At 55.9% G+C, this 104,911-nt stretch overlaps 21 protein-coding genes across 21 annotated transcripts; 13 read left to right on the plus strand and 8 right to left on the minus strand.

The window, feature by feature from the left end:
* Positions 1 to 3,090: 3,090 nt before the first annotated feature.
* On the plus strand, positions 3,091 to 4,787 carry SPBR_08351 (beta-n-acetyltransferase; the record flags this gene model as incomplete). The annotated part of the gene is made up of 3 exons (XM_040766589.1): positions 3,091 to 4,462; positions 4,529 to 4,672; positions 4,756 to 4,787. The coding sequence occupies 3 exons, from the start codon at positions 3,091 to 3,093 to the stop codon at positions 4,785 to 4,787; spliced, it is 1,548 nt and encodes a 515-aa protein (XP_040614940.1).
* A 4,172-nt stretch (positions 4,788 to 8,959) lies between these two features.
* On the minus strand, positions 8,960 to 14,461 carry SPBR_08063 (GTPase activating protein; the record flags this gene model as incomplete). The annotated part of the gene is made up of 1 exon (XM_040766301.1): positions 8,960 to 14,461. The coding sequence occupies one exon, from the start codon at positions 14,459 to 14,461 to the stop codon at positions 8,960 to 8,962; it is 5,502 nt and encodes a 1,833-aa protein (XP_040614941.1).
* Positions 14,462 to 15,254: 793 nt separating this feature from the next.
* Positions 15,255 to 15,843, plus strand: SPBR_08720 (uncharacterized protein; the record flags this gene model as incomplete). Its single annotated transcript, XM_040766958.1, has 2 exons — positions 15,255 to 15,274; positions 15,645 to 15,843. 2 exons carry the CDS (start codon positions 15,255 to 15,257, stop codon positions 15,841 to 15,843), a joined length of 219 nt encoding a protein of 72 aa, XP_040614942.1.
* Positions 15,844 to 17,118: 1,275 nt separating this feature from the next.
* Positions 17,119 to 20,152, plus strand: SPBR_08123 (uncharacterized protein; the record flags this gene model as incomplete). The annotated part of the gene is made up of 3 exons (XM_040766361.1): positions 17,119 to 17,188; positions 17,266 to 19,143; positions 19,212 to 20,152. 3 exons carry the CDS (start codon positions 17,119 to 17,121, stop codon positions 20,150 to 20,152), a joined length of 2,889 nt encoding a protein of 962 aa, XP_040614943.1.
* A 7,707-nt stretch (positions 20,153 to 27,859) lies between these two features.
* SPBR_08147 (uncharacterized protein) lies at positions 27,860 to 30,547 on the plus strand (the record flags this gene model as incomplete). Its single annotated transcript, XM_040766385.1, has 2 exons — positions 27,860 to 28,150; positions 28,220 to 30,547. 2 exons carry the CDS (start codon positions 27,860 to 27,862, stop codon positions 30,545 to 30,547), a joined length of 2,619 nt encoding a protein of 872 aa, XP_040614944.1.
* Positions 30,548 to 33,425: 2,878 nt separating this feature from the next.
* On the plus strand, positions 33,426 to 34,538 carry SPBR_08547 (uncharacterized protein; the record flags this gene model as incomplete). Its single annotated transcript, XM_040766785.1, has 2 exons — positions 33,426 to 33,977; positions 34,119 to 34,538. 2 exons carry the CDS (start codon positions 33,426 to 33,428, stop codon positions 34,536 to 34,538), a joined length of 972 nt encoding a protein of 323 aa, XP_040614945.1.
* Positions 34,539 to 34,959: 421 nt separating this feature from the next.
* On the plus strand, positions 34,960 to 38,677 carry SPBR_08097 (WD domain protein; the record flags this gene model as incomplete). The annotated part of the gene is made up of 4 exons (XM_040766335.1): positions 34,960 to 34,987; positions 35,586 to 35,653; positions 36,300 to 38,334; positions 38,616 to 38,677. 4 exons carry the CDS (start codon positions 34,960 to 34,962, stop codon positions 38,675 to 38,677), a joined length of 2,193 nt encoding a protein of 730 aa, XP_040614946.1.
* A 2,512-nt stretch (positions 38,678 to 41,189) lies between these two features.
* Positions 41,190 to 43,237, plus strand: SPBR_08256 (uncharacterized protein; the record flags this gene model as incomplete). Its single annotated transcript, XM_040766494.1, has 2 exons — positions 41,190 to 41,309; positions 41,339 to 43,237. The coding sequence occupies 2 exons, from the start codon at positions 41,190 to 41,192 to the stop codon at positions 43,235 to 43,237; spliced, it is 2,019 nt and encodes a 672-aa protein (XP_040614947.1).
* A 2,423-nt stretch (positions 43,238 to 45,660) lies between these two features.
* On the minus strand, positions 45,661 to 45,969 carry SPBR_08763 (uncharacterized protein; the record flags this gene model as incomplete). Its single annotated transcript, XM_040767001.1, has 2 exons — positions 45,661 to 45,796; positions 45,866 to 45,969. The coding sequence occupies 2 exons, from the start codon at positions 45,967 to 45,969 to the stop codon at positions 45,661 to 45,663; spliced, it is 240 nt and encodes a 79-aa protein (XP_040614948.1).
* A 3,189-nt stretch (positions 45,970 to 49,158) lies between these two features.
* SPBR_08204 (uncharacterized protein) lies at positions 49,159 to 51,469 on the plus strand (the record flags this gene model as incomplete). Its single annotated transcript, XM_040766442.1, has 4 exons — positions 49,159 to 49,217; positions 49,273 to 49,407; positions 49,483 to 51,219; positions 51,301 to 51,469. 4 exons carry the CDS (start codon positions 49,159 to 49,161, stop codon positions 51,467 to 51,469), a joined length of 2,100 nt encoding a protein of 699 aa, XP_040614949.1.
* A 678-nt stretch (positions 51,470 to 52,147) lies between these two features.
* SPBR_08481 (alpha-methylacyl-CoA racemase) lies at positions 52,148 to 53,469 on the minus strand (the record flags this gene model as incomplete). Its single annotated transcript, XM_040766719.1, has 2 exons — positions 52,148 to 53,343; positions 53,409 to 53,469. The coding sequence occupies 2 exons, from the start codon at positions 53,467 to 53,469 to the stop codon at positions 52,148 to 52,150; spliced, it is 1,257 nt and encodes a 418-aa protein (XP_040614950.1).
* Positions 53,470 to 54,174: 705 nt separating this feature from the next.
* SPBR_08262 (uncharacterized protein) lies at positions 54,175 to 56,202 on the minus strand (the record flags this gene model as incomplete). Its single annotated transcript, XM_040766500.1, has 1 exon — positions 54,175 to 56,202. One exon carries the CDS (start codon positions 56,200 to 56,202, stop codon positions 54,175 to 54,177), a length of 2,028 nt encoding a protein of 675 aa, XP_040614951.1.
* Positions 56,203 to 59,981: 3,779 nt separating this feature from the next.
* On the minus strand, positions 59,982 to 62,987 carry SPBR_08125 (uncharacterized protein; the record flags this gene model as incomplete). Its single annotated transcript, XM_040766363.1, has 3 exons — positions 59,982 to 60,439; positions 60,520 to 62,589; positions 62,675 to 62,987. 3 exons carry the CDS (start codon positions 62,985 to 62,987, stop codon positions 59,982 to 59,984), a joined length of 2,841 nt encoding a protein of 946 aa, XP_040614952.1.
* A 2,169-nt stretch (positions 62,988 to 65,156) lies between these two features.
* SPBR_08372 (glutamine amidotransferase) lies at positions 65,157 to 66,805 on the plus strand (the record flags this gene model as incomplete). Its single annotated transcript, XM_040766610.1, has 3 exons — positions 65,157 to 65,171; positions 65,238 to 65,333; positions 65,405 to 66,805. The coding sequence occupies 3 exons, from the start codon at positions 65,157 to 65,159 to the stop codon at positions 66,803 to 66,805; spliced, it is 1,512 nt and encodes a 503-aa protein (XP_040614953.1).
* A 594-nt stretch (positions 66,806 to 67,399) lies between these two features.
* Positions 67,400 to 68,593, minus strand: SPBR_08520 (urease accessory protein; the record flags this gene model as incomplete). The annotated part of the gene is made up of 1 exon (XM_040766758.1): positions 67,400 to 68,593. One exon carries the CDS (start codon positions 68,591 to 68,593, stop codon positions 67,400 to 67,402), a length of 1,194 nt encoding a protein of 397 aa, XP_040614954.1.
* A 704-nt stretch (positions 68,594 to 69,297) lies between these two features.
* SPBR_08280 (DNA-directed RNA polymerase-like subunit) lies at positions 69,298 to 71,232 on the plus strand (the record flags this gene model as incomplete). Its single annotated transcript, XM_040766518.1, has 1 exon — positions 69,298 to 71,232. One exon carries the CDS (start codon positions 69,298 to 69,300, stop codon positions 71,230 to 71,232), a length of 1,935 nt encoding a protein of 644 aa, XP_040614955.1.
* Positions 71,233 to 71,604: 372 nt separating this feature from the next.
* On the plus strand, positions 71,605 to 72,613 carry SPBR_08577 (uncharacterized protein; the record flags this gene model as incomplete). Its single annotated transcript, XM_040766815.1, has 2 exons — positions 71,605 to 71,729; positions 71,791 to 72,613. The coding sequence occupies 2 exons, from the start codon at positions 71,605 to 71,607 to the stop codon at positions 72,611 to 72,613; spliced, it is 948 nt and encodes a 315-aa protein (XP_040614956.1).
* A 385-nt stretch (positions 72,614 to 72,998) lies between these two features.
* Positions 72,999 to 74,738, minus strand: SPBR_08336 (major facilitator superfamily transporter monocarboxylate; the record flags this gene model as incomplete). Its single annotated transcript, XM_040766574.1, has 1 exon — positions 72,999 to 74,738. One exon carries the CDS (start codon positions 74,736 to 74,738, stop codon positions 72,999 to 73,001), a length of 1,740 nt encoding a protein of 579 aa, XP_040614957.1.
* Positions 74,739 to 82,055: 7,317 nt separating this feature from the next.
* On the minus strand, positions 82,056 to 84,554 carry SPBR_08176 (c6 zinc finger domain containing protein; the record flags this gene model as incomplete). Its single annotated transcript, XM_040766414.1, has 2 exons — positions 82,056 to 83,513; positions 83,742 to 84,554. The coding sequence occupies 2 exons, from the start codon at positions 84,552 to 84,554 to the stop codon at positions 82,056 to 82,058; spliced, it is 2,271 nt and encodes a 756-aa protein (XP_040614958.1).
* A 9,768-nt stretch (positions 84,555 to 94,322) lies between these two features.
* Positions 94,323 to 97,180, plus strand: SPBR_08132 (g2 mitotic-specific cyclin; the record flags this gene model as incomplete). The annotated part of the gene is made up of 4 exons (XM_040766370.1): positions 94,323 to 94,334; positions 94,674 to 96,140; positions 96,226 to 96,765; positions 96,893 to 97,180. The coding sequence occupies 4 exons, from the start codon at positions 94,323 to 94,325 to the stop codon at positions 97,178 to 97,180; spliced, it is 2,307 nt and encodes a 768-aa protein (XP_040614959.1).
* A 5,403-nt stretch (positions 97,181 to 102,583) lies between these two features.
* On the plus strand, positions 102,584 to 104,710 carry SPBR_08237 (solute carrier family 25 (mitochondrial aspartate/glutamate transporter), member 12/13; the record flags this gene model as incomplete). The annotated part of the gene is made up of 1 exon (XM_040766475.1): positions 102,584 to 104,710. One exon carries the CDS (start codon positions 102,584 to 102,586, stop codon positions 104,708 to 104,710), a length of 2,127 nt encoding a protein of 708 aa, XP_040614960.1.
* Positions 104,711 to 104,911: the final 201 nt, after the last annotated feature.

Below are 104,911 nucleotides of genomic sequence, written 5' to 3' on the forward strand. Positions count from 1 at the left end.
TAAATCGCAGCATTGCACCTTACAAAATAACAGGAAACTCCACTTGACACCACGCCATCACATTAAAACAGGAAGGGACAAAGATGCATCTTCGCCGGGTTTGCAGCAGCCAACCGCCGTTGAGGGAAGGACCTATACGCCGATCGGTTGTTCCTTCCTCAATTGTGCAGTGTAGTCTGTTATGGTTACCTCGAGCCACTTTGTGTTCCGCGAAACCAGCTGCTGTTTCTGTATGTCAACCGTTTTGCTCGTTCTCGTATGCTCCGTTGGGGGAAAAAACATCACGATCCCCGGCCATTTTGGTGTAAACACCAGCAACACCCCCAACAACACACCAAGGGGCATGTCAACAATACGAATCCAGTTTCAACGCGTCTCGCAAACGACAGCCCTGCCCTACTGCCTATGTTTTCTTTTGTCCTTGACGTGACCGGCCGCTCGGTCGCAGGGTCGCAGGCCAAGAATTTGTCGTTCGCCCCTTTTTGTCCACATTGTTTCGGCCTCGCCCGTGGCCGCTTCACGAGGCCCGATCGTGTTTGTTTGTTGTTCTTCCATCTCGATATCGCCCGTCCCCCCACGCTTCCTGCACCGCCTCGCCTCATGCATTGGGTGCATACGACGTGCACTGCACCTCATTCTACACAAGCGGTGTACTGCCTGTTTCTGCAGCTCCTGTCGCCGCACCTCTGGCTGGCACGCTCGACTTTCTCTTTCCCTCCTCCCCGTGCTCGCCCTTCCAAGCTCCTGCAAAACAAAACACCTTTCATTGCCCCGCCCCCCCCCCCCCGACTTTGCGTCTGACAACTGGCTGTCCTTGACCGCACATTCAGCGAATCCCCGTTACTGTTGGAACTTGTCGCCTGTCGTCCTGCAGCTGGTCGCGTTTTTTATGATTTTTATGAGCACGGGTGCTCTGCACGCCAGATCCATCCTCTTCGGAGCGGTTGTCATCACCCTGAACAGCGGCACCGCCAACAACAGTCTCGACAATCTACGAGAAAGCGCTCGAAGTCGGTATTGCACAGACTCGTGCCCAGACGGCAAGCCAGAGGAAGTGCATATTTTGATCTTCGCAAACAACCATTGGCCGCCAAGCGAGGAAGCCCTCGTAGCGTAACCCGCGCAATACCCACAGCCAAACATCGTTGCCGGCCAAAGCCACACAATAATAGGACCAACAAAACCGACCGCGGCCCTTGGGGCAGAGATCAGACATCACTGGGAAGGCCAACAGGCGAGACTGAATAAAATACGGCCACTGCACAGTGTACGCGTTCTCCGAGCTGAGGACCCTCCGGCCAGCCAAACACAAACCTCCAAATATCGTTGTACATGCCCTGCTGCCGATACAATCAATGGCCAGCATATAAGAAACTCATTGGTCCTCCACCCTCTTGACCTGCTGTCCAGCCCTTTTCCCTCATCTTCAACTCTTTTTTTTTTCCTTTTACATCCCCCTCACTTACCTTCCTTTTTTTCTGTGTCTTCGCGTCACCCTATCACCCTGTCTCTCGAGATCGGCAACACGCATGCAAGTACCGCCTAGCGAGAAACGGACCGGTTGAGTGACATCGCGCTACAGCAAACAACATCCGCCAGAAACACCTTAAAAAACGTGGGGCCTGGCCCAGTCCCAGACAAAAGGATCAGTGCGAGAACGGTTTGGACCTCTCGCTCACTCACGCAGCCCTGTCCGGTTTAGACACAAAACTTGCTGGAGAGATTAGCAGCACGGGCAGCGACAATACGAAGCTGAGCCACATTGAGACCCCAGAAAAGCCGACTCGGAGGTGTTCGTCTACGTGCGGCTTCACAGCCCTATTATCTGACTTCGAAACATACGGAAGCTCAGACGGGCTCGGCTGAATTTGAACACAATACGCCCACATATCTCCTTCACAGTATTACGCCTAAAACTTCAAAAAGACAGAGAAACGGCCTGCCTACCCCCGTATTGCTCTCTTTCACAATCGTTCTTTGGGATTTTGCCCTGTCCCATTCCTGTCGGCTGCATATTCTACTTGTCTATTTACGGAGCCTGGGCCCTGCAACCAACATATCTTACTGCCTCTCCAACGAGCCGCGCCGCTTTTTACAGAAGCGAACTTTTAGTTCCTGAACTGGACCTGGGGCCTGGCCTGGCCCAGCCTTCTTTGGCACTCTTAGCTCGGATATCCTGTCACTCTTAACGTCAAACCGCCGCCCGCTTTGTGTCCTCTTTGTCGGGATTGCACTGTGAACGCCCTCGCTCGACCGCTCAGTCTCACGGGCTCGCCCTCCACCGTTGCCACAATTCTACAGTGACGCTCAACCACCACGCCATCAGGCACTGTTGATGCGACAAACTCTACCCGTGAGTCAAGACCGCCTAATTTGCACACTACACACACCAGTGCGCCCTTTATCTGCCCATCGCTTTTTCCCTTGTTCAGATTTATCCTCTTTCCCTCATCTCTTTGACCTATTTCTGGTTTTATTTTCCTCTTTTAGTTTTCCTGCTTTCACGATCAAAAGATTTTGTTCTTACACACACACACACACGCACACACACACACTGTCTCTCTCGTTCTCTTTTCTTGTGCCCTCTCCCTCATAGTTCCCTCACCCCTCATTCTCCTACGAATTTCTTTCTCTTTTTGTCTCATTTTTTTTCAGCATCACTCCGCTTTGTTCTAGAATTGGACTCAAGGTTGTGGCTCCTAGTTCCCGCGCCTCCTCGCCCTCCTCCCTGCCGGTGTGGCGGTGATCAAGGAAGCTATTGGAGCTGGAGCTTTAGCTGGAGCTGGAGCGGCCAAGTCGCACAGCAAATAAGAAGGCGAACCGAGAAGAATCCATATTTATGCGCTGCCCAGGTCACTGGACCTCTTGGAAGAGCTGAATTGTGTGTGCCACTTTTCTCTACAAGCAGCGCTTCACACGTTCCTTCCCTCGTCCCTTCGATCCCCAAGCTCAAGGTGGCTGTTCGTTCTATCTCATTTGGTCTGGGTTATACGCGCGCGGAGGGTGGCGTGCACGCGCGCGGCAGCATTGCGCTCTGAATTTCTGAAAAAAAAAAAAAAAAAAAATTTCAAAAAAAAGAGCTGCTGCAAGATGGAGTCTCCAGAGTTACGGGACATTTCAAGACGAAGAGGGGCTGTTCTCGTCCAGGACTTGCAAGAGTGCCTCCCGCTTACCACGACCCTAGGCGAAGGCGATCTTCTCTACTTGTTGACCCCAGCTGCCGTTCCGATCGAGCTCCCGGCACCAGGCGCACCGGCCGAAGACCCGTTTGAACCGCTTGGTAAGGCATTGGCGGAATACCACCCTTGGGTCCGTCACATCCCCTACGTTGCGCGCGACGGCATCACGCAGTATCACGCAAATCATCTCACTTTGGCCAAGGCCGTTATTTTTGTCATCACCGGCCCACCACACGGCGGCCAGCCCTCACAAGTTGCCCTGTCGCAGATAGTTCGCTCGATTGCTCCCGACCGGCCGCACATCGTGCTCGTGTGCTGCAGTCTGAACATACTCGGGCCCTCTGACGGCTTCTTTCCGACGCTCATTGAAGCTCAAGACTACTCCGTCGGCCGTCTAGAGTGTGCCGCCGATATTATCTTCTTGCCCCGCGGAACACGGAGACCAGGACCAATGCTCGTCATGGAATCGCCGCAGCCCCGGTGGCTGGTGGAGGAATGGGACATATTAAAGGATGCGCCGGCGACCCATGACTTGTGGTGCAAATGCGTCCCTCAACGCTTTCGAATCGACATCGCCGGTCTCCAGCGTTTGTTGAACCGGCCGGGCTACTCGAAGCACTTTGTCGTCCACGACCCGCAGACACGCGAGGTGCTCGGCTTTTGTGCCACATATACGGCCTTTATCGATCAGAACGACTCGACGTGGGTTGGTTGCATCGCCGCCCTTTTGGTCCAGCCCTCACACCGCGGCCGGGGCGTCGGCACCGCCCTCCATTACCACGCACTGCGCAAACTCGCCGAACACAGAGTGACTCGGCTGCAACTCGGCAGCACCTTCCCACGCCTCCTTTTCGGCCTCCCCTTTGAGATGGAGTCCGAAGACTGGTTCCGGCGCCGCGGCTGGCGCATCGACGATTCGGATCTGCCTGGGAGTGGCCAGGAAGCCTGCGACTGGGTGCTTGACTTTTCCGACTGGCGCGCCGCAGGCTTGTCGGACGGCGGCTTCACGTTCCGGCGATGCCAGATCAACGAATTTGACCGTGTGCTGGAGTTTGTGGCACGCGAGTCCGCCCGAAAAGACAACGTCGGCTGGTACGACCAATACTACCAGCTGGCCGGCACCACCGACATCCACGACATTCTTCTTGTTCTCGAAGGCCCCCAAATTGTGGCGACCGCGCTCAGTTACGTTCCCAGAAACGGCAGCCGCGTGGCAGAAGACCTGCCGTGGGCGCGTACTATTTCCGATCTCGTCGGTGGCGTGGCCTGTATATGTATCACTGGTGCGTGTGCTTGCTTTTCTACCTCTTGTGCCTGGCCTTCGACGGTCCCATGCTAATGCTCGCCAGACGACTTCCTCTCCGCGGCCCATACCAGAGATTCGGTGATTATCCGCCTCATGAACTACTGTGTGCAGGTTCTCGAATCGCAGGGCATGGAGAAGATGTTCCTGGACGCTGTTCGTGGCGGCGCCGAAGGGTTTCAAGCTATTGGTAGGCCACCTGGAAAGACGATGCCGAGGCGTTCCCTGCACAGACAGGCAGACAGCATGCTAACAGTACACCCAGGCTTCCAGAAATGGGCCAGCTACAGGCACGTGTGGCGTGAAGCGTGAAGCGTGAGGTCAAAAGGGACGCGCCAGGACGCCAGGTTCTCTTTTTTTTTTCTTAGGAGCGCCACTCTTTTTTTTTTTCGCAGGGAGACCAACCGCGGAGTGTGCGTGGGCAATGATTAATTACCACCTACATCAGAGCAGTCGAGATTAAAGGGGTGGATATAGTAACGCACTTGCCCCCATGGACGAGGCCGAACGTTCAGAGGCATAAAGACAACAATGGAATAGTTTCTTGCTACGACGTACTCGGCACGTCTTCCCTCCTGAATTGCAGTCCAACGGTTGTTAACGGTTCAGCGGCTCAACGGTCGGCTCCACCGGCCTTCTGTGCGACAGATCAGTTCGTCTGCAGTTTGCCATCCCGCCGTTGTCACCCTGTGAGCCTGTGTCCCCTTCTGTCACCCTCGGTACCTTTTTGCTGGTGCAGCATTTGCCCCGCCTTCACTGCTTTCTTCCAAGCGCCCGTTCCTTTGCAGTTATCACACAAACGGAATAGGCGATATGCCCACCCGAGTCGGCCTATTGCTCCGTGCGACGCATGTTACAGGAATGCAGGAGATTTCGGTTTACCAGACGGGCCCGAGATGAGCTCGAGACGGGCTCCCATCGCGTTTATTTTCAAACCGCCACTGCAGGTGCAAACCGTGGCATTTGGATTACAGTCTGCAGAATGTGGGATAAAGTCATGCTCTATACGGCGTATCTTGCAGCAGTGTCTCCGCTCTGCATCCTCCAACTGCATGCAGGGCGCCTTGTGGAATCGTCCTTCGTTTTGCCCCTCGTAAGGAGGAATCACTGCTGCCTTGTGAGCCTGGAGGAGTACGTCGGAGAGAGAACGTGGTGTACGCAGGGCCAAGGGCCATCTGCTGCGTCTGTATGGCTGGTGGATGCGTGGAAGGCTGCCCGTCTTGATGCTGATTCACGCCTTTTCTTTCCAACCCCGTATGCCCCATTTTCTCACTTCCCACCCTCCACCCCTTCCCCTTCTAGCCTATTTGCTTCTTGACCCTTACATTGGCTCCCACTTTTACCGCCCGGTGCATGGCGCTGGCCTGGCCCCCCTTTCACTTGATTCACTTGATTCTAGAAGAGACAGGGCCAGCTGATGAGCGGCACTATGTTTTGAACTAAGCTGGACACGGGGGATGGCGATAGTTGGGAGGGGCGCTCGAAGGGGCAGCACGAGGTGACGCTGAGGCGACGGTCTGGTTAACTGAGCAGCCAATATCCCCTGAGAACCGTTTAGTCCTTTTCTTTCTCGTCGGCTTCAGTGGCAACTGTGGTTCCCAAAAAGACTGCATGCAAGAGCGGGGGCGTGTGTCCGAAAGACGAGACTCACAGAGGCATGCCCACCTGTGCATGCCGAGCTACAACGTCTTGGCATGGTCATTGACCTTGTCAGCTTTATTTTTATTTTTATTCTTTTATTTTTTTTGTTACCGAGTTGATACTAGAACTCGAAAGAAAAAAAGACTGAATAGAGCACCCGAAACTGGTGAGGTCCCGGGAGGTCAGCGGTATTTTGTGTTCTTTCTTTCCTTGTGCCATTTGCCGCTGAATACTTTCGGCTCACGATAAGCAAAATGCTCTCATTTCTCAACTTGTGTAAGCCTTGTCTTTCGTTCTTTTGTGTGAAAATCTTTGTGAACTGGCGCTGCCGCCATCCTCTTTCCACGGTGCCTTTTATTTTCCGGGGAGATGTGTCTTCTATTCGTCTTCTACTCGTTCTATTTTGTTCCTGTCATCTAATGCGACTTACGCGACGACAACGGCAAGCTATGGAGCCATGGCCGTCGAAGCTCTGGCCTGTCTCTTGCGCCCTTTCCAACCCGCTGACGCCTCTCTCTGGCACGCCAAATAAAACAGCATTATTTGAGAGCAACAAACAAAGCGGGAGTCGGGCAAAAACAAAACGCCCTCGTGTCCACTACCTGGCCGGGCTGCGACATGGCAATGCAAAGGGAACAATGTAGCCGCCGCCCCTATGGTGAAGGTGGCCCTGCGGATTCTTTTTTTTTCCTTATGTTTTATTGGTGGCAACAGAGTCGCTGCTTGTTGTGGTCAAAAGCCTGCCCGGGTCGCGTCTGAGCTGACCTTGTGGAGATTGCAACTCTGCAGCTTGTTTCTGGGTCGTGACATGATGCGGCCTTTTTCTGGGCGCGATTTGTTTTGTCTCCCTTCCTGTTTGTTCTTTTCCCCTTTCCAGTCCACGATAGACACGATATAGTGCGGCAGGATTCGAAATCACGATGCATGAAAAATGGAACGCGGCAAAACAAACAGTGGCCTGCGGGCCGGGACCCGTCGGGGGCCAAAAATCCAGTTGTTTTTTTTGTGGCTTGTGCACGTAGGACTTGCCTTACTCCAAGCGTATTGGTGAAGCCAATCGCATTTCAAATCGCGAAAACAGGACTATACGTTTGTTGGGGGCCGTTTCTTTGTTGACACGTTTTTAATAGAACATTTGTTCCGACGTTCGTCGTCCGAGTTGTGATGGTGTTTTGCTGTTTACAGACCTTCGGATGAACTCTAGCCGTGTTATTTTCATGTTATGTTGCAGAGAGCGATGGCAGTGGCATGTAATATGTCGGAGAAATTGCAAAGTAAGGTATTTGTTTGCACACCCACGGCCCACATACTTTCCCCTCTTCTTTTTTTAAAAAAATTTTTTTTTTAAAAAAACAAGAAAGAAAAGAAAGAAAAGAAAGAAAAGGAAAACAAAGGCTGCCAAAAGAAGGAGATGAAGAAAAAGAGAACCCGACCTGACGAGACCACCGATCAAGACCAACCTCAACAACTCTCAGCCTTCCCTTGCCGGTCGATCCTGTGTATGTCTTCTGCGCTGTGGCAGTCCGATGAAGGCCCTGCTCACGATGGACAATGGACCAGGCGATCCCCTCTTTGGCGTCGGCGTCTTTCCTGGAAGAGAAAGCGGCCTGCTTTCCTCTGTCCTCTTGTCCTCTTTGCGCTTGGCTCCCTTTCGTTTCGCTTCTCCCTTGTTCCCTGCCCACCCGTTCCCCGTATTCACTGCGACCCCTTCGACCTCCCTGTATCGGTGCGCTCTCCGACCCTGGAACCATCCTCGAGTCCTCACCTCGTCTGACAGCCTTCTGCCGACGCGAAATCGGAGTTCCTTCTTGGTGCATTGGACCTTTTGTTCGTCGGACTTGGATTTGATTTGCTTCGCTACTCTCCGATGGATCCTGCGCATAGTCTGAGACGGTGCCTGCGGATTGCAGATTTTTGGCCCCCAAATGCTTGTTTTCCAACCTCCTACCCCAAATCTGACGCTCATCTTTCCTTTCCACCCTGACTATGTCAGAAATAGATCCTTTTTCTGCGGAACTTTTACTTACTATAGTTAGCTGCCCTTCTTTCCCGCGTTCGGCCGCCTGCCTCCTTCCTGATTTCCCTTCTTTACTCCCTTCCGTCCGGTTCACTACACTGCACTATTTCCTGTTCGAGCATGGGTGCGCTCGGCGGTTCTTGTGGCCCCTGCCTGACCTGTTCTTGCCCCCTCCCTCTTTCCGTGTTCTCGGTCCTGCTTACGACATAATCCTCTCATTCTGACTTTTCCAGCCCGCTTCCGTTTGCTTCAACTCCAGTTCATGGCGCCGCCGGACGGTTTCCTTCTTGGGAAATTGTTTGCGCTGCCGTAGCTCTGGTGTCGCGTTTCTTTGTGCCCTCCCGTGTTGGGACGCGGTATGAAAGCACAACTTTTGTTGGGCCTCAAAGAAGACTGCATGCTGCATTTGCCCATCGTAGCTTCCATGCTTCCATGCACGTACCTCCGACCCTGTGGCCCGTTCCGCTCCTCCCTCTCTCGCCCTCCTCTTCCTTCCATTTTTACTCCATTGCATGAAGAAAAACGTTTCGTCTACATCCTACAGTGATTTTTTTCTATATTCACGTGTACAGTACCGCTAGTACGCCCGCATACGCGTTCGGCCATCCGCTAGCAGCTGAGACACATAAAAAGTTGACATATACTGCGCGTTGTAGGAGACAAAGGTGTAGAAATATCAACCATCGAAATGATTCCAAAATCAAACTGAATTAAAAGGACAAACATTAAACTTTTGTGGTATATACCGAGATCCCGCCAACATAACGACAAATGAAAATATTTAAAATATAAAGAAAAAATAGGTAGAACCTCCGCAGGTTACGTCCATTTGGAGAAATCCAGCGAGTCCACCCATACTTCGGACGACCCTCCGTTCACAGCCGTCGAGTCTGTATTTTCCGACGCCGTAGTTGCCGTCGCTGTCGAGTGTACCGACGACCGCTGGTTGTTAGGATCGCCGCCCGCCACGGTAAAGAACGTCGCCATCGACGTCCGCCGCAGGCTGTTGAAACTGTCGCGCATGCCGCTCACGCTCGTACGCGACAGCTGCTCGGCACTACTGTTGCCGCCCGTCAGGCTGGGCCCGCTGCCGCCAATTGTGTTGCTCGTGCCCGTGCCGGCCGATGCGCCGACACCGCTTGCTAGAGAGCTGTTGCTAGCTCCAACAGCACTGCCGGCGCCAGGTGCGCCAGAGCCGACGGCGCCGCCCGCAGCTCCAGGCCCGCTTGCACCAGCGCCGGCAGCACCACCAGCACCGCCACTCGGCCCGCTAGCATCGCCACCCCCCATGGACGATGGCGGCGGTGAGGGTGCCACGGCAGCCAGCGCGCTGGGCCCGTAGCGCTCGCGCAGGCGGTGGATCTGGCGCAGCCGGTTGCGCCACGACGAAATGTGTTCACCGCCTTGCCGCGTGGACCACACTTGCGAGAACACCGACGCGTTGAGCGCGAGCAGCCGGATAAAGTCGGGCAGCGCTTTGAGGCTGATGATCTTTGTGCGCGCGGCCGGCGAGATCTCAGGGAACCCGGGCTTGCTCATGACCTGCACCTTGTAGAACGGCATGGCCCGCTTCTGACGCGGAGACGGCTGTTGCTGTTGCTTCTGTTGCGAGTCGTCGCCCTGCTGCTGCTGCTGCTGCTGCTGCTCTTGGGCCAGCGCCTCGTTCTCATCTTCCCGCTGTTTCTGCAGGGACAGCTCGCGACGCGCCACAAACGAGGCCCGCGACTCGGGCGTGATGACAATGTTGACGTAGTTGAACTCGGACGGGAACGTGTCGAAGCGGAACGGCAGCCCCGAGTCGTTGAAGATGATATTGACAAAGTCGTTGCCAATGTGCCGCTTCTTGCTGATGCAGATCGGGTCTCGCTCGCGGTCTGTCGGCATTTGGGTCGTCACGTGGAACACAATCTCCGTCACGCGGTCACGCCAGCAAAACGTGTAGGCACCGTCCGTGTCGAACTCGCGGTCCAAACCTTGTGTGTTGAACGTCGCGCCCTTTAGCCGAACCAGCGTGCCGAGTCCATTCAAGAAATCGACGTAGTCGCTGCTGCCGGAAACGTTGGCCAAGATCTCCGCCTCGTCCGTCTGGCCCTCGCCAATGTAGATCACGCCAACCTTGTGCCCATCCACCGTCGAGTTGCGATCAAACGCCCGGAACGCGCGTTCGACAACGTCGTCGTTGGGTAGAGGGATCGGCCGCAACGGCGAGTCGAACTGTTGTGGCACAGGCGCCAGCAGCTGGGCCAGCAAATGGCTCGGCAGAACGGGGTTGGGAGGCTGGCTGTGGTGTGCCTGGCTCGAGATGTTCACCATGGGGTCGATGAGACCACGTGTCTGATGTGGAGGCCGGGGTTGAAGATTCTCCTGGATCGTGTAGTAGGACGTGCCCGACGGCTGGCGTTTGGTGATCCGCGCGAGCCCCGCCTTACTGGCGGCCAACTGGATGGTGAGAATGCTATTCCCCATAACCCAGCTCCGTGGAACGGCCGCTTCTTGTCCACTTCCAACGTCCGGATCGTCAGCAGGGGCGGACTCATCCGCATCGGAGAATGCAACGCGCTGCATAAAGTCGAGCGTGATCTGGGCCTGCTCGTCTGTGACCTGGCTGCCATCGTTGTCGACGAACAGGCGGCTCGCGATCCACGTTACGTATTTGGCGCGGTCCGTCACACGCAGTGCCAGGAACCAGAACGTAAGGACGTGGTAGGCGAGTGCGTACACGTACTGGGGCAGGTCGTCGGATGCGTTCGGCTGCAGCGGCAGCGTTTGGCTTGGCACCTCGGGGCCATGTGAGTCGAACGCACCCAGGCCATACCCATTATACGCCGAGACGGAATTCTGATCGCTTGCACTGGAGTGGCTCACACGGGCCGACTTACGGCGGTCGCGTACAGCTTGCAGGTACCGGAAGCAGACACCAAAGGCAATGCGATACTCGTCCTCGCGGAAGTTGGAGTAGAGCCAAGGCAGCCGACTGAGACAGGCAAGCAGCTCCAAGATGTGCACAGCCACACCTGGCCGAGTGATGATTTGGGACATCTTGTGCAAGATGCTCACCAGAGACTTGCTCGTGGCGTGGGGTAGTTCGTAGCAACAGATGGACAGGGCGTGCACACACGAAATTGGGTTTTTGTCAGTGAGCCCCGCAATGAACGTCCGCACCAGATCGTCACCTTCTTGCCGCTGGAAGTACTCGTGGTAGCTCAGGATCATGGTCAGCGTCTGCAACACACACGTCTGCGCGTCTGGTCGGCGCAATCCTGTTGCTGCTGGTGGCTCTTGCGAGTTGTTCGACTGGATCTGGTCACACAGGGCTGTACGGATGCGCAGGATGACAGGCACCGCGGCGCGGCATACTGCATGATTACTGAGCTGCGAAGGCAGGTGCACGAGGGCATAGCTGTACAGCTCCCAGTTTGCGCCCTGGGTGAGAATATCAAAGACGACTTCCATCCACGCCGTCATATCGAGAACCAGTTTGGCCGGTGTCGCGTCAGAGTTGCTCTCATTCTCATGCACGTTGGGAGCAACAGAGGTCTCGCCATCTGCAGCGGCGGCATCGTGACTATTTTTTGGCACCTTTCCTTTATCTTTCACGCCCATCCCGGCCACTGTTGCTTCCAACTCGTGTGAGAAGAGGACGGTACTGGCAGTGGCGATCGGCGCCTGTGGCAAGGCATCTGGGTCGGGTAAGCTCCATTGTTGGGTGTAGCGTGGCGCCGAGGCTCTCTGTCGGGTGCTGCTTGCCGTTCGGTGGGGGGCACCGACCCTGTCTTGTGGTCCGCCACCTTGCCCAAAGGAGACGCCTCGCGTAACTCTCGTAGGGTGCTGGCTTCCGGCCGGCAAGGGGGCTCCGGGCTCATTTCGCGCTTGTCGAGCAAGAATCTCCTGTGTGACCTCGTCGGCCATCTTGCGCTCCAATGACGCCTCGGTCCGGAGTAGCACAGCGGCTAGACCCTCAGATTCGGTGTTGGACACGAGGAAAATGCGGTGTGCCCAGTCCGCGCGCAGGCGAAACAGCAATTTTAGTGCCGAGAGGCGCGCATCCACCGGACAGCTCTTGTCTCTGGCTATACCGACCAGTTCCTTGAATACTAGGCTGGCCTTACCGGCGTCGGTGTTCATTGTGTCCATGAAAATGCGGATAAGGCCGCGTGTGGCAATGTTCGAGGTGCTCTGGTCCACCATCACACCCGTATGCTCGCCCGAGGTCATCAGGGGAGAAACCGGTGTAGATCCCGAAGACACCATATTTAGCGGCTGCCGGCGCTCGTCACTCTTAATGACAGAGCCAAACGCCTCGACAATAGAGCGAAAGAGAGCATCGTCCACATATGGGGACGTCGTGACTGCGAAAGAAATCGCATGGAACAGAAGCACTGTGTCACGTTCTTCTCCAATGTGTGCAAGAATGCGACGAACGAGGTCAGCGACTGTCTCTCGGCTACCAGCGACCTCATCCACAAGCGAAAGGACATTGTGGACATCGATGGCCGTTTGCAAGGCTAACAACCGAACCGCGGCGGAGCGCGATTGGTTAGCGTAGAAGGGCCCCAACACCAGCTTCAGATTGGAATCCCATTGTGGGTCGGATGGGAAGCAGCAGCTAAACTCGGCAAAGTATTTGAGCACCAGCTCAGCACCAGAGTCCGGGAGGATGTGATGCACATCTGCAAGGAAGGAGACACAGCAGTTGCGCTGCATATACTCGGGACGCTCGTTGTTCAGGCCACGGAGCAGGGCCTCGACTCGTGCAGTAAGAACAGCAGCCTCGCGATCGACGGCATCCTGGGACGGCTCTTCGGGGCCAGTTGCGGCACCAAGCGATTGTTTTGTGTTGGCTGTCCCATCGTATGTTGCAGATGGATTGCTTCGCTTCGCACAGATCGTGGCTACGCCGAGCAGAGCGGCCCAGTCTTCGTCGAGAAGAAGCGGGTTCAGGTCGCCGTCGCCAGCGTCAAACAACTGGTTGATGAGCTGCAAGATGGATGCAACAATGCGCGGTGATGGTGTGTGGCTGACCACATTTTCAAGTCCGTCGACAAGGAGAGTGAATGGGAGCGTCGGATACTCCGTGGACCCGGCTTTCCGGACCAGCTTCTGCAACACAGCAAGGGCCCCGCGGAGCTCGCGCGTGGCGTCCTTTACTTCGACGCCCTCGAGTGGGTATTTCCGGAGGGCCTCCAGCAGGATGGTGATTGTGTGCAGGCCGTGATGCGATTTGAAGATATTGGCAAGGACCTGCCAGGCTGTTTTCCGAAGTTTGGGCACCAGACAATAGATGGAGCTCAAGACCTTCACGCAGCGTTCAAGGCTCTTGCTCGGCATGGCGCCAACGGTGACGCAGGTGTTGATGATGGCAATGCAGGACGAGAGGTCATCTTCAGTACTGGTGTTCATGGCTATGTCCAAGATGGAATCGAGCAGACCCTCCATGGCCCTGTCGCTGGCGATCTTGGCGCTGTACTTGATGACATCGATGGCGTAGGCGAACAGCTGGGAGAGGTTCCGCTCCTCGGCCGTTTGAACGCCCTTTACTTTGCCACTCTTGCCGTTGGTCGACCGTGTCGACGGTGGCTTTTTTGCGGCCGCCTTGGACTTGTAGGCTGTCTGGAACCATTCTGTGAGAACGGGAAAGACGTCATAGTCGAAGCCAGAGAGACTACGACCGTTGCTCGTTAGCTCGACGAGAGCCGAGAGCTGCAAATGGAAGTCGCTCGGGTCGGCTGGTGCCGCAATCGCCTGGAAATACTCCCGGCGCTCGATGCTTGTGGAAGAGGTGAGCCTTGCACACGCCAGCAACAGCTCCCAGCCGGCATGCCGAGCAACCTGGGCCTTGCCCGGGTCGATCAGGTCGTTTGCAGCATGCCATACATCGGTCATGGACTGGACAGGCGACTCAGTAATGATGGACCGCAGCGCATTAGCTGCGGCAACCCGCTCACTGGGTGTTCCGGTTTTCAGCAGCTCAAGGCAGTCAGCGTAGCTTGTCAGGTTGACACCGGAGCGGCTGTTGAGAGAGTCGGCGTCGGTAGGCTCGGAAGTCGATTGTGCTGAGGTAATTGAGGAAGAGGAGAGCGTGGCTGCGGCTACCGGCGCAGTGAGTGGAAGAGGCGATATTGACGTAGCGGCGGCGGATGGGCTGGAGCTCAGCGCTGGTGCTTTTGTTAACTTGGGCCCGGTTAGGCCTTTGAAGACGCCGGCTAAACCACCCGGCACCTTAGACTCGGATGGTCGGCCGGCATCGTTGGACGGGGGAGACATGAAATCGTCTTCACCCTCGGAGACCTGCTGGCCTAGCGAGACTATTCGACGGAGCATATTAGTAACGGGCCAGCTGAGGCAGCCATATTTTTGAAGCTGGGAAGGTATAGGCGAAAAGCTAAGCAGAAATGCAATCGAGGCAGAAAAAAGGAATGACGATAATGCACCACGGCTGTGGCACTGGCAGTGGTAAAAAAGCAATCAAGATATAAGTGAAAAGGATGAGGCGATCAATGTATCGTGGCAAAATGCAGAAAAGCAAGAATGCAAAGGGGGGGAATGGGTCCTCCGTATGGCGTAAAACAATTAAAGCAACGGCCACGCGTAGGCAAGGGGACAGGGTGACAATATCCCCAGATCTGATGGAGGGTCAGCCAGCGGCCTCTTTGGACAGCCTGGCAGGTAATGTGGGCAGCCACACCTTGTTCTATGCTCAGGCAAATCGCCGTGTTGCTGTGCCCACTGCAAGGTCTTGCGGACTTGCTGCTTTTTGTGTCACATATCTCGTGCCTCTGACCGGCTCGCATCTTGCACGCAGGAGAACCAAAAGGCCATCAAGAACCAAACAGTCGAGGCGCGGCGCGAGTACGGAGTTGAGCCAAACGAGGTAGGTTAGGGGGCCGGGCAATGCAGGGGAGGCGGAGGGACCAGCCTGGCCATGCACGCCGGGAACGGATAGAAAATGGGGGCAAGCACGGGAGGCCAAATCCAAGACACAAATGCAAGACAATTGACTTACATGCAAATATTGCAGTGCATAAATGGTGGAAAGGACAAAGTGAGACCGTCAGCGGGCCAGCGGGCTCAACGGGTCCCCATCAACGAAAACCGTTTTGGAGCTGTGGCGAGAATGGAGTTGGATCATTGGAGGTGGGGATTCTGGTGTGGTCGTCTGGGCCAGGCAATATGTGTTTGTGCAGTGGTATTGTCGTCGCAGATAGCTCGCTCGTTTTCCGAACAGAACGTGCTACGTGGGCTACTCTATGTCGTCCCTGTTGCTGTCGTCGTTCTCTTGGACATGCGTCGTCTTTCTTACTGGCGTTTGTTAGCACTGTAGGAGCTGTCTCAGTTTGACCTTGCACGACAGGCCTCTTTTGTCCCTGTCCCGGGTTTGAAGCAGGGTTTGGCACACCTGAACAGAGGCCACCAAGGCAGAGGCTGTCCAGTTCGTTGCGTGGGAGAGCTCTCTCGTCTAGACGTCTCCCGGCCACGCCAACCCCCCACAGAAGAAGCTGCACAGCGTATGCGTCTTGCTGCTTTGGGACAACGGCACTCGTCCTCGTGAGCTGCCAGAAGGCCAGGTCAATGGAGGAGCGCTTATCGCAGACGGGGGTGTCGAGCAAGGCGAGGTGAGGGGTGGCGAGGTGGCAGATAGTCCGGAGTGTCACGATAAGATGAAGATCAATGTGGACGGCCGTTTTGCGGTGCCAGACCGATGACGCTGTTTCGCGGGCGGCTCATTCGGCGGCGGTGGGTAGAGAATACCGTTCGTAGCGGTGTTTGCGCCGGTGCTCTTGAATGTAGAGCCGTGCTGTGTGTCTTGCAGTGGTGGTGGCCAGTTGTGGTCCAGGGTGTCGATGGTCCGAGTGTGGTTGAGAAGCTGAGGAAAAAACGCAGCGTGGGTGGTTGATAGATAATGGAGATAGAGGGCAAGATTGCAGGGCAGCAATTTCCTTTACAGCAGGTGCTCTTCGTCGCTACTTCCCCGTACTAATACTAAACCTTGGCTAGCACACTTGGTCCTGGAAGATACAGGTAGGGAAGGCGTAATGGACCCAGTTTTCTCCACATTTTCGCTCTTTGGGGGTTTGGTCCTTCCTCATCTTGCTTCAGCAAATTGCTTCTTTTGGTTCCCTTTTGACGCTATTTTATCTGGGGCAAGTGCAAGTGCCAAAGCTGCCCTTTCCTCCACCTGTCCGTCGTCATAGTCGTCCAGGATCGACGCAACAGGGGGCTTTCAAGCTTGTTCAGCACCTCGTGCCTGCAATCCGACTGGCCACCTGCCCGACACAGTACACCTGCAGAAACTTTTGCGTTGTCACACTGGAACCTTCCGTGTTTTTGTTGAGGAATGGACTCCGTCTTGTTTGCGATGCTCCTTCCTTTGCAACTTTTTTGCCCCCTTGTTCCTTCCGTGACTGAGCGGGTTCGTTGCGTGCTTTCCTGTTTCAGACTACAAGATCAGACTACAAGATAGTAGCACGTGTTTCGAAGCTGGCAAACGAAGCTCTTTGTCCCAATTTACGCGTCGTTCGTCTGAAGAGCCAAGACGAGCTGCCAGAAGTATGACGACGTCAAAGACAAAACGTGGAAGTGAGGCGGCAATATTTGGCTTGATCATTAGTGAATAAGGATGATAGACTCTCACTCCGTTACTTTCAGTTGTTTCGCTTTCTTGTCTGTCATTCAATCACTCAGAAATGCGAGATGCACGGGTATGTGAATATCGCCGTATGCATATCCGTATCAGCACGTGATGAGACCCACCGCAGCACCCCGCCGTTTGACTCCCTGACAACGGGCTGGCCAAGCTCCTGCTGTTTTGTTTGTGAGCTTCTGTGCCATACCAAAAAAAAAAAAAAAAAGAAAGGAAATACTCGCGATCCTAATCGCTTTCTACCTCTCGAACCATCCATCACTCCCAACGTATTCTCCCTACGTTACGGCCCCCATTCTTGTCCCTTGAACTCGTGTATTTCCCCGTACCCGGCAAGATGAGTGCCCAGATTGGCCACATTGTGCAGCTGCTGGACTCCACGCTCGATCCGCAGCAGCACCGAAAGGGTTTGTGTTTTCTTTTGCTTCACTTTTCGATCGTGGCCACTCTGATTAACTTTCTGACTGTTTGTTTTTCACTCTAGCCGAGTCCGCGCTCCGGAAAGAAGAAGAGAAGCCGCAGTTCTGTCTCCTCCTTCTCCAGATCACAAACTCGCAGCCGTTGCCCCTCAAAACTCGGCTTGCTGCCGCCCTTTGCTTCAAAAACTTCATCAGGCGCAACTATATCGACGAGGATGGCAACTACAAGTTACCAGACGAGGATATCAGCATGATCAAGAAGGAGCTCGTCGGCCTCATGATCTCGTCGCCGGCTAGCATCCAGACGCAGCTCGGTGAGGCCATTAGCATCATTGCAGACTCCGACTTCTGGGAGCGGTGGGATACGCTGGTGGACGACCTTGTCAGCCGCCTCTCAGTTTCCGACGCCAAGGTTACATTCGGCGTGCTTGAGGTTGCACACTCCATATTTGTGCGGTGGCGGCCGCTATTCCGCTCCAACGAGCTCTTCACCGAGATCAATCATGTCCTGTCGCGATTTGGCGAACCCTTTATGACAATGCTCACCGTGGCCGACCAGCAGATTGAGAGCAACAAGGGCAACGCCGAGGCGCTCAAGGGTTGGTTCGAGGTTCTCAGCCTGCTCATACGGATTCTCTACGACCTGTCATGCCAGGACCTGCCGCCAGTCGTTGAGTCCAACATGCAGCCCGTGACGGCGCTACTCCAAAAGTATCTCTCGTACTCCAACCCGGTCCTTGCGGCAGATGACGACGATGAGGCCACCGCTGTAGAGAATGTCAAGGCCGACATTTGCGAGGTGCTGCAGCTGTACTCGACCAAGTACGACGACGATTTTGGCCCCCACACGGAGCCGTTTATCAACACTGTGTGGAACGTGCTGTCGACAACGGGGCCCGAGAAGCGCTACGATATCCTGGTTAGCAAGGCGCTGCAGTTCCTGACCGCCGTCGCATCGTCTGCACGGCACGCTGCGATCTTCAACTCCGAGGAGACGCTCGGCAAGATTGTCGAGGCGGTCATCCTCCCCAACGTGGCGCTGCGGGAGTCTGACATTGAGATGTTTGAAGACGAGCCCATTGAGTTCATCCGCCGCGATCTCGAAGGCTCCGACACCGACTCCCGACGGCGGGCTGCCACAGACTTCTTGCGCAAGCTGCTCGAGAAGTACGAGATGCTCGTCACACAGGTCGTCTTCCGGTACATTGACCACTACCTGGAGCAGGGCAAGACAGACTGGAAGGCCAAGGATACGGCAATCTACCTCTTCTTGGCCATTGCCGCCAAGGGTGCGGTGACAGCGGCACAGGGCGTCAAGACGGTCAACCAGTACGTTAATGTGGTCGACTTCTTCCAGAAGAACGTGGCGGCGGATCTGCTGAGCGGGTCGGACACGCAGCCGATCGCCAAGGTCGATGCTATCAAGTATCTGCATAACTTTCGCAGCCAGTTGACCAAGGACCAGTGGCAGGCGGCCTTCCAGCCGCTCATCCAGAACCTGGCATCGGCAAACTACGTGGTGTACACCTATGCGGCGATTGCTGTGGAGCGTGTGCTGTTTCTGACAAACGACGAGGGCGTGCATCTGTTCTCGCGGGAGGACATCCAGCCATTCGCCAAGGACCTGCTGAGCCACCTTTTCAGCCTGATCGAGAAGGATACAGCGCCTGCCAAGCTGCAAGAGAACGAGTTTCTGATGCGGTGCATTGTGCGCGTGCTGATTGTTATCAAGGAGGGCGTCGTCCCAATTGTGGACGACATTCTCACGCACCTCATCAACATCACCAATGTGATCAGGTCCAACCCGAGCAACCCCCGTTTCTACTATTACCACTTCGAGGCCATTGGCGCCCTTGTCCGGTACAGCTCGTCTGCCATTGGCGACAAATTGGAGGCCCGGTTATGGGAGCCGTTCTCGTCCATCCTTAAGGAGGACGTGTCTGGTGAGTGCTCTTTGATTTGAATTTTCATGTATATCAGCAGTCTTTAATTGTTTGCTAACTCTCTGCAGAATTCGTTCCATATGTTTTCCAAATCTTCTCGGCTCTGCTTGAAACGAGCCCCAACCTGGCGTTACCGGAGCACTACAAGACGCTGATTCCCGTCCTTCTGAATGACACGATCTGGGAGACGAGAGGCAACGTGCCTGCTTGTGCGCGGTTTCTGTCTGTGATTCTGCCGAAGATCAAGGACGCTATTGTGGCTGAGAACCAGATCCTGCCTCTTCTCGAGATCTTCGGCCGGCTGTTTGCAAGCAAAAAGACGGAGCAGAACGCGCTCGACATTCTCGAGAGTGTGGTCATTTCCATTCCGCCAGCATCTCTCGACACGTACTTCAGCACCATCCTGGGCAAGCTTTTCACCAAGCTGGACAAGGGCCTGACGGACTCGTTCAAGATCCGGTTTGTGCGCTTCTACCACCTGGTGTCGGCCCGGGGCGTCGAGAACGGCTTGGGTGCCGACTACTTTGTGCAGCACGCGAACAAGGTGACAGCGGGTGTGGATCTGTTCAAGCCGATCTACCTCAACTTTGTGCTACCGACGACGGGCCAGTTCGCCCGCCCCGTGGACCGCAAGCTCGGCGTCATCTCGTACACCAAGACGTTGTGCGACAGCACAAGCTTTGCCAACCTGTACGAGAAGGGCTGGGGCCTGACGTGCAACTACCTGCTTGACCTGCTCAAGAACCCCCCACAGGTGACGAGTGGCGTTGGCGACGACGTGATTAACGAGGCCGATGTTGACGACATTGGCTTTGGTGTCGGCTACACGCCGCTCAACACATGCAAGCGTGGCCCGCGCGACGATTTCCCCGAGGTCGACAACGTGCAACAGTGGGTGGGTGCGTTCTTCAAAGAGGCCGACCGGCGCCACAACGGTGCGATTGCGCAGTGCGTCGAGAAACGGCTGCAGCCCGAAGCCAAGGCCGCCCTCGCGCCGTATCTGGCATGAGTGACGGGACCAGTTTCTGCGCTTTTCCACCCTTTACCCTTCGCTCTTCTCCCTCTTCACCTTTCACCCGTCACCTTTGTCTCTCATCGCCTCGATCCCCATCCTTTCTCCCCTATCACATCTTTACAATATCATATTCCCTGCCCCCTTCGTGCGGTCGGTCATTTGCTTAGATCTTAATGAATGTACTTTTTGAATGTTTTGTGTACGTGGCTTACTTTTGATGCCTTGCCGTTGTCCTTTTGACTGTCCTCATGCGTCCCTGTCCTCACAGTTTTCTCCGCCTTTATGCAGCGTTTTAGCCCGAGACTCGTTTATACATTGGCGACCACATAGAAGAGGAAGAACCAAAAGGAGCGAATGAACATACTCTTCATTTCTGGTATCCGCCACACATGACAAAGGCACGATGTCGGTTTACACGCAACGATGTCGACCATATTTTTTAGTCGTCAAGGGTGTCTTTACTCCCCTAAGTAGAGGCACAGTGGCAGTGGTCAGCACGGTTGACGATAGCGTGTAAAAAAGTAAAAGAGAACAGATCAACAACATAAACACGACAAACCAAGACAAGGGGTCTGCCAAGGCACTTGGCAACCAATACTGTCACAGGGAGCAGAAGTGAGGGGAATGTGATTCGAAATCAAGTGAATCGACATATGGTAAGGATATGAAAAAATCAACAAGAGCAGCTTCGCAGGCTTGCAGTACGTTGCTACTCCCATATTGTCCTTTCATCTGTCGATCGTCAACAATCGCTGAAGGGGAACGAGACCCCAGAAAAGGGCTAGCGATATAAACACACGTACGTCGTAATCCCCAGAAGCCTTGGGCATCATCAATCCGGGGCAAAGTGCGCGAAAAGCTCATCCTGAATTTGACTAACCTCGTTTCGAACAAGGCTGGTGAATTGGTGAAGCAAGCTCCCTCTTGAACGAGGTCATGGGGGAGGTTTATTTGCCCATTTCACGCTTGTTGCATGGGCCAAGCCTTGGAAATAAACAACGGTGAGAGATGCAGAGGAGAACGACTGGGCGACATGGGTGAAATTCAGAGGGGGAACGTGCGCGGGAGCCACTACTGTGTAATTGCTAACTGAACTGGTGAAAATAAAAGGAGCTGCGGAAGAGGGAGGAATTACACCACACATCTGTTCCCGCCGCCACGGAATCAACCATCACGCGTCCAGTAATTACTGCAGTCCGGCATTGGCGCCTTGGGTTGCCACATGGGCAGAACAGACGACCGGATTAAAGACGGCACAGGAGATGGGGCCAGACACGGCACAGGAGATGGGGAGATTGGGACCCAAGACCAAAGACCCAGGACATTGGACAAACGAACAAAAAGAAAAGGGGGGAAAAAGACGAAAAAAAAAAAACTGTCGTAAAGGGCGGTCTACGATGAGGTACCATTTGTGACGAGAACAGCCAGGCCCACGGCAGGACGTTCATATATAAAAAACATTGCAAAATGCGTACCGCTTATGTTGATATCGCCGTCCTGCATCGTCTCATCGGATTGGCGGCCCTGCATGGCCCGACAACCAGGTTCTGTGCCGTGTCTTGGATGGCGATGGAGGCTTTTGATTATGTCTGTGCCGCTTGTCCTGTCGTTCAGTGGTAACAGTGGTAATTATGTTGTACTTTTTGTCTCTGTCAGATTTGTCTCTTACCAGGACCCAGAACCAAGGTTTTGATTTTGTGGTGCTCTTTGCTGATGTGAGAAGACATCGAGGACATCAAACTGTTTGTGCCTGGCCGCTCCGTCCCGTGAACGTGAAGACGGCACATGGTCCTTTGCCGTATCTTCGCAGCGGACAGTCATCTATCTTGTATCAAGCACAGCGTACGGAGGACCTCGTCTGTCCTTGATGAATGTGCTAATGCTTTCTGTCTTGCTTCGATTTTTCCTCTTCAGAAGCTGACTCATTACGTAAAACTTGACGTCCTTGCCACGTCCGTTGACACGCGGCAAACAATACTACGTCCCTTGTTTTCGCGTTCCCGAGAAACAAACTGCAAGGAAGACAATGCCGAAATGTAAAGCAACGGTCATGTTGTGGTCTTTGCTAAACCCTTACCACCAGCCACCTGAAAACGATGTACGATACACGACGTACCGAATATGACTCCGTACTCTGTACGGCATACGGGACCTTTCACTCAGAGTCCTCGCATCCCGTCACCACCACATCTCAAAGAGGCTACACTTTGTCGACCCCGCCCAAACTTAAGCTTGGACCGCTTGGCCTCCGCAAAAGCAAAAGCCATCTCTTTTGGACTTTAGACTGCCCTTTCGTCCTTTCCGTGCCTCCCGTGGGCCCAAGTCCCCATCGTCCCCGTCGTCGAGGCGCGCCCCCGACTAAACGCTAGCGGAGCATTGTCCTTTTGCTTCTACGGTAAGGAAAAAGGAAGTTGGAAAAGACCAGGTTTCGGCTACTTTTTGACAAGGGGGTTCTTTTCATGCACTGAGCCCCAAACGGAAGTGTTTTTCGGCTTTGAACAGTGAGACAGGGCCTTGCATGCCACGCTCGCTGACAGTACTCCCTACCGTGAACGTCGGACGTCTTACTGCATCGTAATCCACCCCCAAGAAAGGAAATATTGACAGTTTGTGTTGTGGAAGCTCCCGGAGGGACCGCCCGCGCCGGTCTCCTTTGCACTTTCTTTTTGTTTCTCGTCTCCCTTCTGCACCTTCCTCCTCCGCGTTTTGCGCCCGGACCTTGGCAACACAGAGGCAGTAGTCTTGGCGCTGGTGCAGGTGCTGAATGTGGCATGCATGTCTGGCTCCTTCCTTCCCAGAGCCATGTCCTTTCACCCCGTCCAGGAGGTAACTGCAGTTGTGTCTCTCCCAGGCAGGAGCCAACCTCCTTCCCGGCTTCAGTGTTACATTGGGCTTGTCTACTGGTGTCGGGTGGCTTCCGTGGTTGCACCCCTAGAATGGCTTCGCTCGTTCTTTCCTTCTGTCTTGTTTCTTCACCTCCTCTGCTCCTGCAGCAGCAGCTGCATCCTGTTGTCTCCCACGACGTCTGTCGTTTCCAAGGAGTCAGGCGTCCAAGGCATGACAGGAGATGCACACGCTTGCATGCCCTCATCCCTGTCTCCCCCTATCGCTGCCGAACATCGAGGCAACGGTCCTGCACATGGTAGACCTGCGCCAAAGTGGAGTTGTTATTCTCGCCCTCTTTGGGAGACACGGTGAGGGCATAGAGCATCTGGACACCGTTAACCTGACAGTTGACCCTTTCAAGCCCTTGATGCTCTGCAACATAAGTCACTCTTAATACGCTGATTGCCACGCACTGTTTACTACGTCTTTTGTGCATTGTATTGGTCGTTCATGTCTGGTTTTATTTATTTATTTTTGGTGTCTTTCTCAAACGTTTCCTCATCTAGGCTACTCTTTTCTCTTTTCGTCCTTTCCCCCGACATCTGCATAACACATCAACACCAAGCGCGTATGGCGTATATGTAACGTGGTGCGCGTTTCCGTCGGTCACCTTGTTTGTTGTCTCCCCCCTTTGACCCTGAAACTGCTCAGCAATACGAACCAAGAATACGTCGTACACAATATCTCTTTCATTGTTTCGTCCGTGTTGCTCCCTCACGGGCCTTTTATCCCATTTCGGCTATCCCCCGTTCTACTCTTGGCCTTCTCACAGTGATCGTCTCTTGTTGTTTTGCTTCTTTGTCTGTTTCTCTGTCTTTTTTTTTTTCTCCTTTTTTCTTTTTCTTTTTTCGTCCTTTGCAGTTGCTTACTTTTTCTTTTTCCTTTTTCTTTTTTCCCCTCCCTCCTCGATTATCTCCGCCCCCCCCCCTCCCCCGAGCAGATTTGCTTGTTGGGTTTCCTCTCGCGCCTCTTTGATACGTTCCTTCTCACCTTCCGCCTGCTCGCATGTCCGTCGACTGCAGTCCCCGTTGCAGAAAGTAGTATGGCGTGTTTGCCCCTTTCATTCGTCTTGGGTTTGGCTTTATTTCATTGGCGTGAGTGCTTATTGTACTCCATACAACTCGTTCTTCTATTTGAATGGCTTGCATTTGGTTTGCTTTCTTCTTCTTCTTCTTCTGGTCCCTGTTTCTTGTTTCCCTTGCATTGGCCGTTGGGACCCGCCTTGACCTCGTCCGTCTCCTCTTCTTTTCTCCATCTTTTTTATTTTGTCTCTTGTCTCCGACTATCACTTTCTTACCTGTCACATTGCCACTCCGACGCCCTCCGTACCACAGTGCGGCTCCGTCGCTCTCCCTGGATCGGCGGTGAAGACGGGATAGACTATGACGGGAGAAGCTGAAAAAAAAAGCAGGAAAAGAAAGTTGAAGAAGGTCGGAAGAAGTAGAAATGGAGACGAAAATGACCGGCGCCTGAGACATGGTCTGATGGCCATAGAAAAAAGAAAAGCATTACGCCTCCCTTCTGCCGTACGATATAGCGTACTCCATACGGAGCGTGAGTACAGAAATAAAGTACGAGAAAAAGGAAGCGAAGAGAAAGGAGCAAAAGCAAGGAGAAAAACGGGGTCTCGGCTTCCTCAACGGGAGTCAAAACCCAAAATGTAAATCCTGAACTCATCGTCACATAATTACGACGTTATTACGAAGTTCCAAAGACGAGCAGGTTTAAGTCGTGTGCAATCGTCACATGTTTTGATGCCCTGTGTTTATTTATGTTCGTTCTTCTTCTTCTTTCTTTCTTTTTTTCCACATCTCACAAATCGGTTCGGTGTCCACCACGGCACGGCATTCGCTCTCCAAGTTCCCGCTGGTATGTTGTACAATACCATTGCATTAGCTTCGCTCGTTCGACCGTCTTCCTTCTGCCGGTGTCAAGACTGTCTTGTGATAGCTTGTCCCTGGGACCTGTCATGCCACCGCCCGTCGGTCGCACATGTCCATCTTCGGCATGGGTCCGGTGAATGTGATGGATGTGCCGAGTAAAGGTGGGGGCTCGTCCATTTTCCTCTGCCCGTTGTTCTTACCACTATGTTCATTATATCGCAGTCCCACGGTCGAGATAAGGCCATACGAACGTGTCAGTCAGTACTCCGTATTCCCTTTCTTTTTGTCGTCCCCCCTTTCCATTGCGACATCCCGTTACGACATACTCGGTGCGGAGTGTCGTGAATGAGTTGTGCGCAACAACTATCCGTCGTCTCCTGTTGGTCCGTTCCCGTATTTTGTTTTGTTTTAACAACGGATGTCGTATTCTATGACATCTCCTTTTCATATCCTCCATGCTCTGTTTCTCACCCGGACTAAGGTTGCAGCACCAACACTGGACAGCACCTCGCTTCGTCCCCTCACGTTGCATTCATCATCCAAAAAGGATCACCCAGCCCAACTGTCCAGGTACCCGTGTTCAGGGGCCGCATCCCTGCCTCTGCTGGACGGGCCCGTTAGTTGTCACTTTGCGTCTATTCCCCTTCACAGGAAAGAGGGAACAGGCGTTTTTGGTCTGTCCGATCGGCGCTAGCGAGGTGTGAGTGGAGCCTGGCACTGGCTGTGACACACGCCAGGGCCCTTTTTTCCCCTCTCATAGGAGAGCAGCAAACAAGCGGACGAGACAAGCCAAGAAGAAGACGGAGATCAAATACGATGCTGTAATGAATTTACGATGTATGCAGTCTCGAGTCTTGCGACAGTCATGCAACTGAGTTTATTGAATGCTACAAAGAGGGCGTTGGGCTAGGAACAAAACCCCCAAACAGCGGCAGGAGCGAATGCTCCCTGGCCCTTGCATAAGTTGTGCCTCTTTCCCGATTCTCCCCACGGTGAGGGCAATATTGACGACGCTTTTGGAAGGCGCCATCGCCAGCAACATGTCTCTTTTTTCTTTTTTTTTTTTTTTTTTTTTTTTTTTTTTACTTCTCGTCTCGTCGTTTTTCTTTTCCTTTGTTCTTTGTTGCAATTGTGAAAGCTGACTGCGTAACCAACCGTTTTCACCACCAACATCCATCGACCAAGCGTATCTCGATCGGCCAGGCCGACCAGCTGCCATGTCTGAACCTCGGCCGATTCGAGTGCTAAATTCACCCTGAAGCTTCCCTAATGTGCCAAAGCAAAGGCCTAGTTGGAGTTTTTCAGGCTCCCTCCAAGTGGGCTGGGCGATGGCGATCGGAAGAAGCATTTACCGGGACGGACGGACGATTACAGATGGCGCGGACATACAAGACATTACAGAATACAACTCGCGGACAAGACAAAAAGAAGTTTTTTGTTTTCTAGCGGTGCTTCCAACCAGGAGCCAGGGAGGAAAGGGGCAAAAAGCTTGGGCCAAGCTTTGGGGGCGATTTCCGCTTTTGGTGGCTCGGGTGGGTATTATTCACGGCCCTGGCATGTATGAAAGGCCTTCGTCCCGTTCAGGTGGCGGCTTCAAGCGGTTTTAGTTGCCTTTTTGACAGTGTCACAGTGTCTTGGGAGTCTCGGTGCCGTTTTGGGGGTGTGGAGGACGGTTTCTGGCCCTTCGTCTCGGCCTTCCATTGCGGCTGCGGGCTTTCTAGCTTTCTAGCTTCCTTTTCCGTCCAGCGGCGGCAGGGAGAAAATGACACTGGACGGGGAAATGAAAGGCGCAAGAGAAATGAGAAAAAGAATAAGAAAGGAGACGACACAGCGGGCGACTGGCAAAGAAAGACAGAGCCTCCACAGTTGCCCTGGAGCGCTGGTTGTCGTGTCTCCACACCGTTTTACGTGCTTCAAACCGATTATCTGTTGAACGTTGTCGCTTTACGTTATGTTTTATTTGATTTCATCCCCTGGCGCATGTGGTCTTCTGCCTCTGGCGGCGTCTCTCTGTACACAGTAATCACGTCGTACGTCGTATGATTGCGTGGAGCCCCTAACCAGCGCCGCCCCATACGCCCCCATCCGTTGTTATTTGCACGCACTCCACAGGGCCACTCCCGTTCTCCATGGCACTTGCCGTGACCATTTTCGTACATCGTATGCGATTGCACGTTTCTGGTTGCGCCTGCTGCTTTCCTGAAGAGCATTATTGCGGGCCCGTCGCTCCTTCCACCGCTGCGAACGACCGAGATCTGTTGCGATTCAAATCTTTTTCTTCTTTTTTTTTTCCTTCTCCTCTTTTTCCACCTCATTTCTACGGCACACTCTCCCCTTGGCCTCTTGTTCAGCTGTCCGCGACACCTCACTCCTGGCCGTCGCCAATCTCAGCACGTCGCAGTCCCAAACCGACGACCCAGTTTATTTTGCCTTTGGCTGCCAGGCCTCCCCCATGTCTTTCTTTTGTTTTCATTACCCTTCCTCCCTTTCACCGTTCTTCACCTTTGACCGTTTCTCATAATTGCCCTTGACCTCGGACTCTCTCGCCAGCTCAGAGTCCTGTTCGTCCTTTCTTGTATGGACGTCTTCCTTGCCGGAATCATCTCATTGGATCTGAGATAAGCGCCTCGTCTCGATCGCGACCTCAACGACACGACGTTCCCCCGAAACCAGTGATAGCACGACCAGCCTCGACTCGCATCCGCTGCCTCCTTGGCCGTCTTGTTCGTCTTTTGGCTTGCGGTTCGTCTTGTTTGTTCGGCCTACTTCGTTCGTTCGGCGGTTCGAGTCCAGCTTCGTGCACCATGCTTTCGTCTCAAATTCGATAATTATCACCACCGCCCTCTCTCTCCTGCACCACCCCAGAGAGGCTCTCGTCTCGAGATCGGCATTCAGCACCCTCACACCCCGCCCAACCCTCACATACGTCGCCATGGAGGGAATACTGCATGTTCCCCCTGACCGGGGGACCATTATCGGCCGCGCCATCTGGAAGTCTCGCTATGTCGTCGTCGCCGACCCCTCAGACACAAAGCAGCTGATGCGGCAGCAGCGACAGCAATCCTCACATACTGGCTCGTCTTCGTCCACCTCGTCGATTGCGCCGGCCAAACCATCGGCGACTGCCTCTCGTGGTCAGCAGCCACCGCCACGGGTAGCAACGCCACGGAGCCCGGCCAGCCTCTCCCCTGAGAATATGTTCCTCTCAGTGTTTAAGAGCAAAGTGCGTTTCTTCTGTTGCCTGTCTCGTTTTGTTTCTCTTTCTTTGTATGTCTGTAACTGACCTTTGCAGGGCGATTGGGAACCTATCCAGCAACACGCCATCAGCTCAATCACAGACTGCCAAGTGCAGATGCTTGCTCATCGAAAACAAGGCCCGGTCCTGCCCACGCTGGTCATCAATGTCTCGCCCGATCCTGTCACGGACAAGCTCCGCAAACGCCGATCCAGCCGCACTGCCGGCTTCACCACGACCAAAGAAACTGCACCATCGACCCTCTGGTTCCGCCCCGCCGAGGACTGTGCCCAGAAGAATATCCTCCAGGACTGGTGTCACTTTATCCAGACCCTGATGCTGCAGCTTGGCGCGTCCACTCCGTCCGCGCCACTGCCCCTGGCCACCGGGAAGGGGCCCCTGAGCCCTGTCACACCGGCATCACCAACCTTTGTGAACCCTTTTGCGTCCTCGCAGCGCGGGCGCGGTGACCAATCCGAGTTCTCACCTCACCAATATCAGCAGACGACACCACAGAGCCAGTACACTCCGCGTCCGGGCAGCGGAAACAATGCCACGGGACGGACCAACGCTCTCAGCCACAAAGGCTCCAACCAAACGACCCAAACGACCCAAACGACCCAAACATCCCAAACATCCCAAACATATTCGAGTCGAGAGCGCGAACGGGACCGGCCCAAGACGTACTCGGAATCGCCCAGCCTGCGCTCGCGCCGCAGCGATCTCTCTCACACAAGCTCCAACCTACCGCCCCACGCCACAACTCCTGGCTACAGCAGCAGCAGTAGCAACTTTGCGCTGCCCTTCTTCCACAACCGCCCTGCCGATTTGCCGTCACCGGCCACAACCGTCAACGAGTTCTCGGGCGATTCTGTCGAAGGCTGGACAACTACCCAGGGCCGTTCCTCGACACTCAGCTCGCCAGTCCGTGGCCGGGACAGCATCAGCTCGCAGCCGCCCGTCCCCATGACGATCGCCGCAGGGCTCCCAGGCCCATCCCCGACTGATGGTGCCGCTGCCGGTGCGATCAGCTCCAGCTCACCGCCCGCGCCACGAGAGACGATCCTGGACCGTGCGTTTCAGATGCACTTCATTCCTGGCTCCGATCGTGATATGATTCCAGGTGAAAATAAGCTCACGTCACTGGCACGCTTCGATGCCCTGATGCGGGAAGTCGACGAGAGGAAGCGGTTACGGCAGGCTGTGGCTGCATCGGATATCAAGCGGAGTGCCATCACGGCGCCCGTGACTCGCCCAGACCCTCAACTAAAGAGCGGCTGGGACCTGGATGACGACTCGGATGAGTCTGACAGCGTTGAGAGGAATGATGACGATGACGAGGAGGAGGAGGAGGACAGCGAAGCGGCTGCGAGCGCTGACGGCGATGACGACGGTATTGTCAGCAGCCACTTCATGAGACGCAATGGGCGGCGGGCTGATAGCTCCAGTCTTCGCCCAGGCACCCACCTGGACTCGCCTGTCGATATTGCGCCAAACGCCCGCCGTGCCCTCGATTTCATTATCGCGGGTCGCAGTCGGGAAGCCGACCGTGAGTCTCGCCGTACACCGGCATCCAAGTCACGCGCCGATGGCCTTGTCAACTATGACGCCCAGACCCTCAAGGCGCTGAACGACGGCTACTTCCCATCCACCACGCAGATGCACGAGCAGGAGCCGATCATGCGCCCACAGACGGGCTACGCGCGCAACCGGCCTCCCATTGCCCAGCGGACGCACAGCCAGCCACAGCTCGCTGCGCTCAACGTGAACAACCTGGTGGCGGCTGGACACAGCGGCAGCGCCAACAACCGCCAGTCGCAGCACAAGCAAGCCGTCCAGTCGCCCATCTCACCGTCGTCCCCGCCGCCCCTGCCACGCTCGTCGACCTTTAGCAAAGTGGACGAGATGAAGGCCAAAGTAGCGGCCGCAGCAGCCGCGTCTGTCGCGGCAGGCAACCTGGCGTCCTTGCCTCTCGACAAGCGCCAGTCGGCCTCGAGCGCGAAGCGCCTCAGCTTCAACGACTTCACCAGGCGGCTCAGCAGCAGCACGAGCAGCCTCCTTCTGGTGCAGACCAACACCAGCAGCAACAGCGGCAGTGGTAACGTGAGCGGTACGGGCAGCGTGATCCACGAGGGTGTTGGTGTTGACGCTGGGTCGGCGGCTCCCGGCCTGAGCGGCCTGAGCACCCCCCGCACCGAGAAGCACGGCTACACCCTCAGCAGCAGCAGCACCAACGGCCACGGACATGGTCACCAGCACAGCAGCTCGACGTCGTCGCGACTGACCTCGCCGCCGCCGCCGCCGCCGCCACCACCACCTGCTGCCGAGCGCTGTGGCTGGCGCGGTAGCGTTAGCGTGGTCAGCAACGAGGGCGGCTTCGTGTAGGCCAGCGTTCAACCATTTCTCCTGCATTTCTCGTTCTGTCCCGCCATCAAATGATGTTTGCGAGGCGCGAGGCTTCGGGTCATGATATACCTTGCTGCTTTCTGTTGTTGGCGATCAGCATTGTGTTTTAACGTCGTTTCTCTCTGTGTGTCACGTCTCTTCTCTCTCGCCTTCATTCTTTGGTTCTGCTCTTGGCGCATAACCATGTTGTCTTTTTGCCCTGTACTATATGTGATACCTTTGTCTATTTTTCCTTTTCTTGATATCATTGGCCTTTGCCTTGTTTTTTGCGATTCGTCGCTCGTTTTGTTCTAGCATCATTTTCGGCTTTGAGTCCTTTTCGCATCTCACTCACGACTGTTTTTGACGAACATGAAAAAATCGTTAATGAATATAGTATCGCGTTTGCAAAGCTTTAATTATCCTGGGATGGAAGAGGTAATGTGCGACGTGTTCGATGATGGGCAGACAGAGAAATACTGAGACGAGAGGTTGAATGCATGCGACCAAATACCACTTATCACATATTGCTTCTCTCATACCGTTTAGTAGATGAATTGTAAAACCTTCATGGAGTCCGACCAAAGGACAAGGCACCACTCTGCTACGAATGATTATTTTTGTTCTGCCCATTCACATTGATCCACGTGCCGTTGTATTGCATACCAAAATAGCCCAAAACCAAGCAGGGTCTGGTTCCCGTCCATTTCCTTGATATCTACGACCCTATCTATGCAATTCATCAACGAGCAAACAGGGAAAGCGGCCTGGCCCGTCTAGGAGTGCCAGCCACTATCCACCGGTAAAAGGGGACGGACTTTCTCGCTTACCGTCTGCTGCAAGGTACATGACGCACAAATGTGGCGCTGTCCTGATTTTCGGTCGTGGTCGGCTCTTCTCATATTAAACCACGAATCAGAAGTATCAAAACAGTATATTGTCGTCCTCGTTGATTGTTTATTTGCTTCTAGTCCAAAAAAAATAAATGTCTGACTTGTCATGGCCGTTTGACAAAAAAGATTGAGAAGAGAATTGAGAGATAACAGACGCCAAAACCTTACACCATATGCTCTTCGTACATAGCAAACATAAAGCGCCCCGTTACGGTCTCATAATCTACCTGCGCCGCCTGTTCTGCGCATCATTATACCGCATATCGGAGGTTTTCACACGTCGGTAGCTTCCAAACCAGCCTTCGTCAACAGGGCACCGACGACCAGTACCGTCAGTCAAGAAGCGCATCCCCAATGCGGTTAAGATGTTTGTCTCTGAAAGTCGTGGCTGCCGAGGCACAGAAGAAATGATACTTAGGTCGACGTATCTACGCCGTTTTAACTGATATACAGCCTGCGTTCTGTTGGAATAATAGTGTCAATATACAGTACGGTGCGAAAATTTGACTCAACGAGAAGCAAATACTTGCATAAAATCTCGGCAACCAAAATACTTATCATCCAATATAATAAAGTAGAAGTCCAACATCGACTTGTTGATAAACACATATACCACCTGTCTTAGGGTGAAGGCCGAAATCCGTTGTATTAGGCATGTGCGAACCGAGCTGTTGGATCGACCGTCGTAAGGCACTGGCTTCATGAGAAGGCGACCAGGCTTGTAGCTTGGGTTGTAGTTATCACTTGACCCGTTCAAATCGATGCTTCCTCGCTGCCAGTCGGGCTCCATCGACAGGCGAGTGCCGAGATACGATATCCTGTTTGAGGTATACCCGGTTTCAAAGTCGATTTTAAGGATAGCATGGTTCTTTGCGTTCTGTATTTGTTCGGTAGTCATGCCAGTTATGGTGGTATTCAAAAACTCGACGTACACATGCCGAATTCTGAGGTCAAGGAACTCGTCCGGCACGTTGTCGAGCTCGCCATTGGAAAGGTTATAGCCATCGTCACCGAACTCCAAAGGAGGCAGGTTCATGGCACCTTGGATACTCCGTACAATCTCCTGGCTTGGAAAGTAAAAAATTGACTAAGTAATGGGAACTGCTGAGGAAACGTGAACGAGAATGAGAGTTTGATACTTATTGATCTCACGAGTTAAATTTTACGATTCAAGTCAAGGCCTTTATAGATATTCATTCCTTGTCCTTGAATATCAGTGTATCTGTCGAAAATATCGCCACTCATAAGAATAGAATCAAGTGAGGTCGAGGCAGTGGACACGATGTGATGTCTGGTGCACGACTTCCTTTGATGAGCCATCATCACAAACGACCTCTCCCGGTGTTGGTGGCCAACATTCCCCCTTCAAAGACTACTTGGTTGCCCTGTCTACTCCTGATACGATCTCAGTAACAGAGCATAGGTTGATATGTTGGCCCTCACCTCATGTTTGTGGCTTTTACGGCACTCCTACAAAGATGGCCACGGCCATCTCTCTTCGGCTTTGACGAAGTACAGGGGCCAGGGGACGCCTGGAGGCGGCACGGTCCGTAGTGCGCTTTGGTGGAGCCTTCCCAGGAATGGTTTATTTTCGGTAATAGCCCTTATTACATGAAAGCTTTGTTCTGCAATGAAAGAAATTCAGCAGAAAATAGAATTCAAAAGGCGCATACCTCTCTATATATAGGTAGAATGGCGTAAATGTATTGTCGCATAGCTGCAAAGTGGTTTGTCCCGTGAATTATTTATGGCCTCAGGCACAATTCCAGGTGCTCAAGTCGTCAGGGACGCCTCTTTACCCTCATAGGTCGCAAATTCGGCGGCATTGCAGATATAGACTCTACGCGGCACAACAACTCGCAAATATTCGTACTTTGTACGAACGTATACCACTCACAACGACCCGGTTCATAAGAAACGCAGACCGAATATCGCTACTCTTTTGTTATCCAAGAGTCTATCTTTCATCGGCATTCCAATACGCCATGACGTGGCTAGGCGAGCCGGAACCGCCCATTGATCTGGAGTTTGAGGGCATCGCACCGCCGGAGGGCGTTGATCTGCCCAAAGGCGACAAATTGTTGGGCCTTTGCGAGAGAGGAAATCCTCGAGGCTTTATTGAATATCCGGCGGAGTCGCCCGTCTTCTTCATCAAGCACGGCTTGGCGGTCTACTGGAATGAGGTACTCGCCCAGGATATGGCGTACCGCGAGCTTCGAAAACTCGGCTCCTCCGTGCGCGTGCCCGGCATCTTATACGCTTGCCGGACCATGCAGAGGGCCGTGATCGTCATGGAGTATATTCAAGGCAAAACAGTCGAACAACTTTTGGAAGAGTGCAAGGACGATGAAGCAGAGGCAGAGAGGGTGCGAGGAATCGTCGTGCACTGCCTCAACGACCTCATCCGCATACCCGTTGCCGCTGGATCGCGGCCGGCTGCCATCGACGGCGGCCGTATCCGCCACGACGTCTTTGACTGCCGTCAGGCATCGAGACACTACGAAAATGTTAATCAGCTTGAGGAACACATCAACTATGTAAGTGCCTTTGCAGTTTCCCAGTTTCTTTATTTTGTTCCCGTCTTCCTTTACACAGTAAGATTTATGTCGTTATAATAATAATAATAATTTATTTGATTTTACTGACCACAAAAGTTCTTAACCATTGCCAAACGAAAGCCTCTGGTCAAAGACTTGGAACGAGAGCCCATGATCTTCTTGCAGGACGACTGGTTTCCGGCCAACTTCATGCGCGACGCCGACGGCCACCCTGTCGCCATCGACTTCTCTGAAACCAGTATCCTGCCTTCCAGTTTTGCAAAATTCTTGCTCTGGGACAACAGGTTCGGCATCACCATCAGGGGGCGAGTCGACATTCCCGTCACAGAAGGTGTAGACAACACGATGGCATTGCTCCACATTTCCGGCTTGATTAATATGGGCGCAGGTTCGTTCGCTCGGTTTGGCTACCGCGTGGCCGGCGGTGATCGTGAGACACAGGTGAGGATGAATGAATCCATTCGGACTGCAGCGAGCAATGCGGTGGACGCAGAAGCCGGTACAACTACCGTTGCATCGATCGGGAGCTCTTCGACATGAGACGCTTGTACACAACGTCTCATGGGGAAGGCTGGCCCTGTCTCATCTCATGCACAGTGGGCTTTCTCTCTTTCACGTTCGGGGGCGCCTTTGTGCAGCCGGCCACCTGGCCGGACACGCGTGGCCGTCTTCTCCTCAGATCGCCTTTTCTTCTTTTTGGTCTGCTCTGGACCGTGCAGTAGCCAAGATCCACAGACATGCTTTTGTACCTTTTCTTAGATCGATAACAGACGCAAGTGTCCCATTATGTCCTTGTCCGCACAGAGAACGTGCTCGATGAATCTTAGGGGTACATCTTTCGTACTCCGTGCAAGTAATTTTGTAATAAAATGGACATGAGACTGAACACGTCGTGCTGCCTGTCCCCGCCATCATCATTGCACGTCCTCATCTCCTCCATTCCTGCCTGACATCGGGAATCATGGTGAATGTCCAGTCGCTGCGACTCAGTCCGTATTGTGTCGTGTGCTTGTGGAGGCAAGGGATCGTGTGCTTCGCGTTGCGTCCTGTCTTTGATGTCTCGGTTTGGGCTCACGAGGCCAGCTCACCGCTGCCCCTTCCTTGCTGGTGCCCACTTCCCCCCGCTCCTGCCCGTCTACTAGCGTCAAACGTGCTGGCATCCCCTATCGCACCGTGCTAATTGCGGGTGCACTGCACGCAGGCTGAAGACCCACTCTTCGATAACGCCAGCGGTCAGCTCCTTCCTGGATCACCCTGTGCATCCTTTCAGCGCCCAATACACCCCCAGTTCTGCCAGGCAGAAAAGGCAGGACCTGATATCCTGTATTCACTGTAAACCTGCTCCTGCCGCCCTGGTCCCCCGTTGCCAATGGTGCCTTCCGTCTTCTCCGCCTTCGAACAGCCACCTGGACCTTCCCTCTGGAGCTTTCTCTCACAAGCGCTCTTTCCCCTTTGCTCCCTTCCCTATGGGCTGCATCCTTCTCAACGCCATCGTTTCCTTTCGTCTCGCCAGTCTCAAACAAAACAAACCAAACTGTTGATATTGTCACGATCGAAAGGGTCATCTAAGCTCGCAAAGCAGCCCAGACACCCAACCGCACCACCACCAGTTTGCAGAGCACTACTGGGACGCTACGGGCGTGCAAAGTACTACAGTGCGTGACCTTTGGCCTAATCTGACTGGGGCCAGGCCACACTGACCAAATCGCCCCCAAAACGCCCGACGTCACCTTTCAGGCCAGACCGACAACTACCGCTCATTTATCCTGTGCTCGGTCCGTGCAACCAGGCATTCCCATCAGCATCTCATCAACTCCGCCAACTCGCATCTCGCACTCTCTTTCCTCGGCATACCACGCACCCGATCATCGTTTCTGGCATCCAACAGCTACCGACTCTCTTTTTCCACTCGGCCAGCCGTGCAATCAGGATTTTCGTCGGCCAAGACATCTCAGACATCTTACATCTCAAAAACAAAAGAGACAACGCCAGCGCTTGCCAGCTTACTCACCACTTCCTTTCACCTTGTCCTCTCCCCATTCCACCCATCCACCCATCCTTCCATCTCCCCCATCTCCCCATCTCCCCCTGCGGAGAGGCTTCTTGCTCCTCTCCGCAGCCCTCGACCATCGACGCGGTGGCCGACTCAACTCCCCACCCCTCTCTGCCCCCCTGCCCCCTGCCCCCTTCCCCCTTCCCCCCTCCCCACTCCGCCGCACTCGACACGCCACGGTCGCCGGTAACACCGGCTCGACTGCCCCCGACGAGACGCTCCACTCGCCGCCCTCTGCCACTTCACAGACGCCGACGACGACGACAGCGACCCCCAACATCCCAACAGACGCCGCCGACGGTTCTGCCAGTCTACTGCCGCCCGCGTCAGCCAACCCTCGTCGGAGACGGACGACTCGCTCCGGTACTGCACGCATCAATACCCTCCGCCCTACACGACAGGTGCTCGGGAGGCGTCGGCGCTCTGCTGCGGACGAGGACGAGCAAGACATTGCAGACGCTCAGGTTGAGGCTCAGGCTCAAGCTCAGACAGACGAGGACCAGGACCAGGCAGCACGGGACGGAGACGCAGAAGCAGTCCCGGGGCAGAACAGCCAACCAGGCGGTGACGAAAACGACGGTGACGTCGCGGGCAACGAGGCCACCGCCAGAAACGGCAACGGCGACAGCAACAGACATCAGCTTCCCGCTCCCCGGCCCAAGCGTGCGCGGAGAGAGAGTGCCAACACCATGCTTGCCGCCAGCGACGCTGAATCTCAACTGGCTAGCATGAACGGCTCATCTCACCTTCAGAATGGCAAAGATAAGGCAACCACGCGGCGAGGTCCCGCATCCAACGGCCCTTCCCAGGTCACACGACGTCCAGCCACCTACTACGGACACGACCGAGAAGAAATCACACGCATCCTGATCCAGGCCCTGTCCGACTTGGGCTACAACGACGCCGCCGAGAACGTCTCCCACAGCAGCGGCTTCGCCCTCGAAAGCCCAGCGGTGGCCGACTTCCGCCGCGCGGTGCTTGGGGGCGACTGGGACGAGGCCGAGCGGCTCTTGCTGGGGGCGACCGTCGAGGGCACGGAACCGTCAGACACATCTGGTCAGGACGACCAGTCGACCACATCTCCAGCCAATGGCCAGACTGCCTCCGGTGCACCAGAAGACGCCACCGGCCTGCTGCTCATTCCAGGGACAAACCGTGATCTGATGCGCTTCGGCATCCGCCAACAGAAGTACCTCGAGTACCTGGAGCAGTCCGAAACCGCAAAGGCCCTGCTTGTGCTGCGGAACGAGCTAACACCGTTGTATCGCGACACGCAGAAGCTGCACTTCCTCTCCAGCCTTCTTATGTGCCATTCACCTCTGGACTTGAAAACGCGTGCGACCTGGGACGGTGCCTACGGTCAGTCTCGCCCGCATCTGCTCTCGGAGCTGTCGAGATTTATTTCGCCATCAGTTATGCTGCCGGAGCATCGTCTGGCAGTTCTTCTGCGGCAAATCAAGGACTACCAGGTGTCCGGCTGCGTGTTCCACACAAGCGCAACCTCACCATCGCTCTACGCTGACCACGAGTGTGATAAAAGCAACTTCCCCTCACACATGCTGTACGAGCTGGATAGCAACTCGGGCGAGGTGTGGCACATACGCTTTTCCAACAATGGCAAGTTCCTCGCCAGCTGCGGGTCCGGCCGCTACGTTAACATTTACGACATGTCGTCCTTTAAGCTCAAGATGCGCCTGGACGGCCATGCGCAGGGCGTCGGCGACATTGCCTGGAGCCCCGACGACCGCACACTGCTGTCGTGCGGCCGCGACGGCCGCGCCCGCCTGTGGGACATGAGCACTGGTCTGTTGATCCGTCTCTTTGAGCAGTTTGAAGAGCCCATCAGCTGCTGTGTGTGGGCGAACGACGGTCAATCCATCGTGCTGGGCTCCTTTGACAAGGACCGCGCCTTGGTGCAGTGGGGCGTCGGCGGCGAACGCTTGCACACCTGGACTAGGAAGCACCGCACCGAGGCCCTGGCTCTGTCGCCGGACGGTTTCTGGTTGGTGGCCATGGACCACGAGAAGCGTCTACACGTGTACAACTTTCTGACCATGGAGCTCGAGTACGACATGGAGCTCGATAGCCGTGCTTTCTCTATTGCCATTAGCCGCGACTCGGAATACTTGTTGGTCAACCGCCAGGACGGCGCCATCCACATGTACAACCTCAGTGCCCGTGGCGAGCCTGTACGCAAGTACCTTGGCGCCACCGGCGGCGACTGCATTATCAGAAGCTCTTTTGGCGGTGCCGACGAGAGCTTTGTCATCAGCGGCAGCGAAGGTAAGATCCACCACCCCCGTTTTACTCTCTTTTTACCCTTTTCCTTCAATATACTAATGAGACCGTCAGACGGCAACTTAAACATATGGCACAAAAACTTGGGCGTTCACTTGCTCAAACTGGAGGCCCACAAACCCCGGTGCAATGCTGTCAGCTGGAGCCCGACCGACCCGTGTCTCTTTGCCTCCTGTGGCGACGACAACAAGATCAAGATGTATGCTAAGCACACTGCCCTCCTTCGCTCTCAGAGTGTTTAAAGCGCTCCTGCTAACCGCCAACAGCTGGTCGAATGCTGAGCGTGTCCGTCTACGCGACGCTGATCCATCACACTCAAATGGTGTGAGCAATCGCAGCGCCAATGGATGGCGACCTGACTTGTCAAGTGCTTGATCACGAGCATCTTTGTTGGTTGGCAACGGTGCCAGAGCCAAAAATAGCCGATATCCCGTCTCCGCCACAGCCCATTGTGACTGCTCGTCGGCATTTGCCTTTGTACTTTTTCAAATCCATGATGCTTCCACAGTCCGTGTCTGTATTGTCTCCAATAGAGGCGCAATATCTTTACTTGCCGTTTTGCTTTCTTATGTGTTCATTATTATCCTGTATCTGTTTTGTTTTATTTTGGTGACGGACTGCTGTTTCTCTGGATATCATGGATACGTTGCCTTGTGTTCTTTTTTTTGTTGCTTCCTTATGGCTTGACCCCTCTCCGTTTTCCTTGGCTCTGCTGTTTTACTATTTGTTTTACATATGCGCACGCACACATCCGGACTGGTGTTGGTTATGTCTGATATGTTCCTCGTCGATTTCCCTGTGCAGCCCTGTTATCCTTTCCCCGACTTCTATTTCTTCTGTTTCTATTTACTCTTTTGTCATTTTGTCTTCTCTTAGTCTCCCTTGTCTCTCTGCATGTTTTGGCTGTTGCATCTGGGTGTGTTGTTTTGACTGTATTCCTGCTCCTGGGTTTCCGCGAAAGAGTCGAGATATTTGAATACGAATAGGGTAATCTCATTCTTAGATGACATTTTCTTGGATTCCAGTTGACTGTTGGTTTGCATCTTGCATTTTGTTTCTTCTATTGGTCTATGAGAAGTCATGTTCACATTACGTCGTTACGTGGCGAATGATATTTCCAACAAACAGGTCCAGCGGCAAAAACAAAATAACATACGACAACGACAACCTTTCCCCGCACCGCTTACCATGCGATGCGTGCGAGGAAGCCATTGGGCCACCGCCGCACACAAAACTTGCGCGCCTCGTCCAGCAGCAAGATGCCCATACCAAAGGCCATGGGCAAGAACCAGTGCTCCACGGGCACCGGCATGTTGCCCAGCACCGTCTGGAACTTGGGCACATACAACCAAAAGATGACCATGACGACGGCAAAGCCAATGGCCGCGAAAAGGTACAGGTTCTGGGTGCACTTGTTGAACAGCGGGGGGTGCTGGAAGATGGACAGGCGGCGCGTGCGCATCGCCAGCAGATTGAACCACTGCATGACGACAAGATTGACAAAGTAGATGGAGCTCGCAATGTTGAGCTTCTCGGCATAGTAGTCTGGGTCGATGTTGTCTGGCAGGCTGCCGAAGCGGAACCAGATGGCGCCGAAGAAGGGGATGCCCGAGCGCTGCAGATACCAATAGGCCATGGTGAAGGAGGTGACCGTCTCAATGGTGCCCGTGACCCAGTACGCCTGCAGCAGCAGCTTCCAGTCGACGAGACGGTCCTTGCCGGGCAGACGCGGCGGGCGCGTCAGCACGTCCGCCTCGGGCGCCTCGTATGCGAGCGCAATGGAGGCCATGGGGTCCGTGAACAGGCAGATGATGATCATCAGGAAGCTGCTCAGAATCTGCGGGATGCCGAAGACGACGTTGGTGATGACGGGCCAGAACTCGCTAAAGGTGCCGGCAGGTAGCAGGTAGGCAATCGTCTTCTTGAGGTTGTCAAACATCATGCGGCCGAAGCGCAGGGCCTCCACGACGCTCGAGAACGAATTGTCCAGCAGCACCATGTCGGCGGCCTCGCGCGCCATGTCGCTGCCCGAGCCCATGGCCATGCCAATGTCGGCCGCCCGCAGCGACGGCGCGTCGTTGACACCGTCGCCCGTCATGCCCACAATGTACGAGCGCCCGCGGAGCTCGCGCACGATGCGCAGCTTCTGCTCGGGCGTTGTGCGCGCAAAGACAATCTCCTCGTACTGTGCCAGGGCGTCCCACTGGGTCTCGTTGAGGCTCAACAGCTCGGGGCCGCTGAGGACGATTGCCTTTCGCGTGGTCTCGAGCACAAACCGCTCCTTGCCAAAGGCCTTTTTGGGAGTGGTAACGTCATCATCCGTCTGCGCCGGCGCCTCTGGCGCAGCAGCAGCAGCAATACCACCACCACCACCACCACCACGCGGCAAGTCTGCGACCGAGTCGACCTTGGTGCCAGTCTCGGCCGACGCCGTGATAATGCCACACTCGGCCGCAATGGCCTGTGCCGTCAGCGCGAAATCGCCCGTGACCATGAAGATGCGGATGCCTGCCCGCCGCAGCGTGTTGACGACATCGGGGATCTCCGGCCGCGGCGGGTCCACAATGCCGACGAGGCCGACCAGTGTCATGCCGGTCTTGGCCTGGCGCTGCATTTCCTCTTCAAAGGCCGCCGACGACAGGCCGGGGGCCAGCGTGGCCGCCGACAGCGTCTTGCGCGCCAGCAAAATCACGCGGCGGCCGTGGGCCGACCAGCTGTCCTTGATGGCGTTGACGCCAGCGCGCGTTGCGGCGTCCATCTCGACGGCGACGCCCGTGGACGGGCTCACATAGTACTGGACGCGGTCCAGCAGGATCTCGGGGGCGCCCTTGATGGTCAGCATGACGTCGTTGGGCTGGAAGACGGAGGCCAGGCCCGTGGGCAGGGCCAGGGCGAGCCCCTCCTTGTGGGCCAGCGACAGGGCGCGGATCATGTACTTGTTCTTGCTGTTGAAGGGCAGGGTGTACTTGGCGGACCAGTTGGCGCGCAGCTCGGCCACGGGGCCCAGGCGCTCGGAGAAGCGCAGGACGGCCTGGTCGGTGGCGTCGCCGTGGATGGTCTGTTCCGCGAGGGGCAGGTGGCGCGTGGCTGCGTCAAACTGGCCGTCGTTGCAGAGGGCGGCCACGGCGCGCAGCTGGTCGAGGGCCGGGGCCCCGCGCTCAAACGCCAGCAGCTGGTCGACCAGGTCGGCGCCGGCGCTGTCGGCATTCGTATTTCGAGCGTCGACGTCGACGTCGTCGTCGCCATCAAGAACATCACCGTCCACGTCCGGCTCTGGGGACAACGAGCGCGTATGGCGATCGGCACGCTGCAGAACCAGAGCATCGCGTGCTTCGTCGGTGGTCATGGTCCGCTTGCCGCCAACGGCACACTCGGTGACGACCATCTTGTTCTGGGTCAGGGTGCCAGTCTTGTCGGAGCAGATAATGGAGACGGAGCCGAGCGTCTCGACGGTGCGCAGCGACTTGCAGAGGATGCGGTTCTTGCGCATCATGTTGGCACTGATGGTCATGCTGGCGGTGAGGGCGACGGGCAGGCCCTCGGGCACAAAGGCGACGGCGACGGAGACGGCGGACACGATGAGGCCGGCGACGGTGATCCACTCGGGGTGGTCCTTGCGCAGCCACGCGGCCCAGATGATGATGACCAAGACGATGACGGACACCATGATGGAGCAGACGATGGCGACAAAGTTGAAGATCTCGCGCTCCAGCGTCGTCATGCCCGTCTTGGGCTCGTTGGTGAGGCGCGCAATGCGGCCAAAGACGGTGCTGTCGCCCGTGGCCACGACGATGCCGGTGCAGGTGCCGGAGACGCAGTGGGTGCCCTGCAGGCCGATGCAGCGCGTCTCCAGGTAGTTGTCGTCGGTGGAGTGGACGGTGGCGGCCAGCGGCACGGACTCGCCCGTCAGGATGGAGCGGTCAAACTTGGTGTCGGACGCGCCGGACGCGGTACCCGAGGACGACGACGACGACGACACGTCGACGAAGCGCACGTCGGCCGGCAGTTTGTTGCCGGCCTTGATCATCAGCACGTCGCCGGGCACGACCTGGTCGGCGGCGACGCTCGTGATGCTGCCGTCGCGCAGCACCAGCGACGCGTCGGCGAGCATGGTCTGGATGGAGCTCATGACGCGGGCGCTGGACCAGTCCTGCCACATGTTGAAGAGGGCCTGGATGGCAAAGATGGCAGCGAGGACAATGGCGAGGGCCAGGTTGGCGACGGCCGGGTTGGGATTGCCGAGCGGCTTCCAGGCGATGAAGACGAGGACGGAGGCGACGAGCAGCACGGGGCCGAAGCCCTTGAAGAAGTAGCCCAGGACCTGGCGCGTGCGGTGGGTGGGCGGCGGCGAGGGCACGTTCTTGCCGTACTGCGCGAGACGGCGGGTGACCTGGTCGGACGACAGGCCCGTCTTGAGCGAGGTCGACAGCTGCATGGCGACCTCCTCGGCCGGGGTGGTGTGCCAGTGCAGGTCGGCCAGGTCGGCGACCGTCTTCTTCTCGCGCTTGTCCTTCTTGTCCTTCTTGTCCTTCTTGAGGGGCGCGCTCTGCTTCTGGGCGTACTCGTCGACGTCAATGGACAGCGTGCGGTACTGGATGGGCAGGGCGGCGGCGGCGTCGATGGAGTTGCGGCGGGGGTGCGGCCGGATGGACAGCGAGCCCGCGGAGCGCTCGCGGCGCAGGGCCGGGCGCGACGCGTTGTTGGGACGGTCATCGACGATGGTGATGCCACCGCCGCCGCCAGTGACAGGAGTGCCCGACGTGCCTCCTATACCAGCCTTGCCGGCCTCTTCATCGACGGCATCGCCCTCAAAGTAGATGCGGTCGCCCGTCTTCTTGTTCGGGACTGCCATTTTGAGTGTTTCGTCTTTCAGTGGTCTAGTACCTGAGAAGAAGGAGCGGTGAGGGCTCAAACGGGTGGGAGGAATGAATGGTACAAGAGAGAGAGTGTTCCAGGCAAAGGAAGCGAGGAAGGGGAGGCACGAGGGGAATCCGAAAGAGGAAACAGAATGGAATGGCAGGTCAGATTCAAAGATGTCCGATGAAGAAGAAAACGAACGCAAGAGAAAGACAAAATGAGTTGCAGCAATACCGGTGGTGATGGCCTTTATAGGGATGGGAAAACCCATGCCACATTTGCAGGCGTCGGCATGATATCAGCGGCCGCAAGAGTGAGCACACGGTGGCATACAAAAATTATGTGCACATGTATCTCTCTCGTGAGAATGCATCACGGATGTACAAGTGACAAGAGGGCAGAGACAGGACAGCCAGGTGGTGCGCAAAGCGGCCCAGGGGAGAGGGCACGATGAGGTCTCTAGAAAAATACGGCCGGTCACCAACACGCGTGCAGACGGGCATGTGGTGATGGGCAAAGAGGGACACAGAGAGCGCAGTGCCACACCATGTAAGTGGCATGGCTATGGCTACCAACGGCGCCTTTCCTGGGTAGGCAGTCAGCTCCCGTTGCAGTCTTTCTTTGTCTGGTCACATTGGCCTTCGTCTGTTGGCCTTTTGCTTTGGTATTTGGTGGCAATCTGTCACTTCTGTTTCTGGCCACCCCTCGTCCCGGGCGTTTCTCCTCTTTCTTGCAAGTGGGCTATAGAGTGCAGGAGGATCTGTTTCCATCTCGCTTGCTCTCGCGATCGGGTTGGTTTCTTCATGCCCTTCCATTTCTTTTTCTTTTACTCGATGTGCATTTTGCCGTATTTTTTATTTTCTTTTGCGCCGCCCTCTTCTCCGTTTCTTCTTCTCGTCTACCACAAATTTTCTGTGTCGAGAAAGGACCACAAGACGAGAATTAATCAAAAAACGCAACGTGGTGGAATTCAAAAGCACAGCCAAACAAACAATAGGGGGACGACAGGGAAAGGCGAGAGAGGAGGAGGAATGGGAAGAGGGGCGTGCGAGATGCCCATAATTTGTGAAATTCGCTCATACAGACAGAGGGGCTGGAAGGGAGATTACAGGGTGCCCAGGAGGTATGACAGGACCAGATGGAGCCGCGCTACAGGGCATGCTAGTGTCTCTGCAGTGTCGTCTGTGTCGCCCATTCCAGACTGGCTTGCTTCCTACCACCTAAACAAATAGCAGTAGTCAATTGTGCCCCCTATAATGCCGCATTTGGCTTCTGAAAGGCCCGCTGTTTTGCTAGCTTTCCCCTCGTTGTAAGATACCCACTGTTCTAGTGAGGTATCTGTGTTTTACCGCTTGTTCGTGTTCTGTCTCTTCTTCTAGCCGCCTGTAAATACCTTACGCTCCCCATCTTGCAGCGCCTGTTGGCTGCTCTGCCTCCCCTACTTCGTAGCCGTCAAAATCCGCAGTGTCTCTCGTCAGCCACTTGGGCTTCGTTAACTCTGACTGAGGGCAAAGCCGGCTGTAGCCACAAACCACTCATCGTTTTGACCCGCAGACGTGTCTGGAACAAGTTCTCCTTTGGCCGTCGCCAAACGTATTGCTCATACCCGCTGTTTAAGGTCTGTGGTTCAGTACGTGGTAATTACCACTTCAAACACCGTTCTTCCTACCTTTTTGCGGGCGGCCTCCCGTCTGCCATCAGAGAGGAATTACCATCAAGACCACATCATGCCATGCCGGGATGCTGCCGTTTCCCCGGTGTGGGAGGGAAAGGGCGGGAGCAGTGCTTGCATACATGTAAGATTAACATTGCGATATATTGCTGTTCACAGCCAGACAGCGTACGCGGCGCTGTAAGAGTGCTGCTGGAGATGTAAGCTGAGAAAGAGCAGCCACTAACACCGACACGCTAGAACGCTAGAGGAATCAATTAATTACGCCCTATGGCCTCGAAGGGACATCGCTAGGTGCAGCGCTATGGGCGCATTTGGCATTTGGCGCATGGGTGCACAGGCGACGGTCGCAGAGGTTCTAGACGTGCACTTTGGCCAGAGCTGACGTCACACCAAAACAGTCGCTGGGGGAGCGACTTGTGTCTCATGCGACTTGTATTCTGGTCCCACTGCCATGCGCCGCTGTGCAAGCGATCCCGACTTACACGGCCGCGTTCCAGGTGACGAGATTGCCTACAAACAGGTGACAACTGATGAAACGGAAAATTGGAAATTGAAACGAAAGTCGAGAGGCTGTGTCTGGTGCGGCAAATTTGCCAGATAGCGCTCCCTACCAAGTAAGATGGGCCAGGCCTGGCCATTCTTGCGTGGCGGCCTGCCCGTCGCAGCCAGCCTGCCAGGCCAATTTTTCTACTTGCAGCGTATCAATATATATCGTAAATGTACGAAGTACAGCCACCCGCCATTGAAGAACTGCTACGGAGCAGCTGCCGGCGGATTGTCTAGCTCGTCTGCAGTGCCCAGACTGTCAGCTTGTCCCAGACAGCCAGAGTGGCATCTCTCATTGCCTCCTCCGCCCACCCAACCAACGGTCGCCGATCCTCGCGGGTGGTGACGGGTGGCCAAGCCTGGCCAAGCCTGGACAAGCTCCATGTCAGTTTGTTGCGAGGCACAAGCCGTTCTCTTCTTCCGTCACACGCGGCTGACCCACACAGCTGGTCCCTGGCTTGGGCCATGTCCCGACCTGCCTCGTCCTCGTTCTCGTCGACGGCACCTACACAGTGCGCCCTCTGGCCTTCAATATCGAGCATGCAGCATTGTGGCGGATCTGGACTGGCCGAAATCCCTGTACGTTGTGGCCACGGCTCACGTCCACTGCAGCTCGCCATTGTGAAGCGAGGCACTCTCATTCGCCGTGTCTGCCAGCGGCCTTGTCCAGTCCCGTATCGGCAGACCGTCCCGTGTGGGAAACGCGGCGAGAGCATCGCGAGACCATCCCTCCTTGACAAGTGCTGCAAGGAGCTATGGGCATCCATCCTGCAGGACGAAGAAAGCAAAAGGAAACCCCGTCAGAAAACCAAAACAAAGAAGAAGAAAAAACAAGCTTTTCTTAGTGTGCTTTTCGTAAATCTCTCATGCCGTGCCGCGTCCAGCCATGTCGCACAATCACACCCCCCTTCCCTTTTCCTTGATGCTTACTTCGTACTTCTCTGCGACCTGCTCGGCTACCTGCCACATGCGTCCGCGTGCCCTAGTCATCCACCATCGTCTGGCTATGCCAAAGTTGCTGGAGCTTTGCGATTCCAAATGTAGCCACATACGACACTCAACGGCCTGTCTACTATCCAACTAGAATTGGAAAACAAAGGTACACCTAGGCAAACGCCCGACCGTGTTTCCCCTTGTCCCTTCCTCTTGCATCCCTAGCCCCGGCCGTCGATGGTATTCTGCCATGTTTTGTTTCTGTTTGGTTATTCCATAATTGGCAAGCCTATTGTAGCATTTCTTGCGTAGCCGCAAGAGGTGCCCCAGTGTCTTCTGATGGATGCTCGCTAGGGAACAAAACTCAAAGGGTGCCATGATTGGACGGAGCCTGCATGCCTCCATCCTCGCTCGCCCTCACTGCCCTTCTCTCTCTGGCTTTCCTAACACCCGTCGACCTCCCACTTCCTCATCCTCCTGTTCTCATCTTCTTCCACTTTGTCCATGTTCTATGGGATATGTTCTTGACAATGGCCACGCTCTACTTGTCTGCCACTGCCTCCATCCGTCTTACTCTTTCGTATATCCCGTACATCATCTGCACATACAACGTCCTTTCACCGCTGCGGATCGGGTGTCCGTTAATGAGGCCGTTGGAGGGAGTCCTCAGGATGAAAAGTGGTGCTCAGGGCTGGCGCGTTGCGGTCTGGTGTCTTGATACCAGCTGCTCAAATAGCCATGAAGAACAAGACCAACAAAACGCAAGGTCGCCAAGGACATTGGCACGATGCAGCACCATCTTGTTTTCATTTCCCCCTGATTTTTCGTATGCTTCTTCGTAATGAATGGCCATGTTTTGGCTACGATTCCGGATGCTAGGTTGTAGAGGAATAAACAAAGGCGAGATGCAGAGAGTGTCACGTCGGAACATTTACTTGCCAGGCAATGATACTCCAAGCTCACCTTTCTCATCACATGCCTCCTTCGTTTGTCTTGCGAAGATGGTTGGCTCAAGATGTGAATGGACACTCGCCGACTTTTGTCTTCCCTCTCCGCATGGACATTGTATTTTTCTCTCTTCGTTTCATCATGCCATTCGTATTCTCTCTGTGCTTACGCGAGCTCTCTATCTTGTCCAGGCCATCGCCGTCTACTAGAGCTGTCGTACTTCTTGTTGGGTTTGGCCGTTCAGTTTTCGACTATTCGTCTTCTTATTACAGCTGCACTCTCATACAGACCGCAATAGACTCAGGACTTATCTCACATTGTCCATATATCCATGCAAATACTTCTCGGTGAGGCACATAATTTTCCACTGCCACCCGCCTCCAGCCCAGCAACCTTCGTCGCCATCGATCTTCGAAATCAACAACGTAGAAGATCCATAGACAACCCATCTTTAAGACTTGTGCAATACGTTATAGGCCCTCTATTCTTGATACCTTTGTATATTGTGAGTGGGTGTCCGGAAAGCCTCACATACAGGTCCAGCCTGTTGATGCAGCTCAGGCTCAGAACAATTGACGACAGTCCTAACGAAGTGAGAAGAAGGCATGAAAGAAACGATCTATATTCCAGGCAACAAAGGAAGACCTACATTTCATATCACCGCATGTGTTCAATGGCCATCCTCACCAGCCGCGCGTCGTCTTCATAACAGGGTAATCAGGAGAGAACAATACGAATCTGCCACTCAAGGATCCATTGTCTTACACGATTGCGGTTACTTTTTTTTTTTTTTTTTTTTTTTTTTTTTTTTTTTTTTTTTTTTGCTTCTCATTATTTTCTCCTCCTCTCTCCCGGCTTATTTTGTTTCGTTTGATTCCCCTCCGTGCGTCTGTCTGTTTTGTATCACGCCCTTGTTTCGTTTCAGCATGCTTCAGTCCGCCGTAGTATCGCGACCACCACAAAAGACGAGTGAGTGTTTCGGCCAAGGCTGTGCCTGGCGTTGGGCGCCCGCTGTGACCGGAAACTGCAGGCTAAAGCGCAATGAAGTGCGCTACAGCCACAGGGGCAAACAAAGGAAATACCGGTGCCTGGGTGATCCTAGGGCGGTGTCAGCCGGCAGAACTGCCGCCCTCGACAATGGCATCCCCAAATTGCGTGGCGGATGAGGTCACATGACGCTCCATTCCCGATCAAGATAAGCCCGCATTACCCAAAATGGCTGTGGTGGGGGAAAGAGCGTTGGGTAGCACCTGCTTTGGGTGCTGTTGCTGTGCGGATCGTTCTTGCCAGCAATGCATACGTCGTCGCCCCCCCCTGTGAGTGTGGCGTTCGCTATCGGCCACCAGGCATCACCGTTTTCCCCCAAACGACCAAACGACCTTCCACCACCAAAACCCACCACCTCAAGAAAAAGGCGTCCGGATCCCTCACGTCACACTCTTCACCTCTCCAATTGCTGCGCTCGTCGCTCCTGAATCTACATTCCGCATCACACGCCCTTTTGCTGTCCCCTGTCCCGGCAGTCCTGTCTCTTACAGACCTCTCCCCGTGCACATCGCCAGCTTCTAAAGCTTCACCGACAATAACAAACAACAATCGGCCCCTCCTCTTTTGATCGACCCGCCTCTATCCTCGGCCGGTCACCGCTCCCACCGAAGACCTCCGGTCCTTGAGTCTGATAGTCCAGATACCGGCACCAGCCCAGTCGCGCCCTCCCCCGGCGTCCCTGCCTTTTGCCCCTCCCCCTGAACAGCGTCGAGGGCTATTTCGATCTCCTTGCGGCCTCGCTTGCCCTTCTCTCCGATTTTCCTTTCTTGTCGTTCCTCCACGCCCAGCACCATACAGCAATCATGTCGGGCCAAACCAGCCTGGCCACGCCGGGTGGCATTTCCGATCCGGCCCTGATCCAGTACGTACTTTAGTGTGTCTCGACTCGTGTTGTACTCCGACTAACATCTGCCCAGGCTTGTCAACAAGCTCCAGGACGTCTTCGTGACCATCAACGTCAACAACCCGATCGATCTTCCCCAGATTGTCGTCGTCGGCAGCCAGTCGAGCGGAAAGAGCTCCGTGCTCGAGAACATTGTGGGCCGTGATTTGTGAGTAGAGCTGACCAGAGCGCGGCAATGACTGACGACGACGGCAACGGACCCCCCGAAACTAACACGCTCCAGCCTTCCCCGAGGATCCGGCATCGTCACACGGCGGCCGCTCGTGCTGCAGCTCATCAACCGCCCAGCAGGCAGCCAGGTGAACGGCGTCAAGGACGACATCGCCAACACCACCGACAAGGCCGCCAACGCCGACGAATGGGGCGAGTTCCTGCACATCCCCGGCCAGAAGTTCTTTGATTTCAACAAGATCCGCGACGAGATCAGCCGCGAGACCGAGGCCAAGGTCGGCCGCAATGCCGGCATCTCCCCCGCCCCCATCAACCTGCGCGTCTACTCGCCCAACGTCCTCAACCTGACCCTCGTCGATCTGCCCGGCCTGACCAAGGTCCCCGTCGGCGACCAGCCCCGCGACATTGAGCGCCAGATCCGCGACATGGTCATGAAGTTCATCTCCAAGCCCAACGCCATCATTCTCGCCGTCACCGCCGCCAACCAGGATCTCGCCAACTCCGACGGCCTCAAGCTCGCCCGCGAGGTCGACCCGGAGGGCCAGCGCACCATTGGCGTCCTGACCAAGGTCGATCTGATGGACGAGGGCACCGATGTCGTCGACATTCTGGCCGGCCGCATCATCCCTCTGCGCCTCGGCTACGTCCCTGTCGTCAACCGCGGCCAGCGCGACATTGACAACAAGAAGCCCATCCAGATGTCCCTCGAGGCCGAGAAGAACTTTTTCGAGACGCACAAGGCGTACCGCAACAAGAGCTCCTACTGCGGCACGCCGTACCTGGCCCGCAAGCTCAACCTGATCCTGCTGATGCACATCAAGCAGACCCTGCCCGACATCAAGGCCCGCATCGCCGGCTCCCTGCAAAAGTACTCGGCCGAGCTCGAGAGCCTGGGCCCCTCCATCCTGGGCAACAACGCCAACGTCGTGCTCAACATCATTACCGAGTTCACCAACGAGTGGCGGACCGTCCTCGACGGCAACAACACCGAGCTGTCGAGCACGGAGCTGTCGGGCGGTGCCCGCATCTCCTTTGTGTTCCACGAGCTGTACTCCAACGGTGTCAAGGCCATTGACCCCTTTGACCAGGTCAAGGACGTCGACATCCGCACCATCCTGTACAACTCGTCCGGCTCGTCGCCCGCGCTGTTTGTCGGCACCACCGCCTTTGAGCTGATTGTCAAGCAGCAGATCAAGCGCCTGGAGGAGCCCAGCCTCAAGTGCATCTCGCTTGTCTACGACGAGCTCGTGCGCATCCTGACCAACTCGCTCAGCAAGAACCTGTTCCGTCGCTACCCGCAGCTGAAGGAAAAGATTCACGCCGTCGTGATCGCCTTCTTCAAGAAGGCCATGGAGCCCACCAACAAGCTGGTGCGCGACCTCGTGTCCATGGAGGCCTGCTACATCAACACGGGCCACCCCGACTTCCTGAACGGCCACCGCGCCATGGCCATTGTCAACGAGCGCCACAACCCCTCCAAGCCCGTCCAGGTCGACCCCAAGACGGGCAAGCCGCTGCCCCCCTCTGCCACGCCCGCCCGCGCCGCCAGCCCCACGCTCGACGGCGACAAGGAGAGCGGCTTCTTTGGCAGCTTCTTTGCCGCCAAGAACAAGAAGAAGGCCGCCGCCATGGAGGCCCCGCCCGCCATGCTCAAGGCGTCCGGCACGCTCTCGGAGCGCGAGAACGTCGAGGTCGAGGTGATCAAGCTGCTGATCCAGTCCTACTACAACATTGTCAAGCGCACAATGATTGACATGGTCCCCAAGGCCATTATGCTGACCCTTGTCCAGTACGTCAAGCCCTACTAACGGACGAGTCGCAACCCCCCAATATAGAGACTGTGAGACTGTTCCCCCGCTAACCGCTCCAGATTCACGAAAGACGAGATGCAGCGTGAGCTGCTCGAGAACATGTACCGGACGGACGCGCTCGACGACCTGCTCAAGGAGAGCGACTACACCGTGCGGCGGAGGAAAGAATGCCAGCAGATGGTGGAAGCCCTGGCCAAGGCCAGCGAGGTCGTGTCGCAGGTGCAGTAGACGAAGGCGACCGCAGTAAAGTGAGGGATACGTGGGGTGTGTTGGATGGAATGGCGAGCAAAAGAGTTTTTACAGAAGACGGATAGACAGCGACGGACACCACACCAATGGACGACTTTGTTTCTTTCTGCTTTCTTCTCTTCTTTCCTCCCCTTGCTTTTATCGCCCTCCGTCTTTCCAGCTTGCGGTGCCGGTCCTTTTGCTATTTCGTTACTGTGTTATTTTGTTTATTGCTGGGGGGTTTCATTTTGGTCTCGGGTTCTCTGGACTGTATTCTCCTGGTTTTGAGACTTTGCAGTTGTATTTTGCTTGCCTGCTCTCCCATCTCGACCCCCTCCCGACTCTCTTCATCCACCCTCCCCGTCCTCTCCGATCCTGTCACGTACAAACACATCTACTCCATCTCACACCATTGCTTTACTCTCCCTCTTTGTTGTTGTCACTTCTTTTCTACCTTTTACCCAATTAGATAAGATAACGTCTGTTGCGACATATTTAATCGAACTCGATACCATTTACATTGTTCTTTGTACAAAGTCTCGTACACGAACGACAAGCACACGTAGACAAGCAGAATATATCTAACCAAGTATAGCCAGCATATATGTATTACAGTATGTACTCTAAATTATTCCAAAAACGCTTGTTTTCCTTCATTCTTCCCCCTCATGTGGCCGTTTATAACCGCGCCTTGTCGGCACCCTTGAGCACGAGACCGCCGTTGGTCACGTCGTACTCGGCGCCTTTGGTCCACCCACGCCACCGCTTCAGCGCATCCTCACCGCCCTCGCCCGGCCGCAGCGCCTGGCCTTCGTAGCCCTCGCCGGCAACGCCGCTGCCCTGGCCGCGACGGCTGCGCACCTCCTCGCTCACACCCGCTGCCTTGGCCGCGTCCGTCACGGCCAGCAGCGGCGTCGACCGCAGCGCCACGGCAGGGCGGAGGTCACCCTCGCGCGCGCCCGAAGTACGGCCCGCCTCGATTTCTGGGAACCCGAGGACGGGCGTGCAGCACGCGTCTGTGCCGTCAAACACAGCCTCCCACGCCGCACGCGAGCGGCTGCGGAACGCCGTCGTCAGCGCCGCCCGCAGCGCCGGCCACTGCGTGCGGTCGTACCGCCGCGTCTCCCACTGCTGGCCGCCCAGGCCGAGCTTGTCGACCAGGACCTGGAAGAACTGCGGCTCGATGGGGCCAATCGCCATGAAGCCACCGTCGCTCGTCTCGTACGTGTCGTAGTACGGGCAGCCCGTGTCCAGCAGGTTCTGGCCGCGCGGGTGGTCGCCCAGCGGCGTCTTGAGCGCGAAGCGCGGGAACGACGCCAGGTACGACGCGCCGTCCACCATGTTGGCCTCGACGACCTGGCCCTGGCCCGTCTGCTGGCGCGCCGCGAGTGCGAGCAGCACGCCCACGGCCAGCATCAGTCCACCGCCGGCGAAATCAGCCAGGATGTTCCAGGGCGGCGTGGGCTTCTCGCCGCTGCGGCCGAGCACCGAAAGCACACCGGAAACGGCCAGGTAGTTGATGTCGTGGCCCGCCATGTCCTTGTATTTGCCGTCGCGGCGGAAGCCGCTGAGGCGGGCGTAGATCAGGCGCGGGTTGGCGGCATGCAGGACCTCCGGGCCGAGGCCGAGGCGTTCGAGGACACCCGGGCGGAAGGGGTCGATGAGGACGTCGGCGTGGGTGGCCAGCTCCTTGATGAGAGCAACGCCGGCCTTGTTCTTGAGGTCGACAGCAATCGACGACTTGTGGCGCGCGAGCATGTCCTCGGTGATGTCGGGGACGTCAGCGCCGAGGGTGTGGGAGCGGCCCTTGACGGGACGGTCGATGCGGAGGACGTCTGCGCCGGCATCGGCAAAGAAGACGCCGGCAAAAGGGCCTGACTCGTTAGAGGTTGGAGAAGACATATAGGAGGTATACAGAAAAGGAGTGTAGTGAGCATACCAGGTGCAAGGCCGGCAAATTCGAGCACCTTGATGCCGGTCAATGGAGGAACGGTCGCCATTGTGAGATTGTGTGACGATGCGTTGGGAGGTGGTGAAGGCGTAGAGCGTAGAGTGAGAAAAAGGAGAGAAAGACAGAGAGTTACCGTGGAGGAAGAAAAAACAGAGACGAGAGGAGAGAAAACAAAAACAAAGAAAGCTTCGAGGTCTTGGGACGTCGGTCGTCCTTGCTTTCTTTGCTTGGCTTCGGTTCGTGACCTGGAGCTCCTTCCGGATTTGCGGGGACGGCTTTCACTAACACGCAGCGCGTGGATTGCGCAGCGTTAGCAGTCGGTAGTACCTGGAGAGTCGGTGGGCGGAGATGAATAGCCGGGGGTAGAATCAGCTTGGGGTCGCTCGCTCTTTCCCGTTCGGCGTGCTGGAACTCTTGCGCTAGTCTGGTTATTGCAGAAAGAACCTCGGCAGCTCACATGGCAGGAGCCACCAACGAACTGCGGCATACTTCGAAAACACTGAATCAGTTGATGCACGAAAAGAATTGGACGCTCACCAGAAACGTGGATGGTCTCTTTTCTTGTTTAAAGCAGCATTGTACGTCCTTTCCACTGAGTTGCCGTCTGTGCTGTTAAATCTTTGTTCTTTGTCATTGCTCGTGTCGAATTACAATTACGCCGCCCCCCGGCCGGTTGCCTGCTGATGTTTCTTATAGTAAGATATGTACTCGAATTCGATAGAACTCCCTCTCTCTGTATACGTTCTGCTCTCGTTCAGTCACCGCTGATCTTGGCGTGTCGGAAGTACTTCATGCCAATCCAGGCCACCACCACCCACACCCAGGCCATGACGCACGTCAGAATCAGCAGCGCCGGGTAGTAGCCTACAATCGGCAGCGTCGGGTCGTCCTCGAGCTCCGGCGGCGCATACGGCGTCTTGCCCACGTCCCAGGCCCAACTCCACACGCCCAGGCACGAGCCCATGCCCGTCACAAAGACCACCCACGTCACAATCAGCATAACCCAGCCCCACCAGGCCGTCTCGGCATAGTCCCAGTCCGGGTCGCCGCCCACGTTGACGGCCACGTTGACGCCGACAACACCAACACCGACCCCGACCCCGACTCCGACGCCCACGCCGGGGCCCACACCCACCTCGGCAGTGGTCGCGGCCGACGACGACGACGGCTGCTGCAGTGTCGTGTTGGCCAGGTCCGTCAGAGCAAGAGGCGACTTGGCGCGCTGCTTGGGCGGCGGCGGTTGCTGGACGAGCTGCTGGTGGTGCAGCGGCGACGGCTGCTGCAGCAGGCTGTGCGTGTACTGCTGCTGATGATGCTGTTGGTGTTGGAGTTGGTGTTGGTGTTGATGGTGTTGTGCCGGCGGCTGTTCTTGTAAATGTGAGGGGTGTGACAGCGGTGGCGGCTGCTGCGGGTGCTGCTGTGATTGTAGTTGCTGCTGCTGCTGCTGCTGCTGTTGTTGTTGCTGCTGATGCGACTGTGAGAGCTTCCGTTGGTGCAGTGATGGCTTCTGCAGCGGCGCCTGCACCGGCTGCTGCCCTGCTGTTTGCTGTCCCGGTTGCTGTTGCAGCAGCTGTGCCCCTGCGCCACTCCCGCCGCGGCGTCGTTGGAACGAGGGCGTTGCTGGGAATAGGAGACGCCCTGTCGACGCAGGATTGTCGCCATTCATACCGCCCTCGCCGCTCGCCCGCCGTAGTATAGAGGTTGCAGCGACTGCTGCTGCGGTGGCCGCTGTCGCACCCACTCCGGTGCCTCCTGAAACATTTGTAGCCGAAAAGCCAGTGTTGGTGGTGTTGCTGCCGCCGCTGCTCGTAGGGCCACTTTTAGGGGCCATGTGCAGGGCATCTTCATCGTCGGTCGTCGAGTACGGAACGGACGGCACGGTGGGTGGCACTTTTGGCGGCCGGCTTGTCAGCGGTGAGGAGATTGTGCTGCTGCTGCTGCGCCGCCGATCGTGGCGCCGGACGCTGCCTCCTCCAGACACGGCAGAGGAGGGCGAGCCAAGGGTGCCATGGTCCTCGATGCCGTCGATGGAGGTCCGTGGCAGGAGCTTGGATGTCTGCTTTGCCGACTTGGGCGTCGGGCTCAACAGGGCGGCCGCCACGGCCGCTGATGCGGCTCGGCTCGCATAGCCCTCCATCGACGGTCGAGGCGTGATGTCTGAGATGCCCAGCCCACTGCTGCCGCTGAGATTTGCGCCGCCGCCCACACTGTTGCCACCTCCGACAGGCCCTCCGACAATGCCATAACCGCTGCTGCCACCACTAACACTGCTGCCGTCGGTAGCCCCTGAACTGGGAGACGGTACCGAAGAGGCCGTCTTTGACGAGGCCGCCGCCGTCGCTGCCGACACGGCGCTCGAAGGTACAGGCTTTAGGGGTGGCGCTCGTCGTTCGGGCTGGGTATTGCCACCGCGTCCAAGAAGCGCTACCTTTCGCAGCGAGCCGCGTCGTCGCCGTGTCTTTCCTGAGTCCTGCTGCTGTTGCTGCTGCTGCTGCTCCTCGAGGGAGGTTGTATGCGAGCCCGACTGAATTGGCATCTGGTAGGAATGGTGTCGTAGGGGCTGATGCTGTGCCGCACCGCCGTAGTCTAGATTCTGCATCGCCTGGTCGGCATCGTGGCCGGCTTCGTAGTCGCCATCCTGCCGCGGCAAGCCGTGATCGGGACCGGAGCCAAGGCGTGGGAACGGCATGCGCGAGAGCACGCTCGAGCCGCTTGAGCCGCTCGGGGTGCGCCGGTGCGATGGCCCCGGCGGCGGCTGGCTCTTGGTTGGCGATGTGTCCATCACGACCGGCAGCAGCTGTCGTCGTCGTCGTCGAAGCGAGGTCCTCTAATTCGCCATGGCGCAACGCGATTCGCCCGCCGGCGTGGCAGAGTATGTGTCGACAAGTCTCTCAATCCAGGAAACGCGCGAGTTCTCGTTGTAGACAGACCTCGCAGACGTCGAGTGGTGCGTCGGTCGGCGGTCGTCGCGTCGCTGTGAAGTGGTCGTCGATCGGATGGTTTCCTTTCCGCCTGGAGATTGCGCTCTCCTGTTGCTTAGACGTGGATTAGTAGCACCATCCTGGTCGTTCTTATGCGCCAATGCGGGTGCGCGCGACCGCTGTAGGAATGGCCGCTTAGCGCTTTCTGTTAGGTGGCCTTTGCCAGTGACAACGACGTCACTGGACTGGCTCCGCCTGAAAAGTACCTGTGTGCCACGCCCTTTAGGCTCGAAAACATGCGCCAGTGGCCGCTGTTGGACATCTCGGGTAGCCAATTAGCGGCCGCCATTGGGCCGTTTCAAGGAGGCCAGGCCACGCCAGACCAGAACCAGGCCCAGGCCAGCCGGCTAGAGTGACGGAAAGCACATGGGAGGCATGGCCATGTTCAGATGAAACAAAAAACTCGGTGCATCGTCGTTGTGCACGAATTGCACCTCATATCACGATATCCCGGAGGACTGGATCTCTTAGATGGCCCTCTACAAGCAGGAGAACCCGCTTATCTGCATATTGCCAGGTCGTTCTTGCTCCAATAGCGACCAATCCACCCACCTGCTGCTTCCTCCCCTGAACCGATGCGCCGGCTAGGCCCAAAGAAGCAGGGACGGTCCAAAACAAACAGGACGACAAGAGAAACAGGAAAGTGCCGCCCACAGCGTCCCCACAATACGCTGCAATACACCGTATTCCAGCACCAGAACCGCATCCGGCAGCTTCCCTCGCGAGACTGCGCGGCTGCACATTTGCACGGCTTCACAGTCGACCATCAACAGCCCCCTTCGACCAGGCCACGATCCCACCCTCCACGTGGCACATGGCGTCCGGCCCGGAACCGCCCACCCTCTCCGTAACCCTCTCCTCTCCCGTCATCGACAACGAAGCCTTTTTCGGCACCCCGGCGCCCGCCACAGCGCCCCGTCCATGGCCACCGTCCATCCTCCTCGAGCCAACGTCCGACGGCGACGGCAGCGGCGTCCTTGACCTGAGTCAGCTCGACAGCAACGCTGCCGCTGCCGCCAGCGCCGACGACCCCTTCCGCTTCGACGTCCACGACACAGACGCCTACCTCGCCGGGCAGCCGCTCAACGCGCATGACGCGGCGCTGCTGAGACGCAGCCCGTCGCCCTCTCTCGATTTTGCCTCTCCGCCCCCTCCCCTCTCTGGCCCGCCTCGCTCGCCCCGTTCGGCCGTCTTCTCGTCCTCACTCGGCGCGAACCTCCTCAGCCCCGACTCGCACCTCCACGACCGCGGCAGCAACAGCTTCCTGCGTCCTCCCGCCGGCGCCATGGACGACCAAACAGCTTCCTCCTCGTCGCCGGCAAACTCGGCACCCATCAATATCGGCGGTGCGCCGGCTGAGAATCCGTTCAACTTTCAGACACAATACATTTCCACGTCGCCAGTAAAGTCGGTACGTTATTTTTATTTTTTTTTTTTTTTTTTTTTTTTTTTTTTTTTTTTTTGGCAACGGAGCATACAGCCAGGTCGTTCTCCGGCTAACGCTCTTCCTCGGCAGAACATTGGCCTTCGTCGCGGCCATCGATACAAACACAGCAGCGTTTCTGCTCAGCACCAGATCTTCCAAGAGCCACCATCGCGCCCGCCGCCTGTCCTGCCGGCCTCCCTCCCCGTCCCGACCGTGCGTGAGGCCTGGGCAAGCATGCACCGCGACCAGCGCATCCGTCTCTACTGGTGCTTGTGTCACGCTGCCGTTGCTGTCTTTGTGTTTTTGTGTGCTGCCGAGGGCGGCGACAGCCTGGCCTTGACAGCCCTCTCTCACCTGGTGTTCTTCGACGTCGGCTCCGCGGCCGTCTGTGTTGCCGTCGATGTGCTCGGCAACTTTGAGGTCTGGCGCCGCTCCACCATCCGCCACCCATTTGGCCTGCGCCGCGCCGAGGTCCTGGCCGGGTTTGCTATGAGCATCTTCTTGGTCTTTGGCGGCTTTGACCTGCTGAGCCACGACCTCAAAGACTGTCTCGAGGCCGCCGCGGCGTCGAATACGGCCAGCGCCCACGCACATGCCGCCCACGTCCACGCGTACGAGGCTGCCGTGGCCGCGGCCGCGGCCGCCCACCACCCCGTCGTCGCCCCCCACATGGACATTGGCAGCCACAGCGGCCACCACCACACCCGCTACATCCACCCGGGCACCGTCGATGTCGCCGCCCTCGCCGCCTTTGCCAGCACCCTTGTCAGCGCCTACGGCCTCGGCAACCACGCCCGCATCCGCCGCGCACTGCTGCTGCTGCACGGCGTCGCCCCCGTCCCGCGCTTGTCCGGCAAGACCGGCATTGTCGCGTCGTTTGTCTCGTGGACGTCCTCGGCCGCGTCGCTCTTGTCGAGCTTGGGTCTGTCGTCCCTGATGGCCAACCCCTTCCACTTTTTGACCATGACCGTGTCGCTGGTCCTGCTGGTCTTGCCGCTCATGTTTGTCGCCGTGCAGACCTGGCTCGACCGGCTGCTGTGCGCCACCATTGCTGCGTCCATGCTGCTGCTGGGCGCGCGTCTGGCTGTCGCGCAGGGGCTCATGCTGCTCATGTCCTACTCGGGCAAAGAGGGTGGAGGAGCAGCGGCCGGAAGGCCAACCCCGTCCTTGCAGTCCACGCCTGTGCTATCGTCGTCGTCGTCGTCGTCGCCGCCGCCGCCGCCGTCGGCCGCATCGCCCCTGCAGCCGTCCCTCCCCTCGTCGTCTGCGCCCGTGTCGGTCGCGCTCGAGAAGAACACGCCCACCGTGGCCTCGGTCCTCGACGAGATCACCTCGGCGCCCCAGATCGCCCGTGTGGAGGAGGCCCAGTTCTGGCAGGTCCATTACGGGCTGTGCATGGCCAACCTGCGCGTGCGCGTCGCCCAGGGTAGCGGCGATGACGATACCCTGCGCCAGCTGCGGTCGCGCATTGCGCGCATTGTGCAGAACCGTCTCGGCGAGGGCTACGGCCGTGGCAATAGTTTGCGGTGGGAGGTGACGGTGCAAACGAGTGTTGACGGGAGATGACAAAACGCGGGCAGAACGGAAGACAACCAGAGAAGGCAGTCTACGACTGGATCTCACTTTAGGAGGTCTTATTTATGATTTGTTTGCATATACATTTTGTAGTTTTACCATAACCCCTATATATTTTTATTTTGGACTTACTTTTGTTCAATCCCACTTGCACTGAACACGTTTTCTGCACACTCGTACCAATCATTGCTTTCAGGACAAAAATCTATTCAACTGACATACATTCAAGGAGGGTATTTGCGTCGTCTTTTGGGGGGGGTTGTATGTGTCGTGCACTGTGTGTTATGTTGTGTTTTGGGTTTTGGGAGTATTGACCTTCCTTTTTTCTTCCAATAACAAACAAACGCGGGGAGTGACAAGAGAAGAGTGGAAGTGTGGAAAACAGAAAGGTAGAAGGGCATAATTCGTCTAAAGAGTGAGGAAATCCGAGGTCCCAAGAGACAAAGAAAGAAAAAGAAAACGAGGCGAGATAGAGTGAAGAAATCTCAAAAATATACATAAGCATTAAAAAGGGGGACAACAAAACGCCACGAAAACTCCCATAAACATCGTAGAGGGTAACAAGATCAGAGAACGTCCTCAAAACAGTCCCCAGCGGCTGCCCGACTTGCTCTTGTCGCCGTGACCGGCCCCGCTGCCGCTCAGGTTGCTGCCGCGCCGAGACTTCTCGCGGCCGTCCAGCTGCCGCAGGCTCTCCATCTTTTCGAGGACTAGCTCTAGCAGCTCCTTGCGGCGGATCACCTCGAGGTGGCGGCGGATCCGGGGGTCCTCCTTGGCAAAGCGCTCAATCTCGTCGTTGGTCAGGTGGCGGCCGAGGCGCTGGTCGAGCTCGCGCGGAAAGTTGTAGTAGAACTCGGACAGCAGCTCGACATTGAGGAAGAGGACGGCGGTGCCGGCGAGCTTGGTAGCAACGGCGTCGAGGAAGACCTCGGGGCAGTAGTACTTGTTCTGCATGGCACGGCACTGCTTGGACTTGGCAGCCAGCAGGCGCATGTTGATGATGTCGGCGCGGTCGCGGAGGAAGACAGCTTCGCGGCCTACACGTTGTTAGCTGATGTTGACGGGCGAGGAAAACCATGGACAGAAGGAAAGGAAAAAAAGGAAAGAAAGAAAATACCTCTCTGCAAAAGAGCAGCACTAAAGCCGCCGGCGCCACTGCGGCCCTCGCCCTCGACGACAACGTCGCCGCGGCGCGCCTTGTCGACAAAGTTGATGACTTCGTTGAGCTTGCGGCGGCCGCCCACGCTGCTCTCGAGCTTCTTCAGCGCGTCCTGGCACGCGGTCAGCTCGTCCTTGAGCACGCCGGCCGAGTGGTCGCGGCCGGCGTCCCACTCGCGCGGCTCGAGCTCAATCTCAAACTTGTACGGCTTGATGCAGTTCTCCACCTGGTCGCTGGTGCTGTAGAAGCGGTCGTTCAGAATGCTCGACGCCGCCTCGACAATGGCCTGGCGCGCAAACGGGTGGTTGACAAAGTTGGACTGCGCAATCAGCTTGTCGACGCCGGCCTGCAGGTTGGTGGCGACGACGTTGGTGGCCAGGCGGCCGATGCCCAGCTTCGTGAGCTGCGACGTCGACGCGTCCAGCTGGCGATGCCAGTACAGCGAGTCCGGGTCGGCCTTGGGCAGGTCGGCCAGGGCGTCCGGCTCCGGCACGGCGGCCGACAGGTCGGTGATGGGCTTGTTCCAGTAGCGCTGGGCCAGCAGGTCGAGCACGCGCTGGTCCAGCTCGCGCTTCAGCAGCTGCAGCATCTGGGGGCGCCCAAACTCCTCGGCAAACTGCTTGAACGAGTGCTTGAACGCGTCCAGGCTCTCGGCCAGGTACGACTCCGCCGACAGCGGCCGGTCGTTGTACTGGACCTTGAACTCGTACGTCGCCTCCTCGAGCTCCTGGCGGATCGCGTCCGTCGTGCCCTGCAGGCTGGCCGACATGGTCTGCTCCAGCACGCTCATCAGCTTCTTGCGCAGCGTCGAGGTGCCGACAGACACGTCCGCGGCCGGGCCGAACTCGAGCGGGTGCGCCGAAAAGTACGAATCCTCGTTCTTGGAGATGAGGTTCATCAGCGCGCTGCCGTCGCCGCTGCTGCTGCTGCCCTTCTTGAACAGACCGCCAATCGACTGCGGCGCCCGCGCCACAACACCCACGTAGCCAAGGCGCAGCGGGTACTGCTTGTCCTGCAGGATCGACGATCCCCGCGTGGCGTCGACCAGGTCCATCTTGGTCACAACACCAATGGTGCGCTCACCGCGAGGGTCGACGCGGCGGCTGGCGCGCAGCGCGGTTGAGTTGGCCAGGTCGACGTCGGCGGCCGAGATGGCCAGGATGACGTTGGGCGGCTGGATGTACTTGTCGCAGAGCTCGGAGATCTTCTGCTTGAGCTCGAGCGGCTGGTTGTGGCCGACCACCTGGATGTACCCCGGCAGGTCAATGAGGGACAGGTCGGGCACGTTGGGCGAGTAGATGGTCAGGTGGATGGGGTCGTCGGAGACGCATTCGGAGTCGGGCACGGCCAGGTTCAGCTCGGTCAGCGTGCGCTGGATGGACGTGAAGTCGCTGATCTTGCGCAGGCCGAGGTCGGGGAACTCGCCGTACTCGGCCTTGGAGTCGGGCGTGTTGACGAGCGTCAGCTCAATGGGCCGCCGCGTGACCATGTTGGAGCCCTTGGGCAGGAACTCGTGGCCGACAATGGCCTCGAGCACCGAGCTCTTGCCCGACGACTGTGAGCCGATCACGACAATGGACGGCAGCGTCAGCGTGCTCGACTGGCCGACCTTCTGCAGGATGTTGCGAATCTCAATCATCTTCTTGGTGAAGACCATCATCTGGTCGTTGCGCGCGTTCTCGGTGCCGCGATCGCGCTTCGCGTCCTCGTCGCTGTCGTCGCTCTCCGAGCTGCCATAGCCGTACGCTGCCGCGCCCGTGGCCGCCGCTGCCGCTGCACCCTTGCCACCGTTGGGCTCCTTGTCGCCACCCGGGCCCCCGCTGCCGCCGCTGCCGCCGCTGCCAATTCCTTCGTGGATGTGCATGATCTTGTCCCAGAACTCGTTCACGCCCAGCTGCTCCTTGGTGTTGGCCCAGCCCTGCTTCGTCTGGCCGGCAACGTCCACGGCGCCGTCCCAGAAGTTGGCCGCCGCACCAGTGACGGTGTCTCGTGTGCTTTTGAATACGTCATAGGCCGAGTTGCCGACCTCTGTGGTTGTGGTTGCTGCTGTTAGCACACGTTTTCCAGGTGTCCATTGTGAACGACGGCGCCATGGGTTTGGAACGAAACGTACGAATGGCCTGGTACTGCACCCAAGCTGCGGCGCCAATCATCAGTCCGCCAAACGTCGCCGGAATCCGGGCAAACTTGAGCACGATCCGCGGGATGAGCCGGGCAAACGACGCATTGCGGACCATGACGGCATTGTGGTAGCCGTTGACGGGGAAGCCCACACGCCGCCGGGCGGCACGGACGGGCGTGGCATCGATCCTTTGCAGTCCACCAACGGGCATCCGCTGGTGGTGATAATGGCGGACGGTGTTTTGGGCCAACCCGCGACGAGCCAGCGGCCCGAGGGCGCCGGCAGCGAGTCGCCGACCACTCATGGTGTCGGTAAGGAATTCTACTGTGTCGTGTCTGTCGTGTCTGTCGTGTTAATCGTGTCAATCGTGTCGTCTTGTCAGCCGTTTCTTTCGTCGTTTATCGTGATTCAAGCCAGAATGCTGGCAACAGCGACAATGTTCGAAACGGCGGACGGCCTGTTCATGGTCTGCTGGGCCCCGAGACGGGCGCGGTTGAAGATGCGGTCGGACACGACGTGTCGCATCAGCGGAGGGATGAAAAATGTAGGCGAACGGCGTTGGTCGGGTCCAAGGCTATGTGTTGAATCGTCACCGTCGAATTATTATTTTTTTTCTGATGCGCGGGTCGTAAGCCGTAATCTGCTTTTGTTTGGCTGCCTTTGGGACGGAGGCCGAAACGGGGGTCGCTCCTGCGTTTTGTGGCATGAATTTGCAGGGATTCCCACCGCCACTTTGCTGAGTCGGCGCAAGGAAGGTGGTGGCAGCCCCGCGCGCTGTATCATCACGTGCAGCCGCCACCGCAATGCCAACAACATACGGTTGGGAGTGACTGCCTCGGTACAAGAATACAATGTCAATATGCAACTATCGGTGGTTTGGCTGGACCACAAGAAACACGAGTACGGCGTATTACGGCATACTCCGTACAGCGGCAAGAAATACAGGAACAAAAAGCGAATTCCGCGAGCATGGGTGTGCCATGTGCAAGTGCTATTTCCTTCCTTCTTGTCCCTCGCGACAAGGCGCCGATGACATGCCGGCTCGGTGTTAAAGCATGGTCTATCCTTGCGCCCATCTGGGGACGTGCGGACAGCTCCGTACAGAATACAGAGAATAAATTAAATTAACTAATAAATATAAATAATAATAAAAGCAGGCAATACATGTCGCAGGCCACCGTGGCACGAGCCGGCACCTATACATTGCCATGCACCACTGCCCCAGCAAGCAAATTTTGTTGCCGCCAGGGCCTCCGGTGGCGTCGCCGGGCCAGGGAAGAACTGTTGCACACGTACAACATACAGCAGCAACTCATGAGGCAGGCTGCAGGAAAGAGCATGGCAACCATGGCGGCGAGGAGCCTGGCAGCGTGGCAGAAGGAGAGCTTTCGCATAATGCGTCTCTTGGCCGTCCACTACGTAGTGTTCAAGGACCGACGCACTACGGAGTATGCACATACCCGGAATTAGACGGACTGGCTGGCGCCTCTATGTGAGCTCCATAAACGGAAGGAGGACCCGGATCTCGATCCATTGGCGACGAGCAACTACGTAGCTACCCTTGTAACCAGGGGAGCTCCCAAGTAGACCAGTGAAAATGGCAGTAGCAAGACGAATGCAAAAGCAAAAGAAGCAAGAGGGACCAGTGATGACTCTGAGTTGAGGTGGGTCGTCAGGGGGCGCGGAGCTTCCGGCTGTGTCGCGACAAGGAAAGAGCGATGGCATCAAGGCCAGCCTGATATCTGCCATTGCCTTCTGCCATTGCCTTCTGCCATTGCCTTTTGCCATTGTGGTTATGTCGCCATCGACTAGCGGGATTCCATCAAAAGCGCAGGCGCCCTGGCGGGCAAAATGCACTAAAACAGTCAGCCTTGCGGCACTCCAATACGATGCCCCAGCCCCTAATTAGTTGGCCAATGCTCGGTAAGGAGCACATTCCAGCGCATCCCCAGCCCCTAATTAGTTGGTGGGCCAGCATGCAGCAGTGATCTGGGGCAAAGCTTAGAAGGGCTCCACGTCCCCCCTGCAGACACTGCAAGGTCGCCGTCCGCTAGGTACTAAAGGCCACTAAATTTCTGGTTGGGACGGGCAGCTCCACTAATTCTAGCGGCTTGGTGTGTCGTTGGCTTCAGTCTTACCCTGTCTTGTCTTTGTCGTCTTCTGACTCGTCTGACTCTTTTTGTTCTTTGACACACACTCAACCACGATCCTCATCTTCTGTGTCTCTTACCCCTTTTCATCGCATTCTCTCGTCTTGCAATCCGTCTTCTCTGGTATTTTCTGCCTGTACATATATATTGTATCAGGCCTACAGCATCCCTCCGCGCATTTCGTCCGCATCGCCACTCTATATTTTGCCTCACTCTCCACGCTTCGCCGACGAGATCCTTTACGCCTTCTACGACCCTCGACGAGCCACGATCGACGTCCGGTCCAAAGACCGCTCGCTGTGTCCGGTAGCCGGCCGCCCGACATGTGCCGCTTCTTGGTACGGCTCTCGCTGGCCTTGCCTTGTATGCCCGCCCTCTGTCTAGCCTATGCTAACACATCCCAGGTCTACAAGGGCAGCGACGAGATCCTGCTCTCGAAGCTGATCCTCGACCCGACCCATTCCATACTAAAGCAGTCTTTCGATGCCCGTCTGCGACTGGTACGTTGATATCTCCCTCGTCTGTTTCTTAGAGCACAACGATTTAGAACACAGTATACCAACACCCCCAGGACACCCGACGCGGCCAGAACAATGCCGATGGCTTCGGCATCGGCTTCTACACCGACCCCAAACTGGGCCAGACCCCCTGCCTCTTCCGCTCCACCGTCCCTGCCTGGAACTGCTCCAACCTCGAACGCATTGCCAGCAAGACCGCCTCCCGCCTCGTCTTCGCCCACGTCCGCGCCGCCACCGACGGCACTCTCAGCGAGGACAACTGCCACCCGTTCTCCCACGGCAGCCTCATGTTCATGCACAATGGTGGCCTGGGCGGCTGGAAGCACATCAAGCGTCGCCTGACCGAGCGCCTCGCCGACAAGTGGTACCATGTCGTCAATGGCGGCACCGACAGCGAGTGGGCGTTTGCGCTGCTCCTCGACACGTTGGAGCGCATGGGCTGCAACCCGAGTGCGCAGCCGGACAAGGGCTTTGGCCCCGAGATTCTGCGGAGAGCCATGCTGCGCACCATTGCCACCATCAACGAGCTGATCGACCAGATCCCCGAGAGCGTGATCCATGCCGAGAACGTCGACACCCGAAGCCTGCTCAACTTCGTGCTGAGCGACGGCCACAGCGTCATTTGCACGCGCTACATCAACAGCGCCACCGACCAGGCGGCCAGCCTCTACTACTCCTCCGGCAGCCAGTGGGAGAAGCGCCCGGCGCCCGGCGACAACAAGGACTACCAGATGCAGCGGCGCGACAAGGGCGCCGACGTCGTGTTGGTCGCCAGCGAGCCGCTGACGTTTGAGCGCGAGAGCTGGGTCAACGTGCCGACCAACTCCATCTTGACGATCCACGGTCAGACCGTCATGGTGCACCCCATTATCGACGCCTACTCGAACCGCGGCCCCGCGCACTCGCGGTCAGCCGCCTTTGTGCAGACCAAGGGCCTCGTGGCCAACGAGAAGATCTCGCTTCTGCCCCGCGCGGCGAGCCCCTTCCCGGTATCCGCGACTCCCGACATCATCGAGCCACCGTCTAAGAAGCTGCACGGCCCAACCATCCCTCTCCATGCATTTCGGTCCCGCCACGGCGAAGGCACCAGCAACGGCACCAGTTGGCCCAATGTGCCCTATGCCTCGACCAGCGCGGCAGCTGGTGCAGCAGGGCTGGTGGCAGTGGGGTCCACGGTGCCTGCCGCGACACCGGCCGACGGCGCATCGTCTTCCACATCCGCACCGCCACTCGCCAGGCAACAATCAGGCAGCTCGCCGGCCCAGGGCAACATCAAGAAGAAGCGTATGTCGCTCAACGAGCTGGAACAGGTGCACGGTTTTGGTGCTGGTGCCGGTGGCTACGGCGAAACGGAGCCGATTACGCCCATCACGCCCGCCGAGCCGCCTCGAAACAACTACGGTGATCCAAACAAGATTGCACGCTTCTTCCCTGAGCTCACCTTGTCAACATAGGGACCTGAAGGGGAGGCACCGCAAGGTGACCCACCTCGTACTGGGCCCGACCCTATCATACTGCCTGGCGGCAGAGGGGCTGGTACACACGCAGATACGGATGCCGACGAGGGTCACTGCGGCAGTATGCATTGTTTTACATGTATAAAATGAAGGGATGTAGGTATTGTCGACCACGTTTTGGGATGGCATGGTCGATGAGCTGACCAGTTTTCTTGTTTGTATTTCTTGTCCGTTTTTCCTTTCGTCTTTTCGCAGCTATGATACTCATGACTCGGGAGTTGAGATGTTTCTTCTTGCAGTCTACTTTTTCCCCTTGTGTGCACTAAGGTCTAGCTTTTCATCTGGCGTTGCTGTTTATCGTCTCATCCATTTTTGTTATTCTGCGTTTTGCACTTATCACCTAGCACATGTGTAACACCAGTACCAACTGTTTCATTCATCCGGAAAAATAGATTTACTATCCAACACTCATGAAATAAGAGACTCGCTAGCCACCATGCTCCTGCCATAATGCCATGAAAACCAAATACGATCGCGTAGTGTACATGCGATGAGCACAACCATATGCGCAGTCATATATCACGTCGCCGCTCACTTGACGCACATCAGTGCCTCTTCACCAAAGGCGGCTGCCACACTGCCCTCACGCTGCAGCATCGCGCCGACCCAAAGCCGCCCACCCTCTACGCTGCGCGCGCCAAACTTGACGACGACGCAGCCTCGGACCGCGGCGGCCGACCACAGCACACCATGCGCCGCTTCCAGCCGCAGGCGTTCCGCACGCCAGGCATCCAGGGACACCTTATCGGCAGTCGGCTCGGGCGTGTTTGTATCCCGAAAGTCACGGCCGCCGAGCCGCGGCAAGGCTGCAAATTCTGCCAAGAAAAACACGCCAGCCGCATCCACCAACGGACCGCGCAAGATCAGCGTGCCGACGACGGCCAGGCCTTGCAACGAGTCGCGGAGAGCGGTCCCTTCTGTCCCTGTGGACGGCGGCAGCGGGGCCACACCGCTGTCCAAATAGACGTGTGCCAGCATCACGGCGTCACGCACGAGCAGCCGGTTCCGATGTGGTATCGGTTTTGTGCCGGCAACGGTCGTGCGACCGCCGCTGTCGTCGCGGACGGCATCGCCCGTCGCAAGCCAGACCTCGTTGCGGCCCTTCCAGCTCGTAAAGCTCCAGTTTTCTCCGCGCGCCGCCCGTCCCTGCGTGACCCAGTCGAGCAGGCAGAGCGAGGGTGCCGTCTTGTCGACGCCGTCGACACCGCGCTCGTCGAGACGCACAACCTGCACCTGCTCGTACAGGCTCTCGGCAAACGGCTGCACGGGGTCCGGCAGCAGGCACAGTCCCGCGCCCGGCGCCACGTCTACGGTCAGGTTCTGCCGCGTGGGCACGGCGACAGGCGCCGCACGGCCGGCGCCCGTGGCCTTGAAGACTTTTGTGGTGCCCTGGGTCACGAGACTGAGGCGCGAGCCGGCCTGGACCTCAATGCGGAGATTGACCTGGTCGCCCGCGACAAGTCCGCCGCCATAGGACAGCATGAAGACGAGAGAGCTCCTTCGCCGGGCTGGGTCGGTCTCGTGCCCATCCTTGTTCGCGGCGGTCGCGGCCGGGGCGCCCACGCGCCCGAGGGTGCCCACGCCGGCACCGGTGGCCGGCGCAATGAGCTTCAGCGGATACTGATAGGAGACGGTGCCGAGGCTGGGTTCGCCATTGGGCGTGAGGGTGGCGACGATGCGGCCGTCGCCGGGGGTGGCCGTTGACGGCGGAAAGGGCGATATCATGCGGGGGAGCTGGCTGCGGACTTCCGACTGTGATATTGAGCCACGGGTCTCAGTCGCACTCACGGAGTGAAGTGAAAGAAAATGAGTAGACACGAAGCTTATTAAGTCTTCTTCTTCCTCACTCAAAAATGCCAATGCTCCCTTCCTTATCTATACTGGTGAGCTCCTGCCGCGTCCTGATTGTGGATTGTCAGTGGTTGTCACCTTAGCTCTTGCCGTTTTCATACAGAACCCCAAGCGATTAGTTCAGTGTAATCCAAGCTGTCATAAAGCGGGAAGGAGCGCTCGTCCCCCACCATATCATTACATGCCAGAAGACGCTAATTAGCACTGTGGGAGCGCTCAAATTGTGTGGATAGCACAGTCTGAACTAGCGCAAGTACTGTGCGATTCACTGAAGAGCAAGGCTTCAGGCACGCTGTTCGAAAATTTCAGGCGTCGAAAGCTCACTAAAAGGCAAATAAGCTCTTTTTGTGGACAGGACTGGTCTCATACTAATTTTTTCATCAACGCCTCTCAGTAACATCAGAAGGGCTGGTTCGCGCCTTCCCTGCCCAAAGCGTTTTATATTGCAGGGCAACTGCCCAAACGATCTCATTGCAATCAGGAGATTCTTTCCATACTTTTGAGAAGTTCATTTGGAAAAGCCTCAACATCATAAGAAAGAACACACGCGGTCAACACATACTCTCAAACAGCCCGCAATGCCCCCTCGCACAAGGCGAGGCGCGCCTGCTCGCGGCGGCGCGGCAGCGGCAGCAGGAAGCAGTGACGCACCAAATCAGGAGACACAATCATCACGGTCTGCCACCGTTCTCGCCGACATACCACCAGTATCGACGCCATCAACATCAGGACGGCCATCGGCCACGCCTGGACCGTCGGGGTCAGGATCGGCCGCGGCACGCTCGTTTGCCTTGAAGCCCAGGGCGGTCCGGCGCGCCGACGATGAGCGCAAAGCTCTGGCCGAGCAGGAGGAAAAAAAGTTCAACGACCGGGCAGCCGAGGACGCACGACGGCGACGAGCCAGCCGGGGACGTGGCGGGCGAGGCGGACGCGGAGGTCGGGGCCGGGGCCGGGGCGATTTTGCCGGTGGGCGTGACGGGTTGGTGCGCCGCACAGTGGCACCAGATGGACCTTTCTCACAAGTGCCGGGAGCGGCGGCCGGCCGAGGCGGCATCCACGACTTGGGCGGGTTTGGCGGCGGCGGCGGCGGCGGTGGGTTTGGAACAAGCGGTGGCCGGGGTGCAGGTGGTGCTGGCGGCAACTTCTCGACAGTATCTGCCAACGCCGAGTACGACTCCCGACTCAACACGGACACGTTCAACGCGCGCGGTGTGACAGACTACGGCGGCGGCGGCGATATCAAAGACGAGGTTGGCGGCGAGGCGAGCGGCAGCGGCACCCACGCGAGCAAAACGGGCGGCCCGTCCAAGCGATCACAACTGCTTCCGATGGGCATCCGGCGCGAGGAACACCGCGAGCCGGAAGTTGTTGTGGCCACGACGGCCGAGCTGGAGGCAGCCGATGCCGCTGCTGCCGCTGCAGCTTCTTTGTCCCTAGAAGAATCGTCCGACTCGGACTTGTTCATTGAGAACAGCGGCGCAGCGGCGTCTAGCAGCCTCCATGACGACAACCAGGTCTGGTCACGAGCAATCAAGACGCAGGGCGGCGTCAAGCTGGTCGGTGCCGACGGCGAGGAGATTGAGGTGACGGACATTGACGAACTGGCCGAGAAGCGGCAAGAGCTGGCGGCGGCAGCTGCCGCACGGGCTGCCGCCGCGCCAGGAACAGCTATCAAGACCGAGGACAGCGACGAGGAGATGCTGTCGCTCGACAGCGTGAGCGCCCAGCCCTCCTCTACCTCCAAAGTAGTGGCCAAGAAGTCCAAGAAGGCCCCCGCCGCTAAGAAAGATCCCGAGGACCTGGCCGTCGAGGAGGGCCTGCAGGCGATGCTGCACGACCTGGCCATGGACCCACCCTCGACGGACCAGCCGTCGATGTCTCTGCCTGGTGCAGGGGACAGTGAAGAGGCACAGGAACAGAAGCCACCGCCCGCACGCGAGGGCCGGCTTTTTCTGTTTCAATTCCCACCTGTGCTGCCGTCCCTCAAGACGTTTGAACCAAGCAAGGACGGCGGCGGGCCCAGCGGCGGCAGTTCTGGGTCAGAGGCGGGGGGGATCAAACGGGAGCCGGGAATGGACGATGATGTTGTCATGCTCGATGGCGTGGTGCCAGCCCCGATTGACCTGACGGAAAACGACAGCACCGATGGCAACAACAACAACAAGGAGAGCAACAAGCGCAGCACACCCTCGGACATTGGTGGCGGTGGCTTCTTGGGCACGCTCAGCATCCGGCAGTCGGGTCGGGCGGAGCTGAGCTGGGGTGGCATGACGTACGAGATGATGCCGGGCACGGACGTGCAGTTCCTGACGACGGCGGTGCTGCTGGAAGAGTCGGACGAGAAGCGCAAGCCGGGCGAGAGCGGCGGCCCTGCTCTGGTGGGCAATGCGTTTGGCATGGGTCCGGTGGGCGGCAAGTACAACCTTGTTCCGGTGTTTAGCGAGGAGGCCGAGTGGGCGGTCGACCCATCGGAGCTGGTGGTAGAGGAAGAGGATGAGGAGTATGGAGAGTAACAAGGAGTACGGAGTAGAATGAGGACGAGATGGAGCCGGGCATTCCTGGGTTGCATTTACATGTATTTTACGGCACACAAAACGGGGACACTTGCATACAGCACGGATCATTTCAAAATAGACAGTCTTGCCCACCAAAGGCAAGGCTACTTGGCAAGTCAATGGACAAATTCAAACAAAAGGTTCGCGGTGCGTCGTGATGATGGGAATGTCGTTGATGTTCGTGCGACAAGGCTAGATGCGCTTGTAAGCGGGTTAAGCAGCAAAGCGATTGCGACTTGCGATAAGCCCGAAACGTTCAGCGTCGTGCCTTCCTGCACACAACAAAGTGTCGTATACCAGGCTGCAAATACGTCTCCTCAAACAGCGACAATGGCCGGACTGGAACACAGACAGATTCGCTATGCAGCGGAGAGCGAGCTGCAGATAGTCGACGTCTGGGAGCTGCCCGAGAGCGAGCGCACGGCAGCCGCGACGAGCGACCGGTACTGGTTCATGTAAGTCGCCCACGCCGTCCAGGCCCCAAAACAGAGACTGTCTCTTGACCGCCAACAACAGATATGTTCATGGCGGCGCATGGCGTGATCCTCGATGCTTGACCGATACGGCCGTGCCGGCGATCAACCGACTGCTGGCCGAGGACCCGCCCTACATGAGTCGCAGCCGCATCGCGGGATTTGCATCCATTGGCTACCGCCTGTCTCCGCACCCCGAGTTCCCACAGGACCCCAAGACGACGCCTTTGGAGGAACTGCGCGCTGCAAAGCACCCAGATCACATAGATGACGTACGCGCGGGTCTGGCGGCGCTGGGCCGCGAAGGATTGTCAGCGGCCGGCTCGCCAGCCGACTACATCGCGCACGACCGGTACATTGTCTACGGACACTCGTGCGGCGCATTCCTGGCGTTCCAGCTGTGGATGGGCGACCTCGGCGATAAGACACTCCCCTGCGTCGTCGGCCTTGAGGGCATATACGACCTTCGCGGGCTGGTAGAGCGAGGCGGCAACCCTGCGCACGGCGGTGGACCCCGGACAGGGTTTGCGTCGGCGCTGGAGGCCATTGCCGAGGGAGCATTTGGACGCGACCGCAGCTTGTGGGACACGGCCAGTCCAGGACAGTACGACTTCTCGACGCTCGCCAAGGCGACGAAACCGCGCCTGGCGCTCGTGGCCTACTCGGACGAGGACGAGCTGGTAGACGGCGGCGAGATGGACACAATGGAGAAAACACTACAACAGGGTGTGGCAAAGAGCAACGGGCAGTTGCGTTACGTGGGCTTGCGGGATCTGCACGGGCGGCACGACGAGGTGCACGAAGACGGACGCGAGGTAGCAAGGGTGTTGACAGAAGCAGTGCGACAGCTGGATCGTCTGTCATAGGCATGAGTGAGAGCAAAAGTATGAAAGTACCCAATCGTATCTTATTAGAGAGAGCGATGTAGAAAACAAGAATTGGTGTCGTGAGTCATAAAATACCCTCGGTCCATCTTTCCGGTCCCCTTCTTGTTTCCCCAAATTCAAGTTTCCAATCTAGCCCGTATCTACGTATACCCCGAATGCCTCAAGAAAATCGAAATTAAAATCAAGAAAAGGAAAGTGGGTAGAAGGAAAGCAAAAGAACTCCCGCTGGTTCGGTAAACCCCATATGTTCGTAACTCGTGACATAAGAAATTAGGTGGACAGGCCCGTAGAGCCTCGTGCCAAAATGCATTAAATATTACCAAGAAACATTGTCTCCCGAGGAGAGAGACCAGATCGATCAGATTCACCGCCGCAGACGCCAGCCGACGGTGTAAATGCGCGTTGCGACCAGCACGCCGGCGCTCGCCAGAGTGGTTGCGGCGCCCCAGACCTGCGCAATGCGGTACGTGCTCGCCAGCGTCAGGTTGTTGGCGCCGCCGTTGGCCATGCCAATCAGGGCCGAGGCCGTGGGAGCGCCTGCGAGGGTGGCCACGGCCGCGACGACGCAGACGGTGCCGAAGCGGGCGCCAATGCGCGAGGACGCGTGCGACGACAGCTCGGCAATGGAGCCGAGCCAGACGCTCTGGACGGCGCCGTTGCAGAGGCCGAAGACGACGACAAAGACGTACATGCCGGCGGTTGAGGTGCCGACGGCGAGCCAGGCAAACACGGTGGCGGCGAGCATGACGGTGGTGATGATGTAGGTGTCGAGGGCGCCGGTCACGGCATCGGCGAGGGCGCCCGAGGCGAGACGCCCGGGGATGCCGAGGGCGGTGGACAGGACGAGGAGGAGGGTGGCCTGGTCGGTCGAGAAGCCGACGACGTCCTTGGCGTAGGTATTGATGTAGTAGTAGCCAAAATAGAGGCCCCAGAAGAGCAAGAAGGTGTTGGCCATGAAGAGCACGAACGGCAGCTCGCGGAACGCGGACCAGTCGACAATCTGGGCGGCAACGGCGGCAAGGCGGGCCGCGCGGGTGCGCGCAAAGCCGGCGTCGAGGTCAGACGCAGGGACGCCGAGCGCCGGCTTCGAAAGCGCCGCCGGTGGCACAGGACGCAGCAAAAGACCGGCACTGGTGCAGACCACGAGGGCCAGCAGCGTCGCGCAGCGCACGGCCCAGCCGAACCCGACGGCCGGCAGCAGAAACTGCACCACGACAGGCAGCAGTGCACCGCCCGCGCTGGTGCCCGTGGTCGTAACGGCGAGGGCCAGCGAGCGGCGCTTGTTGAAGTAGGCGCTGATGGACGGAAGCGCAGGCGCCGACAAGAGGCCGAGACCGACGCCCATAATGACGGCCTGGCAGAGGAAAAGGGCAGGCGGGACCGGGCCGCCCGTTGTTGTAGACGTGGAAGGCACGACCGGCGCGGCAAACGACGTGCCGAGCCCACCGGCCACCACGAGCAGAGTGCCCGCGGCAGTCACGTGCCGACTGTACCCGGCGTCTGCCAGCAGGCCAGAGACGGTCGAGACAAAGTAGGTCAAGAAGGTCTGGACGGAGCCGATCCAGCTGACGGCGCCGCTGTCGAGGCCGAGGGTCTGCGTGTAATGAAGCTGGTAGACGCCAAACATCATGGAGGTGCCCCAGGCGATGGTGTTGAGGAGAAAGCCGGCAACGACTTGGGACCAAGCAATGGCGCCGCCGTCGGGGGCGATCCACGGAAGCGCGGCCTCGCTGATGGGACCAGACACAAGGGCGGCCTCGGCATCGACAAACACGGTCTTCTCGTGCGCATTGTCCCTTTTCGTGGCGGCGTCCTCGCCGTCGTCCTTGAGCGTCACGGCCGAGCCGACGGGGAAGAACATCACCTCGACCTCAGTGGTCGGCGTGAATGCGTCCAGATCGTCGTCGGCCATGCCAGCCATGTCGGGCTCTTCGGGCCTTTCAGGTACGTCGGGTACTTCGAGCTCGTCCGCATCGACAGCATCGACAGCATCGACAGCATCGCCACTGGCGACAACAATGGCAACATCACCAGCCTCGTCGACGAGGGTGATGGCTGAGGCATTGTGTAGCAGTCTGCCGTCGGTGATGCCGCTCGTCTCCATGTCTGTCGACAAGTGGGCCATAAGACGGTGGAAAGAAGTGTCTGTTGTCTGTATGGTGATTCTTGTTAGTAGGCAAGGGGAGTGGCTGAGAGTGCGAGAAAGTGCAGAAAGCGCAGAAATGCGAGAAATGCGAAAATGTGGTGATGATGGCCGCCAAGGACAAAATGGATTTCTTTTCTTCTATTCAGAGGCGTTCTATGGTCAATAAAAATCAAATCCAAAACTTCGTCTGCTTCTTTTGTCTTCTTTCTTCCTGTCCGGACCAGAGTTGATCAACAAAAGGATCATCATATGGGCATCCAGGAGTCTGGTCTTTATAGGTGAGAAAAAGGCGTCCATTATCTACTACCATCCACTTTTTCTTTCCCTTTCGTTTCTTTTTTCTTTTGCCTGTTTCTGATCCGTATCTGCAGTCATTCCATCCTCTTGCAATGTCAGTCTATCATGAACCACCACCATCCTCCCTCGTGCTTTTCCGTTCCTCGGACATGGCTGACTCTAGTTCATACGCATAAGGGCGTATAAAACGAAAAAAGAAAAAGAAAAAGACAAAAGGGATGGGGGGAGGGCGTTGTCGTAGCAAAAAATAGGGGACACGCGGATGGGAGGGTGATGACAAAAGTCACGATAGTTGGACGGCGAGGGGGTAGAGTCAGACAAAGGATGGATGCCGCGGGCGCGTAGCAAGAAAGACGGCGACGAAAAAAGGGCATAACAATAAAAGAGGAGCCGAAAAGAGGAGCGTCGTTGGAGCTGTATATTCTGGAACGCTTTGGACCCTGACAAGTCGAATGGAGCTCGCTCCCAAACGGCAACCAAACGGCACTAGGAAGCGCTCGTAGCTTTCCATATCAAGAACCTTCGGCCCGGGCAATTGGGTCTTGTTACCATTCTGGGCCCATGGGAAGAGGACACGCAATACCTCTGAGAGGTACTCGCCAGTCGGCGTGGGAGGCAAAGAATGTAAAGACTCGGGCAAATGCATCGATAAGTTAAAAAGCAAGCAGCAGAAAACAGTCTATCTTCGGCATGTTGTATTTTATTTTTTGTTTTATGTTATCTGTTGTCAGTTCATTTTTGTCATTCCTCGCCTTCTATCCAAGAAAAGAAACTTCTTTCCCCGTAAAGGCGGTACTTCCAGGTGGCTGTGTAAGGAGGCAAATAAAAGTCAAAATGTACCCCGTCCTGTAAAGAGACTTTCAACATCATAAAAGGAGCCGCGCCATGCAAACGCTTGTCAGCATCGGCCGTTGCAAGGCATCCAGACCATCCCTTGATCGGCATCCGCATCCCGTCGCCTGCTATGTTTTGTCTTGCCTTTTGCTGTTTCTTGTTGCGTCTTGTTGTCTCTTGTTTCTTCTTGTTTCTTGTTTTTTGTATCTCCCTTGCCCTTCTGACTCTCATGGTACCTTTCCGGGTACCTTCGAGGCCATCCTTCACTCCCTTCCTGTCCGGATTCCCATTCATCCTCTTAAGCAACGTTCTTCACACCGCATCGACTGCACATCCACCATTCTCTTATTATCTTTTTGTCTGTCCTCTTTTATTTTCTTTTTTTCCTCGATTTTTCCGTTTTTTGTTATCTTTTCTTGTGTCATCTCCATCAATTTTTTTCGCGTCAGCTGGCTCGATCCATCCCGTTGTCGCTCGACTGTCGGATATGTCTTGACCCGAAAGGCGAGTAGTAAGAGAGTCCGAGGGGGGAGGATGAAGAGTTCACGCTCCTTCATCCCGGCTAACGCATCGCCGCTGGCCATTACCTTTTTGGCAGGTCCACGCTCGGCAGCTGCGGGCACTTGGACCCTTGGACCCTCGGATACTGGGGACACTTGTCCAGGTCCACCACGTAGGTCGTAGAACTGACGTGGAATGAAGAACGTGGACAATGGGGTCACAGAGGTCACGATGGTCACGACGTCCACGATGATGCGCTTGGATGGACGCGGATAGCTCGCGGTAGACAGTATCGTGGTCGCTCTCTGGCCCACAGCTCATCACACGCGGACCAGTGCTCACCGATACCCTCTTCTTTCACAACCGACAACGGAGATGTATGAGCACGGCGGGTGTGACCGTATTTCGATGGGAGGGGGGGAAGGGGTTGGCAGGAAAGGGCGAGATAGCAAAGCAATGGGAGACGGAAAGACAAAAACGACGAGAGAGACAAGACACAGGACGAGAGGGGATACATCGTGCGCGAGACAGACGATGGTGTTGGATGGCGAGGGTGGATTGCGCAAGAGCAAAACACGCAAAATACCCAACCCCGGGGGTGCGAGGAGACGAAAAAAACGACAAGATAACATCGTGAACATCCTTGGTGTGAGTGCCAGAAGAGATGCTGGGGGGATGGGGGTGGACGGAGTGGGAGAGGAAGAGAAGGAGGGGAGGAAGGGTGTAGGCCCTCGGGGAAAGGCGAGGTATGTGGGGATGGGAGAGAAAGATCAGGTCGCTGCGAGGAAGAGTAAAAGAGCAACCAAGAGGAACGGTGGGAAAAAAAAATGCAAGGACGAGAAAAAAAAGGGGACAGAGTGCTAGCTCATACGCCAGCGCATGCACCATCAAGGGAAAAACAGACAAGGAAATTATTATCGAAGAGGTGGGTGAGCCGGTGTTTGCCGGGTGCACTCCGAGGGAGGAGAAAAGAAAGAACATGCGAAAACAACCGGGAGAGTGAGGAGGGAAAGCGAAGCAAAACAAGCCATGGACGCGCGAAAACGAAGCAGAAAAATCGACAAACAGGAGCTCACGATGCGATGCTTTCTGAAAAATACGAGGGGCCTTCGAAAGGCGCGCGAAAACAATATGATAAAATAATGGAGAATAATAAAATAACAGAAGGCAAGCCGGACAGATCTCGGCCTTTGACCAGACCTGGCCCCCTTCCTCCTGGGCACTTTTGGTAAGGTGCTCGGACTGGCAACGACGTGGGCTGTAGCTTTGGGAACGGCAACACAGTCGACCAGGGGGGAGGGGTGTGCAAAAAGACAATAACCACAAAGAAAAGGAAAAGCAACCACGGGTGAGATGAAAGACGAAGGGGGACAAGAAGAAAAACGACAAGGAAAAGGGAAAATGGAAAGGGCGCGAGGGAGAGACACAGGGGCAACAGACGAACAACAGCGATGGGGAGGGGTCAATCCAGAAAAATCAGAGCCTAAGCAAGCTGCATCGCGTTCCAGACCGTTCTTCGTTCCTTCGCTAGCACTAATGTATGACACAAAGACTCAGCACGTCAAGAGTGACTGGGAGCGAGAAACGGATAAGCGGCGACAAACGGCGAATACGAATGCATCCGTTGTACGTCGTCCGCATTGCATCGTAATGTGCAAGGTGGTGGGCGGTGCTTGAAGAGATGGGAAACGATGTAAAAGGTAAAAGGGAGAGCAACGAGGGAGACGGCGGATACGGGAGAAAAAAAAAAGAAAAAAAAAAAAAAAAAAAAAAAAAAAAAAAAAACCCAAAACAGTTTCTCGTCATGAGATCACACGGGAAAGCCTCCGTGTGGGTGGTCATTTGGGCGAACCGGCGTTGGGCAGACTGACTGCCGACGAGAACGAGAGAGAAACGAGAAAAAAAAAGAGGCAGAGTAAATCCGAGAATGGGAACAGGAAAATGATCGCGACATTACGTAGAGTCCGATGCAGCAACTTTTGTCGGCTACGGTGCCGTTGTCACCGTTTCTTATTTTCCCCCCTTTCTCTGTCCTATTTTTGTCGTTGCCACCAGGCGCAATTGTAGGTCAAATGTACGAGTCATTGCGTCTCCTGGTAACTCCGTTTTGTTGCCACACGTTTATGCCGTAATAGAAATCGAATTTTGGATGCCACGGCCCGAAAATGACAAATATCATCGAGATTTCGAAGAAACCATGTACACAATACGTTGTGTCCTCTCCTCCCTCCTTCGCATCGCCCATTTCCGCTGCTTTTCTTGCACATGTCGATGGCGTCCGTGTCTGCGACGGCTTCGCGTTGACGTCTTGTCGCCGTTTGCAGCGTTTCCCTGAGGGGAAGTCGATATTTTCGGCGCGAATTTAAATTAATTCCATAATTAATTCCATAATTACTCCCAATCATCAGGGCAGAAAATGCGACGGAATGCACTAATCCGGATTGGGTTGGTTTATGATACTCTTGTCTCCATATTTTAAGGTACGCGCTAACAAAAGTCTCCAATCAGAAGATAAATATAACCTGCAGCCAATGAAACGCGCTTCTCATTCGTCGACTTGTTCGAAGCTCAAGCGACAAAACAGCATCACAGCTTCAACGTTCGTCAACGACGAGGCTGTCAACGAACTTGTCACGGGGCTTGTCTACGAGTTTACTGAGTTCGGTCGTTCATATGGATTTTGTGATGATTATTCTTTAAATTTGGGCGACTTGTTTAATTTCAATTAATAAATACTTATTTTACAAATTTAAAGTTAAAATACAAGATGTTTTAACGTTATTTCACCAAATGAATTGCCAGATCACACCACTCAACACATTACACGCACACGAAGGAAAATGCCTACAGACGGCACACACAAAGTGCACAGAAAATAAACTCTACCCTATGAGTTAAGGCAAACCCCATCATGTACCAATTACCAGATCAAAGGCAAGCCAGAAGAACCCAGGCCCCAGCAGCCACCCTTTCCCCTCACAGAATCCAGGGCCCAAAGATTTGGTCTTCTTATAAAGCTCTGCAAGTGACAGTCTCAATCAATATCAGTTTGTTTCACACGAATGCGTCGTGGCACAAAACAAAACCAAGGCTTCCTTGCCACACCCGGGGGCTGCAGACCCCGCAATTATCTGTGACATGTGGCGTTTTCCGAAAGGGAAGCATCAAAGGGAGCAAGAAACTTCGATCTTTAAATCATATCCGATGTCGAACATGAAGCTCTTGTCCTCACATGCAGTCAATCATGGTCAGTTGTGTTTCATTGTTTGGGCCACGTCAGCCTTTCTTGGCGGACTTCGACAAACACAAGAGTAAAACAGAGTAAATTTGGATAGAGGGCTGGCAGAGTTCGGAGAAGCACGCAACACAGCGACAAAACGAGACCCTGTTTTTCGCTTTGTACCTTTCGCTCGCACGCAATCCCGGCGTCGCATTTTCCATTAAGAAAACAGAATGAGTTGTCGAAAAAAAGACGGGTGGGACCCACAAAAAATGCGACGGAACGCCCCGCGCCAGCGTGACCCCTCGCATCTTGTGAAGACGGGTGACTTGCATTTGGCTGCCATTTGCTAGTATACAAAGGTACAATTTTTGTACCCCGCCATCACAAAGTGACGAATCCGGCAACGACGCAATGCCCCGCACCAATGAGAAGGCCCACAACTGCGACAACGGTCAACAACGGTCAACAACGGTCAACAAAAAACGGCGGTGGAAGGAATGAACGTCCCTCCGTTGCCCCCTTACCTCGGCACCCAACCCAAATCAACGCCACGGCGATTTGCTATTCACGATACACAATATTTCGACGTCCTGATCACAAACCTCCCAGCATTCTTGCCGTCTTTTCGCCCAAAACGGAAAACCAGCGCGGATGCGACGCCCGCATGCGGTCATCCTACGCGCTACGATAGGGGAGAAAAAAAAGCCGTCGCAAATGAACGGCGGTGAAGAAAGCGCTACCCGACAGGGGGGAAATGGGTGGGGGCAGGCTATTCCTCAGCCTCAGATGTGAAAAGAGAAGGAGAAAGTACTACACCCGTATGAGCGGCATCCCGGCTTGCGGCCACCCCTCTCCGACAACGGCTGTCAGCAAACTGCTGTCCTTTCTCAAGAAAGGCCTACATAAGTAAGATACCGGACCACGGGGAAGGAGAGACGCTGGGATCCCCTGTACGTCACAAATCCCCGAGTCCCGGGGCCATGCTCTAGACCGCCTCCGTCAGGAACGGTTCCGTAGATCCGTAGGTTTTCTTTTGCGACGAGTTGCATTCGAGCTGTACTACAGATGACAACATCAGGTCTTGAAAGGCACACCGTACACAACAAGGAATGGTAATAGAGTTCAAGATTCGAATAGTCAGACTGTACAGACGGAGCAGGCGTGAAAAGTGACGAAAACGAAAGTGCAACAAGAAATACAAAGGCAAGTAGAGGCCACAAAAAAGGCCAACAACAACAAAAAGTAAAAGCAAAAAATAGCAAAGCCATAAACACCTCCCGTGGGGCCTCCGTCCTGGACCCTTTCAAAGAAGCCATACCTTTTTTTGTCTTTCCGCTTTCTTCCTCCGCGCCCTCTAAACCCCAGGACTCCCAGGACTCGTTTGTTGTCCACATTTTTTTTTAGTTGCTGTCTTTCTTTCTTTCTTTCTTTTTTTTTTCTGAAGTGAGAAATATAACAAAGCAATTCAAGCAGAGCAATAAGCGAGCATGAATAATAAAAAGCATAGGACACAACAAGCTTTTCATTCCTCATCCTGCTCGTTTGCACCCGGCTTTGGTTGGACTCAATCTGAGAACCGACATGCCACTGCACTCTTTGTGTATGTGCCCGCGTGTCCTCTCCGTCACACCATGGCTTCTGTTGCATTGGAGATGTCCCGAGAGACAAAGTGAAGCTAGAAAGGATGCCGACTGGGCGGAGTACGCTGCCGCATGTTCGGATCGCTGGGTGATCTTCTTCGCATGCTTCATTCTCGCCGATGGTCTTGCGTCTGTTCTTCGAGGCACTTTGCCGTTCGGTGGTGGTTGTGGCACGCCGTAGACCTAAGGCCGCTGCACAAGATCACGATCTGATGTCCAAGCCCACTTTGAAAGATAGATAACGGAGCAATCGTGGTCAACTAAAAGAGACAAGGAGGTAGAGAAAAATTGAACAATAAGAAAGGAATAATAAACCAGACATATAGGAAATAGTAAGAAAGACACCTCGTGAACACCATCCGAATCCGTTGTTTGCTCATTTGCTCGTGTTGTTCAGAAATAGGCGCAACATGCTACAGTACCATTTCCTCAGAGGACTGATATCTGTATTACGTGTGCCGCATGTCCGTTTTGGCCGTTGACCGCCCTGACAGCAGGGCAAAAAAAAGGAACATAGGAAAAGTGACGACAAGAAAACAAGGAAAATCAGATAGAAAGCAGAAAGAATCAAAATCAAAGCAGGTCGCAAACGCCCCGTCGCTCTGCCAAACACGCAAAATTTTCGCATAGCATAATGGGGCCGAGATAAAAACTGAGCCAACAGCACGAGTTAAAACGTAGGAAACAAAAACAGAAAACAGAGTAGAAACACAACAGTGGGAGAGTGAAAAAAAAAAAAAACAATTATATAGAGACATGCATGCACACCCGCGAGACGGTTTACCGCTTGCGCTTCTTGTTTTTTTCAGAGCTGGCTGCGATCAGAGCCGGAATCGTGGGGGCTATGATAGGCGTGGAGGAGATGTGAGCCGGCGGGAGAAGGGCGGGCAGCGTCTTGACTTGCTGGCCCGGCTGAGACTGTGAGGGCAACTGAGGCGGCAGGATCTGCTGCAGCTGTGGGAGCTGTGGCGCCAGCGTGTTCTGCTGAATGGGTGCCTGGATATGCGGAGCCTGGTGAGACGGCGATGGGATGGCCGTCGGCACATAGTTGTGTGGCGACTGGTGGTGTTGCGTGTGGGGGACAGGCACCTGCTGGGGTAGCTGCAGCAGCTGCTGGGGTGGCGGCGGCGGCGGCGGCTGCATAGACGTAGAGGAGGCGCCGCCTGCCGTGTTCTTCACGGGAACGCCCATGTGCCGGCCATAGCGGCCCTTACGTCCATTGCCCTCGTCTTCGCTGATGCACAGCTCGGCGGGAATACCGGCATCCCGGCAACGGCCACAGGGGCGCTGGCGATCGCAGCCCTTCTTGCTCTTGCGGCAGCGCTGGCAGCGTGGCTTGCTCGAGAGATCTGCAACGTCCTCGTCAACGACGCCTCCAGGGCCAGCAATGGCACCGGGCCCGGCAGGAGCGGGAGGCAGACCACCGGTGGAGGAGACGGAGAGCTTGCGCGACGGCGGCAGCGAGGCCGGAGACATGGGCACACTGATGGCAGTGGCGGCACCGTTGGCCTTCTTGCTCTTGGCGGCACCATTGGTGGTGGGGGGCTTCGCGCTGTTTGCGCCAGGGACCTGCACGGTGTTGCTGGCCGCCTTGGCCTTGCTGGCCTTGGGCTTCTTGGAAGTGGCCGTAGCCTGTGGACGGGCCTGCTTGGGGCCGCCACCGTTGGCAGCGTTTGCCTTAGTCACCTTCTTCAGCCTGGGCGCGGCCATGAGGCCAGGCATCTGCATACTATCCTTGTAATCGGTATCGGCGCTGTCGTCATCAGCGGGCTCCACGGACTGGTAGATCTTGCGGCTGGCCCCATCCAGATCCAGCCTCTGCTTGCGGTGAGGCGGGGCGACCTCCTCCTCGCCATCGTCATAGTCCTCGCTGTTCTCACCGTCGCTCTCGCTCTCCGAGTCACTTGTCGCACCGGTCGACGACGCGGCATCAGCGCGGCCGCTGAAAGTATCATCTTGGGTGGACGTGGACGTGCGACCGTAGGAGATGTTTGAGATCTCGCCGAGGCGCATCAGCTGCATGGCAACGTCCTTGTCCTCCTCCGACATGGAGCTGACAGTTGGATCGGGGGTGGGAAGAACACCCACGCTGCCGCCATTAGCACCGTTGTGGGGGTAGCCAATGCTAGCACGTGTGCGGCGCACGTCAGAGCCCGGTGTGGCGTAAACGCCGCCTTGGCCAAAGTGTGTGTTATAGTGCTGTGGCGAGTGCAGGGCGCCAGCACCGCTGAAGGGGTTCTGGCCCGGGTGGACGTAGGGGAGGGAAGGACGTTGGTCGGAGCGACGGGCAGGAGACACCGAAGGATTTGAGGTGGCCGCAGGCATTTGCGGGGGAGCGAAAAGCGGAAGTTCCTGAAACGAGGCGAGCGGTTAGTGAAAGTACAAGGAAACATGGCGACGAATAAAAAGGACGATTGCTGTCTGATGCCAGTCGCCAAAAAGCAAATTAAAAATGATTCGACTTACTGAGCTCTCGAACTTGGCCCGCTTGCGACGGCCGCCCTCGACAATGTTTTCAAGGCTGATGTCGGTGTTTCCAATGGGCTGCTGCTCCTTTGCTCTGCCATTGTTAGAGCCAGGAGCGCCATCGCCGCTGCTGTAACCAGCCATGCTGTCGGGGCCATAGGCATCCGACTGCTGGCGGTTCTTGGACGAGCGCGAGCGGTTCTTGGAGTTGGTGCTAGCCGAGTCACTGCGACGGCCGCGGTTGCCGTTCGGCGACACACTGCGCTTGCGCGACGTGCGAGAGCCCGGGCGCGAGATGTATTCGCCGTGCTGCTCTTGTAGGTGGTGGAAATGCTGCAGCGACGAAGCGCTATGGCCAGGGTAGTACCCATTGGCCGGCGGATGGCCGCCATCCGCGCCATTTGGATAGGACAGGTCAGACGGGTTGGCGCCATGGGCAGCCGCCGGGGGCGATTGGTAGTTACGTGAGGCATAGCCGCTGGGCGACAGCGCTGGCTCTTCAATGACGCGCACGTAGACAACCATGTTGTTGCGGAAGTTCTCGTAGCGGGCAATCATGGTATTGCCAGCCTCGTCCTCAAAACTGACGCCCTTAGAGCTTGTTGGGCTTGAGTACAGGCCATAAAAGTTCTTGACAGTAGTGACAATCGAGTCTGTGGCATCATGGGGGTAGATTTGCACCCGCATGGGCAGGCGAGCCGTGGTGTGCGGTGAGTCCGGCGAGATCAGCTGAAACCGAACCGTCTTGGGCTCAACAGCAGCCGACGAGGCAGCCGACGGCGACATGTGAGGAGACGTGTGTGAGTAGTCCATTGTATGGAATATGAGAGACAGAGAGAAGCGACGTCCAGAGGAGCCGTCTTGAAAAGATGTGGAAGGGTGTGTATGGGAAGGGTGGTTCGTTGGGGTATTCTTTGTTTCGGTTGTCGTTCCCGACTCTTTATTTTTTTTATTTTTTTGGACGCAGCGTCCAGGCTCTGCACAAATGCGGTGCCCAAAAAGGAGCCGTATGTCAAAAAGACAGGGAAAGAGTGCGAATGGGAAGAAAAAGAAGGAACTGTCGGCGAATGTGTGCGGCGATGGAAGGAGGGCAGGAGCGACGTTGGCAAACTGGGCCACAGCGTTTTGGGCCAGCCAGTCAACGGCGGCAGGAAGGAGCGGCCTGGTGGCAGTCCTTGCTAGTCCTTGTTCTCTGCGACGCCTGTTTGGAGCGAGCGCAAAGCCAGACACCCAGACGTCTCGCTTTACGCTTGTCTCTTCCCGTCGTTCTGTCCGTTTGTATTTGCTCTTGGTTTCGTTGCGTCTGGTCGTCGCCGTCAGACCACGGCAACGGGCGTCACCGCTTGTAGAGAGGCAGCCGTAGCGGCCGGTATGGGAGGAATGAAATAGGTCGCGGATGCAAGTGATCTTTTCAGTATCTGGAAGACAAACGAGTAAAATATTAGCACAGGCTGAAAAAGACCACAGAAAAGAAACAGATGCAAAGAAAATGACAGTCAACGGCCAAGGCGAGAGAGTTGATGGCCCCGGCTGGCGGCTGTGGAGCAGAATGGCTGCGAGACAAGCCTGGCAGACAAGGCCTGCAAACAGCGCCGCCGATCGAGGCGGCCGACAAGAGTGAACGCAAAAAAACCAGTCGGAAGTGATCGCATGCTTCGAGATGATCGGAAAAACATACCAGATGCAAAAGACGATGGCGTGGGCGGCGTGGACAGCGCCGTGCGTGAGGTCGATGGGATTTTGGTTGGGGTTTTTTTCTGCTGCGAAGCGAAAAAAATGGGCACGAAGCAGGGCCTGCAAAGGGTCGGTCGAAAACGAGTCAGCACTCGACACTGCGACAAGAAAAAGTAGACAGGATGCCTCAGATGCAAAGACAGAGGGGTCGAGATGCAGAATTGAGGAGAAACGGGCTTACCTGTTGTTGTGGTGAGTGGTGAAGGCAGTCGGTCGGCGGGAGGTTAGGTTTGGAGAGAGAGTGGAAGAAGGAGAGAGAGAGTGAGGGCGAGAACGGGAAGGGGAAGGAAAAGGGCCTGGGCTGGCTTAGGCGGGTTTAGGGTGGACAGGCTTTTTTTCCTGCTGTTTCTGCCGGTTGGTGCGGGCGAATACATTGGTAATGTTGGCACTTCAGGGGACAGAGCGCTAGGCTCCAGGGGAATATGTCCCCAGGGAAGCGAGCTACAGTGACCGGTGACAGGCGGTTTCAGGGCAGCCATTCCCTGACATGAGACTAGCGTGGGTGGCCGCTGTAGCCGCCCAGTTGGGAAAGTACCGCCAGCATCACTCAGCACCAGCACGAGACTAGCTCGTGGATAGGCAAGAACGGAAGCCATAAATGGTAGGAACCAAGTACAGTCCTTCCCATCTTGGCCGACCCCATTCAGCAGGCAGGTGCGCTCAATAGACGAGAAGGCCCCTTCGCGATGCACCTGTGTCAACAGTGCCCATTGTGTTCATGTTGTCTGTTCGGGACGACATGCGATGCACAGAAATTTGTTGACGATCATCCGCTTCCCACACGAGCCCCTAGGATCAGTTGGGACAGGAGACGACCCGGTGGCGGCTGGCGACTGGCACCTGCTGGAGGCAGTGGGCAATCTGACGCAGTAGCGTATCGGAGTGCATACACCAGCTCCGTGCATTGTGGGTTAGTGCTGAAGCGTTCCGTGAGCCGCCGGCCAGCCGTTCCTCTCGAGAACTACTTCGTATGGAGGAGAAAACAAGCGCAGAGCACTGAAAGCAGGGCAGATAGGTGTTTGACAAAAGCATGATTACGGGACTAACGTCCTGGGAAGGCGATGGTGTCGACGTATGGTTGTCGCAAAACGAGCATGGGAGATGTACTTTGCCATGTGTGCGGTACATCACGTTGCGATCGAGGTGGTGGCTTGGCATACGCAGCCTGTGTGAACCAGCTACTTACATTATCTTGCCAATGCGCTCACGAGGGTAGACATATCACGCCCGACGAGCAGGAATGCAAAATGGCAAAGGTACAGCCAAAACGACTGAACCTGACTAGACCGCCTCGCAGTGGCCTCGCAATAGCGGTGCCACACCCCCATTGTCTTACCCAGGCCATGGATCGTCGCTGGTCGCTGCTTTTCGCAGACGCTAGAGCTGCGCGAGCGCTTTCTGGGGGCGATGTTGGTGGCAGAGAACATGAGGTCCGCAGCGCTCTGCGGCGACGATGCGCAAAAGCGACGAGGCTTGGTGAAAAACACCATGGCAATAGGCTTCAACTTGCCAGGCCAGCCGGCCCTACCCTGGCCGTCTTTTGTGGTCTTACTTTTACAGCATATGGAAAGCATTGGATGGCGTGGTTTCGTCGCCAGGCCGCCGGCGGCCCTGGCTGTCTGAATTGCTACTGTCCACAGTCTTTTGCAGAAAGGATCGTCGCCAGTGACCGTCGTGCGACTTGAGCGGGTGTGTGCATGGGCGGAACGGGCATGGGAGACAACAAGACAAAGACAAACGCAGTGGAAAGTATGACCGTACCAGACCGTGCACAGCACAGAATGTCCAATGCTTCGTAACAGCGAGGAGGGACCACTCGAAGCGTGAAGGAGGGTTGGCGCGAGAGAGGGGGAGAACAAGGCGTAGCCAATGGCGTAAGGCAGTAGATGCGCCAGGTTGAGTCGTCAAAGGCTGCACACCTCACGGTGTCCTGACCGTGAGCGAAAATGAGCAACAGAAGTGGGTTAAACCCAAACGGGCGACCAGGGTTCTTCATGTTTCGATGTTGGCACTGTCGGCTTTTCGTCGTGCAGCCAGCTTCGTTGTTGGGGTTGATGCAACCTTGTTGGTATTTTATCATCGGGATTGACCATGAAGACATTCTTGAATGGACGAGTCATACTGTACGCTACGAAGGCCAGGATTGCTGCTTATGGACGGTATGCGGAATGGCTCGACTGCCTACCTTCCTGCTGTACGATTTGCGCCGGCATTGGTTGTGGCCTTCCTTCCCAGTTTGTCGCTCTCCAGCCTGGCCAAGGAGTCTTCGTCGTCGTCAGCACGAGAACAAATGCGACTAGGCCGCCAGCTTTTGCGCAAATGACGATATAGTTGTTTTGGGGAAAGAAACGCAAAGAAGGCAGCAAGGCAAGTAGGGGTTCGAAGCTGGAGCGACTACAGGAATGCGACTTCGCAACACTCGCCAACTCTTCTCTTGTGGCAGTCACGGGTTTCTCTCCTTCCTCGCCCGTTCCCGGTCGCACAGTTCCTGCCGGTCGAATCGGCACCGTATACACTCTTGTGGTCGCGCGCATGCCGCTCCTTCCCCCCCCTCCAGCGGCAGAAGCATTGCGCACCACACCTTGAATGGCAGGCGCAGATTAGCCAAGGAAGAGGTGTTTCATTGCGCGAGAACGCAAAGGGTAGGAAAGAGCAGCAAAATGCACGACCAATTTAAGAGCGAGTGCGATCAACGGCCTCGCGATTCATAGCTTTACGGGGTATGTCTCTGCACGCTACGCAAAGCATGAGTGCTCTTCTGGCCATTGCGCTGTCCATGGTCAGTCCATTGGGGCAAGGCGAGAGACCATTGACTCCTGTGGGTGGACCCACTTAGACCACTGCAGTAAAACTTGCCAGGACACGAAGCGACAATGCTTTCATAATGGGAAAGAGCGCCTGTTCGTGCTGGAATCTTTTCGAGGGGGAAAGAGCTAAGGAGCAAACAAAAGACAAACGGTCCATGTTGGAGCTCGAGCTTTGTCTTCGCGAATGCACAATCCAGGGAGCAGACACGCGCGCTGGGGGGCCCGTCGGCGGCCACTTGCCAGCGCATGTGGCCCGTTTCAGGTGCGATGCGGCCGTCGAATCAAAGACTGTCGCCAGACCAGTCGGAGCCCACCGTGGCAGTTGAAGAACAGACACGGACGAGATTTGGCCTGGCGAGAGGCAGGGAGCAAAGCAAGAGTGTGGAGGGTGCGGCCAGACCAGCTGGACCAGAAACAGTCAGGGACCAGACAATGTTCGTGAGACGGAAGCAACAACAAACTGGATGGCCGTCCCACGGCGCAGCGGGATGCGATCAGCCAATGCTTCCCTGGCACAACTTGTTCCAAGAGACATGAGGCCAGGCGCCCTGCCAGGCCACCAGGTCAGCCAGGCTAAACCATACGTGAGCGCAATCTCCCCCGATGCATCGACGTGGAATGCAGAAAACCGGACAGAAGGCAAGTGACCCGAAGGGGACACGAGTGTGTACATATGCAACGTCTGCGAACTCCACAGAAACCGAAGAAGACCAAACAAAAAGCATAAAAATGAACATAAACCTCGAGTACAAGCGCCAGAGCGCCGCCGTCCGTTGAACTGCTCCAAAGCTAAGAGCCACGACTCTGCACGTCGCAGGTTTTTGCACTGTCACAGGCTAGGCTGGCCCGCCGCCACTGCGCTAGGGGCGGGAAAAGGGTGCATCGCAAGACCACAGAGATTGTTTCTTGCAAGCACGGACAAGGCCGCAAAGAACGGGGGCCGACTTTTGTGGACGACCGCGCATCCAGAAACCCACTCACACGTTCTCTGGGGGCATATTATACACGCATCCTTTCCTTATTATGTGCATTGGCATGTTGTAGTCAAGCGCAGATACGTCCCTGGCACACCCTGATGGGTTGGGCGCGGGCGCCGGAAGCATTGTATTTTTCGGTACTGTTCCCTTCCTGCAAGGGCCGTCACCGCCGTCGCTGCCCGTCACCGCTCTCTCGCAACAACGCAGCTGGATGGATGAGATGGGGGTCGCAGTCGCAATGCCTTTCCTTGTTCATGCTGACCAGGCCAACAGATGTTCCTTTTCGCCAGCGTCCCTACCTGTCGCTGCCGAGAGGGCATGTTTATCGCGCCCGCAGAGCTCGCTGCGTTGGTGCGGCACACTGCCGGTTGCGTAGCCCAGTTCACGGCGCGCACTCTGCACGAACTGCTTACTGCTCTTTTTTTTCAACGACTTTCTATCCCGCCTCTCTCTACCGCTGCGACGGACGTTGCTGCACCGCAAGAGGGTGTGTTACGCTTTGGCTCTCCCTCTGTGTTTCTTGGAAATTCCGGGTAATTGATGTGTTAAACACGAGACGAGGGGCCGATCACGAGAAGGGACGGAGGCAGAGACAAGAACGGGCCGCCAGGACAGGCCATGGGGTTGGGGGATGACGAAGAACAATAAAAATTAACGGCACGTCGAATCGTGCTCGTTTCTGAACAGAACAGTTCGCCACTGGTTCCCCGTCTATCGACTGGCGGCGCATGGCACACGTACCGCTTTGTCTTGTCCTTCCAATCTGAATTGGTTCCACGCTCAGCGCGACGCAACGCCGAGCTCGTAGCGGCACTTGATGCGGCCTCTCTTCTCCGCTGCTTTGCAAGGGCCGCATTGGCCCCCTGACTGGGAGTGTCGAGTGCTGGGGCGACAAAGGCAGTGCATTGCAAGCCCATTTTTGTTGTATTTGTACTCTCCTGGCAGACTACGGCGAGCTCACCTCGGTGCATTTCTTTCTCCTGCGACTATGTACGAATGTGAGACGAAACAACGACAGTATCTAACTGCGCAAAGAAGGTTGGCGGCAAACAGTCAGCGCTTCCCCTGTCTCCCATCGCCTTCTCCCTGTCGGCAATCCTTGCGCGCATTCCCAGCCGCTTGCGACAACGAGGCGTTGCTTTGCGCCTAGAACGAAAGCATGGGAACGAGGAAACCTATTGGCTTCCGGCTGACGTTTGTGAAATGAGTATGAGATCCTGCGGTCGGAAATCTCGTAGTGGAGGCCAGCGCATCGCGCCTGATGTTTGCGGATGCGAAAAGCAGACTAGACGCTCTACGTAAAGAGAAGCGAGAGACAAGGGAGCAATGTCACAAAGTACACTCATAGTCATGCGCAACCTCGAAAGAGGAGAAGGCGGTGGATCTCTGTGCAAACAAGTTTTTCTTGTTTTCCCTCTTGGACCGTAAAACGTCGCAAATCCAGACCATCAGGCACTGTGCTGGGGGCGTGGCAGAGGCCGAAAACTGTGGTAGTTATTTTGTGCATTGGCGATTTGCGCCGGGCCGCCTACAGCTGGCCGCAGTATTACAGAGAAGGAGCTGTCGCAAATAGCTAGAGGGACAATCGCAAGGAAAGAACGGTGAAACGGTGAGACGAAAGTCGCGAGTCGCAACGCCTGACGGGGAAAGAGCCGGTCAGCTCAATAGGGCAGGAACGGGTCTGGCCATGCTAGTCCCTGTGTGCCTTGCAGTTTGCGACGCTGCCACTCGGTATTCTTTGCCAGTTCACCGGAGATGCGGTCGTGACATCTATTTCGCTTTTTTCCTCTTTCCGTTTCTTTTTGGCTCGCATGAAGGTGTGGCGCAGTTTGCGCAGTTTGCGCCTGCGCTGCTTCTGCGGCGGCGGCAGCGGACAAAGGCAGGAAAAGGCGGGGAAGTTTGAGGCGATTACCAAGAAAAAAACCGAAGCCCGAAAATTCCTGGCAAGGCGCAGACTACGCGCGACGGTGAGAGAAAGGCGGTGGAGATGGTTCGCAAGAGGAATGAGAAGAACGGGAAGACACCAGACAATGGGGAATGCCACCCAAAAGAACTCTTGATAGAATTGTCGTACAGGGCGCTTCCAAAGGGCGATGCGCGCAAATGCGAAATGAAATATCGACCGCAGGAAATGATGTTTTCTCGATCTGGAAAGGGCAAAGGGGGGGCAGATAATTGCGACAAATGACAAGCGGAAATGGAGACAATAGCTCCGATACAATCGCATTCGCGTAGCCGCTCGGGGACTGAAGCAGAGGTAAATTGCAGGATGGATCGATTGTTGATGGACTGATGGGACTGGCCGCCCAAGCCAACCAAAATGCCGCCCCTAAGACAGACACAGGGGGCTGCTGCGCGGTGCAGCCAAAGACTTCCCGAACAGGGAGTTTAATTGAAACTGCGCAAGATACTAAAAAAAGAGCCGAGATCTTGGTGCTAAAGTTCACACGTGACTCCGTGTCAGTGTGGCGCTTTGCCGCTGCAACCCGACGGTCTTGGCGCCGTTCCGGCCCGACGCGTAGTTTCCAACACAACGAATACAATTTATACGGCATTATTGGTATTTCTGAAACTCTACAATTTGCTCCTTTTGTTTTTCAATTTTGTATTTTGTAATTCTGTTTTTGAAGCGCAGATTTTGCTCTTTTCCAAAATTCTAAAGCTGCCGGGAGACGCGACCTGGCCCGTGCGGGGTCCGTTGCAGAGGCTCAAAGAGGAAAGAACCAGTGCCACGTTCGATCTATGTGGGGCATCCCTAGTCCGTTTAGGCACTGCGCACGTTGACGAAAGATCGGGAACGGAAGGACAAGGGACATAACGTCACCGGCACGGATTATTCCCTTTCCGCACATGCTGGGCAGACAGTTGACCAAGGCGCTTGCCAGCTGGCCGCCAGCCAGCCCAGACCATAACATTTACGAAGCCACGCTAGCAGACGAAAGAGCCACAACAAGCCCCAGCTGCAGCCTTGGACCAATCGCGATGCGTAGAGCACCTTGGTCAATAAACACATACTTCGTACGTCGTAAACAAACGCTCAGTGGGACCTGCCTTCCTGCCCCCAGCGAGAATCATTGGCAGGGGTAATACCAACTATCTGGAAATGCGACAAAAACAAAAAAGTCCAATGCTTGAAACTATGAGGTGTCTCTCGACTGTTGTCGCAACACATTCTTCATTGGCATGCTGCATAATAAATAACGCAAAAAAGGACAGCCGAAATAAAGACGAAAAATCAAGATGCTTCGCATTCGTCTCTTGAAGAGCCAGCCGTCTGTCAATCTTTCTTGATCTGGAACTTGGGGTGCTTGGCTTTCTCGCTTAATCGGAAAGGGTGTGTCGTGGATGCAAATGACGACCACACTCGCACGGCGCGCAGGGAGTTCTTTTGTCCATTCGGGGCCCCGGGAGTCCATGCAAAAAATGGCTGGTCGTCGCAAGGCCTCTATTCTCGCCCAGCTGCCCACCACTGACACGCGAAGCTGTTGGTATGCAGCCCGGCACCACGGCAACAAAGGCAGGCACTACAACGTATTTATGCAGGCGGTGTCCATAAGTTTATGCACCATATCATGCGGAGTAAACAAAGGCCATACACAGCCAGTGGTCACAAATAACAAAAGTAAACACACGAGAACGAAGCATGGAAGGTGCGCAAAAGTGAGCAAAAGGCGAGGGAAACGTGAGCAAAGATGCAGAGCCTCGCACTTTGATGATCTGGCGGTGACGCATTTCTTGCTCTGTCTGCTTTGGGAAGTGTTTGGCAGCCAGACAGGGCAGGCGCGACCTCTCCGTCTCTCTTTTCTGGGCAGGCAGGAACGGCACCCACCAAAAACAGCAAAGAAAGCGTCGGTTCCATTCGCACGTAAAATTGGCCCTTTCTGCTGCGTACCCCAGCAAGTTCCATCGCACCTTCTTTGTTTTGATTCTTGCCTTCCTGTGGCTCTTTCCTCATTTCATCGCCTGCCCAAAGCTTTCTGACACGCCCCATTCGTGCTGGACCTCTGCCTCGTTCCTGCTCTGACCTGCTTGCACGCTAGACCACAACAACAGTAGCTGCAATTTCGAGCCTCTCCTTTTCCTTTTCCCCTTTGCAGCTCTCCCTGTTTACCTCAATATCTTGCTTCTTTCTGTTGTCTCGCGCACTCTCCTTCTTCGACAGCAGTCGGGCGTCTCTGCTCCTCCCATTTGCCCTTTATTGATCTATTCCCATTTTCCTACTTTGTTTTGTGTCCATCCTTCTTGTTTACAGCGCAAGCTGACGACCTCCCGTCCTCTCCCCCACCCTTGTCTCTTTCTCTTCCTGCTGGCATCGCTTTGTTTTTGTTGTTGTCCTGCCAGACGCCTCCCGTACCTCCCTCCTCAATTCTTTCTGTTTTGTTGTTCTCGTCTTCGTCTTTCGTTTTCGGTATTTTTTTCTGCTTTCTACTTCTTTCTCTGCTTTTTATGTTCTTGCTTTTCCTCACGACAACACGCAGCATCTCGCCGCCTTACGCTTGCGCTTTTCTTCGCTCCTCCCATGTCGTTCCGTTTCGCAGCTCCGTGACTCTCGCTCGTTCTTCGAGGCGTGTCGGTATCGCTGTGAGCAACGCGGGTTTTCTGCTCGACGGTCCTCTCATTGTCACACGAACACGAAGATACGAAGATACATGCAAAACGACAAATCGAGGAAGAACTGGTTCAGCAATTATCGAGAGACGCGTCGTTTCGTCCAGCGTCGACATCGTCAACCTCCCCGTGTCAGGCGTTGCTTCTCGCTTTTAGCTAGACGCGACCCAACCGGATACACGCTGCTTCGACGACCTGGAGACCATATCCTGCCTTTCTGCTTCGATTCTGTTTGCATCCGTACCGCGTCTTTTTACAGCACCATTACACGAAACTATCCCCAGCATCAAGCATCGGCAAACATCGACAAGCATATTCGACTATCACCGCCTTGTGCGCATTGGCTGCCACGTATCTCTTTCTCGGCGGTTATCACTTAATCCCCCCAAGAGGAGCATTGTCTTGCCAGCTATTTTTCTTCATTCTTTTCTCCATTCACGAAACAACCATCCACCATGGACGCCAAGGTACGTTTAACAAATTCTCTGCTGTACTTTGGATCCGATGCATCTGTTCTTTCTGTGCATCCAAGAGCTCTTTTCTTTCCTTTGTTCAGATCTTACTGTGCGTTTCTCGAGCGAAATGGAACTTGTACTCGTCTTTGTGGCGGACGACAGCCGCACCTGTGCCACCGAGAAATGCCCCTTTTACATATGTGGACTGTCATGCAAGGGCTTCTTGTTTTTCTTTTCGACTTTTGCGGGCCTTTTATATTCTCATTTATTTCTGCGCCACCTTGTTAGGTTGTATCCTTTCTTTGCGTGTCTCCAGCTAACATGTCTTCTCTCTCGCGTTAGCCGGCCCAGCGCACCTTCCGGGCAAATTCAACCATAACTAATGAGAACATGGCCCCCGTGGCCTTCGCGAACAACCACCAGCGGACAAAGTCGACTGGCGTCCCTATTTCTAAAGATGCCCTCAAGGACATCGGCGTCATGCCGGTTAAGCCCGCAACCAAGCGGACTGCCTTTGGCGACGTCAGCAACGTGGTGAGACATGTCGACAGCAACGCCGCTGTCTTTGGCTTCAAAGCCGCCACAGTTGCAGACGGACACAAAGCTGGTCTCGTCTCGACGGCACCTATGCCAGCGCCCCCGCCACCTGCACATGCCAAGGACACTGTTGGCCAGCCGGCGTCCACCAATGGCTTTCTGGCTCCGGCTCAGCGGCCACGCAACAGCATTGCTCCAATCTCGTCGGTTCCAATCACTCAAACAAATACTCAGAATCTTCTGCGGCAGGCCCCGGCCCCTGTGCAAATATATGCAACAGGTACATTCCAGCCCACGGGCAAGACGCAAATCGGTCCTATCCGCAAGGCAACATTTGTTACCAGCCGGGATGTTCACGTTGATGGCGCACCAGCCGTGGCCCGACCTGAGGTCGCCATAAATGCCGATGACGCTGGGGACTCTGCCATTGCCAAGTGGGACAAGCCTAAGAGGAGCCCTCGCCATAGCAAGAGCCAGCCATGTCTCAAGAATGCAGACGGGCTTCAGCAGCAGAAAAAGCCCCTCCGAAGAACACTGAGCCGTCTTCCTATTGATCGGAGCAACTTCATGGACGTTGTTGTGTTTGCAGATGCCGACAAGAGTGCTGCCCACAGCCCTATCATTGAAAGCGAATCCATCGAACAGCAAATCGCCCAGTCGATTGCTGAACCAATGAGCAAGCCTGAGGAGGCGTGCAACAACGTCGTCGACCGTGGCCACAGTGTTGCTCCTGGCATTGTGCACAACAACGATGGTGGTGATGCAAACGAAGCTCCCTTTGTCGATGCTGTCGAAAACTTTCATCCCACCAACCTGCCACCTCTCTCGGATGGCTCAGACGATGACATTGGTCGCCTTCGCGAGGAGATCGAAGCTGCTGTCCTCGAAACGGAAGAGCACCTTCGTCCCGTCGAGGACCACGCAAGCTACGTGCCACTGGTCGAGCCCACACCAGCCGAGTTCATGACGAGCATGCCTGCCGTTACCATGGCCAGTGCCATGTCTGAAGTGGAGGAGCCGTGGGATGATGACGCCGATTTTTACGACGACCAGGCCTACACGACGGCACATTCTTTCCGGTCTCTGGGTGATACCACCACGGGAGCGCTGACGACCGTTGTCATGCCCAAGATGACTGCTAAGATCCAGAACGAGCTGGACATGGCTCGGGCCATTGTCGAGGAGGCCGGCATTCCTGAAGAGCTTGACGATGAAGCATGGGACATTAGCATGGTCGCCGAGTATGGAGACGATATCAACGCTTATATGAGGGAGCTTGAGGTAGGTTCCGTTTCATCGGTGTCTTGAGTACTTCCTTGGTACAATAATCAAATTGAGCAGCAGACTTACAAAGATGGATGTATAGCTTCGGATGCTCCCGAGCGCACACTACATGGATCAGCAGACGGAGATCCAGTGGTCCATGCGGTCGGTGCTCATGGAGTGGCTAATCCAGGTGCACTCGCGATTCAACCTCCTTCCGGAAACGTTGTTCCTTACAGTCAACTACGTCGACCGCTTCCTGTCAACGAAAATCGTGTCTGTGGCTAAGCTGCAGCTGGTCGGTGCCACAGCAATCTTTATTGCTGCCAAATACGAAGAGATTATCTGCCCTTCAATAGAAGAAATCATTTACATGGTCGATGGCGGCTACAAGAAGGAGGAGATTCTTAAGGCCGAACGCTTCATGCTTAGCATGCTAGGCTTTGAGCTGGGTTGGCCGGGCCCCATGAGCTTCCTCCGTCGTATTAGCAAAGCGGACGAGTATGACTTGGACACACGAACGCTTGCTAAGTACTTCCTCGAGGTCACTGTCATGGACGAGCGCTTTGTTGCCTGCCCGCCAAGCTTTTTGGCAGCAGGTGCTCACTGCTTGGCCCGCATGATGCTGTACAAGGGTAACTGGGTATGTGCTTTGGATTCTAATGCGTCATTCCCCTCCTGACCGGATTGCGATGTAAATGTACTAACAGCGGTTGTTTGTTGTTTAGTCCTCGGCCCACACTCATTACTCTGGTTACACATGGAGCCAGGTCCGCCCGTTGGCAAACACGATCCTTCACTGCTGTCGCCACCCCGGCACACACCATGCTGTTGTTTACGACAAGTATGCTCATGTTAAGTTCAAGAGAGCTGCAGTCTATGTGGAGAACGAGATCCGCCGGGGTTACCAGTTGCCTCCGCTGCAAGCCTATCATCATAGCCGCCACCACCTTTCGTTCACAGACTCCTTGACGGACTTGGATGTCGACACCAGTGCGGCTGCCCCTCCCGACTGCTCAAATGCGCACCAGGACATGCATATTTACGCCAAAGCTTGAGATGAGTCTGTATGATTCCACGATACCGAGTACCCATGTCGACCAAAGGCTAGCGCGTCGCGCCCCGTTGATTCTTGCCCCGTGCTTTGCTTCTCACGTTTCGCACCCCCAACACCTTGGCGGCGTGTCAGCAACCGACTCTTGCATGTTTTTGTGACTTGCTGCGTGTTTCGACAGCAGGTTGTAGATGCCTTTCTCTTTCCTCAAACCCGCCTTCTCTCTTTCCCCATGTTGTTATCGGTCAAGGTATGCGGCAGTGGCGTTTCTTGTGTCAACGGCGTTGCTTTGGCCTGTATGCATGATGGTTATTTTATACATCATCTTCCTTCTCGTTTGTTTACTTCTTTTCCTTTGTATTGTTCGGACTTGGCCTATGGCACTCTGTCTACATCCCACTTACCCCGAGGCGGTCGTCATTGTCTTCCCGCAGGCTCACGCAAACATACCCAGCCCATAGAACTGTCCTGTTAGGCGGCCTTTTCGTTCACTCTTTTTGATGACTGTATGAGACACGATGATTTTTCTTTTACATCTTATTTATATACCTGCTTCTCCATTGCCTTGTGCCTGGTTTTTCATACTGTTTGTTTCTGTGAAGGCTACTGCGTTTCCTGCCATGTCCTCTTTTGTCCTGTCTTTGGAGCGGAAACCCCTTGAAAACGGCAGAGGAAGGGGGTGGGATGGTGTTCTGAATCACTGACTCCAGTAATGTGAGAGTCTCAGGCGGGTGAAAATTACCGACGCCGTGGGTGAAGGGGCTAATAAGAGTTACTTTTACCCAATTTGCAATACGTTCACCGTGTTTTGTTATTTGAGTTGAAATTCCATCCCGTAAGACTGGCTCTACGTCGAATTGTGGTGTTGCCTTGTTGCCTGTACAGCTTTTCCACAAAAACAGTGACTTGGCACTGATAGACAGAAGCACGCAAGACGGTGGGCAGACGCGGGATGGCGAAGCAAGGTCTGGTGGGTAGACGTGGGGGTGTCTTTGTGCCTCAATCTTGTCGATATTGTTGAGTTGTTAAGTTGTCTTGAACTTCTCTCACCAGCACAGCGTTGTGAACAATGTGTATGAATTGGCAAGTGTCCCGTCATATGCAACTCGTCCTTAACAATGCAACTTCTCGATGCACAATAAGGCACAACTCCCTTACTGTGCAAAACAAAGCTTTCTCCTCGCTCCAAACCAACTTCCGAGGTGTTCTCTCCCCTCTCCGAGGTTTCTCTTTGCTCCCGCAGCCTCCCCACATGCCAGGACGCAAAAGCGCGATCTAGTAAACGGGGCACTGAACTCCAAAAGTACAAAGTATACCCGAAGCGGCTAATATGCATGCTAGGTGGCAGACGCGCCTGGGGAGGCTCGATAAAAAACCGGGCGCGATGCGGCGCACTATCAACAAGCTACAGGACGCTGCTATGAGGGGAAAGCTGGGGCCTGAAGCGGGAGGAAGGGCTCCTGCCAAAAAGGTGGGACTCTGGTATCCGGAAGCTTAGGAAGAGGGAATCGACCTGGGATGTTGTGACGAGCAGAAGAGGGCGAGAAATTAGAAACAAGGGCGCTCCAGCATGAAAAGTTGGCTGCCAGACTGCTGTTGTCGGACAATGCTGTCACAGGACAAATTATGTGTCTTGTCAGCCAGGTTGCGTCAGTGGCTCTTTCCTTGCCTAGAAATCTGCCGATCGGCAGGTACAAAGCACAATTGAGACCCAAACTAGGAAAGCAGCGACGATGGGCAAGGAAAAACACGACAGTGTCAGTGTGTGTCGCACCTGCGGGATCAGCCACCAGCCATTGCCGATACTGTGCTCCCACTGTGCGTAGACACCGTGAGACGGTGAGGTGGCACCGGTGGGTTAGCAGCTTCCGCAAGAGGTCAAAAGCATCGTTCCTGTGTGGTTTCGTAACCTGCCTGAGCTGCCTTCCGAGCTTCCCTCCCTGGCCAGAGCCCAGTTCTCCGAAAGTTGAGTGGAGTCCATCCCCGAGGACATCTACAATGCGGAACAATAGACAGCCGCCTTCGCCATTTCGTTCCCCATGGCCGCAAAGTCGCAAGTCACTTTTGGGGAAACAGAGGACGTAGTCTTACGCGGTGGGATTTCATTCCCACAGCCCGTCCTGCGGCGCCGCAATCCGCCGCCGCCCGCGCTCAACCTTCTCACCGCCAGTGTTCTTCTATTGCTTTGCATGCATCTCTTTCTGGGTCATAATGCTGTGCGCAATCGAGGGAATGGTCCGTCTTTTTTCTCTTATTATTCCGTACTTTGGCTCCTCCGACAATGCCGTCCTCAGTTTGTCACCGTTTCTGTCCCGTTTTGTTGTCTAAATATGCCTAGAACGGGCGACGTAGAGCGTAATATTACGGAGCACGGCAAGTGCCACGTCTTGCGCCGTCCACAGTTACCCATTTTTGCGGCGCCACTTGCCCGGCTCGACCCTTTACTCCCCCGTTCACAGAGTTGTTTGTGCATTCCCTTCGTCGGTTTATTTATTCTCCTGTCCCCAATCCATCGTCATCCTTTCTCCCCAGCTCCGCCTGTATCTGTTTCCGTCGTCTCTCCGGCCAACCTTTTTAGCACACCCTCTCTGGGGCGGCTAACAGGCGAGGTAAGGTATATTTGTATTGAGTGTTGAGAATTCCATCAACCTTTAAGCATCAGGAGAGACGCATCAGGCTCTGTAACAAACTATGCACAAAGCGTGGTGTGGCTAAAGTTCACGATTCGAGAGGTATGTCGGGGACAGGAATACCTAAACAGGCAAGTCCACACGCGGGACAATACCCCCACGCACAGAACCGCGCTGGGGAAGTATTTATTTCGTAGCCAGTATTACCAAGAACGAAGCAAGTAGCAGTCATTTCCAGAGCTATACAATCAGACAGACAAACGTTGAGTGGCCTTCCATGCAAGTGCGTTTGCCGCGTGGGTCAGACCTATATGCGTGTCTCGTTGAGGGAAGTGTATGTGTCTCACGGCACAGTCCGGATTGCCACCACCCAATTTTTTTCCCCTGGCCAGGGGAATATGCAATGGTCTTTGCCGGACGAAAATGGTTACGAAACGAAAAGGTCGAATGAAGAATCTCCGGGACAGCTACAGCGGGCTACTCTTTGACCTTGTGACTAAAGATGCCAGAGACAGGGCCGTTGTCAGTTCTACCATTGCTGGACATCACCAAAATATATCATAGCTGGCAGACCGGACTACCATACTGAGAGATTAGTCCTACTTCTTCAGGCCTTCGGTGTGTATGTGTGTTTTGTCTGTTTGTTGGGGAGGCTCAGATGACCACGACCGGAAAATAGCAAATCCCAGTACGGCCACCGACTTGACAGTTGCGGCCTTTTCCTTTTCCCTCAGACATGTCCGTCCCACGGACCGTGCTTTCCGTTTTGGAAATTAGATGTGGTTACCGGGAAATCTGTTACACGTAAAAGGAGAACTATGGAGCATGATGTTCAGACCGTTTTGACCTCGTAGTCTCTGGCGGGTTCATTCTTTTTGCCGTCTTCTCCGAGTGCCGCGCTGTGCGCTGTTGTGCAAGGCCCTTTTTTTGTGGTCCATTTTATTCACTTCAACTGCCATCTGACTCGCCTTATATAAATGGAGAAGAGTGCCGCCGACACCGGGCATTGGTACCGTTTTCTTGTCCTCTCACACTCGTTCCTGCGACGTTTGCGTACAGTTTTTTTTTCAGTTTTTCAGTTTTTTTTTTGATCTCCATCTTTTATATTACACACGCACAGTAAGGAACGGAAACTGTACATTATGCTCCGTATTCTCTCCGTTCGAGTGTTCGCACATCTTCTGCTATTTTTACTCATATATACCAGGCATTATCGCCTGGAAGAAGGGAAAAGTGTGAGCCCACTAAGCAGGGACAAACGGAAGCTCAGAATGGGGGCGCAATGCTATCCGTATTCCCAGCGCCCCCATTGCCCATTTTCCGGCCTTTTCTGGGCTTTTGTTCCCGCCGCGCCCAAGACGGGCCTCTTAGCGTGCCCTTACTAGCCCTTCTACCCTTTTATCCATCGTCTTTCCACATTTGCGTGTCAGTGTACGTGGCCGCGTCCGGTTAGTAAAGGGGCAATACAGTGCCAGATAAGATACTGCCGCATAGGCGCACACGGTAGTGCCACCTTCCATGCTTCTTCGATGCGTTCTCGGCGCTCGACCTTAGCGCGCTTGCCCTTTTTGCCTGCCATCTGCGCCTCTCCTACCTGCCTTTCGGGAGACGCGACCACCGCCACATGCAAACTCAAGCCCCTGACTGGTAGTAATACAGTATCACAAAAAGTCGGCCGCCAGCGGACGCTATATTTGCGGCGACTCCAAACGAACGAATCGAATCGCAGAACAGGCCGACTTGTCGCAGTGAATGGGACAGCGCAAAAGAAAAAAATTAGGGGACTGAGCTTAAAATAAACTAGAAAAATAATAAAATACTGCGGCAAAAAAATAGTAGCGGCAAGAAAAAAAAACATCCAGAAGCATTTCTCTTTTTCTAACTATTTGCGCCTTTTCCTTTCCACGACCCGGCTTCGCTCGTAACATACTCGCTCCTTCCCTCTCGTCATCTCCTGTTGTTGCTCTTTCCATCGACAGTCTTCTCTTGGCCACCGTTGCGCCTACCTTATCGAGCTTCTTACCGTTGTTGCTCTTGCTCCCCAAGCGCCATCGCTGTTGCTTTCCTGACTTGGCCCCTTCGCGCCTTCTTCGTCTGACATTCTCCTGGCCGCCTGCACCTTCCTCCGTTTTTCCATAGCTCGCTAGCTCGCGTAAGATACTCCTCGCCCCATCTACTTCCTCTTTTTTTTCTTCTTTTTGTCCCTCTTCTATTCTCTGCCTCGTTCTTCATCCTCGTGCCTCACTCCACCACCTCCGTTTTGAACCTTGCCCGTGCTCTTCTCCACATCCTCGCATCCCAATTGCACACTATCGTCCACCAGGGAGCCTCCGTACATTGAGCCTTATCCACTTGGACCTCCCCTCCCCATCATAGGACCCCCCGTCTCCGTTTTGTTTCCCTATTTTCCCTATTTTCCCGGTGCTGATTCGAGTCACTTCTCCGTCCTCTAGCTTGGCCGACCCCATTGAACCTCCACATTGACTCCCTCACTTTCTCTCTTGTTCTCTTCCTCCTCATTCTGTCCCACTGTCGTCTTCGCGCACAAAATCGAGCAGCTACCGTTTTGCCTCACAATCACTGTCCGTTTTTTCTCTTTCCTTGTCTTGCCCTCGTCCCCTTTATCTGGTTCTATATTCGTGTCGTCTTCTTGATCATCTCTGTTACTCACATTTGCTTTGTTCTTCTCTCCAGCTTTCGACTGCAGACCCGGCCTTTGATTTTGCCTCCGTACTCTGCCAACGCATGCCGAAACACCAGACGTCCTCAAGTCCGCCATGTCGTCAACATCCACGGTGAAGGAGGCCGTGAAGGAGGGCCTGCTCGGCCATAAAGAGCCGACACAGCTGTCCTCGCAAACGCGGGCGCGTTTTCTGAAGAATGCCACCCCCGACGCCGAGACGGGCGAGCTCGTCATGGGCCCAAACGAGTTCATCAACGCGATTGCCCCGGAGGGCGAGGACTACCACAAGATCAAGCGCGAACAGTACACAATCCTCTTCCCCGTTGCCGACCGCCGCGGCCAGGGCCGTATCAACCTGTCCGACTGGGCCTACTTCGAGAACATCCTGATGAAGCCCGATGCCGAGTATGAGATCGCCTTCCGCCTCTTCGACGTCGAGCGCCTCGGCACCGTGCGCTACGACGACTTCCGCCGGCTGTACGAGCTCAACAAAGGCCCCAGCACCATTCCTTTTAACTGGGACTGCGAGTGGGCCAAGCTATACATTGGCGACAAGCGCAAGCGCCACGACATGGACTATGAGCAGTTCTCCCAGATGCTGCGGGGTCTCCAAGGCGAGCGCATACGGCAAGCCTTCCAGCTGCTCGACCGTGACGGCGACGGCTACATTGAGCCCGAAGAGTTTGAGCGCATCATCCTCGAAACCGCCAAGCACAAGCTGTCTGACCACCTGTTGCAGCACCTGCACACTTTGTGCAACATCTCCAAGGGCACCAAAATCTCCTACGCCAACGTCCGCGCCTTCCAGAACATGATCAAGGAGATGGACCTCGTCGAGCTGATTGTGCGTCGCGCTTGCTCCAAAAGCGCCGACAACAAGATCACCCGCACCGACTTCCTCAACCAGGCCGCCCGCATCACCCGCTTCTCGCTCTTCACCCCGATGGAGGCCGACATCCTCTTCCACTTCGCCAGCATCGATGAGCCCTCGGGCCGTCTCGGTCTGGCCGACTTTGCCAAGGTCCTCGACCCTGCATGGCGAAGCCAGGAGCGCGTCGAGGGCGCCAGAGACCAGCTGCAGCAGACCACCCAGCACGCCAAATCCGCTCTGCAGAAGTTTGCCTCGCAGGCCTTTGAGTCCGCCTACAACTTTGGTCTCGGCAGTTTGGCGGGTGCCTTTGGCGCCTTCATGGTGTACCCCATCGACCTCGTCAAGACGCGCCTGCAGAACCAGCGCGGCGCCGAGCCAGGCCAGCGCCTCTACAAGAACTCGATTGACTGCTTCCAGAAGGTCGTCCGCAACGAGGGCTTCCTGGGCCTCTACTCTGGTGTTCTGCCGCAGCTTGTTGGTGTCGCGCCCGAAAAGGCCATCAAGCTGACCGTCAACGACCTGGTCCGCCAGTGGCAGACCAGGCAGGACGGCTCCATCTGGTGGGGCTCCGAGATCCTTGCCGGTGGTACCGCCGGTGCTTGCCAAGTTGTCTTCACCAACCCCCTCGAGATTGTCAAGATTCGTCTGCAAGTGCAGGGCGAGGTCGCCAAGAACGTGCAAGGCGCACCAAAGCGGTCGGCCATGTGGATCGTGCGCAACCTTGGTCTTGTCGGCCTGTACAAGGGCGCGTCTGCGTGTCTGCTGCGTGACGTGCCGTTCTCGGCCATCTACTTCCCGACGTACAGCCACTTGAAGAAGGACATGTTTGGCGAGTCTCAGACGAAGAAGCTCGGCGTGCTGCAGCTGCTGACAGCCGGTGCTATCGCTGGCATGCCGGCTGCCTACCTCACGACACCCTGCGACGTTATCAAGACGCGTCTGCAGGTCGAGGCGCGCAAGGGCGACACCCAGTACACGGGACTGCGGCACGCGGCCAAGACGATCTTGAAGGAGGAGGGCTTCAGAGCCTTCTTCAAGGGCGGCCCCGCGCGCATCATGCGTTCGTCGCCCCAGTTCGGTTTCACTCTAGCGGCATACGAGGTTTTGCAGAGCCTGCTGCCCTTCCCGGGCGGCGGCAAATCGGAAGTGGTGCAGACCGGTGTCTCCGGCGCCATGTCGTCGCTGAAGGACAAGATTTCGCCGTCCGAGGTGCAGACGCCCTTCACGCGCAGCCGCAACGCGCTCAAGATCATCCTGGACTTGGACGAGGACTTTGGCAAACTGAAGCTACCCGACCAAAAGGGCTGGCAGTCGCTGCCCACCACCATCGGCGGTGGCGGAAAGCCCTAAGCGACCACACTGCATACGGCTCTCGCCCTTTTTTTAATCTACCGTCCCTTTCTCTTCCTCTTTTTGACTTTCCTTCCGGTTGCATCAGAAACAAAAAATCCTAGATGTTTTTAGAGTTGGGTTGGCGGGAGCATATAACGTTTTACGTTTCTATCTTTGGGTATTTTTTGCCGTTCTTGTTTTTTGTATTTCTGTCTTGAT

Source organism: Sporothrix brasiliensis (assembly GCF_000820605.1).
Source record: "Sporothrix brasiliensis 5110 chromosome Unknown Cont22, whole genome shotgun sequence".
Classification (NCBI taxonomy): domain Eukaryota; kingdom Fungi; phylum Ascomycota; class Sordariomycetes; order Ophiostomatales; family Ophiostomataceae; genus Sporothrix; species Sporothrix brasiliensis.